This window comes from Xenopus laevis, chromosome 5S (assembly GCF_017654675.1).
Source record: "Xenopus laevis strain J_2021 chromosome 5S, Xenopus_laevis_v10.1, whole genome shotgun sequence".
Classification (NCBI taxonomy): domain Eukaryota; kingdom Metazoa; phylum Chordata; class Amphibia; order Anura; family Pipidae; genus Xenopus; species Xenopus laevis.
In genome coordinates, this window is record NC_054380.1 from 27804144 (window position 1) to 27948322 (window position 144179).

The window sequence follows — 144179 nt, forward strand, 5'->3', positions numbered from 1 at the left end:
TCACACCAAGCTAATCCTACAGCTGCTATCCTAAACAAACAGAGAGCTTCAAGAGCTTTTTACTCAGGTATGTTAAAAATGATACAGAATAAATATAGCATTCTAGCTTGCACTATTGTGGTTAATCTATTGGCAATAAAATGCCTCCGTAGCTTTCCTTCTCCTTTAATTTAATTGTGAACACCCCCTTTATCGCCTATGAATTACACAGAAGAGCTCTGTTGTTTAACTGGGTACAACAGGCACAGTACAGATTCATTCACATCAGTGCTGCCTTGCAAGATGCATTTTGTCTCCCAGTTTAAAAGGCTGATCTTAGACAATGTTCTATAAAGTATCTCGGGCTGAAGTGCAAATCCGTGACACAAGCTGTATAGAGTTTATTGACTTCTGTGCAACAACTGCTGTGCAGAGTAATTACCGACCAGGCGTTCAACACAAGTAGATGCCGCATTTTGCAGTCAGTGGTTAAGTATCCTGGATCAAACGCTGAGCCTATTCCTATGTGAATTAATAGATACACTTGACAACACTTTCTACTTAGTAAAATGTGAATTGTTTCCTAAGCTCAGGTGAGCGACAGCATCCAGATCAGAGAGAGAATGGTACAGGCCTCCACAGGAAAGAAAGATGGAGAGCTACATGGGAATATGTATCTTCGCCAATGTAAATCAGTGGTCCTGTTGGACTGGTACATAAGGTACAGCATGAATAGTCCAGTTGTGCTTCTCTCTTGACATAAAGGAAAAGAAAGACCAGTTTCTAGATGTCTAACAGATTAGAAGTTAAAAGGGTGGTTAACTTTTTATGTTATTGAATATCTTATTCTAAGCAACATTTCACTGGCCTTCGTTTTATCTTTTTATTTGTTTTTGAATTATTTGCATTTTTCTTTTCAGCTTTCAAAAGGAGGTCACTGACCCCCATTTAAAAAACAAATGCTCTGTAAGTAGTGATGTGCGGGCCGGCCCAATATCAGCGGGTTTACCCATGAGTCGGGCGGATTTGGGCCGATCTCGCACCCCCCTTTCCGGGTCGGGTGCGGGTTGAGCTCTTCTGACTGCTCTCCGGTCCACGTCCTTATAAATGGCTTCTGACTTCCAGGTTGAACTTTTATAGACGCGCGCCTGAGCATGTGCCCCTTTTGTGATGTCATTGGCGGGTCTATAGAAGGAACCCGGAAGTCGGCTGGACGTAGGTGGTGGGAGGGTAGGTGGCAGGTCGCGACCCGCACCTCACTATCTGTAAAGCTTCAGATTAAATGCTATTGCTACTTTTGATTACTCGTCTTTCTATTCAGGCCTCTCCTATTCATATTCCAGTCTCTTATTCAAATTAGTGCAGGGTTGCTAGGGGAATTCAGACCCTAGCAAACAGATTACTGAAATTGCAAAGTGGAGAGCTGCTGAACAAAAAGCTAACAAATAATAAAAAATTAAAATCAATTGTGAATTGTATCAAAATATCACTTACTACATCATACTAAAACGTAATTTAAAGGTGAACAACCCTTTTAAGTTAAAGGTTAAGTTAAGTTATCATGTTATCATGTCTAAAGGAGAAGGAAAGTGCAGATCACTGAGGGTTGGTTTGGTACCCCCAGAGGAATTTGATAAATTCAGAAATCAGTTACCCTGGACTGATGCTACTCTTTGCTGAATAATTCATTGCCTTGGGGTATATTCCTAGAGGTACATACCAGACCCCTGCCTCTTCTCACTATCCCTAGTTCCGGCCCTGAGATTGATGATTGAATTCAATGGGGGTACCTTAGCAAAAAAAAAAAGCACTTTTGCTATTATATTTTTTATTTTAACCATTTCATAGATATTTGTAGCTTTCAGCTTAAAGTGGACCTGTCTCCTACACATAAAAAACTGCATAATGAAAGTCCTTTCCAAATTAAATATGGAACCCCAAAAATTGTTTTCATTAAAACATCCATACCTGTTATAAAGGTGTTTAAAAACCTAAACTGTCAATCAAATATTACCTGCTCCGCCTCTATGCCCGTGGCATAGAGGAGGGGCAGTCAGTTACTTTCACTTTCCATTCAGCACTTCCTAGATGTCACTGCTCTCCTCACATTCCCCCTTCCCTCCTTAGGCTCTATAATTGTGTACGGCACTGCACATGGACATCAGGTCCCTCATTCTGGTTCATACACAAGATTTTGGGGTGACACACAATTTCCCTTAATAACCGTGTCCACAAAATGGCAGCTGCCTGCTTGCTGTGATTGTATAATTCCAAACAGAAGGAAACAAAATTTAAATAACAAATACAGTGTAAGTAAAGTTTATTTTGCTCAACTAACATGATAGAAAAGAATTTGAAATTATTTCTTAGGGTGACAGGTCCCCTTTAATAGCTGCGGGGTATGTGGAGTTAGAGCACCACATCCAGTTCAGATCACTGAAAAAGTAGGAGAAAGCTGTCCTTTACTGGATGGAAGCCTCCTGCATATTCATGTATCAATCTTTGGTCCACTAGAACAGCAGCTCCTAGGAACAACTCATGATTGAAAAGTCCCATTAAGCATGAAACTGCTATTTTTATTAAACTCAAGTCATTACTTGTGCTCATTTTTTAATAGCAGGGATTGACATAAAAAGGGAAAAGCTGCATTGTGAGTCTGCGAGACACCTCTGCTAATGCCACACGTAGCAGAGATATACCTGTGAATACAGGCACATGCTGCTACTGGTTTTTAAAGGGGAAGTATCGCAAAATGAAAATTTAATATAAGCTTCCTCATATTGTTTACGTTTTTACTCACTATCCCTCTCTCAGTATCTGTTTCTCCTCCTTCTGTCTTAATTCAGGATTTGGGTGTCCGATAATTGATCCTATATATCTTATGGGGGTGGTGGCTCCCTTTCCTAGCAGATGTATTAGAGCTCACTCAAATAACTGATTCCAGTACAAACAAAATCTAATAAAATAACTGCCTTTTGCATAAACTCTGCATGTAGAGAGACATGATGTCTGGTTATTTTAATAGAGTGAGCTCTAATATACCTTCTAGGCAAAAGGATAAGATATATTGGATCATTCATCTGAAACCCAACTCCTGAATGAAGACAGAATGAGGAGAAACAGATCCTGAGAGAGGAATAGTGAATATAAACTTGATCATTTCAGAAACTGTATAAATTGTTTAATTAAATGTATTTAGAAAGTTTCTTATTTCAGTATGCTGAAGCTTATATTACATTTTCAATTTCACGATAGTTAATCCGAAGGGAAGACAATGGAATCACGTTTTATGGTAACATTAGCAGAGATTTAATGAGTCATTAATGACCCATTATCTTTTGCCCCACTATAAACCAAACAGTAAATGAACTACGTTGTCTTCCCAATACTGTGATCCTCGTTGGCCTTCCCCGCTCATTGACTATCACATTGGTCGGTGGATGAGCATGACTTGACCATGACTCGAAGAGCACATGAATGTTTTGTACATGGAGCAAGAGTTTGCCCTCAAGTGACCAAAGTTCCTTCAGCCTGTTTTCATTTACCAAGTCAATTTAATGTGAAAAACCTCAGTAGCCCTGAGGCCAAGGAGGATTGCTCTGTCCCTAGGGCAGTCGTTTACTTAGAGCAGTGATCCCCAACCAGTGGCTCGTGAGCAGCATATTGCTCTCAAAACCCCTTGGATGTTGCTCCCAGTGGCCTCCAAGCAGGTGCTTATTTTTGAATTCTTGCCTTAAAAACCATGTCTACTGCCAAACAGAGCCCACTGTTGGCTGCAAGTCCACATAGGAGCTGCCAATACCCAAACACAGCCTTTGTTTGGCAGCCCAGGGACTTTTTGCATGTTTATGTTGCTCTCCAACATTATTTTACACTTGAATGTGGCTCACGGGTAACAAAGGTTGGGGACCTTTGACTTAGAGCATCATATCCTATTTGATATATATTGGTTAGGTAATACGTCACCTTACTTGCAAGTTGTACACAGAAGGATTTAGCTATGTGTATTCTGTGCAGCAGATACTAGTTCTTTCCACAGGACTGACTGCATTTATTATTCCTGTGTTCAGCGTTCCTCTCTATTCCCTTGGGTACAGAGCCAAATTGCTGCATGGGCTGAAGTACTCCATAACATGCAGAACACATGCAATGCACCAACTAGGTGTTACTGGGTCCTACAACAAATTAATATTCAAACTTGTTTACATTTCAACGATAAATATTGCATTAATTAGTAAATAAACCCAATAGGCTGGTTTTGCTTCCAGTAAGGATTAATTATATCTTAGTTTGGATCAGGTACAAGCTGCTGTTTTATTATTACAGAGAAAAAGGGAATTCATTTTTTAAAATGTGGATTATTTGGATACAATGGAGTGGGAGACGGCCTTTCCCCAATTCTTCACTTTCTGGATAATGAGTTTCTGGATAACGGATCCAATACCTGTACTATGCCAGACCCACAACCATTGGAAGTTTTCCGTTATTTCCGTCATTCGAGTGGTATAAATCTGCCGGCCATGACTTAAGGTGGCCATAAAATTTGCTCGTTTGGCAAGGTTGCCAAACAAGCGGATCTTAACCCGATATGCCCACTAACGGCTGGGCGATATCGGGTGAATCCAACTTTCGGCCCTGGGTGCCGACAGGTTGATCTATCAAGTGACACTTTTAAATTTACTCTTTCTGTGAGAGACAAATGATTCTGTGTTGAAAGTGATAGTGTCAATATGTGACGTCATTGGTGGTCGGAAGTGATGTCACTCCGGAGGTGGATCAACCAGGTCGTGGGTAATAGTTACATTTAACTGCAGGACTCTAACAGGAGGTGGGGGAAATGCCCAGAAGTACCCAGGCAGGCTACCAGTGGACAGCCCGAATTGTCAGGGGACAGTGGTCTTTCCACCGAAAACCCGACAACCTTGCGGGTATTCCGAGGGTACCCGACCCAATGCAGGACCCTACCACATATTTCGAGTCTTGCAAGGACTCTTTCTCCAGTGTATGGGTGAATTGCCATTCCCACACCCTTTTAAACCCTCCCACCTTCAGGAGTGTGATGACAAACACTGGTCCATATAGATTTTTGGGTACACTAAAGAAGGGGACTTTCCTGTGTTTGACTTGTATTTGTTGTTCATCCATTATCAAAGGGGAAAACACAGATCATCCTATACAAGGTATTCCTATAAAACGTAAGGATATTTCTAATTGTGACACTAAGGGGCAGGTTTATTAAGGTTTGAATGGTAAATTCGAATTCAATTTTTTTCGGCGATCAAAACTCACAAATCTGAATTTAAAAGCACCAATTCTAATTTGAATTAGAATGTGAGATGTATTACACCTCGACCCTGGAAACAGTACTAATTTGAATATTCGCCAACTAAAACCTGACAAGTTCATGTAGAAATCAATGGCAGAGATCCCTTGAACTATTTGAAGATGTTAATAGTAGTGATGAGACAAATTTCTTGGCAAGTTTCACTCCGAAAATGACGCCCCATAGACTCCAATGGGAGAAAAAAATACTTGTGCGTCAAAAACATTTGACACAAAAAAGTCTAGTTTTTTTTTCAGAGGAAAACTGGATTTGAATTCAATCTGAATTTTCAGGTCATTCCTATTCCATAGATTTTAGACGTTTGAGTTTTTTCATAAATAACCTCCCTTAGTAAATTCGAATTTGTTAAGAGTTAACTTCGGAATTCGACCTTTGATAAATCTGCCCCTTAGGGTCTGCATAGGTGCCCATGCGGGAATGCTTATGTATGATAGACAGTCACAAATTCTTGTTTTTACATTTTGAGCTGTTTGACGTATAACCGGACCCAGTGACGACTCAATGCGTCTGGTCCAAATGGTATAGGGTTGGATGTAGGTCAACTTTTTTTTCAACATGCACATCATTGTGATCCATTTTTTTTATCAGTCAAAATAATGTACCAGTTAGACAACATCCCTGATTGCATTAAAGTCAAGTGCAGTCGTCCGATGTCTGGGACTGGCTTCACGCAATAAGTGGTTAGGAACTTGAAAGCCCACACGAGTGAGAATTCTCATTGGATTTCTGTGGACTAGCCATGATAGATACAATTCTTCCTCCCAAAACTACCCCAATCACATAAAGTCTGATACTGTTATTGCAGTTGATGAATGAGGAATATAATATTTTTTTTCTGTAATTAATTAATTTATTGGTTTTATTCTTTATTTTTTGCAGATGAATACCCAATTTTCAACTATTTAATCAGGGATAGCTAACACACGCTTTTACTGTCCTCATGTAGGGTAAGATATATTATTTACTTTTTGAATTTTTGATCTAGTGTATGTTATAAATCTTGTAATATTTTTCTCGGTATTCTTACATTTTTTACTGTTAAGGACACTTTTTGTAATTTTTTACCAATTTATTACTGCCTTTTTACCACTTTTTTGACTTTACTCGCATATTATCCTGGTCACATTTTACGTGATGGCAGGAATCCGGATGGAGGATTGGACAATTCTTACACTGATAGTTTTTTTTATTGTTTTTTAAGGTGACCAAGCGCTTAATTGAGGGTGTCTCCTTTGTGAACTTTGCACTTCACCAGTTGGTGGATGACCTGTGTGATATGTTTAATTAGACTATTGCTTGTCTATTTATATGCACCACTTGTATGTTCCATATGCTTGACAAAGTGGTCCGTTACAAAACATTGCACTGCACATAATAAACAATTAAAGTGTTTCATTAGACCTGTGTGCCATTGGAATTTTTTGCTTGAATTACAGTTGATGAAACAGACTTTAGATGAACCAGATCTGGAATCCAGCTGAATTCTTCTCAAGAGCAGGATTGCCTGAACATAGTTGAAACACTTTGGACCAGATTCAGTCCAGTGAGAAATAGTTATCTCATGGTTTATCCCATGAAAACTCATGGACGAGATTCAATTTGAGGAGAAAAAAAACTTTTCTCCAAATTTAGTTCCAATTTTCACTGTGGGGTTCATTTATTAACACTGGGCAAATTTGCCCATGGGCAGCTACCCATAGCAAACAACCATAGACTGGCAGCTGAAGGTAGAAGAATGAATGCAACAATTTTATTGGTTGCCATAGGTTACTGCCCATGGGCAAGTTTGCCCAGTGTAGATGTAGGAACCCCACTAAATTTTTCTGAATTAAATTGAATCTCGTCCTTGAGTTTTCACGTGACTAAACCTTTTTTCACTGAACTGAATCTGGCCCTCTATTTTTTACTTATGTGAACTGGACCACAAACCAGGTCGGACTGTGCAGGCCCAGACCTGCTCCTCCAGAAAAGAAAGTTAACGCTGCGGGCGACACGTCTTCTGCGCACGAGCATTCGTGGAGACGGGCAGGAGTTCTGGAGGGGGCCCATGGGGACTGCCTGGAGGGGTCAGCAGCACTGGTGGGCCCCCCAGTCCAACCCTGACCACAAAAGAGACAACTCACGCTGTGTCCCCCACATACATCTGCAGGTACATTCAGGCCCGGACTGGCAATATGTGGGTTCTGGCAAATGCCAGAGGGGCTGCTATAAGTTGCCATAGAAAGTCAGTATTTAGTGGGCTGGTGGGGGTAGGGTTGCCACCTGGCCGGTATTTTACCGGCCTGCTGGTAAAAATGGTGGTTGATCCAAATGTTGTTAATAGGAAAAACAGATAAATATATAGGAAGGCCGGTATTTTTTTCCAGAAAAGGTGGCAACCCTAGGTGGGGGCTGCTTGGGCCTCTGTGTGGGCTGATTGGGCCTATGTGTAACTAAAATGCCAGGGCCTATTTTAATTCGTCCGGACCTGGGTACATTTCAGGCTCCCCTTTCCCCCCAAAAAAGAATGGGAATATTTTATTTCTCCCAAAACGCAGTCATGTCACACACACCAACCCAGTGTCAGACTGGCCCACAGGGATGCCAGGAAAACACCCGATGGGCTCAGGTGTCAGTGGGCCTTTTGCTTCTCACAATTAAGCCTATTTCATGGTCATTGGCTATTTCTTTATGGGAATAAAGAGGCTTAATAATAGAACACAGTATAGTATGTAGAGAAAAGATGAAGAATAAAGAGGTTGAGTGAAGAGAGGAGGAATAATAGTTTGGAAAGTGGGCCCTCAGCCTAAGGTTTTCTGGGGGGCCCCTGGCATCCTAGTCCGACACTGCACTGACCCCTCACAATAAGTGCAAGGATTTCAATGGCCTCACATGCATTTTTGTATTTATTTTGCTAAACATGGATGTTATACTGTATAATTTTTTATTTTTGTTTCTTTTATTAGATTCTGATTTTGTAGAGCTGTGAAGCGTATGTAAACACATGACACAAACTGATAAAATAAAGTCTGTGAATAAGTGTCTATGTGCAGGTTCTGTCTCACACACACACTGCATGACATCACAGTGATGTCGGTTGCTTGTGGTATTCCACACACTTTCAGCATAGTCGCCCCGCCCACCCCAGGCATCAGCCGGCAATTAAGCCCCCGCCCACCTCAGGCATCAGCCGGCAACTCTACATCCTCCCACCTCCCCATTCACTGTCGTCTCCCGGCATGCACTGCTTTGCGTACTTTGCTATTAGCTTTAGTGGTACGAGCGCGCCTCCGTAGCCCCTGGGAAGCCGTGTCGTCCAACCCGTTTCGCTTATAGTTGGAGGAAGAGAAAGGAGAAAATCGGGTTACAAGATGGCGGGCGTGTGATTTACCGACGGAGCGGGAGAGGAGGCGCGGAGAACGAGTGGGGAAAGCGGCGAAGAGAACCAGACCCCACAGCAGGCTTTTCATTTGTGACGTTCTCCTTCCTGCCTCTTTGCGTCCCTCAGAGGATGCTTTGCGGCGGGAGCTCCCCGTTGTAGTGTCCGGTGACAGGACGGCGAAAAGGAGCGCACCGGTGTGTTTGAGGGAAGGATAAGCGAAGCCCCGTAGGGGCGGAAACGGCGACATTATGTCGGACACCAGACGCCGCGTGAAGGTCTACACTCTGAACGAAGACCGCCAGTGGGACGACAGGGGCACCGGGCACGTCTCTTCCACTTACGTAGACCGACTGAAGGGAATGTCTCTGCTGGTTCGGGCAGAGTCCGACGGTGAGGGTTTCGGGGGTTACAGGGGAAGGAGCATAGAATGAAGTCCTATTATTGATCCTCCGCTTACAGTTTAGCTACAACTCTCCTCGTTCTCTGGGGGTTCTGTTGCTGATTCACCACAGCTGATGGGTTCTCTGTATTGTTTTAATGGCCCACTACATGGAAAGCCATGGCCAGGTTACGTCTCTCTCACACAGAGATCATGAGAAGTCCAGTTGTTTACCTTTACAACTATGGGAGGGTTTTGTGCAACTACTAAATCGCGCCTCCCTACAGTAGAGTATGCGAGATCGCGTGTGAGCCTTCTATGCGACATGCAACTCTGATGCACTTACTGTGTGGCCTCTCCTTGTACAGCTACGGGCCCAGTAAGGATATCCATGTAACATCATGTTCCTGTAGCACTGAGATGCCCATACACCTTAGCTAACATCCCTACCGGCCATAGGCTACTTTCACATTGTATTTCATAACTTCCCTACAGCCATGGATGCTAAAACATGGAGTTCTATACCAGCACATGGACAGTTTGTTGGGAAATCCTTAAACAACATGGTTTATTTCTGCTCCTAAATAACCACACCTACTAACTAGCGTGCATCTCTGCTTCTAACAGGGATTAGTTTTCTTAGGGTAAAGGTGGCCATACACGGGCCGATAAAAGCTGCAGACAGACCGAGTCGGCAGCTTATTGGCCCGTGTATGGGGCCCCCCGACGGCTTCCCTGATCGAGATCTGGTCGGCCAGATGTCGATCGGATGGGACTAAAAATCCTGTCGGATTGCGGCCGCATCTGTTCGTTGATGCGGTCCCGCATTCCAGCTGCCCATAAAGCCACGGTTAGGATCCGATCGTTGGGCCCTAGGTTTGATATCGCCAAACAAGCGGATCTCTCCGTGTATGGCCACCTTAAGTACACATAGGGTGTTTTGGGGAGAATCTCCCGAAAACGAGTGTGATTAGCACCAGCGTTTTTTTTTTTTTTTTTTCATTTTAGCTGGCGCATTGTCAGGGAAGGCGTTTGGTCACCGCAAAAACGAGGCGATTAGTCACCAGGCGACCAAATCTCCCCAAACCGCCCTGTGTGGGCTGACCCTTAAGGGGATACTATCATGGGAAAACATGTTTTTTCAGTTAATAGTGCTACTCCAGCAGAATTCTGCACTGAAATCCATTTCTCAAAAGAGCAAACAGTTTTTTTTTGTTATATTCAATTTTGAAATCTGACATGGGGCTAGACATATTGTCAGTTTCCCAGCTGCCCCAGTCATGTGACTTGTGCCCGCACTTTAGGATGGAATTACTTTCTGGCAGGCTGTTATTTCTCCTATATAATTTAACTGAATCAGTCTCAGTGGGACTTGGCTTTTACTATTGAGTGTTGTTCTTAAGCTGGTCATAGATGCAAAGATCCGATCGTTGGAATTCATCTCCCAACCTGCCACTAACCATTCAGATCAAATAAAGTAGTAAAAGAACAGATCAGCCGATGTTCTGCCCCTGACAGCAATCGTACGAAAGTTATGTCCGACAAAACCAGTGACCGTCTCCCACTGAAAATCGTATGATGGGCAATACATGCAGAGAAATTACAGGCAGCTGACAGAAGTCTTTTAACCTGTCCGATCAACCAAACGACCGATCTCCGCCAGATGAAAAATGCCGGGACTCTCCACATACGGTCCGAAAATCGTACGAATCCTCGATTTGTACGATCGGATCTTTGCGTCTATGGCCAGCTTTAAATCTACCAGGCAGCTGTTATCTTGTGTTAGGGAGCTGCTATCTTGTTACCTTCCCATTGTTCTGTTGTTAGGCTGCTGGGGGGGGTGATATCACTCCAACTTGCAGTAAAGAGTGACTGAAGTGTATCAGAGCACAAGTCACATGACTGGGACAGTTGGTAAATTGACAATATGTATAGCCCCATGTCAGATTTCAAAATTTGAATATAACAAAATCTGTTTGCTCTTTTGAGAAACAAATTTCAGTGCAGAATTCTGCTGGAGCAGCACTATTAACCGATGTGTTTTGGGAAAAAACATGTTTTCCCATGACTATATCCCTTTAAGAAAACTAATTCCTGTTAGCTGCAGAGATGCAAGCTACTTAGTATGTGTGGTTATGTATGAGCAGAAATAAACCATGTTGTTGAGGGATTTCCCAACATACTGTCCATGTGCTGGTATAGAACTCCATGTTTTAGCAGCGCCTTAAGGGTGATTAATGTGGAGTTGTTCAGCAACAAAAAAAAAGGGGGGTGGGGGAATGGTGCGGCCAACTAGTATAAGTACTACTGAAATAGGTGCACTATCAAACATCAAGTATGTGGTAGGAGGACCTACTCACAGCTCACCCCAGTCCAAGGGCGCATATTCACAGCAGCAAACCAAAGAATGTGAGTTCCTCCAACAATTAGTGAAGCAGCAAGTACAAAAATACAAAAAGTTTATTAGGACATTGCCTAAAGGTGGCCATACACGGGCAGATAAAGCTGCTGATATCAGTCGTTTGGACCAATTTGACAGCTTATCTGCCTGTGTATGGGGATTCCGACAGGTCTTCCTGATCGATATCTGGCCACGATATCGATCGGGAAGGTTGGATTTTTACCCGACCGACCCGTCGGAGCCCCTTGGCGCATCGTAATTCGATCGTTCGGCCATACGGCCGAACGTTCGAATGACCCCCGATATAACCATGCAGTTAGTGGCATATCGGGGAAAGATCTGCTCATTTGGCGATGTCGCCAAACGAGCGGATCTTTGAGTCTATGGCCAGCTTAATGCGTTTTGTGCCTGTTGGGGCACTTACTCATAGGCTTAATGGCACACCCCTGTACAATGTTTATATAGGGGTTGTGACCAATCAAAAAACACCACATATATCAACCAATCACAATCGGTAAAGACAAATTGCCTATTAGAAGGCTAATTTACCTATAAGCTTCAACTGATGGGTTGCAGTATATTCACACACAAATCACAAGACAATCAAAAAAATAAAATACACCTAAACCAAAATTAATAACCAATTATATAAAAGATAAAACCAGAAAAAATTATGATAAAGTGATATTTGTATAATGCAAAAAGAAAAAAGTAAGACGGTAGTATTAGAAAGTTCCTTCAATTTCTTACTTAAAGGGGTGGTTCTTTTAGCATGTTATAGATTGTCAATTTCTACACAACTTTTGAATCAGTCTTTATTATTTATTTTATATAGTTTTTGAATTTGCAGTTTTCTTCTGACTCTATGCTTTCAAAATGGGGGTCACTGACCCCATCTAAAATTAAATGATCTGTAAGGCTACAACTTTGTTGTTGCTACTTTTTATTACTCCTTTCTATTCAGGCCCTCTCCTATTCATATTTCAGTCTCTTATCCAAATCAATGCATGGTTGCTAGGGTAATTTGGACCCTGGCAACCAGATTGGCAAAATTGCACTTGCTGAAAAAAAAATCGAAATAACTCAAACCATAAGTAATAAAAAAAAAAAAATGAAAACCAATTGAAAATTATATCAAAATATCATTCTCTACATCATACTAAAAGTTAATTTAAAGGTTAACAACCCCTTTAATAGAAGTACTCAGGGGACATATGTCTTTTAAATTAGTAAGCGCAAAAAAAATGTAGAGTTACATGTAATATTAAGTGTCTATAATTTGTAACAATACTACATGTAGCATGTAATAATACTACTGCATCATGTCTAGTTTCTTTCCCACCTTTGCTGATCTTTTCTCCCTCTACCTGGTTGATCCACCTCCTGAGTGATGTCACACCCATGCAACCGTGACATCACTTCCATCTTATGCCACCCCCTCAGGTCTGGTGGTGAGTAAATCCTTGCGGGTGTGGGTAGAGTAGGGGATAACAAGACCCAACCAGACCCATGCAGGACTCTTAACTTGAAAGCAATTTTCTGGCTACAATTTCATCAGTGCGGTAACTCAAAAAAGCCAAATTGAAGTGTAAGCTCATTATTCTGTCTGTTGAAGCCTCTGGGGCTTATATATTGTTACGATTTGAGTCCTAATATTCTTTTTTCTTTTTTTTTTTCCAAGTTTTATTTAACAGAAGTCAACCCACTTGTTAAAAATGATTGATTGCTTGGCTTGTGAAATTATTGATAACTATTAAAGGAGAAGTTTTTATGGATTCCGGTGAAGCGGGTTTTCAGATCAACTAGGAATCTAAATATGGATATATTATGATACGCTATATATACATTTAACCTTAATTACACATGGGGCTACGTGGACACTTTAATGGCATATTGTTAATTTTATGGATATATTATGATACGCTATATATACATTTAACCTTAATTACACATGGGGCTACGTGGACACTTTAATGGCATATTGTTAATTTTAAGGTTTACTATCTGTTTAAATTGCTTGACATAGCCCTATGTGCCATTATAATATCTAACTAAACTTATCTTTTAATATCTGTAATGGATATTTTGAGGTGTTTTGGTAAGATAAGTACTTAAACATTACAAAATTGTGTCCATGACATCCCCAGAAACCAGTGTACTGGGTGGGTGTTAAATACTCGTCTACTAAGTGGTACAGACAATTAGCTGGATATATGGTTATGTTTAAATAGCTCCTAAGGCTGCAAAGCAGCAGCTAGAAGGCCATCACGACCAAATAATTCTAAGTTAAAATGACATACTAAGAGCATTTACACACAGGTTTTAAATGATTATCTTTTGAATGTTTTTTATTTTTTATGCAAGTAAGTGCATTTTTGTGAGTTCAACATACATTTCTCTCATGTATTTTAAGTGAGAATCAGATGCATAAGTGTGGAAGCTGTTGCATTTGAAGAAATGCAGTGGAAAGGCAATTGTACTAAAATGCAAGATTTGAAACTTCTAAAATAAAACAGGATCAAATAAATTGTGTGTTAAGCTGCACTTAAACGTGTGTCACAGATCTGAATTATGACACACATCTGCATGTTTATTTCTGTGTTCTCTGTGCACTGCCAGGAACAGCATTGCCCTGTCAGTGCGTACACAGAGCAAATTTTGGCAGAAAATTGCAGACTTTCGTGTTTCTATGATTTACTTCACGTGTGCCACTGGCCTAAACTGTTTAAACAGTTAATAAAGCAAGTGCTGTGTTTGCTTTTGCAGCATCACTAAACATACATAATTTAAAACTCAGCTGCAACATATAGTACACTCTCTTGTTTTGCTCCCCGGGCTCTTTTTGTTTATAAACTTTTGCAGCTACTCCCAGAATGTATAGCTACATGTATGGGATCTGTTATCCCGAAACCCCATAAATTCTGTTTTAATTAAATAATACAGATCATTAACAATGATTTCCATTTTTTCTGTAATAATAATAAAAACACAGCTATAATTTAATTCTTATTGGATGCACAACAATCCTATTGGGATTGTTTAAATGATTTTTAGCAGCATTAACATCCATTTTTATTTTAAATTTTTTTTAGTATAGAACGAAAAAAAAAACACAGACGTATTAAACTTTTAAATCTCGAAGTCTTTATTAAGAAATTAGTTGCCGAAACTCCGCTTGCGCTCCTCTTCAGAAATAGCAACACGGCGACGATCCATCATGCGATGCTCGATTTCTCCTCCCTGCTTTCCTTATAGGAGATAGCCAGGGAGGAGAAATCGAGCGCCGCATGATGGATCGTCGCCTTTTCTGAAGAGGAGATCAAGCGGCGTGATTTAAAAGTTTTATGTCTTTGTGTTTTTTTTTTTCTATACTAACAATTTTTTTTAAATTGATGTTACTGATCCTTTAAGCTAATGGTTACGGAAAGATCCCTTATCTGAAAAACCCAAGGTCCTGAGCATTCTGGATAACGGGTCCCATATCTCTACTATATTAGTAAATATATATGAGGCCAAGCTTTTATAAAACTTTTTTTTTTTTCATTAGAGTAATACTTTCAAAATCAAAATGTTCTTGTTTACTTGAACAGGCCCCTTTCACCCATATTCCTGAAAAGAGGCCACTGTACCTGTACTCTTAGTAGCCGTCATCACTGACCAGTAGCATGCAGACACAGCTAGACCAGGGACAAGGGCCCTCTGTTTTGGGTCTATTGTTGATGCAGTTGGGGAGGGGGCATTTGGTAACTGCCCTTTTATAAAAAAAAAAATGTTTTGATTTTTATTTAAGGGCTTCCACTCTAGTTAGTGCTATAAACAAGTGTCATTGTTTCTGGAAATGCTGCATGATTGTGGCACACTGGGCATTTAAACAAGGGCATGTACACCTTTTAAATTACACAAAAGGGTTGTACACCTTTTAAATTAACTTGTCGTATGATGTTGCAATGTCGATATTCAGTGAGAATTTGCAATTGGTTTTTATTTGTGGTTTTTGTTATTTAGCATTTTATTCAGCAGTTCTTCAGCAATCTGGTTGCTAGGATCCAAATCACCCTAGCAACCATGCACTTATTTGAATAAGAGACTGCAATATGAATAGGAGAGGCCTGAATAGAAAGACGAGTAGTAAAAAGTAGCGATAAATACATTTGTAACCTTACAGATCACTCGTTTTTTAGATGGGGTCAGTGACCCCCAATTGAAATCTTGAAAGAATCCGGAGAAGGCAAATAATTCAAAAACTATAAAACAGAAAAAGTTAAAGGCCAATTAAAAAGTTGCTTAGAATTAGCCATTCTATAATATACCAAAAGTTAATTTAAGGTGAACCATCTCTTTAATACCAATGTACAGAACGATGTGATCACAGTATGCATTGGTACTCACTCTAGTGGATGTGCCACAAGTATAACATTTATTTCGTCAGGCAAATTATAATTATGTATTAACACTCCTGTACCAAAGCTGTAGAGCCAAAGTCTAAAGTGAAAGTGTGTATGTAAAGTATACTTTTATAATTTTTCTGTGTTGCTTATCTTGCAGTAAAAGTGCTACACGCTTTCCAAGTAACTTTATGCTTTTGCCTTTCTTCGCTTCTGCTTTGTTAAATAAATTATCATTATTTTTGTCACTTCAGGTTCGTTGCTTTTAGAATCCAAGATTAATCCAAATACTGCATATCAGAAGCAGCAGGTATGTACTGAAATCATAGCGATGTTTTTTGACAGTAACATGCTTTAAACATTTGACTGATTTGAAGCAACTGCATATTCTCAGGGTAAAAAGGTTTCACAAGTATAATAGACTGTACTTTTTATATTCTTGTGTCAGATGTGACTTTTTAATTTCACGCTTATGTATTTTCGAGCAATTATTTTTATGACCCAGTGTTTTTTTATTTTTCTTTATTGCAAATTGTTGTCCTGGTAAACTAGCTCTCAAAATGTTTTCTTTCTATTTCCTTAAAGGATCAGTAACATCAAAAAATGAAAGATTTTTTAGGGCAGAGAGACACCTGCTTCTATTTCGGGAGGTTAGTCACCCAGCGACAAGTTGCTTCTTCGGGTGACTAATCACCCCAAACTGCCTTTCCGCCATCTAGAATGTAGATCGCCAGCAGGAAGGGGTGGTACCCTTAATATATGAGGGGGGTCAGCTGGTTGATGAGAACAAAAAAAAAAAAGTTGATTCCGAACTCATAGTTTTCATCTGTCTACACAAATGAGGAACCAGTTAATGAAGTTTTCCTTAATAGTCCCAATTCTAGTAATACAACTAATGACTCATGGTTCACACATGAAGAAATTTAAAAGAGACTATAACATGTTAAGATAAACAAAGGCCTGGGGCCAGATGGTATTCATCCCAGGGTACTTAGCGAGCTTAGCTCTGTGATTGTCAAACCTCTTTACTTAGTTTTTCAGGATTCATTGAGGTCTGACATAGTGCCGAGAGACTGGCGAATTGCATGTGGTGCCGCTATTCAAAAAGGGATCCCGCCTCAAAACTATAGGCCAGTTAGTCTGACCTCAGTGGTAGGAAAGCTTTTCTAAGGTATAATAAAGGATAAGATATTGGACTTCATAGCAAATCGTAATACTTTCGTAATACTTTGTCTGTGCCAGCATAGTTTTATGCATAATAGATCTTGCCAAACTTAATTTCTTTTTATGAGAAGTTGAGCAGGGACCTCGATTCTGGGTTGGCAGTGATTTACTTTAGACTTTGCTAAAGCATTCGATACAGTGCCAGAAGGTTACTGGTTAAATTAAAGGAGAAGGAAAGTAAATACATTCACTTGGGGGTGCCTAACATTTGGCACCCCCAAGTGGTAAACAACTTTCCTTCTCCTTTAAGTAATGTTGGTCTGGAACATAGTATTTGTACCTGGTTAGAGATAAAAAAGATAAAAGATAGATTACAAAGAGTAGTGGTAAATGGAACATTTTCTAATTGGACCAGTGTTGTTTATTAATGACCTGGAGGTGAAAGTACTGTTTCTATTTTTGCAGATGATACTAAATTGTGCAGAACTATAGGTTCCATGCAGGATGCTGCCACTTTGCAGAGTGATTTGTCTGAGTTGGGAAACTGGGCAGCAAACTGGAAAATAAGGTTCAGTGTTGATAAATGCAGGTTATGTACTTTGCCATTAAGTGTATAACTTACATTTATATTATTTTTGCCAAAGTATGTATTGGGAGTTTCCTTAAATGAGAAGGATCCTGAACTTCTATAAAGTAATCGGGCAAATCCTGAACCCTAGTTTTCACATGTAAATAGGAAGAAGGTACAACAAGCTCCGTTATCGTGTGGCTTAGTTGCGTGATTTAAAATATTCATATTCGGTTAGGCCACATCTGGGTGCATTCCTACTTTTTGAGATATATATATGTATACAGTATGTGTCATTTTTTTTCATTATTGAATTTATTTGATATTTATATATTTGTGTTATTGTAAAACATTCAGAATACTAAAGCACAATTGATAGTGAAGATCTACATGCCACAATGTAAACTTTCACAACAGAGAAGTGTAGTGCCTATGTCTCTGTAATGCTTCTTCCTTTACTTTACTGCCCTAGCATGCTGGTGGGAAAGTTGCCAAGGACAGCAGTAAAGTGTAAACTGACATAATAAAATGGATTGCATTTAAAGGATAAGTTAAACTAAACAAGTAGCTAGACATGTTGTACATTGTTTTGTGCTTCTGTACCAGCCGAAGGCAACCATAGCCCTTTAGCAGTAAAGATCTGTGTCTCCAAAGATGCCCCAGTAGCTCCCCGTCTTCTTTTCTGCTGATTCACTGCACATGCTCTGTGCTGCTGTCAATTACTGAGCTTATTTAGCCACTCACAATATACAGTACACATAGAATATAAATGTCACAATATAAGGCTGATTAATAATTAATATAGATAATTACTACTTTGCAGTACAGAAACCAGTGCAACTAGCATCATTCCTCATCATTCCTGTAGCATCAGCTTATATTAGACCAACCTCATTTTCTGCTGGATAATTTGTGACGACCCCTTAGTTTAGCTGCTCAGAGCCCACTGAGCATGAGTGTCACAGACACTTTCCAAGATAGTTACCCCCTGTGACAACTTTGAAGTCCTGGATCATTGCTGCTATTGAGAAGCTGAAACTTTAGGCTGGTGCAATAAGTTCAGTATATAAAATTTGACATTTTTAGGTCTATTCATTTTTAGGGTTTTGTTCTCCTTCAAATGTAATGCATCCCTGCCTGTGAGATGTTCATCATTTCATCTAGTCTTTTGTAAGAGGACGTAAAGGAATTCCCTTTACATTGTTTGCTCATCCTTATCTAGAGTAACTTCCTGTTTTCTTGGTGCTATGCTGTCATGAATGAAGTGTATATAACCACAGCTTTTGTTTTAGTAACCACATACATTTTTCTTCTGCACTTTTTGTTTCAATGGGTTTGTATGATTTAGACAGACTTACTAGTCTCTGGTTTTATTAAATACATGAAATAAATTTGATGAGCAAGCAGAACTTGTGTTTTTGTGATTTTATTGGGTAAAGTTGTGTAGAACAATCTGCCAAGCTTGGTCCTCTGGCAGGATTTTACACAATGTAAAATACAAATTTAAGATTTGGGAAACAATTGTTTGTTGATACTTTATTTTCGATCTGATTTTTTTTTTCCCATCCAGGATACTCTGATAGTTTGGTCTGAAGCAGAAAACTATGACTTGGCTCTCAGTTTTCAAGAAAAGGCTGGCTGTGATGAAATCTGGGAAAAGATATGCCAGGTAATATTTGATATTTTTAGCCTGTCCCATTCAGTCTTTTCTTCTTTAGTCTTCAGTGTAAAAACAAAAACTGGGTAAATAGACTGTGCAAAATAAAACATGTTGTAATTAGGGTTGCCACCTTTTCCTAAATGTATTACCGGCTGGTGTGTGTGGGGGGAACAAAAAGGGGTGGGGCGTGATGTCAAAAGAGGCGGAGCTATGACACAAAAGGGGACGGGACTGCGACGCAGGGATTTCAGGACGGATTTCAGTTAAGTTTTTTTTTACAGGGGATTGGGGCAGGCCGAGGGGTCGTTTTTGAAGGGTATTACAAATTTACCGGCAGCTACATTGCCGGTAAACTTGTAATACTGGCCTTGACAGGTATTTTACCGGCTAGGCCGGTAAAATACCGCCGGGTGGCAACCCTATTTGTAATGTGGCCATTTCCCATGTGGCCCCCCTTAAAGTAGAGTCCTGCATTGGATCGGCGGTACCCTGCAGGTTGCGGGTAGAAGTTCCGTATGCGGTATAGACGCGGTTTTGCGGATCGGGCCGTGGGGTCTTCTCAATAGCTATATTTTCTCTCACCTATATTGGGGGACACAGGCACCATGAGGATGAAGATCCTGCAGCTTGGTGAGCGGACACTAACATGTTAAATTTGACTCCTGCTGTGGGCTTCACCCCCTGCCTCCTCCTCCAATATTCAGTTTCTTTTAGTGTCCTCAGAAGGAGACCCGACATGATGGTGGCTGGAGCAAATTATCTATTACTTTGGTTAAGGTCATGCCACACTGGGGACAGAGGGCTCTAGGACCCCAGGGCCCCACAGCCAGTTAAGTATTGCACCTAAAATCTACCTGCCCATCTGCCTTAACGCTCTACGGAGGACTGCAGGCTCGCTCCACTCTTCCCACGGCTTTTAAGTTCCTGTCTATGGAGGTCTGCACCAGCCTCAGCCTACAGGGAAGTTCTCTACCCAGGTCACAAACACACTGGCTGAGCAGGTAGGTCACCACGAGAGAATCATTTTATTACTGGTGCCTGTCAGTTCCCTGTAGGGGATTCTCCAATATCGCACTCTGGCTTCCTCCCCTGACAGAACCGGCGGGCAGGAAGTAGCAGTGAGGCACTTCTGCGGGCCCTTCCTGCTGCCTCTGCACTCATTCTCCCTCCTCCCGAGTAGCGTTCATGCGGACTTCCTACCGGTTCTCTGTTGCCCCTCCCTAGGGGATTTTTCAGTATCGGTGCACGCTGGCTTCCTCCCCTGACAGACCCGGCAGGCAGGAAGCGGCAGTGAGAGCTTTGTGCTCTCTTCTCCACGCGGTTAGCCACGCCCACCACCGCCATTTTAGGGCATTGACGCCTCTCACGTGCTATTCTGCTTCCAGCGGGGTTGTGGCTTGCGGTCTCTCGCTCTCCTAGCTGCAGGATCCTTGACTGTTATAGACAGCTCTACGGATCCGGCAAGTGCTTTTCTTTTAAGGGTGACACAGTACAGCCTTGGCATTACTACCCCCTTCTCAGGGATAACGTGCCACCTCTCCCTGTCTTTCAGGCACTGACAGCGCAAGGCACAGTTCACCTTCATATCCCCTGCCTCTACCCCCATACAGGGAGCTGTAGAAGGGATAGGCAACATGACTGACCGATCAGAGGAAGCAGTCCTAGCCAAAAAGTCAGCAGCTGCAAGGCCCACACCTAAGCTGTCTTTCCTTGCTTGTACTAGCTGCAAGGCCAAGTTTCTCGCAGCCTCTGTTGATCCAGTGTGCACAGCATGTAGACCTCCTACCCCCACTAGTGCACACTCACACTCTGCCGAGCATACCACGGCCTCTACTTCTCTAGCTGGCTCTGACTCAGAATTAGTGCGTGCTCTCTCCCTCTCACTGGCTGGCCTTCAAAAATTTAGCCCGCATACATATGTGATACACCCCTAAATGCCGCAAAGCTGGTGGCCAAAGCATCAGCACATTCCATAGTGGCTCGCCATTTTCTCTGGCTAAAGACCTGGATGGCTGACCTGACATCGAAGAGGTCCCTGTCAGCCTTCTCTTCCAGGGAAAACAACTATTCGGGGCAGAGCTGGATAAAATAATCTCACAGACTACAGGAGGCAAGAGCACCTTACTTCCCCAGAATAAGCCCAAGAGACCTCCTTTTAAGCGACGACCCTTTTTTCGTCCCTTTCGGCAAGGCCAGAGGACCATGTCACATACAGAAAAGACCACCACTGGTTCCCGTCCGAGATACCATAACAGACAGGGATCCACCTGGAACTCCTCCAAGGTACTTAAGTCCTCCCAAGACAAACCCACCTCCTCCTGAAGGTGTGCCAACCCCCTGGGCGGGTTCCCTTAGGCGGCCGCCTAAGAGCCTTTCAGGAGGTGTGGCAGAGTCATGTAACAGACCAGTGGGTTCTCCAAATAGTTTCCCATGGATATTTGATAGACTTGTCACAACTCCCACCTTGCAGATTTTTCATTTCCCATCTACCCAAAGGGGAAAACAAAAGACTGGCATTCCTAAGGATTGTTCAGGACCTGGCAGAGTCCGGAGTCATACAACCAGTTCCACAAACGGGACGGGGTTTCTACTCAAACCTCTTAATTGTCCCCAAAAAAGATGGTTCTTACAGACCCGTACTTGATCTAAATGCTCTCAATCTTACCGTAAGAACTGGCTATTTCAAAATGGAGTCCATACTAATGTCCATGGAGAGTCGAGAGTTTATGACGGTGATTGACATAAAGGACGCCTATCTTCACATCCCCATTCACAGAAATCATCACAGATTCCTGAGATTTTATGCAGCGGGAGAGCACTGGCAATTTGTAGCTCTTCCCTTCTGCCTGTCATCAGCTCCCCGCGTATTCACAAAGGTCATGGCGGCAGCAGCACTAGCGGGGCTCAGACTCAGGGGTATAACTGTCGTACCCTATTTGGACGATCTGTTAGTAAAGGCTCCTTCTCGAGACCTGGCAAGCAGTCACACCTCTCAGGTCATCCATTCCCTGACCCAGTTGGGCTGGATTATCAATTACAACAAATCCAATTTGATCCCTGCTCAGAACATAGAATATCTGGGAATGAAACTCGATTTCAGGAAGGGAAGAGCCTTCCTACCACAGAACAAAATCAAGACTCTGCATAGCAGAGTCAGAATACTCAAGAGGCCCGACGGCCCCCCTCCGGACAGCCATTAGGGCCCTCGGGACAATGGTGGCATCATTTCCCACAATGCCTTATGCACAGCTCCACACGAGACCCCTGCAACAACTGATACTGCGATATCAGTGGATCGTGTGAACCTGGACAGACAGGTACCGATCTCGATGGAGGTCAAACTCTCCCTCGACTGGTGGCTCCATCCTCAACAGATGACGTCAGGAAAGCTGTTCCCCAATCACACTTGGACAGTGATAACAGACGCAAGTCTAAAGGGTTGGGGCGGAGTGCTGGACCAGCAGACGGTCCAGGGCATTTGGAACCAGACGTAGCAGCGCCGCCCGATATAAATCCTCAAACTTCGAGCAATCCTATACTCCATAGAACACTGGACAACGCTTCTACAGGGTAGCCCAGTGAGAGTACAGTCAGACAACATGACAGCGGTGGTCTACATAAACCAACAAGGAGGCACCAGAAGTTGGGCCGCCCTGGCAGAGGCACAAAGGATATTATCGTGGGCAGAACTCCACATTCCAGAAATATCAGCCGTATATCTACCAGGAGTAGACAACTGGGTGGCAGACTACCTAAGCAGGGAGATGATAGATCAGGGCGAGTGGAGCCTTCACCCCAAAGTTTTTCAGCTAATCGTTAACAAATGGGGCAACCCGGAAGTGGAATTGATGGCCTCCAGATACAACCACAAGGTCCCAAGGTTCATAGCAAGAAGCGTCGATCCACAAGCATGGGCAGCGGATGCCCTAGTAATCCACTGGAATTGCTCCCTAGCCTACGTCTGCCCTTCTACCAAGAGTCATAAAGAAGATAAGAAGGGACAATACTCAGACCATCCTAGTGACCCCCTATTGGCCCCGAAGAGCATGGTCCGCAGATCTCATAGTTATGGCTGCAGACAAACCTTTTCACCTCCCTCTAAGAGAAGACTTACTCACACAGGGACTGATTGTCCACCCGACTTTAAACATGTGGGATTTAACGGCGTGGCTCTTGAGGCCCTAGTTCTGAAGGCATCTGGAGCCCCTTCGGATGCAATTCCCACCATGCTACTGGCTCGCAAGCCAGTGTCTGCAAGGATATACCACAGTGTGGAAGACCTTTATCGGATAGTGCGAATCTAGGAACATGGTCCCCAGAGGGGTCCGGGAGAAAGAGATACTATACTATCCTTCCTACAAGAAGGCCTATCTAAGGGTCTAGCATTAAGTTCTCTGAAGGTACAGGTATCGGCACTCTCCATTCTCTTCCAGACCAAGTTAGCACTGAACAGCAATGTAAAGACTTTTCTACAAAGGGCGATCCGAATAGTTCCACCATATAAGGACCCAGTGGGACCTTAACCTTATGTTGTCCGTACTTCAGGATGATCGCTACGAACCTTTGGAGTCAATTCCTTTAGCCACAATAACAGAGAAAGTTGTGTTTTTGTTGGCGATCACATCTGCACGCAGAGTATCCAAATTAGCGGCCTTATCGTTCCATTCACCATCATACATCAAGATAAGTTGGTACTAAGACCAACACCAGAATTCCTTCCAAAGGTGGTATATGATATCCATTTAAATCAGGATTTGGTGGTCCCTATCTCTATGTCCAGAACCAAAAAAAACTCTCTAGAAAGGAGACTCAACAGTTGTTCGAGCCCTGACAACCTACTTGACAGTAACAGAGAAGATCAGGAAGACTAAGTCACTGTTTATTCTCACAGACGGCCCCAAGAGAGGTAGGAAGGCCACCAAGACAACCATTGCTCAGTGAATTCGGTCCACTATCATCAGAGCCTACGCAGTCAAGGGCAAAGCTCCTCCCTTCAAGGTTCACGCTCATTCTACACGTGCCATCAGTACTTCATGGGCTGTTCGACATCAGGCATCAGCTGAGCAGGTGTGTCCAGCCGCCACTTGGTCCTCCCTACATACCTTCACGCGCTTCACAAGTTGCACACACTGGCGTCAGCAGAAGCTAATTTTGGGAGGAAGGTGTTACAAACAGTTATCCATTGAACACCTATCAAGGGGTTAGTTCCTGCCTTCAGGGGTTGCTTTAGGACATCCCCATGGTGCCTGTGTCCCCCAATATAGGTGAGAGGATTTTTGTACTTACCGTTAAATCCTTTTCGCTCATCCTACATTGTGGGACACAGGCCTTCCCTCCCTGTGTTTTTTTTATACCAAGAGTTTAGCCTCAAGGGCCTACATGTATATGGTTGAAATCTGTTAAGAATCTAGTTTCAATGTTATAATGTGGGGAGACTCCTTCTCTGTTGGGTAATCTGGGTTATTTACTCCTTCTTCGGTGAGAAACTAAATATTGGAGGAGGAGGCAGTGGATGAAGCCCACAGCAGGAGGAGGAGTCAAGTTTAACATGTTAGTGTCCGCTCTCCAAGCTGCAGGATCTTCATCCCCCATGGTGCCTTTGTCCCCCAATGTAGGATAAGAGAAAAGGATTTAACGGTAAGTACAAAAATCTTCCTTTTTTTACTTATATTGGGGGACACAGGCACCATTTTTCTGATCAAGCCTAATTCCAATGATGTCACTTTTACAATGACAGCACTTCCTGATTCTTGATGGTCAACGGGTCCGGGTTGCAGATAAGGTACTTGCGGGTCGGGTAGTGGGTCCAAATGAGTCAGAATATTGGTTGCGGGTATGGGGCGGGTACGGGTTCCAAAAAATGGACCCGCGCTGGACCTTAAAGTCTCTTTTCTATTTAACAATACCATGTTATTATTCTTCTTCAATAGGTTCAAGGTAAGGACCCATCTGTAGACGTCACACAGGATCCTATTGATGAGTCTGAAGAAGAACGTTTTGAGGAGATGCCTGAAACCAGTAACTTAATCGATCTTCCTACATGTGAACTCGGTAAACTTGAAGAGATTGCTGACCTAGTTACCTCCGTACTCTCCTCGCCCATTCGTAGAGAAAAGCTAGCACTAGTCTTGGAAAATGAGGGCTACATCAAAAAACTGTTGCAACTCTTCCAAACCTGTGAAAACTTGGATAATACGGAAGGCTTGCACCATTTATATGAAATAATAAGAGGAATTCTATTTCTCAATAAAGCCGCGTTATTTGAGGTGATGTTTTCGGACGAGTGCATTATGGATGTTGTAGGCTGCCTAGAGTATGACCCAGCTTTGGCTCAGCCAAAGAGACATCGGGAATTCTTGACCAAAACTGCAAAGTTTAAGGAGGTTATACCCATTACAGACTCTGAACTTAGGCAAAAGATCCACCAAACCTACAGGGTACAGTACATTCAGGATGTTATCTTACCTACCCCATCTGTCTTCGAGGAAAATTTTCTTTCTACGCTCACTTCTTTTATTTTCTTCAACAAAGTAGAAATTGTCAGCATGTTACAGGTAAGCAGTAGTTTTTTTCAACTGTTTGCTTCAAATGGAATTACTTGTCATGTTTATAGATATAATGTCACATATGATGCCCTGTAGGGTTAATGCCAGGCAAGGAGTTTGTTGCTGCCAGAAACACAAATCAGAATGCTGGAAGAGTGCCTCAGAGAACTAAAGATTGAACCAAATTTGTTTGTTGCCAATGAGAAGCAATTTCCTTGTGTGTAATTATGCAAAATTTTGACTTGTAAGCTGTAAATGAGGATAATTGGCTTACCTTTTTAAATGTTAGCCACATAAGGATATTGTCTGTGTTTTCAAAATTCGGACTCTTCATCCTCTAAGTAATACATTTAGTAAGGTAATTCCTTGTGTTTACAGAACAACATAAAATACTTAAAGATAAAGTAGCATGACCCTGAATGAAATACTGTAATTTGGCGGGGCTTGTGACCTCTACACAATAAAAGTTGTGTACATTTAGATAAAGCATATTATAAGCATATAACATTATTTCTTTCTATCTTGGTTTTTAGAAAAAAGTGAAATCATTAATGTATCCATTTTTTTTCATTTTTTTGTGGTTAGCTTTCTATAGAAAGCATTACTAGCAATTTCCCTAAATAGAATCAAATGGGAAATGTGCCTGATGGTACTCATCTGCAAGACCTATCTGATCATGAAGCAAATACATTTTAACACTGCTTTATATTTAAATGTTGTAACACTGTGCATGCAATCCATGTTTTAATGCTACTAGCTAATTTGTTTTTGCTGCATTTCTTAATGTAGATAAAATTATCACTGGGAAACTGCTGACCATAAAAATTGTGGTGCTTTTCTCATCACTTTTAAAAGACATGATGTCAACAGAGCAGAAGCCAAGGCCTTAAAGAAATACTAATGCCAGAAATGAGACCTTTTTGTATTATAGCGTTGTCTTTGCATAAGCTTTTATAGCGTTGCTGCGAAAATCTGATCCTCATGGTCATCTATGGCAGGGCTGCCATAGTTAGTTGGTGTTCGAATTTCTGACAAGTGATGAGTTGGGAAAATAATTGCAACTTCAAGTAGCGAAAAATGAACATAACATACTTTAAAGAACAAAAAAAGCTAAAACATAAGTAAAGCTCTCTGGCAGACTAATCCATACATTGCGCAGTAAATCCTGTGTCCCGGTGTGCAGCGAATGCACAAATATTGTTTCTTAATCAATCTACGGTGAGGCACTAAACAACTTTATTTATTTACTCGAGACGATCTCCTGGGGTCAGGGGGAGGGATTTTTGCACATGCGCAGTATTTGATACTGGCTGAAGGCGGAAAGTAAGACTTTAGTAAGATGGCGGCCGTTACCGTCGGCAGCCTGAATCTTCGGTGCTTAGTTTTACTGCAAAAAGAAGCTGGTTTCAAAAACTAAACATAGCGATTTTGTAGGTGTATACAAGGACTACAAAATGAGAAACGAAGTAGGTTTTGCCTTTCGTTCTCCTTTAAAGTACATAGAAAGGCTAATACACTGGGGTGCCAGTTTCTTAGGACCCCTGTAGCCATCCATACTCAACAGGAGCATTGGCTCTGGAAAAAGTTTGGCAATTTAATTTTGCCTGTTTGTCTATTACAAACAGAACTGTTAAGAACAAGAAAGTATCTAAAAGACCAATGTAAAAGTCAGCACATACTAACTTCATTACTGCTCTGTGCCCCCTGAAGCTGTGTGTTGGTACCCTTGATTCTTTACACTTGGGTTTAGTCACAGAACTTTTTGCAGTCCAATCCCCCTGCCCCCGATGCATCTGTGCAAAGGAAGTCCAAATAGAAGAGGGGGATGGTGGTTAGCACAGTTTTTCCAAATGGTATGCGTCCAATTCCTTAATAGTTGCTCTGTGCTGCAAATGATCCAAGTATAGGAGAAGGAAGAGGAACTCCAGCAGTATTACTGCAAACAACTTTTTATTCCAGGCAGTGGTAACACAACATGTTTCGGGTTCAATACCCTTTATCAAGTGATACCTACTAAAGCAGCTCTGGGAGGGGGGGTCGTTCTAAAGTGATATTTCGTTGAAACATTTTTTATTTTTGTCCCTGTTGTGCTTCATGAAAGTTAGTTAGATTTGATACAAAGATACTGCTAATAAATGTATCCACTAAAGTAGCAACATAACGTGTCAAATTGTAACAAACAGTTTCAGCGCATGAATTACTGAGCTGCTAGTCTGATACTCTACAGCAGGACTGTCCAACTGGCGGGCCGACCCCCCCCCCCATGTGGCCCTCCACATCGAAGTCTGCCTGCTGTGTCTGTTTACCATTTGTAAATTTTAAAAGGTATCACTACAGAGATTAACTGGCCCCTGCATAGTTTAAACCTCAAATTCAGACTGTAATCCCCTGTATTGTTCACACCTGTGACACCTCTATTGTTCACTCCCCTAAAGGCCTGTACTGTTCACACCTAAAACCCAGACTGAAACTGGCCACATTGTTTACCTGTTCACACCTTATACAGACTGCTAATGGGGCACCAGCACTGTGTCACTGTATGTAGTACATCAGGTCCTGATTCCTGTCTCCAGCTCAGTTTTCCCTCCCTGTGTGTGTCATACTTAGCCTGCTCTTTGCACCCTGTGTTTGCCATACTCTGCCTGACCTACAATCAGGCCAGTTATTCTCTGTAGTGATCCCTATGGAACATAAGCCTTGTATTTGTTCGGGGGGTTTGTTAGCATTTGGAAATTGTTGTTAGGGGCCCGCCTAAGGTGTTTACTCATATGCTGGGGTACTGTATTATGCACAGGGGAGGAGGAGGCATATGGATTTAAGGGTCTTAATATGACTTAATTTTTTTCACATAGGGAAATCCCTGCCTGTGCCGGGCCAAGGTATTTTGGCACCCTAGGCAAGAGCTTCAATCAGCGCCCCCTGTACTGTATTACCATTTACCCCCTTACCATAATGGTTTTTAAATAAAGACAGCAAGAAATTGTACAACACTTTTTCATTTATATTACTGCACCTGTACCAGCAAGCCCAGCAGCCATCCATAATACAGCCCCCCTGTACCTGTGCCAGCAGCCATCCATCATACTGCTCCTCCATACCTGCACCAGCAAGCCCAGTAGCCATCCATTATACTGCCTCTCCGTACCTGTACCAGCAAGCTCAGCAGCCATCCATCATACAGCCCTCCAGCAGCCATCATATTGCAACCAATCTTTACCTGTGCCAGCAGCAGCCAAAAATAAGTCTGATCACATCATATTGCCCCCAAGTATTTATGTACCTGTGCCAGCGCCCAGCAGCAACAGCAAACATATGGGCCCCAAATCTGTACCTGGCTGTGCCAGCAGGAAGCTTCACACTTTACAGTAATATAAAGAATGTCTTCAGTTCAGTGCAACTGTGCAGGGCTGAGAGCAGCGAGAGCCACACCAAGCAGCCCCCCAGCTCTCTGCCTCTCTGTCACCCAACCGCCCAATCAGTGACGTCATTGACGCGTATACGCACGTCTCGCTGCACTGCCACACTTCACAGAAGGAGCTATTACTTGCTGGCAAGAGGGTGAAGGTTAGGTAAGGGATTCCATCCGACTGAGAGAGTATGATTACTGAAACAAATTATTAATTAAACGCTTGGAAAAAATGAAAAAAAAACCCCCATTAAAAGTGTGCCCCTCAATGATGACGTTCTAGACCGCTGCCTACTCTGACTGCCCCTAGTTCTGGCCCTGATCCCTGCAGTGAGCACCAACCATCTGGTTTTTTGGTGTGCTATTAATATGGACATGGTCTTGCAGTAACATGGGTGTGGTCTAAAACAGGGAGTGGCTAACACTGGCTTCCGTTATCGGCCCTCCACCATGTAGATTAGAAAAATTCCTGCCCTCTGTACCATATAAGTTGGACAGCACTGCTCTAGAGACAGGAACCTTCAACTTTAAACTTCAATTTCGAAAAACGATAAAAGATGGAAAGCAACTGGAAAAAAGTCTTTATTTCTAGTGAACAATCTTTAAACAATTCAACTGAAAAAAGTGATTGGAAAGTGAATAACCCCTTTTAACATAAATCCAGTAGGTTCTTTTTGCCTTCATTATGGATTACATGTATAGTTGAGATCAAATACAATATAGCATTTATAAAAAAAAAAAAAAAATCTTTTTAAAATTTAAAACGGCCTCTGTAGGGGATGACCTTCCTGTAATGCGGAGCTTTCTGGATAATGGGTTTCTGGATAGCATACCAGTATATCGAAACACTGTGTGCAATCAGTACACGTTATAGGCTACACAGCACCTCCATAGAGGTGCGATAATTGCCTTAAAAATAAACAGAATTTTTAATTAAATATTTGGAACTTCTTTGTTGAAAAATAGATTTGAAATTACTTTGAGGTAACCAAAATGCCTTACCACAAATAGGTAGGAATGTGGAAATCGATCCTCTGCCAGGAAGCGTGAATGCCCTTTGTTTTCTGGTGAGAATAGATAAATAGCAGGTGTGCTTTGCAAACTGTAATAAAAAATGTCTGTACCCTGTGTCTAACCATGTTTACTAGCTGTGTGGCTGTCACTATAAAATAACCATTTATTCATTATACAAGCCAGTTTTTACAGGAGTATTGAAAAGGCGCAGCACAGGTAATTTGTGAAAGCCTCATGTTAAGGGCATAGGGCAAGGGAATGATCTATAGCTTAGTTCAGATGAGAGAGAAACATCAACAGTTACTGGAATTTTCCATAGTACTGGGTTCATGGCAGCAGGCCCAGGTGCCCATGGCTAAATAAGGTTTCTTGGCAACCAAAAGAGGTCCCTAAGGCACAGACAGCAGAGTTAACTACAGTTGACTCGCTCATTCAAATCAAAAGAATAAGTACATTACAATTAAGCATGTTCTGTGGTAAACCAATATTTAACTTCTCCTTCCTGCAAACACTATGCTTTTGGTTTCTTGTGTTAGAATAAATACATGCCACAAATCTGTAAGAGATTTATTTTATTCATACTTAAGCAGGATGATCTTGGCTAGAGAGTGGCCAAGTTAGCAGCTCATTGGTCCAAATTGAAAGCTGGGTGGGAGTGGCCGTAGATCTGCTCATTGTTCAGGGTGCCGGTAGTTGCAACCCAGTTTGGCCCACCACTGAGGTAACCCAATGTGGGGGCTTGTTGGAGATGTATGGCCAGCTTTACAGTTCTGAGCAGAAAATATTAAAGCTTGATCATATGTTTTATTTCCTGACCCACCTCCCATGTCTTGCTCTTAGTGGTCAAAAAGCCTGTCTGCTTAAATCCAGACGCATATACCGAAAACTGGGTACTTCTGTAGAAGCACTGCATTAATATTTACATGTTTTTTAGAGTGCCAACATATTTCACAGCGCTCACGTTGTGATCTTTTTTCTTGGATCTTCAATAAGAACTTATTCTCTGGGCCAGTGCGCATGTGCAGTAAAGTTGAAAGGACTGCTGTATTTTCATCTAAGGTTTTCACTCTACAGTGCATGCGCTCCTGGACAGGAACAGTAGAAGATCCTGAAAAACAAGATGGCAGCAGGGAGCTCCTGTAGCAGTGCCATGGGCCGTTGCACTTCTCAGAGAACAGTAGCAAAAGCCCTGGGTATCTTGGGGGGTGGAGGGCAACTGGTAAGAGGCAATTTCTTCTAACACTTATAGATGAGTTACTTCTACTAGTAGCTGGCTGCAAGTAGGTTTGACTTTCCTGTTGTTCATGTGTTTGTGCATTTATGCTCCTTGGGCTGTAGTAGCTACACCCCCCCCTCCCCAACAGCTACACCAATGTTTTTTTTTCCCCAGTCCAAATCCATGTGAAGGTCCAACCTTAAGCCAGGGACCCCTTTGGTGGTTTAACATTTTTAGGATATTCTAGAAGAGTAAATCGACCCTAACCGGCCTTAATGCTACTCGTGCCACTCATCCCCCTGCCATTGCCCAAGTTTCCCCTAGGGGAGCCAGCTTAGGAACTCGTGGCCTAATTTATTCATGCCTTAGGTCAAGTTGTTGAACCATGTTAGCCTTTTAAAATGTTACAGGCAACCCTTTTCTAAATGCTGTGATTCTCTTGCTTTTTATTTCCCATTCTGTGACTCTTAAGGGTAAGGACACACGGGCAGATTCGGGGAAATTAGTCGCCCCAGAAACAAATCGCCTCTTCTTCTGGGCGACAATCTCCGCAAACTGCCTTCCCACCGGCTATAATGAAAAATTGCCAGCGGGATGTCACTCACAGCACTTCGTTTTTAGTTGCCTCACGAGGAAAACTTGGGCGACTTCGGAAAGAGAAGCACCGCAAGTGCTATCCTGCTGACAATTTTTCCTTCTAGCCAGCGGGAAGGTAGGGGAAGACGGTTCGGGGGGGATTGTCGCCCTTAACAAGGAGATTTGTCACCCGGGCGACTAATCTCCCCAAATCTGCCCTTGTGCCCTTATCCTCAAGGGCAGAGACAGACAAGAAGATTTGAGAAGATTTAGTCGCCCAGCGACAAATCACCTCTTATTCGAGCGACTAATATCCCTGAACTGCTTTCCCACTGGCTAGAATGTAATTCGCTGGCGGGATGGCGCTCAGTCTTTCATTTTCCAAAGTTGCCTCATGAATAAGATTAGTTGCCCGAAGACGAGGCATTGTTGCCGGGCAACTAATATCCCTGAATCTTCTCATCTGTCTCTGCCCTTAGTCTTAAGAGATTCTGTCATTGCTCTCTATAGCATTTGCACTGCTGCAAGTGACTTCAACCCATCCTTTTAGCTAGTAGTTTCACAAAGCTGTACCTTTTCTAATGATCATTTGTGGTGTTCAGTTTATCTGCATTTTATTAGCAAATTGGGCATCCAGAGTAGCATGGCAGGTTTGTTTGCATGCATGCTTGAAGAAGAGCATATTTAGCATTTATATTATGTAGTAGATTACACCATACTATCACGATATCTGTTATTACCTCCATTGCTAACCCTTTGTCAACATAACCTGCAAAGTGGGTTGAAACCGACCAGTTTAAAAGACATCATCTTATCACTTGATCAGAATTTTGTGATTGCCCCAGATTGCATTTGTGTCTTTAAATTTCCTTTGTTCATCTCTGTGCAGGTATTTCATACATAACAGAAAAATAAATGGCAGCAGCCTCTAGCTAATGAGAATTAGGACACTTTCTTTAAGCAAGACCTGTCTCAAACATGTTTGTTTTTTGTAGCAGGGATTCCTTTGTCACTGTTTTTCCGAGTATGAAAATGTAATTTTTGTTCTCTGGAACTATAAGAAACTCACCTGATTAGGATCTGGCATAAGCAAAATTTTGAGAGGGGAAAAATAAAAGCAGAACCTTGTTTCTTTAGAAATGTTCAATTGTGAATTAAATTTGTGTACTACAGGAAGATGAAAAATTCCTCTCTGAAGTGTTTGCACAGTTAACCGATGAAGCTACAGATGATGATAAAAGACGTGAACTGGTAAGAGGCATTTTCTTCCTTTACTGCTTCTGAAGAGGTTTTCAGCATATGTTTCATTTCATAGCTGCTTACGGTATTAAAGTAAACTATTCCAAAGCATGCTGCCGTCGGTCTCTGAAATGCACACAATATGTTAATTCCCTTTATTATATAATTAGTTATCAGACTTTGTTCGGCTTGATTTGCCTGCAGCGCTAAATAGTTTCTTTGTAATAATAATTCTTCTATTATTCAGGTGAATTTTTTTAAGGAGTTTTGTGCATTTTCCCAGACGTTACAACCTCAGAATAGAGATGCATTTTTCAAAACCTTAGCAAATTTAGGAATTCTTCCTGCCCTGGAAATAGTCATGGTGAGTATTCCTTCTTATTACATAATAACACTGTGGCACATAATACATTGCTATTTAGAGACAATGTATTTTCCACTTCTGTTTTGTAAAAATAGCTGCTTTTTTTTGTAGACTATTCCTTTGTGCCCAGACAAGCCTTGATTTTATACATCTACCATCCAAGTACTACTTAAAGGAACAGTAGCACCAAAAATCTGTGTTTTAAAGAAATGACAATATAATGTACTGTTGCCATGCACTGGTAAAACTGGTCTGTTTGCTTCAGAAACTCTAAGATAGTTTATATAAACAAGCTGCTGTCTAGTCATTGGGGCAGCCATTCAAGCACAGGATACACAGTAGATAACAGATAAGTACTGACGAATCTCATTGTATACTACAGAGCTTATTTGTTATCTGCTGTGTATCCTGTGCCTTTCTCCTTTTTTTCAGCTTTAAATGGCTGCCCCCATGGCTACATATCAGCTTGCTTATACTGTATAAACTTTATTAGAGTTTCTGAAGCAAACACACCAGTTGTACTAGTGTAAGGCAGCAGTAGATTATATTGTTAGTACTTTAATACACTTTTATTTTTTTGGTGTACCTTTAACATATGCTAGCTGTGTACCTGTGTAATTTTTTTTATCTATTTGCAGAAGGAAAAGTATTGTTGTTGCCAATTCAGTAGGCTACTGTAAACAATGCTAGTAATCTGTTTGATCGTGCTTGTTACAGGTTAAATTCCAGGCTCATAACTCCAGTAATAAATAACAAACGATTTGCAGTAGGCTGTGTTCTGTTGTCTCATGTGAGGGTTGTATTTACATGGTTACATAGTTAATTTGAGTTGAAAATGTCTATAAATGTCTATAAAGCCCTCTAATTTACTTTTACTTGTAATATTTACATGTTATGACCTCTTCCTTATAGGGCATGGACGATTTGCAAGTAAGAGCAGCTGCAACGGATATATTTTCTTATCTAGTAGAGTTTAGTCCATCTATGGTCCGAGAATTTGTCATGCAAGAAGCCCAACAGAGCGACGATGTAAGAACTGACATGTTTTTGTTAAATTTGCTTATAGGAATCACATTTTCTAAATTAAGACAAAGCATTGTACAAGTCATATCCTTGTGGAAACCAAGAGAGCTGCAAAGCAGGCAGTAGAGTTCTGGCTATTAGTGATGTGCAGGCCGGCCCGACACCCGTGGGTCGGTCGGGTTTGGGCTGACCTCGCACCCCCATTTGCAGGTGGAGGGCGGGTCCGTGTTGAGCTCTTCTTTCTGTTCTCCCCGCCCGCCACCTTACACTGCCGGCTTCGGGTTCCAGTTTTATAGTTGCGCGCCTACTTGCCCCACCCCTTTTGTGACATCATTGGTGGGGTGGGTTGGCGCGGTCTATAAAAGACCCACTTTGTGGGTGGTGGAAGAGCGGACATCGGGAAGGTGCTGTTCAAGAAAAACCCAACCCGCACATTACTACTGGCTATTATGTTAGACATCCAGTCACTCCAGCCTTTATAAATTTTATGTATGACTAACTGTATTAGAAACCTTTTTTATTTTGTACAACCTATCTATTTACCCAGTTTTTATTTTTTTACTGAACTGTTGATTTAAGCTGGCAAACGTGCATTCCAGCTAGCTGAAAATATATTGATATATTGCTTCTACCTCCTCCAACTTGAATAAGATGTGTGGCTGTGTCTGAAAGTGCAAGTTAGAGAAAAGGGCCACTGCAGGTGCTGTAGGTATGTGACCTGAGGAGCTTTTCCGTTGAAAACATGGTGGGGTGTTGGAGCATAGTTTTTAGGATGTGTATTCATGCCCCCTTTTCTGTACAGTGATTAAGGCTTCTTGTAGCAGTTATCCAACCCCAATCTAATCCTGTTTTCTGTCAAGAGTGGACCCTTTAGGAGGTAAATACTTGACAATCTTTTGACAAAGTATTCTCACAGAATCATTTTATCAATGCTTAAAGATGAGTCCTTTAACAGGTAGATAAACCTTTAGTAAACAACTGCACCTATACCAATTACTTTATAACGTTGACTGTATATTTCTTACATTATGCTGAATGAATAATATGAACACGGTTACAGAAAAACGTGCATTATTTGTCTTTGAGCTAGGTTGGGGGAAAAATGCTTTTTTTTCCCCCTTTTTCATGGGTGAATTGTTTTTCTCAAACAAAGTTAGTTCTGCACTTTTTAATGGGTTATTTTAAAATTTTGTACATGCATATTCACTTTTCTTTTCTTCACAGGACATTCTTCTCATTAACGTTGTCATCGAGCAGATGATTTGTGACAGTGACCCAGAGCTTGGAGGGGCTGTTCAGCTAATGGGACTCCTTCGGACTCTGATAGACCCCGAGAACATGTTGGCAACAGCTAATGTAAGAATATATAAATTCATTTTAGTTTTGAAGTGCTGAACAACTTTCCAGTTCCTCTTTAACCAATTAACCTCTTTAAAAAAATAAAATATTGCCAATTATCTATTTATACATTTCCCCTCTTTTGGAGCATTACATAGCCATGTTTGGTATATGCTAATGGCTGAATAATGATGTAGGCTGGTTGGTTCGCAGAACAGCATGACAAAGCTTCTAGGCATTTATGGCCCCCTAATAATAGGAGACATTGCTATTTGACTATTTTTTTAAAGGGATTGTTCACCGTCTAAACACTTTTTTTTTTTTTTTTCCAGTTTAGCTACTTTCAGATTATTGCCAGATATATTTATATACACTTTTAAATATCTTTACATTTTTTACTGCTTTTCCAAAACTGAAGTTCACAGGTCACCTTTTGCTCTCATTTTTTTTTTCTACTACCAAAGGTGCAGGTTAATAGAAGCCACACTCTGTATGGGGGTAACGGTAGTTTAAGGGTAAGTCAACACAGGGCGTTTTGGGGAGATTTGGTCGCCTGGCGACTAATTGCCTTGTTTTTGCGGCGACCAATCACACGCAGCGGTTCGTTTTCCGAAGTTGCCTCACAAGTAAACTTCGGTCGACTTCAGAAAACGAATTGCTGCGTGTGATTAATGTGATTAGCGCGTTTTTTTTTTTTTTTTCACACCTATAATCTCCCCTAGTATTGTTCGTCTATAATCTCCCCTAGTATTGTTCATGTCTATAATCTCCCCTAGTATTGTTGGTTGCACAAAAACCAGGTGCCCTACAAAACAGAAGCTCCTGTAGGTTGCCAGTCCACAATCACAACTAATTGGTACTAACCAGGAACATTTTTCAAGCTTGTGTTGCTCCCCATCTCTTTTTACATCTGAATGTTGCTCACGGGTGGAAAAAGGTTGGGGACCCCTGATTGTGGAGGGGGAGGGTTAAACATACTAATGGAATGAATGTCACATTTAAACTACAATCCCCATAATTCATTGCAAATGTCAGGCTTTATGACATCAGCTTTGGTGGGGAGGGGGATCAGCATGATTGGATCCTCCAGGTGGAGGCAGATCTGAAGTCATGTCGGGGGGCTGACTTTGTCAGGAAGGAGGAACATACTGGGAGCTGATTATGATGACACCTTGTCACAGACTGTGCTGCTTTTGTGTTTGGCTGCATGGGATTAGCAAAAGATAGGTTGAGGATGCAGAGGTGAGATAAGGCTATTTAACTCTAAAAAAACACTATTCGTTTTTATTAACTTTACTATGCAATACTTTAAAGATAGAGAACACTATATCTCACGACAGTTCTCCTTTAACTACTGTATCATTTATAAGAACTATGAAACTCAGCAGGGACACAGATAAGAAATGTATCCACTCGACGACGCCCCTGCCTTTTTAGAAAAGACGTAAAAGGGTGAAAAAATTAAACATTACGCTTCAGCATTAGAAAAATGGTTACGAATGGAAAGTGATTGAAAAAAGTGTTTTCTGGTGAACTATTTGAAAACACTGAACTGAAGTGTTGGAAGGCGAGCAGCCCCTTTATAGCATAAATGTCTTTTTTTTTTTTTTTTCTAAACGCTGCTTAACATAACATTGGTATCTTTGTTCGTTAGAAATACAAACTTTCTTTTTCGATGATTGTAATGAAGGGGATTCAGACAGCCACAACTTATTTTATTTTCATAAAAGTATCATTGGGTCTCAAAGTTCTGCTGTTTCATTCCATAGTTAACTCCAGTGCACCTGAGGTTCATAATGGTGGTTCACCAAGGAGGAGACAATTGGTGTAAGCAGAGTTAATTTTACTTCTGCGCAAACAACTGTTTGGCTAACTATTATATCTGGCCATGTTTGCATTTTTTTTCTTTTGAATGGATAGACACTAGATAAGTACAACTCTGCTGGAAATTTTACTGGCTAAATTGGTTCTCATTTTGATCTGGTAAGCAGAATTGCCATAGTATTTAGATATTTAAACCAAATAGCTATTACTCATGCCTTGTGAATTACTCATTAGATGATGCTTCATGATAACCGTAGCGTTTCTTGTATTATTTTACATTTACTCTGCCTGCTAAAGTGATGCCAGGTGATGAGAATTGTTTCCTCACTTCAGTCTTCCTCAGTTTTTAGATTACATTTACTATATGTAAACTTATTCCTTTCATATTTGCTGATGACTTTGTTAATCTGCTTTTTCTTTACAGAAAACGGAGAAAAGTGAATTTTTGAACTTCTTTTATAACCATTGTATGCACGTGCTTACTGCTCCTCTCCTGGCCAACACAGCTGAAGATAAGCTGGAGAAAGGTATAACCACAACGTCTTGTGTCCCTATGGCAAAATAGTTTTTCTCATGTCAATGCGACTAATACATTGTGTATTTTGCATTTGAACTGTGCATTGTGTAAGTAATGTTGGGTAAGAAGTTGGCTGCACCTTTCTGCCATCATATCCAACACAGGTATAGGTTCTGTTATCCAGAATGCTCGGGACCTGAGTTTTTCTTGATAACGGTTCTTTCCGTAATTTGGATCTTCATACCTTAAAGGGGAACGCCACACAAACGTAACTTAAGCTTTTCCTAAAGTAAATATAATTTCAAGCAATTTTGCAATATACATCAATTAAAAAATATGCAGACTTTTCATGATTTTTAATGGTTTGGAGTGCTCGCCGATTTTTGTTCAATTGGAACAGTTCCCTAAGCCTAGCCCCCTGCTCTCCTGCTGATCTGTCGGGCTACTTTGTTGAGCTGGCTGATTACTGTTACTTTGTATGAACAGCCATCTGCCCTAGGGTCTGCATCCTCCAAACCCCACAATTCCCTGCACATGTGATTTCAATAAGAAATGGAACATCACAGTAAATGCATTGTGGGTTATGTAGTTCCTGCATGTTGTCTGTAAGCTGTGGAGAAGTTGTTACAATTTGTAACATCGTGTTTAGTCCCTCCTTCCCTGCCAGGATTTCAAATGATGCAGAAAGAGAAGAACTGTAAAATAGCTGGATTTCAGCATAGAAAATGCAATTTTTTTTATACTTTTTGAAGAAACCGGTAACTGTGATGGGTATGTTAGGGGTTTCTGTGTTATGTGAGCCTTTTTATCAAATTTTGCTTTGGAAACTGGAGTTCCCCTTTAAGTCTACAATAAAAACATGTAAATATTTAAAAATTTGGATTATATGGATAAAATGGAGACTATGGGCGACAGCCTTTCCGTAATTCAGAGCTTTCTGGATAACAGATTTTCAGATAACGGACCTGTACTGTTATTTAAAGCATTATGGACACCACAGGGCCAGCTCTCTAATGCAGCAGTGGGTTGCTCCCACAGCGAATTCACAGCAACCCAAATTCAACCCACCGTTCTCTCTGAAGCAAAACCGAGTGCTTTTCTATGGATGTTGGATCCGCAGGGTTAGCACTTATTTTTAACAATTTATTCCAAATGTAGATTAAAATTAGCATGAATAAGAAATTATTCTTTAATAAGAATGAGATGAAAAAATAGGATAGGGATATAGAGTTAGTAGTATTAACAATACTCTGCGAATTGTCCCCAATATAGAAGAGACCTAACTTATATCCTTTATCCCTATTTTGTTGTATCGCCTCCTTAATAGGGAATAATTTCTTATTCACACTAATTATACTTGGGGAGTAGCCTGCCTAATTTTAGGTAGTGGTGACTTTGTTTGAGTCTTTTTTTTGGAACCATACGTCATGTGGTTTGATTGATTTTGTTAGGTTTATTTTGTTCAGTTGCAAAATCCTATTACCATTTTTTCTTATGATGCTAATGTACACTTTCCACTGGTGTTCATTTATTTATTGTCCTTCATCAGGTTCACACTTACTCCTTAGCATTGTAAAGTTATACATTTTTGCCAGGGTACCTCATATAAGCCAATACCTAAGGACGTCTCTCAGATGTAAAAAACATCTTTATTTTTTAGATGCAGTTCTTGGCTCTATCAAGACTAGCACAGTTTGTCCGGGTAAGTTATTTATTTATTTATATGGTTTTATTCAACTGTAAGGCTGAAACAGTTTCCTAGACGTAAAATCTATAGAAAACCATTATAACCCTGTCATTGTATGTTTAAGCTGGTGTACTATAGTAATTTAATCGATTTTTTTCTATTTGCAGCCATTATATTTCACTTGGCTAGATAACAGTTGGGCATAGCCTATTGTTTTATATATTTTTCTGGAAATTACCTGTAATATCCTATTTAGTCTTATAAATGTTTAGATAGTTTGAATGATGTATGGCCAAGGCTATTCTAGCAGCCAATGCAGACTAACAAAATGGTTGGATCAGTGGATCACCAGTGAGTAACCTCAACCTCACTCCTAGCAGCACTCCGATACTAAAACAGGAGTTGCTCTGTTAGTATAGAACTTGCATAGCCTTGTTCCCTCTATGGTTTGGTTTCAGTGATAATTAGGGATGCACCGAATCCACTATTTTGAGTTCAGTCGAACCCCTGAATCCTTTGCGAAAGATTTGGCCAAATATGCAAATTAGGGGTAGAAAGGAACTTTTTTTACTTGTTTTGTGACAAAAAGTCACGCTATTTCACTCCCTGCCCCTAATTTGTATATGCAAATTAGGATTCGGTTCTCCCGAGCAGAAGGATTCGTCCGAATTCTGCTGAAAAAGGTTAATCCTGGCCGAATCCTGGATTCGGTGCATCCATAATTATAACATAACTTTGCAATTGCCCAATTGTATGGCATGTTAAATATGGGTGTATATTTTCCCATTAATAGTTGATTTCCTTGAAGTATTGCTCTGGAAACACAAATACATGTAGCAGTACATTTGGGATGGAAGCTGTATCTTTACTGAATAGTTCTTCTTCTCTTTCCTTTAGATAATTTCCAGACTGCCCAGCTGCTTGCCTTAATTTTAGAATTACTTACATTTTGTGTGGAGCATCACACCTATCACATCAAAAACTACATTATGAACAAGGATTTGCTGCGGAGGGTGTTAATTCTAATGAACTCGAAGCATACCTTTCTAGCTCTTTGTAAGTATTTTTCATCTTTCATTTTAATTTAATAAGCCAATTTTATCTGCAATTAATATTAGTGTGCTTAGTGTCTCATGCAGTTATATTACTGTATTGACCCTCATCAGTTCTAAATAAATAAAAAATATACATACATACAAGTAAATGAATGCAAACCATGCTGCTTCCACCCACTCCTTTCATTCTTCAAGATGTTTGTTTGTGCTTGCAGTGACTAGTTCACTTATGAACTTGTTAGGTCATCACTGCTACTGTCCCCAAAAAATTGTGTGCAGCGTTCCTACTTTTTTTTTATTTATTTTTTTTCCATTCTTCTTCTAGGTGCTTTACGTTTTATGAGAAGGATAATTGGCTTGAAGGATGAGTTTTACAACCGGTATATCATAAAGGGGAACCTCTTTGAGCCAGTTATTCATGCACTTCTGGATAATGGAACAAGATACAATCTCCTAAATTCTGCCATAATTGAACTGTTTGAATTTATACGAGTGGTAAGTAAATCACAGAATTCTATATTAAGCTTCCCTGTAAAAGAAAACCTTAAAACCAAACGTTTAAGCCTTATCTCATTTAAATTAGAACTTTTCTCAATATAATCCATTAAGAAATCTGTATTGTTTCTTAAAGGAACAATTAAGTGTAAACATAAAAACTTGATAAATAGGCTGTGCAAAATAAAAAATGTTTCTAATATAGTTAGTCAGCCAAAAATGTAACGTATAAAGGCTGGAGTGACTGGATGTCTAACATAATAGCCAGAACACTACTTCCTGCTTTTCAGCTCTCTAACTCTTGAGTTAGTCAGTGACTTTAAAGGGGGGCACATGGGACATAACTGTTCAGTAAGTTGCAATTGATCCTTAGCACTGATTGGTTACTGCCTGTTTACCAATCAGTGGAAACCGAGCGCTGAAAAGCAGGAAGTAGTATTCTGTTATGTTAGACATCCAGTCACTCCAGCCTTTATACATTACATTTTTGGCTAACTAACTATATTAGAAACATTTATTTTGCTTAGTCTATCTGTTTACCCAGTTTTTATGTTTACACTTAATTCCTTTAAATCAGTTTACTCTTCCTTTTCCCCTTACTCTTCCCTTTCCCCCTACTCTTCCCTTTCCCCTTACTCTTCCTTTTCCCCATACTCTTCCCTTTCCCCTTCTTAGCAATATGTCTATAAATGTAGTCTTTGAGTTGGAGTCAGATTCTAATATATCTAGGCATAGGGAGCACAAACCAATGGTATATTGTAGCTAACTATCAAACAAGGGCTCTCAGACTAGTTGTAACAGCTAATGGCTACCAGAAGAGGTTAGTGAGGAGTAGAGAAATTCCTGGTACTAGTCATAGACAGGCGTGGTGCTGGCAAGGCAAAGCTTGGTATTCTGTTAAAGACAAGGAAGTTAATATTGGCAGGATAGGACGGTGGTGGACACTGCTGGATTTTCTAATCAGGACAAACCATGGTTTATCAGAGTCCAGGCATGAGTGAGGCAAGCACATTTCTGCATAACATTCAAGCTATGAAGAACCGACAGTCGGGCAAGTGCAGAAAAGGTTTCACCATAGTCACCCCTCCAATAAATGCAGTGTATCTTTGAATGCAGTATTTTATCTGTTTCATGCTGCAGAATATTTAAATTGAGTGAACAGCAAGAACAGCTGCATTTCTTTTTCTCTTGGCACTGTTAACTTATCCAATAATCGTTTTGTTTCTACAGGAAGATATCAAGTCTTTAACATCACACATAGTAGAAAATTTTTATAAAGCACTTGAATCCATTGAATATGTTCAAACATTTAAAGGACTGAAAACTAGATATGAACAAGAAAAGGATCGTCAAAGTCAAAAGTTAAGCAGGTAATGAAAAATAATTGACATTGTCCTTTCTATGGGTCTGTGTGTATGTAGGCTAAAAGAGGGCTTTAATATGGCACGCGAGTAGCCTGGACTTGGCAAAGAACACACCTTTGTTAGATATCACACATGCCACTGATTCAGTGTAATTGAATCATTAATTGAGGCGTGTTCCAAATAGCAGTGTGGATTTCAATTAGCTAGGTCATTCATTCTGTGAACAAACCGGTGTTAATTACGGCCCTTATTTAATGAAGGAAGGAGCAAATGTTGTGCATGCTGGTTATAGTGTGTTTCTCACTGAAAATCTGAGTAGAATGGGTTGTTCCAGACATCAGAACAGCATACTTTGATTAAAAAGTTGACTGGAGAGGGGAAAATGAGAGGTTGCTCAGCTAAAAGTATCTCAAATGCTTTAAAATGGCACCAAAGCCTTTAAGATGTGGAAGAAAATGGAAAACTACCATTTGAATGGATAGAAGAATGGTCAAATGGCAAAGACTCGGCCAATGATCATCACCAGGATGGTCTGTAGAAGCCAAGCTATCAGCAAGAAGCCCCTGCAAATTCCCATTGTTGAAAAAAGCCATGTGCTGAAGAGCTTACAATTTGCCAAAGAACACATTGACTGGCCTAAAGAGAAATGGCACAACATTTTATGGACTGATGAAAGCAAGATTGTTCTTTTTGGGTCTAGGGGCCACAGACAGTTTGGCAGACGACCCCCAAACACTAAATGCAAGCCACAGTACCCTGTGAAGACAGTGAAACATGGTGGCACAAGCATCATGATATGGTAATGTTTCTTATACTATGGTGTGGGACCTATTTATCACATACAATTAGGCCCATAAATCTTTAGACAGAGACAACTTTTTTTCTAATTCTGGTTCTGTACATTACCACAATGAATTTTATACAACTCAGATGCAGTTGAACTGCAGACTTTCAGCTTTTATTCAGTGGGTTGAACAAATAGATTGCATAAAAATGTTTTTTTTAACACAAACACTTAATTTCATAAAAGTAATTAGACAAATTAAAAAACTGAAAATTAAATGTTAATTTCTAATACTTGGTTGAAAACCCTTTGCTGGCAATGACAGCCTGAAGTCTTGAACTAATGGACCTCACCAGATTCTGGGTTTCCTCCTTTTTACTGCTCTGCCAGGCCTTTACTGCAGCGGCTTTCAGTTGCTGTTTGTTTGTGGGCCTTTCTGTCCGAAGTTTAGTTTTCAACAAGTGAAATGCAGCTCAATTGAGTTCAGATCAGGTGACTGACTTGGCCATTCAAGAATATTCCACTTCTTTGCTTTATTAAACTCCTGGGTTGCTTTGGCCATATGTTTTGAGTCATTATGAAACTCCTCCCAATCAGTTTGACTGCATTTAGCTGGATTTGAGCAGACAGTGTCTCTCAACACATCAGAATTCATTCGGCTGCTTCTGTCCTGTGTCACATCATGGATAAACACTAGTGTCCCAGTGCCACTGACAGCCATGCACGCCCAAGCCATCACACTGCCTCCATCATGTTTTATAGAGATGTGGTATGCTTTGGATCATGAGCTGTTCCACGCCTTCTCCATACTTTTTTCTTGCCATCATTCATCATTTCCCGCAAAGTCCAATTCTATTCTTGATGCACCTTGCAGTGCACCCTCTGCATTTACTTTCATGCAGTCTTCTCTTTATGGTAGACTTGGATATCGATACGCCTACCTCCTGGAGAGTGTTGTTCACTTGTTTGGCTGATGTGAAGGGGTTTCTCTTCACCATGAAAATGATCCTGCGATCATCCACCACTGTTGTCTTCCGTGGATGTCCAGGTCTTTTTGCGTTGCTGAGTTCACCAGTGCTTTCTTTCTTTCTCCAGATGAACCAAACTGTAGATTTTGCCACGCCTAATATTGGAGCAATTTCTCGGATGGGTTTTTTCTGTTTTTGCAGCTTAAGGATGGCTTGTTTCACCTGCATGGAGAGCTCCTTTGACCACATGTTGTCTGTTCACAGCAAAATCTTCCACATACAAGCACCCCCCCTCAAATCAACTCCTGGGCTTGTATCTGCTTCATTTATAATGATATAACGAAGGAATTGCCCACACCTGCCTGTGAAATAGCCTTTGAGTCAATGTTCCAATTACTTTTGAGCCCCGGAAATGAAGTGATTGTGTTAAAAAAGGCTTTAGGTCAGGGGTGTCCAACCTTTTGGCTTCCCTAGGCCACATTTGAAGAAGAAAAATTTTCTGGGGCTGCACATGAAATACACAACACTTTTGATTTATAAAAATAAAGGAAATACACAGAAATTAACTACAATACCAGCTAGATAACCAGATTGAGCTATACACTGGAATATGGGACAAATATAGAGCAACCTTCTCAGGGTTGCCAGGTCTAATTTTCAAAATCGGCCCAAAACTAGCCAAGTGGCACTTCAAAGGTAGCCCAAAAATAGTTCAATATTTGCAGTAAAAAAAAAGTCTTAAAAATAAATGAATGTATGTGAAAATATGCCTTTTTAAAATTTTCACTGTTTTGCTAATTTTACAACAAAGCAAAATGGTAGGTACAGACTTGACCATCACCAGGGGCGTAACTAAGAGGCCCAATTTGTAACTGGCGTATTTTCATAAAATTTTTTTTATTTCACTGCACATATTGTGCTATGTTTGGGCTACTTTTGAAGTTGAATAAACAATTTATTTATAATTCATTTTTCAGTTACAAAATTTATTCTCTATTTTTGATACTATGAACTGTGAATTTAATTAAGAAGTGATTATTCATTGCAATGCACTTATAAGCTATTAAGTACATTTACCTCATAATTAATTATCTTAAAAAACAAATCAATTGATTATTGGGAATCACAGGGGGCTTGGGAATTCATTTCTTTTTAATTCATTTTTGTATTAATTCAAATTTATTGCACTGCTCTTTAATTAACATGATTGAATAAATAAGTTGAGTGAACAAATTGGTTGTCAAATAGATTTAATAGTGAATTAATACCTTATCCTACAGACCTACACACAGTGAATTTAGTAAAAATAATAATTCCAGAAAATTATGGAATAGGTATATGGCCCAGGGGTGTTATTACACAAATCCCTACTTCCAAATTTATCATATCAAATGCAAAGCACTAAGACAGACTAAAAGAGTAAAAAATTCTGTACCTGTAAAAATACTGTGCGGGTGTATTGTGCTGAACCAGGGGGAGCTGAGGTAATCATAATTGGTTGCTGTGGAGTGCAAGAGTGCCAGACTTGCCAGTAAGCTGCAGGCTGAAGCTAGCCTTTCATTAGGCAGGAGATGAGCCACATAGTTTTGGGAGTTGCTCTCTCTCTTGTGTGCCTTTATCACGCTGCCAGACAAGAGGGGGCAGGGCCCAGCAAAGCCAGGAAATTGGCGCCAAACAGTAGCTGCTAGCTAGCAGCAGCTAGCAGCCGTTGGGGAGACTGGTGCGGAGATCATACGCAGAGCGCCGGCGCTGACATCACACGCAGAGCGCCGGCGGTGATGTCACACGCACCGTGCGCACAGTAGAGAGGCTGCAGCCAGTCCAGCAAAGCTGTGGGGAGAGGAGGCGTGCCTTTGCTCTGACGCGCAACATGGCAAACAGATTGCTTCCTGCTGGGCCGCACGGATCTCCATTCCGGGCCGCATGCGGGCCGCGGGTTGGACACCCCTGCTTTAGGTCCTCACATTTTTATGAAATCTTTTTGTTCAAATCATTGGATTAAAGATGAAAGTCTGCAGTTCAACTGCATCTGGGTTTTCATTTAAATTTCTTGTGGTAATGTACAGAACCAAAATTAGAAAAAAAGTTGTCTCTGTCCAAAGATTTATAGACCTAACTGTACCAGGGATCATGGATGAGCTTCAATACAGCAGACAACAACCTCAAACACACCAGTAAATGAGCAACATTTTGCTAACATGCCTACAAGATTGATGTTATGGAGTGACCAGCCCAATCTCCGGACTTTAATCCAATAGAAAACTTGTGGGGTGACAAAAAATGCTGTTTCTGAGGCAAAAGCAAGAAATGCAGAAGAATTGTGGAATGTAAGAGGTGCCAGAAGTTGGTGGACTCCATACAACACAGATGTGCAGCAGTTCTCAGAAACACAGTTTAGATAACTAAATATTAGTTCAGCGATTCAAAGGAAAGCAAAATCATGAAACATTTTTCAGTTTATACAGTGAATGTTTTAGTTTGTAAAAAAGAATGCAGACACTGCTATTTATTTGGAACAGCCTAATATTCCCTTTTCTTCACTTTCTGTAAAGGAATAACACAAATTTGATTCATTTTTCCATGTTTTGATTTGGAATAGAATGTGCAGTTTTGTGGATGGGAAAAAACCTATTATAAGGATTTTGAGCTTTATTTACTTTTTTTTTTTTTTTTTTTTAAAGACCCTGCTATATTCTGAACGCAACTGTAGATGTTAATGGGGGTTACAAAGGAACAGAATGTAAATGTCTGTACATGATATTGGTATTGGAAAAGAGGCAAGTGATCTCTTTACCTTGTGGGTTTTTTTCCCTCTTAGTGTACCATCTATATTGCGCAGTAACCGATTTCGAAGAGATGCAAGAGCACTGGAGGATGACGAGGAATTGTGGTTTAATGAAGACGATGAAGAGGAAGGGGAAGCGGTTGTACCCCCTGTGGAAAAAACGAAACCAGAGGATGACTTTCCTGAAGGTTATGAAAAATTTCTGGAAACTAAAAAAGGTATTGGATTTGCCATTTAGCAAGGAATCCCTGTGCTTTGGCCAGCAAATCAGTACTGTCTATAGCTATGAATTCTGGAATGTTTGCGCACCACTGATACATTAACACTATCATAATTATAAAAAAAACTGCACTTTAGATCTTAAATCTGTTGCAATCTCTCTCTCTCTCTCTCTCTCTCTCTCTCTCTCTCTCTCTCTCTCTCTCTCTCTCTCTCTCTCTCTCTCTCTCTCTCTCTCTCTCTCTCTCTCTATATCTATATCTATATATATATATTCTATCTCGGTTTCTCTCTTTCTGTCTACCTATCTCTAGGTCTCTAGCTCTATCTATATATCTTTCTCTTGTTTTTGTAAGGTCAAAGCAAAGTTTGCTCCATCTGTACGTAAGTTGTAATTTCACCAAGCTTTTCAACTTTCAAAAATCAGATGAGAGCAGCTTGATGAGTCTTTAGATTTTATGTAGTGACAGTTTTGGTTTGTTTAACAATTTCAATTTTAAACCATTTGAAAGGTTTGATATTGAAACTTCTGGTTTTACTAACATGGTGCTAAATTGCACCATTTCAGATGCCGAGATCAGCAGTTCATTTGATTTGTCTACTGCAACTTTGAGTTGAAAGCACAGTTCTGATAGTTCACTGTAGTAATGAGGTTTGGCACCCCTCTTATATACAGGGCTCCAACAATTCTTTTATAGTTTTGCTGTAGTAATGCCTACATCCTTGTACAGACTGATTACCTTTGTTGTTTCAAATACTGATTATTTTAACACTGGCAACATCTTTTTTTTAAAAAAGCTAAAGAGCTTGAAGATAAAGAAAATCTTCCAAAGAGGACATCCGTCGGAGGGTTTAAATTCACCTTCTCTCACTCAGTTAGTGCAGCTAATGGGGCAAATAGTACAAACAGCAAGTCTGTGGCAGCTCACACACCACCAGCAACTTCTAATGGATCTTCCTCCAAAAATACAAGCTTGACTACCACAGTGGCATCTACTAAGGTGAGTCCATCTTTGTATTTGGCAACAGCCAAGAGAATCTGACTCTTTAACTTGACGATTATGGAACGAAGAAGGAACGGGATGCGCAAGTCTCTTTTAAGCCAGAGGACTGTTAGGCATTTTTCTATCTATGGCATCTTTTATTCCTATACCTAATTATACAGGGCTCTTTGGAAAATACAATTTCTTTAGATTGGAGCTTTCTGGATAAACAATCCTTCCCTTTTTCTCTTTAATAGACCATAAGACAAAGCCCCTTGTACACAATGTTAATTATGCTAGCAGGTCAGGGGTAGATCAGCTTTGTTAGTTTTTTCTATGTTACTATGTTTCTCTATTTCTTAGCACCTTTTCAGTTAGTCTTCAATTTTTTTTTTTTTTTTGCTATAATTTAATCATTTGCTTTTCTCCCCTGCGTCACTGATCTCTGCTACAATTTTATTGTTTTTTTGTTTTTTTATCATCTTTCTATTCTTTAAATCTCTTATTCAACTGCTGCCTGGTTGTCGGGGCAAACTGGACCCTAGCAACTAGCTAGCTGCTGAAATGTAAAACTGTAGAGCTACTGTACAAAAAATCTTTATACATCAAAATCCAGAAAAAGTAAGAGCAATGGCAAATTTTCTCTGCAAGACTGTCTACATCATAATTCATGTTCATTTAGAGGGGGAACTACTCTAAAGCCTTTAAATGCTAATTGGAAAATTTGCATTTTGTGCTTCTCTCTGGCACTGCAACTTATGTCAATTAACAGTTCCATAATTATGATCCTGATTCTACATGTCATTTCTTACCTGTATATAATAATAAAAAATAATATCCCACATCTCCTACCTGCAACTGTAGTATTACCCCGCAACGTGACAGAAACCATATGACAGATAAAATAAGTACATGTATGGGATCCGTTATCCAAAAACCCATTATTTAGAATGCTTAGAATTATGGAAAGGCCCTCTCCTACAGACTCCATTTGATCCAAATTTTTTAAAAATGATTGCCCCTTTCTCTGTAATAATAAAACATTAGCTTGTTCTTCATCCCAACTAAGATAAAATGAATCCTTATTGGAAGTAAAAAAAACAACCTGTTTGGGTTTAATAGAAGATCCAAATTACAGAAAAATCCATTATCCGGTCCTGAGCATTCTGGATAACGAGTCCCATGCCTGTATTGGTGGATTCCTATGGGTCATTAGCTTCCAAGGCACCAATTATAATCCATTGCTTGAGCCAGGGCACATAATGTTAGATCATACCCGCAGGTAAAGATCAAACGAGCAGATATTTTTGTCTTGCCAATCTTGGCTTATTAGAAGGTAGGAAAATCTTGGCAGAATAACAATTATAAGTGTTTTTAATATTTACATTCAACAATGCTGAGAATAAATTGCCCTTTTAGTGATATCACCCCTCCCCCCCAGCAGTCTTAACAACAGAACAATATGGGAAGGTAACCAGAAAGCAGCTCCGTAACCCAAGATAACAGCTGCCTGGTTGATATAAGAACAGCACTTAATAGTAAAATCCAGGTCCCACTGTGGCACATTCAGTTACATTGAGTAGGAGAAACAACAGCCTGCCAGAAAGCAGTTCCATCCTAAAGTGCTGGCTCTTTCTGAAAGCACATGACCAGGCAAAATGACCTGAGATGGCGCCTACACACCAATATTACAACTAAAAGAAAACACTTGCTGGTTCAGAAATGAAATTTTATAATGTAGAGTGAATTATTTGCAGTGTAATTTAGAAATAAAAACTATACGATAAAAATCAAGACAGAATCCCTTTAAGGTTCAAATTTTCACTTTTCAATGCCTTCCTGACATTCAAATCTTTTTTCGGAGGAAAACTTAATTCAAATTTGGTTTGAATTTTCGGGTCAGGACTATTCAATCGAATATTAGACATCCGAGTTTTTCAATAAATAACCTCCCATTTGAGTTGTGAGTACATTCGAATTTATTAGAGTAAAAATAAAAAATCACATAAATTTGACCTTTAATAAATAACCCCCTTAAAGAGATACTGACACCAGAAATTAAACTGTTTTACATCTATCATAATTTTGCCTTTGAAAGCTACTTATAACTTTGCCATAAAGTATTTGCACAATGCTTTTAAGTTACCTGTCTGATGCCCCATGTTCCTGCATGAGGAGGCTGCCATATTTGTGCAGCAGGAGTCTGTTAACATTAGAAACTTTAACTGACAGGCTAAGATGGGACAGTCAGGTTGGCAAAACAGTCGGGTTTAGAAACTTCAACTAACAATAACTTACAAAAACAAACCTCTCTGCAAAAAACGATCAACATGACCTATAGGTAACTTTTAATGTACATTTATATTTTAAAAAGTAGTTTTTTAGTGTCGGTATCGCTTTAATGTGCACTTTTTTTTAAAACTTTTTGTTGTACATTATCATTACCAGGGGAGTCTCATCGGCCTAGTGGATTATCCAGATGATGAAGACGAAGAAGAGGAGGAAGACACATCCCCTAGAAAAAGACCTCGTCTTGGTTCATAAAACGAAGCTGACAGATATTGTGTGGGGATTCTTCAATGACGCAACTGATGTTCATAAGCTTAGTGAATCAGCTCCCCCTCTTGAAACCGTGTGGACATAGCCAAACAGCTGTGGCAGAGCGATAGCGCCAAGCTTCCATGGAACCTTTCTAGTATTTCAGGGTGGGTTAGCTACGACTACAACCTACAACAGCTTGAATGCAACACGCATCTTGTGTTTGAGAAGGGGGCAAAGTGGAACATTTATACTAAAATGCAATGTTGCAGGTTTGCCCAAAGATGTAAGTCCTCTCCCGAAATAAAAGCAAGACGCTTTCAGTTGCACACCCAGTAATCTTTCATTTTTTTTTTTTTTTTTTTTTAAATGGTGCTGGCCATAGTCTTTTATCAATTGCCTATTTTTAATGTCCGTTGAAGGGAAACAAAATCCGTTATTAAAGAAATGAAACCTTTAGGATACAGCCTCGGGACCATTCTTTGTAAATGTAACACCAAGTCTCCCATAGTTTGGGTGGGAAGGTAGCCAAAGCAGCATTGTAGTGCATGTTCAATTTTAAAATCTAAAAAAGAAAAAAAACGAAAAAAAAAAAACCTTTTCAGTGTGTATTTTACTAAAAAAACAACAAAAGCTGAAGTCAAAATGGACAGTTTTGTTCCAAGCAGCCCGTCCTGTGTCCGGCACTTCCAGAAATAACTGCCGCCAAGGATCAGTAGCTTCCAAAACCCGCGTCTGGAATCCCTCCGGCGACCTCTAAACCAGTGCCTCGATCTCTCGCAGTGTTAGACCCAAACCCATTTGTTTGTCATTGCACTCGGCTTCCTTGGTGTGACCCACATACTCGACGGAGAACTATATATACCAAAGGGTTAACGTCAGGAAAATACAAGTTTTGCAATATGATTCAAAATTTTTCTGGCTTAAAAGTCCATGAATTTGAGACAGTCCGTATATGCAGCTCCATAAATCTGTGCAATCGGAACGCTAATTTTTCTGAAACGCTTTTTCTAGATCCTGATTGACTGCACATTCCATGGATGTAAATGCATTGCGCAACAAACACACACATCAGTGGAGCCAGATGCTCATTTTTGAAAAGCAAAAACAAACCGCGTTTCACCAACTGTAAATATTTTAATATTCACCCATATATGATCTGCGATCATCCTCAATAAGAACCCCCCTTCCCCGAGCCATTCTCCCCCTTATCCTGATTTCCTGTTTTAAGAGATCTTATACCAGCTGCAATCTTCCACATCAGTTACCCCTTTTCCCTATGTTCTGGGTTTATTGCTCCTGGAAATAGTTTTCATTAATTTTTCCCAGTTTTTGGAGATTTTTTTTTTTTTTTTGTAGTTTCAATTTGATTTTAGCGATTTGGAAAGATGGGCTGTCTGTGTAGATATGAAGTATAGGTTTTTTTTCCATAAAACAGAAATTTATTTTGTATGAAATACCACTGTACTTGTTTTCCACCATTTGTATACATGTGGTGATATTATTGAACTGTACAAATTCAGGAATTAAAATGTGACCCTGTAATTCCAAAAAGTTTTTGGTTTGATTTTGTTGAAATGGGCCGGGGGGGGGCTGCCGGGCTGCCTTAGGGTTTCTGTCACTTTCATTCAAGCTTGGATGTCAAATTGAGGAGGGGGGATGGTAGAGTCCTGCAGCCGGTCAGGCACCCAGGGTTTTCAGGTGCGGGTCTCATCCAAATTTCTTATGTAATATTGTCTATATTTTACTCCATTTAAAGTTTTACAAAACTTGTTTCTGCTCCACCCACTTTTGATGATGACACTTCTGGTATAGTGATTATATAGTCAAAGATGGCTGAAAAGTATCACAGTCCTGGGCCAGTGCTCCTGGTTAGTGAATCAATTCACTGTGAAGGGGATAAAAAAAAAACTGGCACCCCGAGTGGATCTGCTTTTCCTCACTGTAAACATGAACTATTGTGTGAACTGTAGGTCCCTCCTACACACTAGGGAGGCAACAAATTCTTCTTTCTGTGACTTTGTCGAATTCTGAACCTTTCTCATTGTAGTTTGTAGTGTCTGGATTTGGCAGAATCCTGAATTTGGTGCATCTCTAGAGATGTAGTTGGAGGCAATTTTAAGTGCACCTGAGGCACATGAGCCAATTTGTTCCTTTTTATTGGGCATTTTGATGCATGCAGCATTTCTTTCATTAGACACTAGTGATGCACAGGCTGGTCCAAAACCTGGCGGTTGGGCCGGTTAGGGGAGAGCTCTTCTTCTGCTCTCCCCTCCCGATTCTTCTTCCAGTGGTCTTTGATTATAGACTCGCACTTGCCCTGCCCCCTCTCATGACATCAGAGAATTGGAGTGGGCGAGTTAAGTGTGGGTCCCTGCACATCACTATTAAACAATGGAAAATGACAGTTGAACTAAAAGTACTAATGCTGTTCAGTATCTAAATATTACGGATGCACCGAATCCACTATTTTGGATTCGGCCGAATCCTTTGCGAAAGATTCGGTCAAATACCGAAACCAAATCCTCATTTGCATATGCAAATGAGGATTTGGATTAGATTCGCCCAAATCCGAATCCTGCTGATAAAGGCGGAATCCTGGATTTGGTGCATCCCTACTAAATATGGAGATTTATTATTCATGAACAGTGTGTCAGGACATAAATCACTTGAATATCTTAGTTTGTACTTTAAACTACCGTCTCTGAGCTAATTGTATAGGGGAACGGAGATTCCCTAATTGCTCCATCAGCTACAGCACATTAGACTGGTTTATCCATATTATCTGGATGGCAATTAGCACTATAATTGGATCACATAATTACCTCTACAGCATCATAAAGATGGCAAGATTTAAATAATGTTGCATTAAAATCCTTGCTGTGTATACATATTTACTTCTTGCCTTTTAGGATCAACCAATGGACAAAATGTATCTGCAGAATTACACCTATACATCCAATATCCCCTGGTATGGACGTTGGGAACGTTTAATTTATATATGATTGGGATTATATATACAAGGGGCCCATTAATGTAATCTGCATTGTCTTTTATTTTTATGGGTTAATCCAAGCATCTGGTGGTTTAAGTCCTTAAAGGCCATGTAAAGGCTAAAAAAAACCTAATCACATTTTTACTTTCTTTAATGAAAATAAAAATCTCCAGTATACTTTAAAAAATGTCTACCGTTTTTATAAAAAACCTGACTGTATGCATTGAAATCCCCCCTTCATTTACTGCTGTGAATAGGGATTGTTAGACGGTCCCTAACTGCTCTGCGGGGAAACAATTATACTTATGAACAGCAGGGGGAGCCCTTGCCTTACTTCCCAGCCATGCAAAACTCAAGCCGCTTTGTTTCCCTGTAGAGCAGTCAGCGATTGTGTAGAGATTTGTATTGGATTTTATTTTTATCTTTACATTCTCTGCAATGTTTCCAAGTCCAGCTGCAGGGACAAAGATTATGGAGCCACATTAAAACAGATAAATTGGGATTCTATTTGGGGGATTATTTTGCTGCAGCCACTGGTTCTGCAGAGTTGGAGAAAGTTTGTATAAGGCACCCCCCCCCCCCACACACACACACACACACCATATCTTGGTGGAAGGGATTGGTGGTATTTTACCTAAAGGGGGAAACCCATGGATTACGTTTTCCATCTGTCGGTGCTTGATCTGCACTTGATGTCCCATTTCTTTGTCAGCAGGCTGACCATCTAAAGTGATGGCAAAATGAAGGACAATGTAGTTGTCACACAGTACCTACTGAGGGTGCCCCTCCTTTGCTCCACTCACTCCTGCCCACATAGTAAAGCAGTCTTATTTCATTTTAGAGAATTTTGTGTTCAAAGGGGTGTTTATAATAAATATCTAGACACGGACCCGGCCTCCCAACACCCGTGCCCACCAGACTTCCCGGTTCCTTCTATAAACCCACGCTGACCTGCCCTGCCTATGATGTCACAAAAGGGGCGGGGTGAGCAGGCGTGCGTCTATAAAACTGGAAGTAAGAAGCTGGCAGTGTTGTGCGGAATTGGGGTGCAAGGTCGGCCCGGACCCGCAGGTATCGGGCCAGCCGCATATGACTTATACAGGGCAGATTCTTCCACCACTACCTTCCATAAAAAAACGGAGTAGACACAAGCCCATCTCCACCTGCCCCAGCTCCAAAAAAAACTATTAATGGAAAGCTCCATGTCAGCCATTCACTTGGAGCTGTGACAGACAGATGCCTTTGTACAGGTAGGTCCAACATTTCGCTGTTCTGTGACAATACAATAGGACAACTGTCATTTATTAGCCACTCTGTTCTAGGCTGGAGGACTACTGTACATCAGATCCTGTGTGCCACAATTTTGTCTTTTCACCCCTTAATAAACTAACCTATTTTTTTTTTTTTACATGATTAAAATGAAGAGTTTGGATCTAATGTAAACAGAAATTGTAAGATATATAATATCACCTATGTAACGTTCCAGCAGTACTAGAGTACATGTACCAATAAGCTTCTTTTCCTTCTGTCTCTACACTATGTAGGTGATGTTTACCTCTTCCAACCCGTGATTCTAAATATTTATTTAAGGCATACAAAAATATATGAATGTAATATACATACATATAATAGAAGAGTAGCTTTGGCAATCCACCATAACCCTAAGGGCCAGGATACAGTTAACCACAGCAACCAGGCAGTGGCTTGAATGAGAGACAGAAATATGAATTGGAGAGGGCCTGCATAGAAAGAAGAAAAAATACAAACAACCATGAAATTGTACCCTCATAAGTCTTTTTTTTTTCTCTTCCTGGGTCAGTGACCTCAGCTGAAAGTGGGAAGAAGGTAGAACCATAATCCGAAAAACACTAACACCAGTTGAAAAGTTTTTACCATTGAACATTCTACGACATACTAAAAGTTAAAATCCCTTTTTAAGCAATGGCTAGAGGGGTACAGACTGCACCATTGCAATTTACTCACAGGGCCTAGAATAAATAAGAAACTTTATAGGTGCTATGAAATGAAAAATTATATTAGCTTTTGGGCACGGCCCTCTTTACCTCTTGTATAAGTTATTGGGTTTTTGTATGTGAATCTGTATGCACATATTTATTGTACAGTGCTGTCGAATATGTTGGCACTTTCTATATATGTGTATTAATAATATAATTGCAAACCATACTGATGTCACAGGTAACCATAAATAGTATTAAAGGGATTCTGTTGTGTTTTTTATGGTGTATTCTTATTTCTAAATTACACTGTTTACATTGCAAATGATTCATTCTTCTATGTCAAATTTAATTCCTAACCCAACAAGTGTATTTTTTTTAGTTGCAATATTGGTGTGTAGGTGCATCTTGCCTGCTCATGTGCTTTCAGAAAGAGCCAGCACTTTAGGATGGAACTGCTTTCTGGCAGGCTGATGTTTCTCCTACTGAATGTAACTGAAGGAGTCACAGTGGGACACGAGTGTTGTTCTTAGATCTACCAGGCAGATGTTATCTGGTTACCTTCCCTTTTCTCTGTTGTTAGGCTGCTGGGGGGGAAAGGGAGGGGCTGATATCACTCCAACTTGCAGTACAGCAGTAAAGAGTGACTGAAGTTTATCAGAGCACAAGTCAAATGACTGGGGGCAGCTGAGAAACTAACAATATTTCAGATTTAAAAATTAAATATAAAAAAATCTGGTTACTCTTTTGATAAATGGATTTCAGTGCAGAAGTCTGCTATAGCAGCACTATTAACTGAGGCATTTTGAAAAAAAACATGTTTTCCCATGACAGTATCCCTTTAAGCTATAATCTGTAGTTCTCTTAGGCAGCCACAAGATGGCTTGCAGGTTCTAGCAACGCAGTTCTTGTAAATCCACAAAGCTATTCTGCTTTACTAGGGTAGATTTCTCAAAAAGTGAATAACTTTCAATGATTGTTAACAACGTTGAATATTTCTGAAACCATAATACGAAATTCAAATTGCATGCAAGGAGAATCATACAATTTACGCAATTATTTTCTGAGCTGGAGCCATTTATTCCATGGCAGAGAAAATGTAATTAAAGTGTGATGCCATTGCTTATGGTAAACACAGAGAATGTCTTCATTTTATTTTTGACCATTAAGCTGCCATGTTGCCTTCTGCAGAGACAATTTACTCGGGCCCCAAATATAATGGCATGATCTGTTCCTGACTATCACTCATAGAGATGCCTTCGGGTGCAAATAGAGGTGACTGCCCTCCTTTAGTAACACTAAAGGGATCATTTATGAGTGCTAGCTCAGTTACAGGCTTACAGCCATGCAAATTTCCTCACAGTCATTGCACTAAAAATAATATGTATAAAATAGGTGCTCCTTGCATTTCCATATAAACATGCGTGAGGCCTCTCAGTTTATCCTGCCTCCTGTTTCGAATCAAGAGCAGTTATGCTTTTTGGCGCAGGGGAACTCTGGAGCTACTGCCATGTATGGAGGTGGAGGTGCGGAGCCAAACTAATAGGTCACTCTCAATGTCAAATTCCAGAATTGTCACCAACTGGACGCCGATCATTTTCAGCACAGTTGATTCTGATTCGTGCAATTTTAACCAATCGACTGCAATCGCATTAGGCACATCTCTTGCTGGTGACTACAATCACCCTGAAATTCTGTAAAGTAAAGCTGCATTGTGAAGAAAAATACACGGCTATTGTGCCCGAAATTGCACTTTGTTCACTGAACTTGCAAATTACACGTTTTATATCTTTGTTGCGGAACCACCAAGCCTTGACTCAAATTCACCATTATAACAACAGCTAAAGGGCAAAAGATTTTAAATCAGGAGCACTCCTCCAACTTCTCTCCACGCGGTGTTAAAACATACCAAACAGCCCCTGGAAAGCCTCATTAAATGGTAGAAGCAAGGAAGATACGGATCACCAGCAGGATCTATTCCAATAAAACCAGTCTTTTATTCATATTATATTCATACTTATATTGTTAAGATACAGGAGCTTAAATTATCCTCCCCTTACACCACGTGCTTGACACGTTTCGTGGCTACCAGACACTTTCTCAAAAGCCACATGTCATATAAAAACACCTAATTTTTATTATAATGTGACCAATTTGTCCTTTCCAACAACTATAGATGTCCCTGATCCAAGATACTGCATTCTGGCAAGGGCCAAAATCAGCTTGCTGACATTGGGGCTTCCATGCTCTGTGTGTCTTCTCCTCAATATACCTGTACTTTCCTACACCTTTAGGCTAGGGCCACACAGGACCCTTCCTCTCCTGTTTGCTTCCGGGGACCATTGTGTTGGCCCCAACATAAACACACCCTGTGGATTTTGGCAAAGAAATGACAGACTTTGCATTTTGTGCAGAAATTTTGTGCCTGAGCCTTCTCAATGGACATGAATCAAGAGGGAGGCTGCTGCCATGTGTTGGGGCTCATATCAGCTTGCGGATTTCAGCAGGCTGATTTTGGCCCTGTGTGAAGGAAGGAAAGCATAACCGTATGTCAGGTGAAGCTGTTGTGCCTTTATGGCTTTTGTTTACACAGTAGTGTTATCTTACTGTTTTGAGACTTTCTTTAGTATGGACTGCAACCTCCCCTTCAGGTGAAAACATGGTCTGATGGTCCCCAAAGTTATATAACTCGAATACTATTGCCACTCAGCTTTACTATGCCTTAGGATATATATGGTAGAAAACTGTGATATTCCAACAGCTGATACAAATGGATTGGGTGTGCAGGGAATTTTTTTCAGGGAATTTTGCATGCAATTCTCTTCGCCCTATTATAATTACAAGTGCATCTGGGATTTTACAGAATCTACTTGGCCACACATGCAGTATCTGGATGCTGGACTAGAAGAAAAAAAAGCCTTTATTTTTTTTTCCAAAATATAAAGGGCCAGTAAGGTCAGGAAACGAATATTCCCCATAAAACATATATTTGTATGGGTTCATTTTCAATTAGCATGCAATAAACTACTAATAATCTGAACTTGTCCCCTGACCAGTTGCATAGATTCTGGAGTAATTTCACAGTTATGGCTTTCACAGTGTGATAGGTGCAAAGGCTGATTCTAGGTCTGTTGGCACAGTCAAAGCAGGGTTAGTGTGGTCCTCACTTAGTGTCGGTAGGGCAGCCATCAGGGGAGGACAGGGGGGAGAGTTGTAGGGGCCCCGAGGGTAAGGGGGGCCCCGGCTACGCCACACTTACTTGATTAGCCGGGCCCCCCATCTTTCTTAGAGCTGCTGACTTTGAGAAGGCATGGACGTTCAAGGGGCCCTGGCCACCAATTTTCTTATAATGTGTGGGGGGGGGGGCCTGGCCACCAATTTTGGCCACCAATTTTTTTTTCTCATGTGGGGTCCTAGCCACCAATATTTTTTAAGGTGGGGCTTTTTTGTAGGTGGGGCTTGCGGTGGGCGCAGCCCAGGGGGCCTAGGAAATTTTGTCATACGGGGCCCTGCAATTTCTGATGGCGGTCCTGAGTGTCGGAATGGCCCATCGGGATACCAGGAAAACTCCCGGTGGGCCCAGGTGTCAGTGGGCCCTCATGCTGCTAAACATTCTATTCTAACTATTCTATGAGAAAAAGAGGCTAAATGGATGGAATAATAGATTATAGTATGTAAAGAAAACAAACTAGGAGAATAGAGGTTGATTTAGGAGATAAAGAATATTAGTACTGAGAGTGGGCCCCTGGTCTAAGTTTTTATGGTGGGCCGACACTGTCCTCACTGTAAGTTCAAAAAAATCATCTTTGTTCTTGAAGTTAGCAGTAGCAACTATATGCTGCTTGGAGCGAGGTTTTCACCTTGCCTGAAGGCTAAAATTTCCCTGCAAGGCATTACAGACATTATATAGAATGGTGTCTAGATGTGCCTTGTAAATGACAAACAGGTCACAGGCATTCAAGGGGATGGCTATGTCCTAGACGCATTCTGCCCCTTGCAGTGGGACACTTGATGCAGCAGCTGACCCTGCAGCGCTCTATTAAAGGATGAGTTGAACATAAGTCCACCCCAGACAACACAGACTACATTTTCAAGGTATCCATCCTTGCAGCTTCACCATGTGCAGAGTCTCTGGTGGTTGGGGATTTCTATTAATGTTATATATTTGAAGAGATGTACATTTGACCTAGAATCTTCTTGGTTATGGCGGTTTCCCTTTACCCAGTTGTGACTTAAGAGTTTGAACTAAAATGTGAATGAGCATGTGTTTGTCCATTCCTCCATGTATGCAATAAAGAGGAACAACAAATCAGCATACGACTTAGACATGCTCAACTTTAAATACACAACTTTTTAAGCTGCCACCCATCAAAAGCTGACTGTATTCACTGCCCAATCCAGCAGTCTGTTTGTGCACCTGAAATACAGCACACAATCACCATCAGTGCTATGTGTTTGGGAACAGAGGAACAATCGGCAGCTGGATCTGCAATAGGCCAGGAAGTGTTTTTGGTTCTCCTTGGGAAGTATCTGCATAACAAGGAGAACGTTATTTCCTACGCAAGGTAGTCTGTGTTTGTTTTTAACCCCAGGGAGCTGATGAGTTGGGAATGTGAAGATTGTCAGTGCCATTCTTTTTCAGCTATAAAGTACTCAACATTCTTTGGACAAAATTACTGTGGGTGATCCAAGGCTACGTAAACACAGATTGGCCCTTTCCAATATCACAATGGAGATACATTCTGACAGAACGTTCTAGGAGACATTTAAACATTGATGGACACAGGGTATTGTCTGAGTGCTCAGCTCGACTCAATCACACATTAACGAGGCTGTACAAAAATTCCATGACTTGCTTTTGTTTGGAAGAGAAGGATCTGTAATTGAAGGCATTTTTGACATTTCCCTCTTGATTTTAACTGACGTCGGCTCCCCTCTCAGCGAACCTTAACAAGAGGGGCAATGCTGCCAATCATAAAATAAGTTACAAAAACATTGGTGCCAGGACCCCCCTTACAAGTTAAAAAAAATTGGGGCCCTGTAAAATATTTTTTTAAAAAAATTGGTGGTAGGGGCCTATAAAGTATTAAAATAAGACATTGGTGGCAGGGGATTAAAACTTTGGATGGGGCGGCACCGCTTCAGAGCTGTCAAGGTCCAGGCCCAGACCCGGGACACTTGTCCCCCATGTCCCCGGCTGATGGCGGCCCTGGGGTTCAGACTTGATTACTTTAAACTCAGCCAGCCAGTATATTACATACTTGGAAACATAATCATGCAATGGTTATGTCAAATGTGGTGCCTGCAGCTACAGTGGATATTGTTATTGACTACATTTAATGATGCCTAAGCTTGATTTTTCAACAACACACTGAGCATGGGTAGTGCCATTGGCATTCAAAAGATGGTCTGAACCTCTGGACTGATACAGTCCAGAAGTTGCATTCCGGGTGAATCCCTGAATTCTTCGTGAATGATTTTGTGATGAAAATTCACGTCGAATCGAAATCCTGCTGAAAACGGCTGAATCCCGAACCAAATCCTGGATTCGGTACATCCCTAGTTTTTTCAAACTAGATTTTTAATCTGAATGTACTCAAAACTCGAATGGGAGGTTATTTATGAAAAAACTCAAATGTCTAACATTCAAACAAATGAATGACCTGAAAATTCAAATCGAGTTTTCCTCCAAAAAAAACCCCTTGAATGTCAGGAAGGCAATTAACATCTTCAAATGTTTCAACGCCCTCTGCCATTGACTTCTACATGAACTCGTTTATTGAATTGGAACTGTTTCCATGGTTGAGATGTGATAAATCTCACTTTCTAATTCAAATTTCTGTTGGTGGTTTTAAATGATTGGATTTGAATGTGGGTATCCAAAAAGTGAAGAAGTTACCACATTTAGGAAGTGGTCCAGGGGCACCACCCTGAGCCCTCAACACGGGAAGCGGATGAACCGAAAAGTAATATGGAGCAGGCATTGAAATGAAGGCAATCTTCCAGCAAGTTGTAGAAGCAAAGTTGAAAAATGTATTGTGCCTTATGCTTTTTGTGTTACAAACACTTACTAAGGGGCGTATTTATCAAGGGTCGAAAAGACCAACCAAAATTAAGTCAAAGGTTTTTTTAGATCGAATAGGTCCGTATTCGGGCCAAATTTGAATCGGACAAATCGAAGGAATAGCGTATTCGATTCGAAGTTTTTCCCAAAAAAACTCCAAAGGCTAGGAGGTCCCCCATAGGCTAAAACAGCAATTCGGCAGGTTTTAGATGGCGAATGGTCGAAGTCGAATTTTTAATACAGTACATGATTAATTTCCATATTCGAATTTTTGCATTTTTTTCAAATTTAAATCAAATTTGGACTATTCCCTAGTGAGGTACACAAAAAATAGCTCGAAATTCAAATTTTTTTCATTCGAAAATTCACCTCGGCCTTTGATAAATCGGCCCCCAAGTGTTTGTAACACAAAACGCAAAAGGCTGTGGACACAATAAACTTTTCAACTTTGCTTCTACAACTTGCTGGAAGATTGAGTGCCTGCTCCAAATTACGTTTTGGTGGTTTTAAATTGAAAATTGTTTGTTTTGACGAAAAAAATTATTTGAAAATTTGAATTTACCATTCAAACCTTAGAAAATCTGCCCCTAAGTGTAAAATACAGCTATGGAAGTTGTATGTGTCAATTGATTCAAAGCAGTTGGTCAGCCCTGAAATCCAAGATGTCAACTTACAGGGACATGTAACCAAATGTCATAATATCACATTACCTAGAAATGCATAATATGGAAATGTGCTTTAGGAGGGGGAGGGAGCGTTTGTATATTTGTGTAATACACAGAGCGCACAAAAACACCTGCCACTGTGCACTTTTTGTAGCTAGTGAACAGATTTATTCATCTACTGTCACAATGATTTGGCCCCTTGAGCCATTTGCCAAGTTCGAGCTACAAAGGATTTGAGAAGCTAAAACATTTGGGCAATGGCTCAATATATCTTAATAAATCTCTTCCCTCACAGAAAGAATCTTAAGAAGCAGGTATTGTTGGTGGGTATTCTCAGCTACGCAGTGTGGGCAGCATTGTTTTATTGTAAAATGTGGAAACAAAAGGCCTTGTTTTCCACAATCCTGCAACATGCCCCTAAATCAACTGACAGAGCAGCAGAATGATGTGGGTTCCGTTGTGTGGATATAGGAAATAAAACTTGCCTGGAACAGAACCCCTCAGCTAGGCTTAGCAGTAATCTCTGCTGTTTGGTTTATACAATAGAACTTTTGACATAATATAATAAATACACAGAAAACTGTGTTGGATAACATACTGATTTAGGTAGGGGCAGGCCCGGACTGGCAATCTGTGGGTTCTGGCAAATGCCAGAGGGGCTGCTGTTAGATGCCATAGTCATTCACTGTTTTTTGGGCTGGTAGGGGGACTCTGTGTGGGATGTTTGGGCCTTTGTGTGACGGAAATGCCAGGGCCTATTTTGATTCTCAGTCCAGACCTGGGTAGGACTTTATGCCTTCTTAACACTCAGTGTCAGACTGGGACACCAATGCCCATCCAAAAACGTTTGACCAGGGGCCCACCAATTAATCTTAGACCAGGGGCCCACTCTTATTACTATTATTCTTCCTCTCCTCACTCAGCCTTTATTCTCCTAGTCTCTTTTCTTTACATACTATAATCTATTTTTCCAACCAGGCCCGGACTGGCAATCTGTGGGTTCTGGCAAATGCCAGAGTGGCTGCTATAAGGTCAGTATTTAGTGGGCTGGTAGGGGCTGTTTGGGCCTCTGTTTGGGCTGATTGGGCCTTTGTGTACCTGAAATGCCAGGGCCTATTTTAATTCTCATAAAAATAGGGAATTGCCATGAAATAGGCCAAATGTTTAGCAGCATGAGGGCCCACTGACACCTGGGCCCACCGGGACTTTTTCTGGTGTCCCGGTGGGCCAGTCCGACACTGTTAACACTGGGTGGCTATAATCCAGTAGTAAATGGGCAATTACGCGTAGCTTTCCCCACTGGTGACATATTAGCTCAGGTTCATGGGGTTCATGATCTAATGGGTATGAAAAATCAGAATGGAAAGGTTTGAACAGTGGTACCTGATGGTGTGAGGTCTGTTCTCTGACTTGGGGGTACTTGTCCTCAGTTCATATTATAGAAATGGCATTGTTTACATTACAATAAGTAGGCTCAGATTTGTGTGAAGACCAGGCCTAGGGTTGTTCTTTCTGACATCGTGAGTATGTGGGACTGGGAGCATGGGGGATTTTGACAGTAGTTGAATCTCTCAATCCCCAGAGTTCTCTGTGTCACTGGGAACAAAGGAACGAGCAAACTCATGGAGGGGTGTAGAGGCGGTTTTAACTTCCTTTATTGGGTGGAGTTTAAATATCTTAGGGTCTGCAAAAGAATTAAACTGTTGTTCAACTCAATTAACTTTCATTTTTTATTTAGATCCGATTAACCTTCAATTTTTTATTTAGACATTGATGCTCTGAGACACTTTGCAGTTGGTCACAAATATGTAAACACCTTCTAATTACTGGAATTGGCTCTTTAAGCCACACTCCCTCATGCCAACATACTAGGTGCCTCAATTCTTGACAATTCTGCCCTTCCTACTTTGAAGCAACAGTTTGGGGAAAAGCATTTCCTGTTTGAGCAAGATAATAACCCTGTGAGATGAGGTAGGGTCCATACAGAACACATTTGCTGAGATGGATGTGGAGACATACATAGAGCCCTGATCTCAACACAACTGGACACACTGGAATTGGTCCGAAAATATATAATATATAAGTAGAGGGGTGTTCATGCTTCATAGTTATACCCTTAGTTTTTGAGATGTTTGAACAGGCAGGTGTCCAAATACTTCTCAAAAACGAGATGCAAATTCGCCCATCACTAGCCATATTAGGATGATCCAATGGTTTGGTGACCTTGTATCAGGCCAGTTACACAATCACCTGTTGGTATTCAGACTTGATGGAATGGATTTGATTAAACCTCATCCTGTGCCCATATTTGGCAAAGATCTTTTTCTAAAAACTGGAATTGGGGAACTGTTTCCCTGCCATTTCATTGCCTTAATATTTTATAACCATAGCCAAATAAATGGCAGTTATCAGGGATAGTGTATAAAATATACAAGCATGGCTTTCTGTTTAGCATTGCCTGTTCCCATTCATGAAAAACATGTAGAAATAGAGGTGATTCATTAGACTACATACCTGGCATAAGGTTTGTATTTAGAGGCATATTTATATTCTTAATAAGAGAGAATAATCAAAATCTTTGCTCTGGACATGCCCATGATGGAATAATATCTTCTTATTAACCTTCATAGACATATTCAATTATTTACATCATTTAAGTCTTTGGTTCCATTTGCTGATTTGCCATTTTTTAATCTTTTAATTCCAGGATATTATGCTTCACTTATGTAAAGGCATCTGCCTGCCATGTTTTTGTGTTCAGGGGTATTAGCTTTATAGGTTTGACCTTTAATCACCAGTGCAAAGCTTTGATAATAAAAAGACCTGGGAAACTCATTACATGGCTCATGCATGCAAATTTGTTTTTGTCCTTTATTTCTGTAGGTCAGCCATACAAGAATGAGAACTGCACAAATCCCATACATACAGGCAATACATCTGCTGCATAAATAATTCCATATAATAAATAATATATCAACCTGCACAGTTCCTATCACCCAAGCGCCTTGTAGAATATCAAGTAGATTTAATTTTGCATTTTGAAAACTGCTGCTTGCAAAACTATTGAAATCCAAGTCCAGAATTTGTGTTACAGAAAGTACAAAATAGCTCGATTACAGGCTTAATGATTTGGTGGTCCTTGATTTTTATTTCTAATTATTTTTCTACTCCTCTTCTATTGCCATTTCTGATTAATTGCCATTATTTGATTTGATTTTCAGTTATTGACAGAGATAGAGATAGATAGATAGATAGATAGATAGATAGATAGATAGATAGATAGATAATAGATAGATAGATGATAGATAGATGATAGATAGATGATAGATAGATAGATAGATAATAGATAGATAGATAATAGATAGATAGATAGATAGATAGATAGATGATAGATAATAGATAGATAGATAGATAGATAGATGATAGATAGATAGATAGATAGATAGATAGATAGATGATAGAGAGAGAGAGAGAGAGAGAGAGAGAGAGAGAGAGAGAGAGAGAGAGAGAGAGAGAGAGAGAGAGAGAGTGAGAGATAGATAGATAGATCTGGCACATTATACTCAGTAAGAGACAGTGGGTACTGGCACATTATATACAATGGGAGACAGTGGGCAAGAAAGAAAATGAGAGGCATAACTACAGAGGAAGCAGACCCTGGGCCTGAGTGTAGGGCCCCAGTGAGACCCTAATTAATGAGCAATTTTAATATTTGGTAGACTAGTCCAACTTATCAATATTTTGGGGCCCTACATTGAATTTGCTGTGGGGCTCTATAGCATCTAGTTATAACATTGAAGGAAATAGTGAGTAACGGCTGAATTTATAAGATACAGGTATCCATGGTTCCATGTCGTTAGGTACAGGTATGAGACCTGTTAGCCATCATGCTTGTGCCCATGGGTTTTTCAGATAATGGATCTTTCTGTAATTTGGATCCCCATATATTTAGGGGGTTATTTATCAAAGTCCGAATTTATCTGAATATTTTTTGCTACAAACACCGATCAAATCCGCTTGGGCTTTTTACGCTCATTTATTATTACATTTTCCTGAAAATTTGCTTTGCCGGGAAAAAAAAATCAGATTTTCATAATTTTTTCGGATTTTTTTTATACGATTTTCACGATTTTTTCAGAATTTTCACCCGAAAATTTCGGGGTATTGCATGAAACCCAGCGCACATCAAAAAAGCATTGGGACTTCTCCCATTAATTTATATGCAACCTCGACAGGTCTGAGATGCTGGATTTTCAGATTCAAACTTTTCCATCTTCAGGGTTTAATAAATTCCGAAAAATTTGTGATATTTTTGATTTTATGAAAAAAAAATCACAAATTTTTCGTGATTTTTGCATTCGAAGTTTAGTAAATAAACCCCTAAATAATGATCAATTCTATCTTAGTTTGGATCAAGCACAAGGTACTGTTTTAATATTATAGAGAAAAAGGAAATCATTTTTCAAAATTTGGATTATTTGATTAATATAACGGAGTCTATGGGAGAAGGCCTTTCCATAATTAGAAGCTTTCTGGATAACAGGTTTCTGGATAACCAATACCATACCTGTATATCAGAACTGAGAATCCCAACCAACTATGGCTTAATGTACTGAAGTTATCTAATACAGAGGTGCTACCTGAGTGGGACCTTTCACTCGCATCACTGGCCACCTCACCACACCCGTGACCTTTACTTTTTAGGACAAGTAGGCACCCACACAATGAAAGTTACTAGACCCCACTGCAAAATCATTTTAGGGATCACCAAAGCTTTAGGAGAAAGATCTGTCAGACAAATATATATATATTTAACAGTATGACAGTCAGGGCCCCATCAGCATACTTCCCAACTAGTGATGTTCAGGCCAGCCCAAAACCCGCGGAACCCACGGGTTTACCAGTGGGTCAGTCAGTTTCGGCCTGACCTCGCATCCCCCATTTCCAGGTGGCGGCCAGTTCCGGGTCCAGCTCTTCCCTGCTCTCCCCGCCACCTTGCAGTGCCAGCTTCCGACTTCCGGTTTTATAGCCACGCGCCTGGTTGCCCCGCCCCTTTTGTGACATCATCGGCGGAGCAGGTCTATAAAAGGAACCTTGGAAGTTGGGTGCGGGCGGACGCGGGTGGTGGGAGGGGGGTTTGGTTCGGAAGACTACAACTGAAAAATGGAAAAAGGGACTAAAAGATGTGCAGATGTAACATTGAGAATTTTTGACCACGCCCATTTTATGGCTACAGCCCCTAATTACCGTGTCCATTTTACAAAATTTGGCAGGTTATGAAAGTTTGAGCATATTACTGGTCGTTCTAGGGCCATGTTTTATTTGTTCTAACAGTTTTGCTAATGAAGGTGAATTGCTAGTCTCTGGACTGTTGGGAGGTTTGCCCATTATGCTCCTGGAACCCCAACAGTTTCAGGGCCTGTTTCCTCAATTGCTCCTGGATACATGTCTAGAAAGTCTACCCTAGTGTTGGCCAGACTTTATAGAAGCATTAGAATCATTTAAGTTCATATTATATGAATATTAGTATTATTTTAAAATATATAGATTTATTCTAAAATGTACCTAATAATTGCACAAGCTATATAAAAGCTTTAGAAGAAAGATCTTTTTTACAAATATATATTTCAACAGCATGTCAGTTAGGGCTCCACTAGGCCTTCTACACTCTTGGGACCCCAGAAATTTCAGGCTGCTCCCTCATTGCTCCTGGATACATGACTAGAAAGTCTACTCTGGTGTTGGCCAGACTTTATAGAAGCATTAGAATCATTCAAGTTCATTTTATATGATTGTTAGTATGTATTATAGCAAAATATTTATATTCTAATGTTTGTGATTATAAAAATGCAGCTAATAATTGCAAGTGTACTAACCTATTTTATATGAAATATTTGGCTTTGAGGACAACACATTGGGATCTTTTTCTGTGTTTTCATTTTAACACATCTCCTAACACAGCAAAACCTACTATGGTGAACTACCACGTAATTATACTAAATACAACACATGGAAGATTGTAAAACCATTAGCAACTTTATTTGGCACAAGGCAAAATGTTTTTGAACCTCTAAATATGATATATACATATATATATATATATATATATCTATATATATCTATACACTGTAATTTTGTATGTATCAATTATCTTCAGACCAGCACTCCCTTTTAAAAACTTGGTAATTTTATTGTTGCATAGTAACAATAAAACATAACAACATAGGGTATTTGATACTATGCAACAATAAAATTACCAAGTTTTTAAAAGGAGTGCTGGTCTGAAGATAATTGATACATACAAAATTACCGTGCACCCCGCCATTAACAGCAGCTTTGGAGTGCGGATACTCATTGGAAAGTATATATATATATATATATATATATATATATATATATATATATATAGATATAGATATAGATATATTTATATATATATATATATATATATATACAGTATATATATATATATATATATATATATATATATATATATATACCGTTTACTTCGGTACATACCTGGGTGCCTGCCAAGTTAGGTAGGTATATATATGCAGAAAGGCGGCACTCACAGGGTTTTTTGATCAAAGGTAAAGAATCTTTATTAATCTCAACGTTTCGATCCCCCACAGGGATCTTCGTCAGGAGTTTTATATAAAAAACCCTGTGAGTGCCGCCTTTCTGCATATATATATATATATATATATATATATATATATATATATATATATATATATATATATATATATATATATGCCTAAGGCTTTTTTCCTAGACATCTATACATTTGCTTGAATGACCTAATGGGTACACAAGACAGACCGTTTGCATAAGAAAATCCAAGACCTGGAACCTACAGACTCCCAAACAGAACAATGCAAATGAATTGACAAACCATCAGGAGTGTTTGCTGTGTTTAATGTAGGTGCCCGTCTGCTGTATTATTCATGAAATCTAAAGCTTGGGACATTTTTTGTCCATGGTGACTGTTACTGCAAATGTATATAAACATTTTGTTCCCATGAGATCCAGCATACAGCTCCTTTTCTTTAAATAAGCTACAATTTAATTTATTCAACCTTCTTGTACACAGTCTGGCCTTTCAGATTCATTGCAGGTAAACATACTGTGACAGGCCCCAACCCCATAACCAACTAGCGTTGTCACAGCTGTGCTACATATTATGGCATCCCAACGCCTATGCTGCTTGGGAATGTTTGCTGTCACCACATGCTATGGAAGCAAATATTTTCCGTGCCGTTCCCAGTAAAAATGCCTTTGCGTATTTCACCTAGATCGATTGCAGCCGCACAATGTAGCAAGCTGCTATAAAGCCTAACATGCATGTTCTATTGAAGAGTGGGAATGAAAGGATGGATGTGTAATCCATTTAGAAAGCTGCTTCATGTCAACGCGGATACTTTAAAGCATAAAAAATGATGTACTTTAGCTTCTCAAGCAGGGCGTAAACATCTTCAGCTGTAAGGAATTGACCTTCTCTAAAAACAAGGGGATTTTTTATCTGTAGGACTGTCTGACTCATTGTGGGGCCCATTTACTTAGCTCGAGTGAAGGAATAGAATAAAAAAAACTTAGAATTTCGAATGATTTTTTTGGCTACTTCGACCATCGAATTGGCTACTTCGACCTTTAACTACGACTTTGACTCCGAATCGAACGTTCCGAACTAAAAATCATTTGACTATTCGACCATTAGATAATCGAAGTACTGTCTCTTTAAGAAATACTTCGACCCCCTAGTTCCCCACCTACAACCTACCGAAGTGCAATGTTAGCCTATGGGTAAGGTCCCCATAGGCTTTCTAATGTTTTTTAGGTCGAAGAAAAATCGTTCGATCGATCGTTCGAACTATTTGCGGTAAATCCTTCGACTTCGATCTTCGAAGTCGAAGGATTTACATTCGGCAGTCGCATATCGAGGGTTAATTAACCCTCGATATTCGACCCTATGTAAATCTGCCCCTATGTGTTGACTCAACAACATTTTGTGCAACATTAATGCAAGAGTAAATGTATTGTAGGAAACTCAAATAAATAGATAACAACAAGAATATATAACATTTAGGCTATTTGTTTGGAGAAAATATCATTTGTCTGCTCCTTGGGTATGTTGCTGATAAAGGGGATGCACATTGTATGGTGATACACACTCATTTAGACCGATTCACTAACTAGGGGCCGATTCACTAACTTTGAGTGAAGGATTCGAAGTAAAAAAACTTCGAATTTTGAAGTGTTTTTTGGGCCACTTCGACCATCGAATGGGCTACTTCGACCTTCGATTTCAAATCGAAGGATTCGAACTAAAAATCGTTCGACTATTAGACTATTCGATAGTTGAAGTACTGTCTCTTTAAGAAAAAACTTCGACCCCCTTGTTCGCCATCTAAAAGCTACCGAAGTCAATGTTAGCCTATGGGGAAGGTCCCCATAGGCTTTCCTAAATTTTTTTGGTCGTAGGATAAGCCTTCGATCGTTGGATTAAAATCCTTCGAATCGTCCGATTCGAAGGATTTAATCGTTCGAACGATGGATTATTCCTTTGATCGTTCGATCTAACTATTTGCGCTAAAATCCTTCGACTTCGATATTCGAAGTCAAAGGATTTTAATTCCCAGTCGAATATCGAGGGTTAATTAACCCTCGATGTTCCACCCTTGGTGAATCGGCCCCACAGATTGTTAGAGATGGTTCTGTCATGATGAATACATTTCCTTTGGGAATTAGGGAGCAACCCATTGCTTTGATAATAGATTGGTGCAGGGAAGAAATGTTACTATCTCCAGTGGAGAGTGCAGGTGTAATCCAAGCAAGTATGACTAAGGAAAGTATTTTTGTGTAAGGGGGGCTTGGCTAGGGTAATAGTTACCAGGGGGTTACTGGAAATGATGCTGCAATTGCAAAAAAATTTATTTTATTACTATAGAAAGCTGGAACTAGAGCTCTAAAATTGTGAGATTTATTAAGTGTAACATCCATGAAAAACTCTAATACAAAACTACTCCAAGTTGAGGTTCTATAGAAGTCAATGGGAGCTGCACTGATCCTATTGGACTTATTTGTTTAGCATTCAGAATTTTATAGGTTTTTGGATTTTGTTTGCTAGTAATTGTCCAATCCAATCCAATTTTTAGATGTTTCATAGACATCTGTATTTTTTAGCTCATTGTTCGGTGGTTTTTTTCAGTTCATAGGTTTTATAATGGGATATTTTAATAACTTTCATGACATTTAGGATTTAATAAAAATAGAATTTAATCATTGTTTCAAAAAGCTTTAATACTACTAAAATTCAACCTTTAATAAATGGGCATCTCCATGTCAGTTTGTTAAAACACAAGAAAAACCATTTTAAATGTCATATTCACTATTTAAAAACATATTTTAAAAGCAGGCATCTTATGCAGTTTTTAGTAGCCTAAAGTGAACATAGTTGCTGAGTAATCTTGAAAGAAATTCAAGAAGAAGAGGAGATTTGTCGCCGGGCAACTAATCTCCCTGAATCTGCCTGTGTGCCCTGACCCTAAAGCTGGCCATAGATGCAAAGATCCGATCGTACGAATCAACGTACGATCGGACTTTCCCATCTCCCGACCCTCCACTAACCATTCAGATCAAAGTCTTTACCATTCCGATCAAATAAGAACAGATCAGCCAATGTTCTGCCCCTGACAGAATCGTACGATACTTATGTCTGACAACACTAGTGACAGTCTCCCACTGAAAATCGTATGATCGGCAATACACGCAGAGATATTATCGGCAGGCGACAGAAATTTTCTAACCTGTCCGATCGACCAAACGACCGATCTCCGACGGACGAAAAATGTCGGGACTCTCCACACATGGTCCGAAAATCGGATCTTTGCGTCTATGGCCAGCTTAAAGAGTAGGTTAGAAGATGGGTGTAGCAAGTGATATGGTGAATACCTGGAGATAAGTTTAGTCATTTAGGGTAGAGCAGAGTTGTAAATTGCTTTGAGGATAATTCATTTTATCCTGAAAGGTAGTGAAAGCCAGTGCCGAGCAGAGTCACATGGCAGAGGAGGAGCGGTTGCTTAGGTGTATGTGTCTGGCAGCAGCATTTATTATGGCCTTGGGCAGTGTCGCTGGAGGAGACTCTGGAGGACAACTGAATTTACAGTGGTCAATATGTGATATCAAAAGGGAATCAAAATTCTGATGGCATCTTAGATTATAAATTCTCATATTTTATAAATATTCCTTCGGTAGAAGGGACATGATTTAGTTATTAATTGGATATTATGATTGAAGGACGGGGCAGAATCAAGGATATCTTAAAGGGAATAGGTTGGAGGGAGATGGGGACATTAATGACATTAAAGGATACTTCTAGTATGTTATGGGTATTGGGTGGAGGAAAGAGAACCATTTCTGTCTTGGATAGGTTTATTTAAGATAGCATTGGGAGATCCAGGTAGATATTGCTTACAATCAAGAAGAGGTCTGGGTTGAGATCAGGAGAGGGGAGATACAGCCTATGATTAAGTATCCTGTTGAAACTCGTTAGGCTGTGTCCTAGTGCTCCTCAGTAAATAAATACTCTTTTTAATTGAAAAGTCTGTTTGGAAGATTGGTTCCTAGAAGTGCCTGCTCAATTTCAACATACGGTTATTTAAGATAGCATTGGAAGATCCAGGAAGATATTGCTTACAATCAAGAAGATGTGAGATTTAAGAGGTCTGGGTTGAGCTCAGGAGAGGGGAGATACATTTGGGAGCCTTATGAATTGATTAGTTCGAAAGGGGTGAACACCAAAAATAATAGAACAGAGCCTTGCTGAATCCCAACAGAGAGATTATTCTCCATTGTAGCAAACTAAGGAAAGTTGTGCTCACCACTAATTTTTAAAACCATTAGGCGGGGGTGCAATGAGGCTGTGACCACAAAATACATATAGACAAATACACAAGGTCCTCTGCACTCAACCCATTAACAATATATTAAGGACATTGAGACATTTTGTGCCTTGAGCTACTAAAAAATGTCTTATCCTTTAAACAAAACAGGGATTGTTTGTCCATATATTGCAATATATTTAAGCTGGCCAACTACGTCAAAGTCATCCCATATCTGGCCAGTCCTATGCTTAATTTTCATCCGATTCATTAAGAATTCTATTGCTTCATTATACATTTTACACAGGGACTAAGAGCGCAGAGGACTCTTGTATTTGTCTATATGTATTTTGTGGTCACAGCCTCATTGTTCCCCCACCTAATGGTTTTAAAAAATTGTAGCAGACACTAAAGGAGATGTGTGAGGTCAGAACTAATATATTTCCTAGAGCCGGACCGTCATATTCATTATATCAGACCCGATGGTCACATTCGGGGTAAACCCCAAAATAGCTATGTCATTTATATGGGATTCTTGAATATGCTGTATTTATAATGATATTTTCTATATAAAAAGACTACTAAAATCATTATTCACTGAAAGGTTTGTGCTAGTTATTGATTTATAAGCACATATCCATAGTTTTACTTTATGTGCCCCATAGGGAGAGTTAATATTCTCTACAATGTGCCAAAAACATGAACGTGCCATATGGAATAAGGGAAAGAAGGGGCCATTGAACAGATGACAATGTGTAACAAGAACAGAATGATGTGATTGCCTGATGTTTACCTATTCCATCTGCCTGGGCTGTTCTGGTCACTGATGGAATCATAACTGTCATACACAGGCATTGCCAAAGGACCTTATGAACAGTGAGACAGGTTGGTTTGTGCCTTTTCTATTATGAGTGTTTCCAAACTTTAAGGATTGTACTTTCTAATTAATACAGAACCAGAAACTGAAAAGAGAAACCGGTTTTACCTTCCTGGGTTTTACAGGTGGTATAATACTAAACATACAACAGTTTGCAAACACACAGAAAAGATTCTCCTTGCTTCCTTGTGTTCTTTTCTTACTGTCACTTTTGCTTCACAGTCAGTACAATGCAACACATCTGAAAGAATACTAAAGCCTACAACCTTTTAAATGGTTTTCTATGTGTATATATTTAGTAAAGTTGCTGTTAAAGTCTACTCTGCTTGTAGTCTTTTGGTCTAGGTTTCGGAGTTGCTTCTTAAGCTGGCTATAGACAAATATACTGTATAATGTATACTGTATAATATCTTTAGATATTGATTGTAGAATTCTCTAGAAATGTCCATGTATTTGACTCAAACAAAAATATCTGTGTATAGTGAGTTTGACATTAACAACTGAACCATAGTGGCAATGGATGATGCATACCCCGGATACTAGGTATGTGGGGTCTGACATACTTAGGGGCATAGCAAGAACCAATGGAACTTGTAATAGAAGTGATTGCACGTTGGCAATCACCCCCCCCCCCAAAAAAAACAAAACATAAACGCTTACAAAATAAGTTTAACAGAACTTTTGGAGAACTACTACCTCCATATAGCCTGCCAGGAAGACTGTAGGGGTACAAGAGCATGGAAACAAAAGATTTTTATGTCATTCGGTTCTTTTTTAGATTTTAACTAAAACTGTGAAAAATTAGTTACTTATACATGTGATGTTTATACATATGTATAAGGAATCTCATATACATCCATCAATCATTCTGATTAAATACTATTAATAACCAACACAGGAGATAAAGCACTTAAAAAGTAAACTTGCCCAATATTACACTGGAAAGGTTGATAGGCTCATAAGGCTCAAAAAGCTTTAAATCAAAACCATTGAACTGAGGATACAGTATTAAAATCCCCATGTGTGAGTTATACAATATGGACACAAGTTTTTCATGGTGGTTCAGGAGTTGGCAAAATGAGTTCTAGGGGGAAATGGTGGCTTAAAGTCAAAGGAAAAGCAGACAGGGACACATCTGAGGAGGGTTGATTTACATAAATCCGGGATGTCCAATCTGTGATCCACCGAGTATTGGTAAAGGAACAATAACATAAAAAAGGATATTTAAAAGTAATGACAATATAATGTGCTTTTGTGCTGCACTGTTAAAGTAACGTGTTTGCTTTAGTAAATAGTTTATATAAACAAGCTGCTGTGTAGCCATGGGGGCAGCCATTCAACGCTGAAAAAAGAGAAAAGGCAAAGGATACACAGCAGATAACAGATAAGCTCTGTAGCATACAATTATTCTTCACCACTTATTTGTTATCTGTTATGTACCAGTATCCTGTGCTTGAATGGCTCCCCTATAGTTTATATAAACTATAGTAGTACTTATCTGTTATCTACTGTGTATCCTGTGCTTGAATGGCTGCCCCCATGACTACACAGCAGCTTGTTTATATAAACTATAGTAGTACTTATCTGTTATCTACTGTGTATCCTGTGCTTGAATGGCTGCCCCCGTGGCTACACAGCAGCTTGTTTATATAAACTATAGTTATACTTATCTGTTATCTACTGTGTATCCTGTGCTTGAATGGCTGCCCCCATGACTACACAGCAGCTTGTTTATATAAACTATAGTAGTACTTATCTGTTATCTACTGTGTATCCTGTGCTTGAATGGCTGCCCCCGTGGCTACACAGCAGCTTGTTTATATAAACTATAGTAGTACTTATCTGTTATCTACTGTGTATCCTGTGCTTGAATGGCTGCCCCCGTGGCTACACAGCAGATTGTTTATATAAACTATAGTAGTGTTTCTGAAGCAAACACACCAATTTCACCAGTGCAGGGCAACAGCACATTATATTGTCATTCCTTTAAGACACTTTCAGTTTTTGGTGTTGCTGTTCCTTTAATGTGAAATGTATAACAAATGGCTTTTGCCTGTTAGAGGGATACATATCTGTAAATATATAAATAATTTATTTTAGAAAAAATAGTATACCCTTTGTACATTAATGTTAAATGCTTTTCTACCCTACTGTAAAACTCTTTAGCCTTCCCTAAGTCCTAGGACACATGCAGCATTTTGATTTCTGCTGCTTGTGTTCAATCCCTTTGTGCATCATTGTCCCATCATTAAAGAGAAAGTTCACTTGGCCTCTCTGATTGGCAAAATTGCGTTGTGTTTTTGAGTAGTAAGGGCCGATGTGGGGTGACTCATCTCCCATGTAAGAGACCTGCAGGGTTTTGATCAGCTCCACAAGTAGAGTCTTAAACCCTGATGGGAGGTATATAAAACCGTTGAATTATTAATAAAAACAAATTCTGCCAAACATGCAGCATCTACCAGTTCTCCTGTGTTGCCATTGCTATTAAGCACTGCTCATACAGTACATCATATTTATGGCTTTGGTGTTGTTTCTTGCACTTTTCCATCCCTATTAATGCAGTCGGTGTATTGTGAAAGTCAGCTGGCCAGCTAGAACATAGAAGTTAATTATCCCCAAGGCTTTATACCACCATTTTTAATGCTCCATAATAACTATTTATGACACGGAAGTCTGTGTACACTTTGTGCTTAACAGTAACACGCCTGCTAAAATGAAAAACTGTAATGTTTTATTAGTTAAAGCCAATTTAATAAAAGGAACAGATTGGCAATAGGAAAGCCATATCAATTTTTTAAATGAGGCCGACAAAACTAACATCAGGGCAATCTGCATGTTTCCTCAGTGGCAAATTCCTGGATCCGGGATGGCACTAGACCTCATGTTCCTTGTGTTTGTTTAGCTAAATATGCTCACTGATGAGACCAGACAGGAGGAGGTCACGTGAGCCACAGCAAACAACTAACAGATGCATTATATTTATTCTGTTTTACTGCCTTTTCATAACTTTTCATAAACCACAACACTCATTTAACTCCTGTGCCTGTCTGATTTAATTACTGTGCTTCTTCTATACTTATTATTCCTGCATTGGTCAATGCATCTACTCTATTTATCTGTACATTTTTAATGCAGCTTTTATAGAAAATATATGAAATTCAGAATTTTGTTTTTAGGGGTTCAGATGGTGATAAAGACATAAGAGTAAATTGTTTAGAAGCAGTAGAATCTCACCCGTATATGCATTGGGTTTAGGTGCCAAGTCCCAAACTATGAGCTGGAGATGCAGAATATTGTAGTACCAGTATGGGATCCATTATCTGTAAACCATTTATCCTGAAGGCTCTGAATTACGGGAAGGCCATCTCCCATAGAATTACGGGAAGGCCATCTCCCATAGACTCCATTTTTACTAAAATAATTCAGATTTTTAAAAAGATCTTTCCTTTTTCTCTGTAATAGGGGGATATCTACCTTGTTCTGCACATCAGGGGCCCCGATTAACAGCAACTGCAGGTAGAATGAAGTGTGGAAAGCAGATATAGTAAAACAAGATGGCAGTAGAGAAAGAAAGCAGCAGTAATGCAAGATGGGAACAGCGGGGCAAGTGAACATGATGAAAGCTGATGAACAAGAGGGCCAGATGGGGCCCTAACCTTTTTTTACCCGTGAGCAACATTCAATTGTAAAAAGAGTTGGGGAGCGACACAAACATGAAAAAGTTCCTGGGGTGCCAAATAAGGGCTATAATTGGATATGTAGTATCCCCTATGTGGACAGACCAGTACAGCTGGTTTTTACACAACCAAAAATTGCTTCCAAGCCAGGAATATAAAAATAAACGCCTGCTTTGAGGCCACTGGGAGCAATGCGAAGTTCCGTCCTGGCTGACAGATGGTGGTGAATTTTTGCTAGCGTTACTTCAGCAATGCAAGCAAATCAGGTTTGGGCCAGACCGGCCGGGTGCCCCAGGTAACTGGCCAACTGCTTTGCCCCCTTCACTGGTCATGCGCATACATGAGCGATCGTATACGTGAGCAATCTCACAGTGCACACCACCCTGCTGTCAGATAGGCACATGTGCACATGGAACAGAACGCCAGACTGGACAGGGGTAGGCAGCATTAAAGGTACCTGCTGGGCGCCCCCCAAGCTTTGTGCCCTAGACACGTGCCTACTCTGCCTACCCCTAGTTCTGGCCCTGGAGCAAATCAAAGTGAAGAACCTTAATAAAGTCAATAGAGTTGTTTTAATGCCCTTCACATGAGCCCACTGTAAAATAATGTCCCATATGTTAGAAAATGTATGGGGGAAACCGGTTACACCAAAAAATTTTTAGCACTTTTGCAGCCTATCACCCTGAAAAAAGGAAAAGACGCCAGTGTTTTTGGAAGTTTTTCCACTCACAAAATATGATATAAATAACTGAAGATGAGGAAGTTCTATGCACTCCACTGCACTTTGCTTGGTCTGAGCTGGCGAAACAGGTAACGTTCAGTAAAATCCGCATTTTAGTTAATTTGAGGAGCAAAGTCCATTCGCCAGAGCGAAAAAGTCGCCTGGTGATAGATTGCGAATCACCGCTAGCGTCTATCTCCTTCGCTAGCGAAGTGACGCCTGCGCCCATTAGTAAATTGGTGAAGTCCCTGCAGGCGGTAACACTGGCAAATTGTCGCCAGCGTTTGCCACTTCGCCCTTTAGTAAATCTGCCCCTATATCATTGTTGACCAACCTGCAGCGCTTCATCTGTTGTTGTCAAGACCAGCTGAAGAGCCATGTACTGGAAGTCCTACTTTATATAGATACAGATATGGGACGGTTGCAAAGTGTATAGTCAGCTTAAGAGTCTATCGTGGGAAGGTAATAAAAGTCGGTAACGGAACAAGTACTCGCAATGCGAAAAGTTATGCCTTTGCGCAAACAAATTTTAATTTGCGCAAATTAAAAATAGCTTTTGTGAAACTGTTTAGCGACCACTTCCGACAGGGGTAGAAGGTTTGCGAATTTTATAGTTTGCGCTAATGCGCAGTAGATGCAATAAAACTTCTTACTGAAAAAGTCGTTCTGTTTGCTCCAAAAGATTATGACACCTTCAAGCTCTTCTTAAAATTCGCAATGCAATAACAGTTTATGGAACAATATTACAGATCGAGATTTTTATTCTTATTGGTGCGAATTGTTTTGCTCTTTGCGACTTTTTGAGCCTCTATATTGACAGGGTAAAGGGGGTACCACAGTCTGGAGGCAGAGGGGTCCACCATTATAAAATGTCATGTGTTTTCCCCTTTTCCTCCCTGTCCTGCATTTTGTACAATAGCAACAAGTCTTTGCAGTCCAAAATGCAACACAGAATCCTGCGCCTGTCCCATTAATATAACAGTATCTAACTGTTCCATGGAAACGTGTTTAGCTCGACTCTTCTGAGAAAAGGATTGGGGCAGTAATATCATTTCATAGGCGCACAATACCATAGGTAAATTGAAGGTTAACCCAACATTCCAAGAAATCAGAGAATGACACAAAGAGGGTTCTGCTATAGATCAGGATGTGTTTGATGCATAAAATACAATATAAAATCTGTCCGAGCATGCAGATGGCAGCTAAATTGCTCATTCCCCTCACAAGTTCCTTCTTTAACTTTGCTGGGCTCAGCAACGTCTCTTTCTAACACACAAAGAGGTCTGACAGATCTAAATAGAAGAAACTAGCGCTTTGCTGAAATATTCTTTTGTAGTTAATATTTCTCTTGTTCCAATTTTAAAAGCTGTTAAGGAAATTGTACAACTCAAATATTTACACGCTAAGCAAGATATTTATATGGAAGGGCTTCCATTTTATTACAGCTCAAACACTGGTTAGCTCGGTACAGGAACATTAACCTCTTGAGGGCTGAGAAAAATCTCATTTGTATGATCCTTATAATAAGCAAATAATGAGTGTGTTTGGACTGCTCATTGAATGTAATTGGATTTAGAAAAAGTCAGTATATTTGTACTTTTCCAAAATGATTTATTGTTGAATTATCTCCTTAGAAATATTAGTATATTGGTATGGAAAAGTTAAGCCAAACCAAGAATAGCTGAAATATTTGGGTTCTTAGGGCTGAATCCCATCAATGACTCTGTTCACCTACTGGTATTGGTATATGGCAGCACATGTGCAGATTCACCCATGAAACTCCCAACCTGATGTCCATAGTGGCTAATCAAAAATTCTGGAACAGTTTCTTAGGGTTTGTATCATATATTGTCTGCTAAACAAACATTTAAACAACAATTAAGCACAATAGCATTGTTTTGCCCCCATTTACTATTAATATATCTTACTCTAGATCAAATACAAGGTACTGTGTTATTGTTACAGAGAAAAAGGAAATCATTTTTAAAAAATCTTAATTATTTGATTAAAATGGACTTCTCGTAATACCAAACTTTCCCGGATCTGCAATATCAATTATGTCTACAGACTGCAATGTAATGTCTGTATGTGTACAGTCTGCATAAATAACATATTTTTTCTATGCCTCTTATTATAACTTTATTGCCTACAGAATGGATAAAGGGAAGATGTTTTCAGATGTTTTGTTTTCAGGCTTCCATTTGCAGTGCGACCCTGGGCCCGAAACCCTTAACATCATAACAAGTTTATAGCAAAAATATAAAATTATTCAGGATGGAAAGTGCAGCAAATCAGAAATCATATGAAGTTTCTCCCCAGCTGGCCTTCAGCCTGACCCATCTACTACTACTTTGGGCCTCATTAAAGGTTCCAGCCCCTGGTTTGGCAATGTATGAACTAGGCTCAAGGATGAGAATACAAACAATAGAACTCGAGTTGACCTGGTTGATATTCCTGTAACTCATGTTAAACTTGGGTAAGTCATGTACTCACTTTGTGTCTCCGCATACTTATAGCACTAGAGGTATTGCTGCCCCATTGCTATGTAAATGGAACTTTGCATTTATTTGTCTCATGCTTTTCATCCATTAAGGTTTTAGGAAGGCATCATGGGCTTTCCTGTTTAACAGGGACGTAACAAGAGGGTGCTGGGCCCCCCAACCAGAACGTTTTTCAGAGGGCCCAGCGTGCATAGACACTGCTGCAAGATCCTGTCTGCTTGCAACTCCCTACAGAGGAAGCAGACCCCCTTTTCCCCAGGCCCCCATGCGACTGTGGTGTCTGCTTCTTCTATAATAATGCCACTGCTGTTTATATAGGAAGGGGCCTTCATCAAGTAGAACTTTGTATTTGCAAAGCTGACTCTATGAGGTGTCACACTGTACAGTATGTCTCAATATCATAATTTTTTATATAGCTCCAGCAAGTTACCCAGCACTTTACATTTATTCATTTATAAGGGACAGGGGTCTTACAATAGTATAACCATACCTCCCATCTGTCCCGTTTTGAGCGGGACAGTCCCGCTTTTGACAGCTCAACCCACAGTCCCAGATTTGTACTGATAAGTTCAGAGTTTCTCTTTTTGATCTGCTGCACTGAACAGCCAGAAAAAGATAAAAAGTTTCTAACTTAATTGGCTCCTGGCAGAGAGCACAGAATACATACTTAATATACTTTTGTAACCGTTTTAGGTAAGATAAGAAGTTAGGCTCTCGAATAACAGATCCTATACCTGTACCTATTGCAGACCATATGTGCAGAGTATTCTACTTGATTAGAATGTGTCACTCAGGGAAATACACCTGAAGTGCTCCCCAAAATTCAGCTGACTCTTACCCATCTGGGTCGAGCCAGACTGCAGCCATTGGAACACATCAGGTAATGCCTAAAGACTAGCTCACTGCACGTCAGAATTGGTACAAAATGATGTGTTTTCACACAGAATTCTTTGTGTGCACCTCAATTTATTGTGTTCTCTGGCCTCAAAATCTGCGTGGGAAAAGTCTGAGCTTTGTTACAGAATTTTTCACTTTGCACCTTAACCCCTCTTTGTGAATCATCTGATCCTGTCTCATTTGAGCCGTCAGACTGTATTTCTAGTGTGCACTGAAACCAGCAGTTTAAACTACCACTACCATTCAGCAAAGGTCCCTCCATACCTTTCAAGACAGCGACTTGGCTCCTCATATAATAACAAAGTTATTCTTAATGGGACAGATAAGAGGACTTAGACCTTTGTCTCCAGAAGACAAACAGCTTTGCAACGTACTGAGACAGGAAAAACAAGAGATAACAATCACAAGGGTCGGTATCGAAACAGAGTCAGGCCTACTTTACCTACAACAATTCTAATGAGAAAATTCCTTGATTAGAGGGGCAATGAGAGGGGGGCACCGTAAATAAGAATATATACTGTATATATTCTACACTTATTGCTGAAAATTGTGGTTGGTGACTTTTCCAGATTATATAGATAAATATGGGATGATTTACTTATGGAAAAAGCAGTGCACAAAGTGCATAAAACATCTGCTATTTTAATGCACTAAGGCACAAGGCATTAAAGTGTTTTTATGCATTACCTGTATGTCTGGCCATTTTCACGCACTAGGCCTACTGTTACCTCTCTCCCAAAATGGCATGCATGCAAATGCTACTGTAATTATTTTACAAATAAGAAATGCACTCTGGAGTCTAAAGTTGGCTATACACCTGAGGATCTGCTTGTTTGACTAGGCTGCCTAATGAGCGGATATTTGTCAAATATGGCCACCCTAATATTGGGCTAAATTAGGTTGATCTGGTGGTTTTAGTCATGGAGCAACAATCAGATTCAATTGGAGGGCTGGTGTAGACCTGCACATGTGGTGGGATTTTCCCTTCTTCTCTACATCTGAACTCCACTGGAGATTTTGTTGAATGGGGTTGGATTGACAAAAGACATTTTGTATGCAATTGCATGGGACTGATACAAAATCTGATGTGTAAACTAAATGGAAATTTTTCCATCTGACGAGACCCGACTGTCCGATTAAAACGCAGCATGCTGCATCTTCATCCAACGAGATAAAATCTGATGCTGTCTGACCAATTTTTTTTTCCATTAAAATACATTGAATGTCGGATGTAGATGCATGAAAAAAACACACCATCCAAATAATGCCCAGGATATAACTGAACGTAGAACCCAGTACTGCAATGTTTATTGCCACCATGATAGTCAAGTTTAGAGAGCTCGTTTATTTCCACAAGTGCATAAAGTACAATTTCAAGTGTTTTTTTCCCTGCAATACAGAATTCCTGGTATCGGTGGAAATGCAAGGGGGCAATGTGCTTAGCAGAATTGCTGTGCACTTACAACAACTGCTCTGTACATCAAATAAAGATAAAGAAGAATAATTCGTTTTCTGGACTGTGAAGTAATGAAACCCACAAGGCTGTTATTCTTTTAATCATAATGTAAAATAAAAATCGACTCTTAACGAAGTCGATAAACCTTGGCTCCTGGATTCTACATTTGGTTTAGATTGGTGCCTGCCTGATACTACATTACCAGCAACTGCTCTGTGCTTAACGCAATTGCTCTTTGCTTCCCACAGCTCTGGGACACCCAGAAACCTGCAGGGCTTAAGGGTTTACAACATGTTGGCCAGGCAGGTCTGTGCTGGGCAAAGCACTGTAGCAGGTCGGTATTCTGCCCCAACCCAACATCTGTGCCCCATAGATTCGGCAGTCCCCTGCCCTTGGTTTATTTATATAATTGTGCAGGGTTGGACTGGGCAGGCAGTACACTGGGAAAAAACCTGGTGGGCACCAGCCCTTGTGAGCCCTGCTGACTCAGACCACTCCCTGCTGGAAACACTGGCCACTCCTCCTGAAATCCCTGAGCATGGCCGCAAAAGAAAGAAGTTCTTTTGGTGACATCAGAGATAGGTTGGTTGGGCACAGTTATATAAATAATGATTACACTCAACGTGGGATTAAGTGCATATTGGGAGAGGACGGATCTGGGTTGGGTATGAATCTGCATTTTGCTGACCCACACATCACTACTAAGAATGACTAAAATAATAATTATCACAAGTGAATGTCAAAAGTACTCAAGATCTCTTTTCTACACTTTGTTATTTGAGGGGTGTTAAGCCCCAAATCATTGTAATATATAATTGTTTTACAGTGTACAAATGCAACATCTTTAAAGGGATCCTGTCATCGGAAAACATGTTTTTTTCAACATGAATCAGTTAATAGTGCTACTCCAGCAGACTTCTGCACTGAAATCCATTTCTAAAAAGAGCAAACAGATTTTTTTATATTCAATTTTGAAATCTGACATGGGGCTAGACATTTTGTCAATTTCACAGCTGCCTCTGGTCATGTGACATGGGTTTTTACTATTGAGTGTTGTTCTTAGATCTACCAGGGAGCTGTTATCTTGTGTTAGGGAGCTGTTATCTGGTTACCTTCCCGTTGTTCTTTTGTTTGGCTGCTGGGGGGGGGGGAAAGGGAGGGGGGTGATATCACTCTAACTTGCAGTACAGCAGTAAAGAGTGATTGAAGTTTATCAGAGCACAAGTCACATGACTGGGGGCAGCTGGGAAATTGACAATATGTCTAGCCCCATGTCAGATTTCAAAATTGAATATAAAAAAATCTGTTTGCTCTTTTGAGAAATGAATTTCAGTGCAGAATTCTGCTGGAGTAGCACTATTAACTGATTCATTTTGAAAAAATGTTTTTTCCCATGACAGTATCCCTTTAAGGCGTGCTTTTATTCTACTCTGCAATTCAATTCCCAGCTGAAAAAAAAGGAATTCAAAACTCCTCTATTATTAGCACCTATGTGCCGGTCACTGGTTTAATCCAGAAGGAGGAGCCGTCAGACACCTGGCAAGCCACATAAGATCTTACTGGCACAGATGTGGAAAGAGGCAGTGGTTTATGGCACATTAAGTCACAAAGACTCCCAAATCTTATATGATTTCAAGGTGCACACATTGTCTTCCTCAAAAGGATCAGACTGCAAATGGGCCATAACTTACAGCACATCTGTTTCCTGTGACTCTGTTTGTTTTGTGACATGCTTCTTAAAGTCATTGCAAGAATAACAGGGGATTACAAGATCATTGCTTTTTTTTGGGGGTTTGTATTCTAAAAATAACAGTGTAGGTGTCAGAATTAGCACCTATAAGAACGTATGTAAATATATAAAAATTTACCTCTCACCTTGTCTTTGTGCGCATTTACTAACTCAATGAATATTATCTTAGATAGCCATTGTGTCTGGTTATAGTTATTCATTTCTGCTTGATAGTATAAGGCTATGGCACACAATGCATTTTACTTACTCAGTACCATATTAATTGTATAAAACAGGACAGTCCACACCCTACTTTAGGGCAATGGCATTTGGGTGGTTTTTATTGCTGTCATAGATACAACAGACATTCTGATGCCTTTTTCTTCCTGAACTCTGTGCACTGATGTAATTCAGGTAGGATTCTCATTGGAGGATTATTTTGCATTTTAATACAGCCATGGGCCCTGGAGAACTGGGTTGAACTGGGAAAATGCAGGTGTATTCTTTATAGCATATAGCATACATTGCAATTTACAGAGATTATGGGGGAAAAACATTACATTTTTTCATAGAAAAAAATAAAATAATTTATTTATTTTACCCGGATGGTCTCCAACTCAGACCTGCCGAGTTCATGTAGAAATCAATGGCAGATGTTCGTTGATATCCTGATTGGGCTCAGTTTCGTTCAATAATCCGAAGATTTTGCTGTTTTCGGCCACCAAATCCGAAAAAGTCTGGATTTCGGGTGTCAAATGCGTAAAAATTGCAGTTTTTGGTAACAAATTGTTTTTTATTTTCACGATTTTATTGAATTATCGGGTAAATGTATTAATAAAAGTCAGTGCAGATTTGATTGGAGTCGTTTTCAGAAAATTGAACTTTTGATAAATAACCCCCTATATATCATTCATTGCTCTTCCTGCCCCACTGGAGCCAATTATCATGCATGTATGTTTTGTTTGAGTGTGGGTAGAAACAAGAGTACCCGGAGGGATGGCCATATAAATTCCTTGCAGAAAGTGTCCTGGCTGGGATGCAGGTCCAGACTGAGAATTAATATAGGCCCTGGCATTTCAGGTACACAGAGGACCAATCAGCCCACATAGAGGCCCAAACAGCCCCCACCAGCCCACTAAATACTGACTTTCAATGGGACCTTATAGCAGCCCCTCTGGCATTTGCCAGAACCCACAGATTGTTAGTCTGGGCCTGCTGGGATGGGATCTAATACCCCAGCACCTATCCTCTCTAAATGTACTGCTTCAACTGTCATTTTGTATTGATATAGGCATGAATAGTAAGGTAACCACAACAGAACAGATTGAACAGTGTTGGTACAGAAAGTAAATTGCCATTGTTTAAAGGGCAAGTCAACCCCAATATAAAAATGTGCCTAATAAAACATAATTCTAAGCAACTTTCCAAAATACATTTATCAGTTAATTGTCGGTCATTGTAAATTATTTGTAAAAACAGCTGCTATTGAACGCTGCATTTGCTTAACTTCTGGTTGTTACTTTTTAAACAAAGACGCAAAGATTGAATCATACGAATCTCCGTTTCATACGATTTTCGGCCCGTGTGGAGTGTCCCGACATTTTTTGTCTGATGGCGATCAGTCGTTCAGTCGATCAGGCAGGTTATAAAATTTCTGCCGGCTGCCGATAATATCTCTGCGTGTATTGCCGATCTGACGATATCAGTGGGAGACTGTCACCAGCTTTTGTCGGACATAACTTTGCTGTCAGAAGCAGAACATCGTATAATCTGTTCTTTTACTACTTTATTTGATCTGAATAGTTAGTGGTGGATCAGGAGGTCTATGGTCATATTTATATCAGCTGCCTTGTCTTACAATGTATCAACAGTCTGAGTCATCAGGACAGAGAATAGAAAGGGACAGACACTGCTTTCACTAGCAATACTTATACAGATATTGTAATGAATGCACTGCATATTCCAAATTTGCTTAGAATTATCTTTTCTTTCATTAGGCAAAAAAATATGGTTTTGGGATAAATTTCCCTTTAAATGCGTACACAATATATGAATGTATATGTAAGTAACGTGGAAAAGGAGTTAATTTAAAAATGAATAACAATTACATGAAAGTGATATAAATCCAGCAGTGGAGCTACAGTAAACGTGTATTGTTTCATCTTTTAGTTTTTACGGTTTTTCCAAAATTGAAGTTTAAAGTTTAATGTCCCTGTCTCTGGTGTTTCAGTCTGGCCGTTCAATGATCCAGCAGCATACTGAACTGTTATAATTTGCTACATTTAGCATCTGTGGTATATTGTATCAATTCTAACAGCTTCCTTTAATAAAACTCAAGGATTCTCCTCTGCAGGTTCAAAAATAAGAAATGTATCAATTAAATGTATCAATTTAGTCGGCGACCCCTTCCCTGAGCTGCTTTAGAAGGTTAAATATGAAACGTTGCACTTCAATATTAGAAAAATGGTCACAAATAGAACATGGAAAGTAATTGGAAAAAGTCTTTATTTCTGGTGAAAAATCTGAAACCAACTGAACTGAAAAAGGTGAACAACCCCTTTAAATGCACAAATATCTAATAAATTTCCATTATCCATCGGTTTTAGTTGTTTTATTGATTCAGATTGTTTATACCTAGTTGCTGCCTTTTGACTATTAGAAAGGTTTTTACTAAAATATTTAATAACTTCATCTCGGGTAAGTGCAGGATGTAATGCATATCTGAAAGTTGTCATCTCCAGCATCAGAGTATCAATGAGAAACTTCCCTGTACATTTTGTCGGTGAAGCCTTTTGTTTGATGAGAGCTTACAGAGGTCTGCAGTCCTTAGTGCGTCATTGTTAGAGTTAAACAAAGATGAGGATCTGTAGTGGTCTGAGCAGCAATATGTCTCCCTTAGGTCCCTTTATCACCCTATTGAGTATAATAAAACCAATGACTATGTTCACATTCAGGGGCCACACCAATCCAGCAACTCATTGTTCCCAGCAAGCGGTGAAATATTTAAGGATAATAATGTCCCAGGTGTGCTCGGTACTTGCCTAAGAAACATGAAGAGGAACTTCAGTATCTCATGCGGCTAGCACAATCACCAGATCTCAATATAATCAGCTCAGCTTTTGTTTCGAGAACCACGAAGAGGTAGTTTAACATCTCCGGTGGCCAGCCCAATTGCCACATTTCAATAGAATCAAGTTTCTGTGGTCAGAAAGAATAGAGAGAATTCCCACCTCCATCATCACTCCACGAGACTGTTCCATGTATAACACAGGCCGCTACATTTTCCATGAAGTATGAATCTGAACCAGAGTGATGCAGAAGATCTATGTAACGCCAGAAAAGGTTCCACAGAATATTGATCAAAGAGTTCTTGTGAATGGAATATTTTTACTCCGTTTCTTTCAGACTGAACTAATGTACCATAAGACAAGGATTAGAGAGTCAATTTTGCCACCCAACAACACATGTAGCATTTAGGCTTGCCATGTGGTACCAATGGGGCACTCAAGCCACTGATGAGTTCAGGGCAAATATCACATATGACCAATAATGCAATAGAAAATGGAATTCTTATTAGTGAATTCCATACATTGTTTAGCTGGACAGTGTTGCAGCATACTGGTTACAGTCCTTGGGCTTCACTTTGTCTCACTGGTTTTAAACTGACAGCTAGTGATGGGCGAATAAATTTGCCAGGTGCGAATTCAGGGCGAATTTAAGCATTTCGACACAGGCAAATAAATTCGCGAAACTACAGCAAAAATTTTGGACCGCATTGGAAAAATTGTTTGCGTTAAAACCATCACGCGTCAACATTATCTGGACTTGACTTTAACGCTGGTATCAAAATTGACACGGTCGCCAAAATTTGCGAATTTTTCTGCGAAACGGGACAAATTTGCCAATCACTACTGACAGCATTATTTCATTGCTCTTCTCACTACAAATCCATTCCATTCTCATAGTCTGTAATGAACCCAGATATCTGGGCTATAACTATATGGACTGTAGGGAGCGTGCCACACACAAAATCTTATGGGGCAATATTGACACAAAGAATGAGATAATACAATTAAATAATATGGAATCTACTTTCATATCCTGACCACAATGTTGCTGGAACCATATGCATCATATAGAGCTAATCCAGCTCACTGTAATGAGGGTCCTGCCATGCTGAGACATGTTTTATGCAAATGTCACTGCAAGAATTGAAACCAAAACTGCTGAGAAATTGCATTTACTAAAGCTGCCCCTACTTCCCACTTCTCAATATAAGTATCTGGCATAGGCAAATCATTTCAAATCATTTTTAAAGGGAAACAGTGACAGCACAATGGCAGATCCAATTACAGTGGTCGGCAATACGGCCATGCAAGTTTTGCACATGGGTACCACCTAAGGGAGAACCACTGAGATTTCTGTAGAGGAATTAATGGAAAGCAGGGGGGACAGTGCAGGGGGAAAGAAGTTGAAGGACAAGAGAGTAAGTTTATTTCCCCTTTAATATTCACATTTACAGTTCCGGTAAATTGAGGGTAGAGGAAGGACTGCCTCACTTTTAGGTTGAGTTAGAGGATTACTTTTTATTTATTTGTTTTCTAACAGTTTCCAAGACCACTTTTTGTCAACAAACAGCAGACATTTGCAAACAATAGTAAGTAAGAACACTTTTCAACCAAGAACAGATTTATCACTCACAAAATCATTCTTAGGGTCATTTTTATCAGTAGTTTAAAAAAAAAAAAAAAATTAAAGCCATTAGAAAAAAAAAGCAACATTTTTAATGGGAAAAATAATTCACCCAGTGACGATTAGTCACAGCAAAGATTTGTTTTCAATACAGACATTTAGAATTGAATTGTTGGATATACAGGTAGAAACAATAGAATTCTACCTCTATCTGATGATTCAGCCTTAAACACTGGCCAACGTTTGGGCATCTTCAGAGGTGTCTGAATCAAATTTTCCAACCAATATCCAAGTCTTTTGCTGATATTGGCATTTAAAAAAAAAATAGTTACACCCAACTGGAGTGCAGGCTCTATTAGCCCACATTTCTGGTTGGGGATAACATATTTTGACAACAGGTGCCCTTTAAGCAAGATCCTTATGGAAGTGGTCTGTTATACTGGAGCAGATTCACTAAGCAGTGCTAAGTCACAAATTAATGTTATCTCTGGGTTAATAACTGACAAAAAACTTGACTTTTTAGTGGAGAAAATTATCTCTATAGATATTATATATCTACTTGCTAAGTTTGCTATTCAGTTGATATTAGCACTAAAGCAATACTTGGTCTTCAGGCCCACACTGGCAGTCAGTGGATTCTGCTGCTCGGCAGTCACTAATTTCACTATTTTATTGGCGGTGGAGGAGCCTGTTTGGGCCTCTGTGTACTTAAAGGAACACTGGTAAGGAAAGAAAGGCAATGGCACACTGGGCACGATCAAGCAGGGAAAACCCTTGCGAAGATTTATTTGCACACGATGCGAGGTGACTCTTCTTTTCCGGATTACTTAAAGGAACACACCAGTTGTACCAGTGCATGCTAACATTACATTATATTTTTATTACTTTTAATAATTGTTTGGTGTTACTGTTACAGTGAATATATAAATAATAATAGAAATATTATTATAAATAATATAAATAATAATAGGTTTGTTATCATTTCACACTCTTGGAAAAATACATGTAACTGTGCCTCCCTGCAATGAAGGGCTGCTTTAAATAGTTCTTTTTTATATATATATATATATATATGTGTATCACTGAACCCTATTTACTTACGTACTTTTTTTTTTTTTTTACTTCTGTTCCCCCATTTTTAAATTCCAGCGCTATCAATGCTTATAATAGGCAAAATAACATTGTAAATGAGGAGTTGATTATTTGTTTATTTGTAAATAGGTCCATGTTATTGCATTTTTAATTCAAAGTTACATTTCATACTTAGGAGCCAAAGAAACTGCACATTCTGTTGCTAGGGGCCTCGCTGAATGCAATTACGGTGATTAAACATAAGGGGGCGCTGTCTTACTACTTTGCAGAGATAAAACCTATATCCTATTGAGCTTCTGCATTTCTCCCTTCTGTAATCCCCCTCTCTTTACTACCATTACAATATATATATATATATATTTTATATCTTTTTATTTAGGAGTTTTAAAATTTTTCAAGAAGGAACAAAAGAATAAAACATTAAAGGAAAAGGAGAGAAAAAGGTATAGGAAATAAAAAGATGAGTTACCTAATGAAAAAATTGTACTTTTAATATGATTATATTTTAACTCAGTTCATAAATCAGTTCCACTCATTAATAAAGAAGGTTACCGTTTGCAACATAATCATTCTAAAAAGAAATCATAGAAACGTCATAAAAGGGCATCCCTAAAGTTGCAACTTTTTCTATAAACCTAAGGCTCTAATAAAAGGCAGCCCCCCATATTGGTTTGTATTATTGCTGGAGGGTTTGTGTCTGGGTCCTTGTTTATTAGATTACATTTGGTCGTCTAGAGCGTTTTGCGGCATTTTTTTTTAATAATTAAAATATTCAAGCCTGTGGGTGTGTTTGTGTATGAGTAATATATATATATATATATATATATATATATATATATATATATATATATATATATATATATATATATATACAAAAGCTATGAATTTCTTGTAAATTATATCCTTATAAACGTTGAGTTCTGATGTCATCAGTTATAAACGGTGAGTTCTGTCACATGACTCACTGAAATTTGTGTATTATAATAAATAAAGTACCCCCAGTTTTAAAATATGAGGATATTAGAAGTTACTTCGGAGTTCCATGACCTGTATATGGTCATGAAACTCCTCGGTAAACTATAATATCCTTATATTTTACAAGAGGGGGTACTTTATTCACTATATAATAGCTACAGGCCAGTATGTGCTAGGCTGAGTGTTTATAGACCCCCACCTCCCTACTGTATACAACGCTGTTTTCTTTTATTATTAGTAATTTCCCCTCCTTGTACAAGATTAGCTCGCTGCACATTGTAGTTGGCTGTTCAAACGAAAGGCAAATGCTTTTATTCCTCTTCAGAATTTCCTTGTTTTCCTAAGGCCCAATTTTATTGACCATCCCTGAGACGATCGGCTAAATCTGCGATGATCAAACACGTTAAATAAACTTTACTTTGTTTAATATCTCAAACAGCAAACGTGCCCTCCAGAATAAATATATGTTGCTGCTCTGCTGCTGGTGCACGCAGTTCAGTCGGAACAGGCGGCAAATGACAGATAGCAGTAGCAGGCAGATGGAGCCGGCACTTTACAAAATACAGAACATTTCCTATTTTTATTATATTTGGTGCAAGTGGATTTATCGTCAGTTCTGGGGCAGAATCAGAAGGATTTCAACTAGATCATAAAATATTTCGTTGATGTTGTCGGTCGATGGATAGCTTTCCAGGTTAAAATATATTCATTTAATTGTGTTCTAATATTGGCCTTTCACTGTGACTTTCTGTAAGGAATTCTCAGGAATTTGGAGCGGCATTTTCGTGATTGTGGTGAGAATAGAAATGTAACTTTATTCTAATTCCCATTATTGATCACTAAATCTAGAATGATTTGAGCTTTCGTTGGTTTAGAAATAAATCGCAGCTATTTTTTATGGGGGGGGGGGTTAATTCATAATTCTGTGATCTGTGTATTTGTTCTACTTTATTATTTTTATGGTGAACACATGCAATGAAATAAAATGGTGTACAAACTAATATGCGTGTTTATTTATTTGTGTTGGAAATTTGGAATCTGCCAATTGAGTGCAAATGCAGCCCATATCCGTGTAGAAGAACAACATGAATAAAAAAAAAAACTCGGCAATAAAGTGAGTTTGTGTCCTTCTCTCCTCCCCTAGGGAACTGCACAATCAGATTAAATCTTAATGAATCTATTCAAATGGGTTTAAGGCAGGTGTACAATAGAAGAAGGGCCAAGGAACAGTGTGTCATTTAGGTGTGAGCTGATTATTCAAATGGGCAGGCGAAGACCTGGGGATTGGAGGTTTGCCTGGAGCTGGATGCTATATCACCCTGCAGGAACGTCACTGCAAGACTTGTAATCATCATCATCACCATCCTCCTCCTCAGCAGCAGCACCCTGAGGTCTTTTTCAGCCCCTGCAGCACCTCTTCATACTTCAGTTTCCCTGAAACCCCAGCCCACTCCCTGAGCAGCCCCTTTGGCTGTTCATTAGTGTCCAACACCAGCAGCAGCAGCCACCTCCAGCCTTCCCCCTCCTAGTGATCAGAGAGGAAGAGGGAGGGTTCCTGGCTCCCTCTCTCTCTCTCTCTTTTTGTTGCTATCACTGTCGTAGTTGTTGTGGCAGTTAAACTTTAAACTGCCAGGCAGTCAGCTTCCAGTATGCTCGGGGCTGTGAAAATGGAAGGACACGAAGCAACGGACTGGAGCAGCTACTACGGGGAACCCGAGGTAAAGAGACGCTCTTCGCTAATGGCACAGTCCTTGCCTCATTCTGCCTCTTTATAGCGCACTGTTAGCCCTGGGATAATATTAACTTGGTCATCAAATATTGACTTGTGGCGCCTCCAAATCCTCCTCGATGACTGAGCCACACACTGTCCCAACAAAGTTCTGTTTGGCATGGGCAGGGGGGGGCAAGGCTATGGGCACAGGCAAGGGGAATTATATGGAAAAAAACACAGTTTATTACAGTGACTTTAACTTTTAGGGAGATCACTTTGTACTAAATATAGGCATTTTCCCCTGTTTTCACCAGGAATTATATTCTCCTGCCCAGTATGGACCCTCATACCCATTTGGTTAGGGAGAAAAAGGCTGCTTTATTCCTTAAATCCCAAATATTTTGTTTTCATTTTAAGAATTTCTAGGGAGCAGAATTTTTGACATTTTTTTTTTTTCTTTCTTTTATTGTTGAATCAACAGATTAGTGGGCAATACATATATATATATTTATATATTGAGATCAATTTATAGAGGGATTATTAAATACATATTTACATTGTATTGACAGTGATTTTACATTTTCTATATGTTCTGTACAACCTGTGACTTCCCAGCTCTTGCTGAATCTCACCAATCCCCCCATGGATAGTGTGGTACAAGCTGGACGGGCGCAGGTTGTTGCTAATTTTTGGCACATTTCGATTGTGACCCTCTCTTGTCTCTTCCCCAGGCTTACTCGTCGGTGGGCAATATGAACGCGGGGCTGAGCATGAACCCCATGAACACTTACATGAGCATGTCTGCTATGAGCACCTCGGCTAACATGACTGCCAGCTCCATGAACATGTCCTATGTGAACACAGGAATGAGTCCGTCGATCACTGGCATGTCTCCTGGCACGGGGGCAATGCCTGGCATGGGCAACGGGGTCGCCAGCATGGCAAGTCACCTGAGCCCCAGTATGAGCCCGATGAGTGCCCAGGCTACTTCAATGAATGCCCTGGCTCCCTACACCAACATCAACTCCATGAGCCCAATCTATGGACAGTCCAACATCAACAGATCCAGGGACCCCAAAACCTACAGGCGAAGTTATACGCACGCAAAGCCCCCCTACTCGTACATCTCTCTAATCACCATGGCCATCCAGCAGTCCCCCAGCAAGATGTTGACGCTGAGCGAGGTCTATCAGTGGATCATGGACTTGTTCCCTTTTTACAGGCAGAATCAGCAGCGCTGGCAGAACTCTATTCGTCATTCCCTATCCTTTAATGACTGTTTTCTCAAGGTGCCCAGGTCCCCCGACAAACCTGGCAAGGGCTCCTTCTGGACCCTACACCCGGATTCGGGCAACATGTTTGAGAATGGCTGTTACCTGCGGCGACAGAAACGATTCAAGTGCGATAAAAAGCCCAGCCTGAGGGAAGGGGGAGGCAAGAAACTTTCAGAAGGGGCATCAAGTGTGGGCTCTGTGGGCAACAGCAGCTCTGAGCGTTCAGTGGGCAATGAGTCTCCACACTCCAGCTCGTCTCCCTGCCAGGAGCAGAAAAGGTCACTTGTAGATATGAAGTCCAGCCACGGCTTGAGCCCAGAGCATGCCACCTCCCCAGCCTCCCAAGCCCAGCACTTGCTTTCCCAGCACCACTCTGTCCTGTCCCATGAAGCCCAGTCCCACCTCAAACCAGAACACCATTATTCTTTCAACCACCCCTTCTCCATCAACAACCTCATGTCCTCGGAGCAACAGCACCACCACCACCACCATCACCACAACCACCAGCACCACCATAAAATGGACTTGAAAGCCTACGAACAGGTGATGCACTACTCTGGCTACGGGTCCCCCATGGCTGGCAGCCTGGCAATGAGCACAGTAACAAACAAAAGTGGCTTAGAACCTTCACCCATTTCCAGTGACACCTCATACTATCAAGGTGTGTATTCTAGACCTATCATGAACTCCTCATAGACTTTCCTGGGCCATGGACTTCTCCTGGGCTCAGTTGTATATAATATTCATAAGAAGAAGAATAAAAAATAGTATGTGTCTAAATTCTTATTGAATTGTACAGTCCCCGACTTTGTTTCTGTATAGGAGCTTAGCTTGTTAAACCATGTTTGTTTTGGGTGCGTTTTCTTTGCCACGGAGTATATTTTTGTGAAAGTGATGGTTCCTAATTTTTCTGTGTGAAATCTGTTTATTTTTCCTCCCAAGGACCAAAAACTGAGTGATATTGATAATGTTAAAAAAACAGAAACAGAATATATTGATGTAATTGAAAAAAATATGTTTTTAGCTTTTTTTTTTTAAATTTTTTATTTGTTTGGGGGAGATGCTTGAAACTGGTTAATTTATGGTTTCTGTATGTTTTATTTATGACTGCTGTATGTATTCTGGCCAGAACCGTCTGGGTTTAACAATCTCTATTAAAAAAAATGAATTGATATTTCTGTTGGGATTTTTTCATTCCACCTCTATACACATATTTTTTTGTGGCTGAAGGTGAATCAGATAAGTGAGTCCAAGGCAAGGTCTGGGCTGCAGCACCAAAGGGGTGGAGGGATACAGGGAGGCTAAAGGGTTATGCTCTGTTGCTGACACTTGCCCTTAATTTCTAACAAGTCCCTGAAAGTTCTGGGATCAGATAAGGGACCCATAGTATTGGAGAGCTTGGTTGACAGTATATAATGAAGTGGCACTGCTACAGTGCAGTTTATCAATAAAAACAAAAACCAATAATAATAATAATAAATTATTACTATACATTTTCACATCTTTGACTTTTAACATTCCTTTGTATATTCTTATTCAGTAGTAATAATAATAATAATAATAATAATAATAATAATAATAAATTATCACTATACAGGCAGCATTTTGACAACTTTGACCATTAACATATTCGTTTGTATATTCCTATTCGATAGTAATGTAATAATAATAATAAAATAATAAATTAATACTATACAGGCAGCATTTTGACATCTTTAACTATTTACATATTCCTTTGTAGTATCCTATTCAATAGTAATGTAATAATAATAATAATAAATTAATACTATACAGGCAGCATTTTGACATCTTTGACTTTTAACATATTCCTTTGTACTATCCCATTCAATAGTACTGTCATAATAATAAAAATACATTATTACTGTACAGGCAGCATTTTTAAAAAAAAAAAAAAAATATTTCCTTGTACTATCCTATTCTGCCAATATCCTTTCTTTTTCTTTAAAATTGCAAATATAATTTCCATAAACTTGGAGGATGCCTGCCAGTGAATTGTATACTGCACTCCTGATAACCCAAATTCTTATTATTATATATATATAATAAACAAAAGTCTGTTCCTAATCAAATTAAAACACAACAAACAATACATAAAAAATAGGTGCTTACAGTATGTGTAAGGGCAGGACTGGCATCGATCGCTAGAATTTATTAAGTGGGAACGGCCAATGATAAAGGAGACAGGTGTGTAGCAGACCAATATATTTGTAGGTGGTGGGCATTTATTTTATATGACATATACTGTAACTAGACCATTTACAGATTAATAATATGTGCAACGCTATAGTTTCTGATATTCTAAATCTATTTAATATTGTAGGTCACACTTTTCTGGTTTTATTTCCAACTGTGCGTGTATATATTTATATTTATATTTACTGCAGGTCTTCATTTTCTGGTTTTATGCATCCATGGTGGTTAAAAACAAATATACATATATAAACTAGCACTCTCATATATATATATATATATATATATATAATCTATAATGCAGAGAGGGGATGCTAGGAAACTGCCACTTGCCCAGAGATCTCTGTCCCTAAGAATGGTATGGAAAAAACACGGTATTTCCAGCCTGTGCAAGTGCTGCCCCTGCCCCTGGGAAAGCCAATTGAGAATCATAAGGAAAGTCAGTGAGAAATCAAAGTCCACGGGCAAGAAAACTCTATATAGTAACTTTTCCCACGCGACCAGAGACTGCTAGATAGTGGTAGGGTAAATAACATTCAAATCCTTCATAATATCCACATTGTCAGAGGTTAAACAACTCAGATCCAGCCAGAAGACTCTTGCAGTCCCCACACTGGCAGGACACACACGTTGAGAAGGGAGCAGAAATGTATTTCATTAGCACATAAAAGCTTCCCGTGGAGAAGAAGAATGGGAGCAAAGAATAGGGCTGATTTGGGAACAATTGCCCTTTCAGTGTGATGCTCTAACCTGTTATGTTCCCTATCACTTCCCCATTGTCCCACGCTCATTTTAAACTACTTAGCGTGTCCTGCCCGACTGATCCTTTGCAGATAACACACAGTTCTGCCCCGAGACACGAAAACCATGTCATTGCCGCCATTGTATCTGTCAGCCCTTCTCTCCCTGTCTTTTTTTTTATTTTTCATTTGTCAAAAACATATTTATATGACTCTATTCACAGCACAATTATGGTGGCCCCTCTCACGATTAGAAATAAGCATTTTTCTTCTTCTTCTTCTTCTTCTTTTATCCAACTTTTATTTGAGATTCTTACAGAATATTAAATACAGTGTAGGGCATGATACTCACTCCTAGTTCAGTTATTCTGTCTGTAATGAATAAACTTGGAGGCAGCCAATGCAAATCAATCAGTACAGTAAATTGCAAACTTTCTGACTGATCCTGATGACACTATTAAATGTAGATGTATGTAACTGTACATACTGTAATTGTTCAACTAGCAAGTCCCACCTCTTCCAGTTCTTCTCATTACTTTTAATAAAACATATTAAGTCATTTGTGCCAGGGGTGTTATACTATGTTAACCCACATTTTCATAAAATTAGTTCTGTTATATCAAACTGAATGATTTCCCTCACTGGCCATAGAAAGACCTTTGTAAACTGTGCCAAATACAGCAAAAATTATATTTAAGAATCAAGAAATACAATAGAGGCAACGGCCTTTAGTAAATGGGAATATATTTTTGTATCAGCAGTTAAATGAAAATAAATTTCCCCTGCTATATTTAACATATCTATATCTTCTGTATATACATATTCCTGTTTAGTTGTATTATTTCTAATTAACTGTTACATATAATATATAGTTACTACTTAATTGTAAATATGAATATAATTCTATATATATATATATATATATATACAGTAGAACCCCCATTTTACGTTTTTCAGGGGAGTAGAAAAAAGAGGTGTAAAATCCAGGAAAATTTAAAATCAGGGAAATGTATTATGCATAATTTATAGGTGGGACCACAAAACAACAATGTAAAATGAGGGAAAACTTAAAATCAGGGGATGTAAAATGGGGGTTCTACTGTATATATATATATATATATATATATATATATATATATATATATATATATATATATATATATATATATATATATATATAAAATGATATTCATATTTTCAATTAAGTATATATTATATGTAACAGTTAATTAGAAACAATACAACTAAACATATATATACAGGTATGGGATCTGAATGCTCGGGACCTGGGGTTTTCCGGATAATGGATCTTTCCGTAATTTGGGTCTTCATGCCTTAAGTCTACTAGAAATTCTTTTAAACATTAAATAAACCCAATAGGCTGGTTTTGCTTCCAATAAGGATTAATTATATCTTAGTTGGGATCAAGTACAAGCTACTGTTTTATTATTACAGAGAAAAAGGAAATTATTTTTAAACATTTTGATTATTTGGATAAAATGGAGTCTATGGGAGACAGCCATTCCGTAATTCGGAGCTTTCTGGATATCAGGTTTCCGGATAAGGGATATATATATATATTTTTTTCTTCTTCTTTTTTTGCACATATTAAGTGGATCATGTTACTTCTTTTAGTATAATATGAAGATATACTCATATTAAATAATATACTAGGATCCAGCCAGAAGACTCTTGCAGTCCCCACACTGGCAGGACACACACGTTGAGAAGGGAGCAGAAATGTATTTCATTAGCACATAAAAGCTTCCCGTGGAGAAGAAGAATGGGAGCAAAGAATAGGGCTGATTTGGGAACAATTGCCCTTTCAGTGTGATGCTCTGACCTGTTATGTTCCCTATCACTTCCCCATTGTCCCACGCTCATTTTAAACTACTTAGCGTGTCCTGCCCCACTGATCCCTTGCAGATAACACACAGTTCTGCCCTGAGACACGAAAACCCTGTAATTTGCCGCCGCTGTGTCAGTCAGCCCTGCGTTCCGCTCTCCCTGGTTCCGCGCTCTGCCATCCAGGCTCCGCAGGCTGCGCTTTTTGTACAACAAAAAAAAAAGGTGGGGGGTTTGGGCAACTAGTACATTTATTTTCCAAGCGCTTTGCTGGTTTAAGCGAGCGTGAGCTGTGAATAAACAAAGTCAGTAAACAAGAAAAAAAAAACCCAAGCAGATTCCAGGAGGGTAAACTTCCAACAGCAGCAGCAGCACATCACTCTCTTTAGCAAATGCACTCACTTATTCTATTCACTTCCCCGCACTCCGCACTCATTCTGCCACCCACAATTTTATACAGATCATCAATATCTTCCTGCTGAAATATCAAATACAATGTTATACAGATGATCAATATCTTCAGGGCTGAAATAGCAAATTTCGTAATAGAGAAATCTTTGCTTTTTGTGTGAGAGTCAACAGTGACTTCAATAAATCCGGTGATTCAGCAGCTGGGAAAGCCGGGAGCCACGGAATCAGCAGCAGCAGGTAGGGAGAACTGCTATGTCTCTGTAGGGGCAACTCCGCAATAGGAACTTTATCTAACCGGGCTCGGGCACTTTCATCCAGGGCTTCACAGTCTTCTTTCACTTTTATTAAATAGTCAGATGGAAACCAGAGAACAACAGAAACTTAAATAGTGCAAATGCAATTATAACAATTAAATTCACTGAATGATTTTGTACTCTTTTTTTTTTTATTTTGCATTTGTCAAATTTATATTTATATGACTCTATTCCCAGCACACTCCAAAATATATTCCAGCAGCACTCCGGTTCAGTGAAAAAATAATTTATTTGTGCGACAAGTGAAGCTATTCTATTCCCAGCACAATTATGGTGGCCCATCTCACGATTTGGAATAAGCGTTTTTCTTCTTTTTTTTTTTTATCCAAATTTTATTTGAGATTCTTACAGAATATTATATACAGTGTAGGGCATGATACTCACTCCTAGTTCAGTTATTCTGTCTGTAATGAATAAACTTGGAGGCAGCCAATGCAAATCAATCAGTACAGTAAATTGCAAACTTTCTGACTGATCCTGATGACACTATTAAATGTAGATGTATGTAACTGTACATACTGTAATTGTTCAACTAGCAAGTCCCACCTCTTCCAGTTCTTCTCTTATTACTTCTAATAAAAAATTATTAAGTCATTTGTGCCAGGGGTGTTTATACTATGTTAACGCACAATTTCATAAAATTAGTTCTGTTATATAAAACTGAATGATTTCCCTCACTGGCCATACAGAGACCTTTGTAAACTGTGCCAAATATAGAAAACATTTTATTTAAGAATTAAGAAATATAATACAGGCAACGGCCTTTGTTAACTGTCAATATATTTTTGTATCAGCAGATAAATGAAAATAAATCTCCCCTGCTATATTTAACATAATATATAATATATCTACTGTAATCTAGACAAAGGCTCTAGACAGTAGCCGAAACGTTGATTATTTTTAAGCATGAAATAAAATTGAACTTTTTAAGAAATCCCAGGAGTGCTATATCCAATTCCACGTTCTAATATATCTACTGTATATACATTTTCAAGTATAGTTGTATTGTTTCTAATTAACTGTTACATATAATATATAGTTATATAGTTGTAGTATTGTTATTACTTAATTATAAATACAGTATGAATATGATTTTATATATATATATATATATATATATATATATATATATATATATACATATATTTATATATATATATAAAGATCAATGAAGAAGGAGCACACCAGGGTTTTCAAAAAAGTTAAAATTCCATTTTTATTGGTTTACATTAAAAAGAACCAGCCAACGTTTCGATGTCTTGATAAAGGTCTTAGAGTCAGACTGAAACGTTGGCCGGTTCTTTTGAATGTAAACCAGTAAAAATGACATTTTAACTTTTTTCAAAACCTTGGTGTGCACCTTCTTCATTGATCTTTGGATAATACGGCGTTGGGATTTCGGACTGTATATATATATATATATATATATATATATATATATATATATATTTACAGTTTCAGGGGACCAGAAAAAAATGATGTAAAATCCAGGAAAATGTAAAATCAGGGAAATGTATTATGCATAATATATAGGTGGGACCACAAAACAAAAATTTAAAACGAGGGAAAACTTAAAATTAAGGGATGCAAAATGGGGGTTCTACTGTATGTATATATAGTATATGTATATCCATATTTATGTATATATGTATATATGTATATATATATATATATATATATATATATATATATATATATATATACACACACACACACACACATATATATAATTATACAGAGAGAGAGATACTATATTTTGCACATATTAAGTGGATCTTGTTAATTCTCTTAGTATAATATGAAAATATACTCATATTATACAATATATTCTGATCCAGAAGACCATTGCAGTCCCCACACTTGCAGGACACACACGTTGAGAAGGGAGCAGAAATGTGTTGAATGAAAACGAATTTCCCCTGCTATATTTAACATATCTATATCTATTGTATATACATATTCATGTATAGTTGTATTGTTTCTAATTAACTGTTACATATAATATATAGTTATATAGTTGTAGTATTGTTACTACTTCATTATAAATATGAATATGATTTTATATATATATATATATATATATATATATATATATATATATATATATAATTATAGAGAGAGAGAGAGAGAGAGAGAGAGAGAGAGAGATATTATATTTTGCATATATTAAGTGGATCGTGTTAATTCTTTTAGTAGAATATGAAAATAGAATACATATGTTATATCATTATTTTTATATTTTCCACTTCCCTCTAAATAAAATGTCAGAATTGATTCTCCCCCCCCCCCCCACACACACACACAGAGTTATATTTCCAGTACAAGATGGAATTTCGAGCAGGACACACAGAAAGGCTAATCATTTATAAATAATTAATTTCTTCCCATTTCTCTAGTAATGCAGGTCTTTGAATCTGTCAATTACTTGTGCCTAAATGAGTGTATACCCACGTACTTCATTTCGGATTTGATGGGGGGAGAGAGAAGAGAGTCAAGGCCACTCCAGGCTGCATGAAATAGGAATGGCCTTTTGATACAGGGGGGTTCAGAGTAACCGCTTCCTTTAATGCAATGGCACTTTTGAAAGAAAGCCTGGCCTGTTGGAGATGTAATCTGTAAAATGACCAATTTAAAAGGACTGATCTTTATCATGTGAGCCTCTTCCTGCAGCTTCAGCTCTTCTAGTCTTGTCATTGGCCAAGTCAGCTCAGAAGTATTTTGTAATTAGGTGGGATTGATATCTAGTCCCCCCTTACAATGGCACTTGTAATAAAGCATTTGTGAAGACCCCAGCAGCCAGCGCTTTCATACAGTATTGGCAATGTGTAATCCCCCCTGATCATTTTCAAAGGCAGCCTTTTATGTCTTTATATGGACTTTAATTGATTATGCTAAAAATCTGAATTGTGCTTTTATTCCCCCCGCAAACCCAAGTAATACCTTCAAACGCAGAATTCATTTGGAATTCATCTGATTCACAAAGGATTTGTGCATACGGATACACGGCTGCCCCTTTCACCTCTGGGAAAAAGAGAAAAAAAGAGGGGTCTTTTTAGAAAAAACGTTGGACGGCAATGGGCAAGGTTACTCTTATCAATCAAAGGGGAGAAGGCACTTCTTATCCCCCCCCCCCAAAAAAAAGAATCAGAAAGATCAATCACAATGTCAGAAGAGGCAGAAATGCCTTTGGTTGGGGTTCAACTACATCACAGACTCCAGGCATTCTGTTGCCCTGGTAATGAGCTAGGCATCATCTGCATTGCTGCTTCTTCATCCTACTTACTTTATAACTTGCTTTAATGGCATATCTTTCCAGCCGCTAGTTTTGCATATATCAACCATCCAGATTCAGGGCACTTTGTCGGGCCTCTCTGTTGGGTGTTGGTGAAACAAAGTCAGTACTGTTCCGCTGAGGGTCAAATAGCTCAGGCCTAGTGCTAATTAACCAATTCATATGAAATAATTCAAAATAATAATTAAAACAAAAATTAAAAAAGAAAAGAAAAAAAGAAAATATATATATATACAGTTTGTATGTGTGTGTGTGTGTATGACTGTGGCCCTCCAGCTGTTTTCAGGACTCCAGCAGAGATAGGAATCAGAAGTGGAGGAGAGGAAGACAAATAAACCTTCTAACACTGCTGTTAAAGGGGTTGTTCACCTTCTAACACTGTTTTTATAGTAGAGTTGGTTTCAGATATTTGACCAGAAATTGCTTCCTATTTTCTATGTGTCACCGTTTTTCTAATATTGAAGTGTAAAGTGTAATTTTTCACCTTCTAAAGCATCTCTGGAAGGGGGGGTCGCCGACCCTGTAAACTGTTCTAAATTGACACATTTAGTTGATACATTTCTTATCTTTTGTCCCGGTTGAGCAGAATCCCAGAGTGTCATTAAAAGCAGCTGTTGGAATTGATACAAGAGTTGCTAATATTCCACAGATGCTGCTGAGAAAAGTATGAAACGCCAGAGACACACGAACATTAAACCTTAAATTTCAGTTTTGGAAAAATGGTAAACAAAAAAAAAAGTAAAGCAACTGAAAAACTCTTTATTTCTGGTGGAAAATCTTAAAACAACTGAACTGAAAAAAGTGTAAATAAAAGGAGCATACCATTATGGGGAGCAATAAAAAAAAAATTATAATAATATTGATGCTTTAAAGCCAATGTTTAGTATTTCATATCTAAGAAGGCTTTATACACTTGGGAAGCTAGTACATATATATATATATATATATATATATATAATACACAAAAGCCATGAATATCCTGTAAATTATATCCTTATAAATGGTGAGTTCTGATGTCATTTCTGTCACATGACTCATTGAAATTTGTGTATTATAATTAATAAAGTACCCCCAGTTGCAAAATATGAGGATATTATAAGTTACCTCGGAGTTCCATGACCTGTATATGAAACTCCTCGGTAACTTATAATATCCTTATATTTTACAAGAGGGGTTACTTTATTCACTATATAATAGCTGTTATTCATCAAACATGTAACTATAAAACACACACAAAGGATGCTGGGAATTGTGGTTCTGTATCAGCAGGGACACCACAGGCTGCCTATGATTGACCCATTGGAACAACATTTGTGCTTTGGTAACGGTGTATTGGGGAAAATAACTTCCCACAGGCCCCATTCTGGGAATTAGGCAAGGAAAGTGCAGGAGTTCCCTGCTGTGCCAAGTTGTCTGGCTAAATACTTACAAGGGTCGGGTAATGGATCTGGAGTCAGACACTGATCCACACCTGTGGATTTAGCTGAGCACAGAGGATGCATGGGGGAGATTCCCCTGCTGAAATATAGGATTAGGAATATTCCCAAAGAATAGGAGCTAAACCAGGCTAGTGTGAACTGTCTTTCCAAGCAATAGGCTAAAGCAGTATTACAGCTTGTAAAATAGGTCTCCATCAGTATCCCAGGAGACACATCTACTTGGGTGTTCCAGCCTCCTAGCGCAAGCTGTAATTAGTCTTCCTACCAACTCTTAAAGAGCCAACCACACGTGCAGCTTTGCATTTAACCCCTTCCCTGCCAAGGGCTTTGACAGCCCACTCTGCCCACCAAAGTGTTGCATTTGTTACCATTTATTAAATTAAATTAAAAGCCATCCAATAAATAGTATAGGGCATATTTAGCAAAGGGAGACCAATGCAGTTTGCATCTATTTGCAGACACATGTTTCATTCATATTATATGGGAAAAAAAAATAACTGCACAGAACTAGAAGCTTCGCTGCAGGTGCTAATGCACAGAATGCAAACTATTATACATTTAGAAAAATAATGGCACAATTCAGTAAGCATAGTGGGGTTAAAAAATATGATCACTTGGGGGTTATTAATCAAAATCTGAATTTATCTCCTTATTTTCTGAAATATACTCCGACCAAATCTGCACGGGTTATTTCCCCTTCTTTATCAATACATTTACAGGAAAAAAGTCGAAAAAACATGAAAATCGCAGAAATTACAACGTTTTTTTCGGATTTTCAGCCCAAAAACTACTCTGACCAAATATGTTTTTTTCCCCAAAAAGTTCCTGTGCAGGAAATAACTCCATGAACAAAAACCATGAAATCTTTGGATTATTGCACAAAACCCAGCACAGATCAGGATATCTTTGGGACTTCTCCAATTGACTTATATACAACCTCGGCAGGTCTGAGATGCCGGATTTTTGAAATCGGACATTTTCCATACTAATAAATCTGAAAAATGCAAGTTTTTTTTCACAAAAAAAATTGAATTTTATTGTCAAAAAACCCCGAATTTTTCGAGTTTTTGCCATTCTGACAATAATAAGTCTGATTTTATCTCAACATTTTCTGCTACAAACTCCAATCAAATCCGCTTGGATTTTTTAAGCTTAGTTATTATTACATTTTCTAGAAAATTTGCTTTGCGGGGAAAAAAATCAGGTTTTCACAATTTTTTCTGATTTTTCAACCGAAAACTCAGATTTCTTTGCCAGAAAACTCTGAAAACTTTGGGCTATTGCACGAAACCCAGCGCACATCAAAAAAATCATTGGGACTTCTTTCATTGATTTATATGCAATATCGACAGGTCTGGGATTTTCTAATCGTACTTTTCCATCCTCGGGGGTTTAATAAATTCAGAACACATTTTTCAGGATTTTTGCGTTCGGGTTTAGTAAATAACCCCTCAAGTGTGGTATGTGCAAATTAGTTATTTCCACCAAACGCACTAGTTATAACTAGATAAAACATTACAGAAATGCAAGATAAAACCCTTACTAAAAGTACCGCAATCCATAATCATCATCAAAACCATTTATATATAGCGCCAGCAAGATACATTAATTTATAACTAATTGTGGTCCTACAATTATTTACCAAACAAGTATTACAGAATACAAATTGCATCAGAGGGGCCTGGTCACAAGAGCTTACAATCTGGTGCTAGTTATTCCATTAATACGCCACAATATGCCACAATAAATTGGTCCAAATAAAAGTGTATTTGTTTGCAATTTAAGAAATAGTTTCCTATTTTTAATGCCTGCAAAAATCACAACTTTGGAAAAAAAATTCAAAAATGAATCCGTGATGTTGAACAAATATGAATTTGGTCACTGGGTGGATTTCTTTAAAGTACATTTTCTTGCACTTACGATTTGCACAAATTGTTACATTTCATGAAGCCACTTGGAGTTGGATGGGTTGCCATTAGTGTTACTGGCTGCCCATCTGAACCTTGATCCATCTGAACTAATATGAGAATTCATTAGAAATCAGTGGATTCTTAGGGAGCAGTCCAATCAGTATCATTAAAAGCTAATACTGGTTCAACTGACTAAAATATTGACTTTAAAAAACTTAGCTGGGTAAACTATACATCATTCAGTATATTATAGTAAAGATAAAAGATGCCAGGCAAAGCGAGAAATCTTGGCTTCATGCGGATTATTATGATTCATCCTTTGTAGTAACTGGTCCAACTGTTCCTTTGCTCTGTACCCATTAGGGAGAAATAATAAGTTACTGAAATATTTTTCTGCATTTGGAGTTGGTGCCTATCACTCAGACTTCCTGATCTTCTCTATTTGAGATTAGTGTACCATTTCGTCTTGCCGATACTGCAGTATTGAGAGGGAAAGTTTGCTGGTAGGGGGGAAAGGGAGAGAACCCCACGCAGAGCAGGCAGGATTCTCATTGAAGGCGCCTCTTTTATTAAAGGGTAACTAAAAAAAATCTAAAATTGTCTAGTGTACTCTCTCTTTTTTTTCTGTTGTTTTCATCATATTATGTAGTTTTATACAGCTATATTTCCATGTTTTCCCCAGCAGCACCAAGATGCAATGCTGTTGCCAGAGCGTTACATCATTGATGTAGATCATTCACTTTCTACTCTGCATTGTTTTATCCTCTCTCATTTGGGGAACTCACACACCCATAATCATTCATACCTTTCTTTCAGCGCAGTTATGGGATTATTGCTGCATTTTTATGCACATTCAGAATATATTAAAAGAGAGGATGCATGCTGAACTCATATGTTTCCATTTGTTCAACCTGATTTTCTATACAGATGTACAGTGAAATATCTATGTGTAAAGGACCTTAAACTATAAAACTAGATGAGAGAAGGACAGAATTGTGGTGTCTAGAGATAAGTCAGTAGCTGATCCAGCTGCTAATTGAATGAAAATGCTACAGAATCTATGGAAGAATGGTAACAGGCTAATTGACATAATTAGGATATCGTAGGTAGATTTTTCTGCTCCAGACTGACTGATGTATAGCTGATGATGGAATGCTGAGTTCAGAAGGTGTTTAATACAGGGACAAAATGCTAATACAGTTTCATTTTAAACAAATGAAAGTACAATTTTTCCCACTTTTTTGGGAAAAAAATCATTTTTAAGAATGATTGTGAATATCTTTTATGTTCCATAGAGCATGTGTTTATAACTCTTGTGGTCACTGCCATATTTTATAACTGGGCATGGACTTTTCCATAAACCTCAGAAGATTCTCCAATATGAATAACCACCACGAGTGCTGCGGTGCTCATCTTCTACCATAGTGAGATTGCCATACAGGTTTTATAACTGTCCATCAGAAGGGCAGATCTGCTCCAGACAAGCTCTAGTAAAAATTGCAGAATGGACAGTAAACTAAAGGGTTGTGGAGGGTGGGTTTCTAGGCAGCAGTAGGTCAATTAAAGAATGAAATCTCCGAGCAGGAATGTTACTGTGAAGTATCATCTACTTGAAATTCCCTAGATGCTCAGCATAACAATTTCTTGATGGTGGTGAGAGGCTGCAACTCACCACTTAGGAATGCTCGCAAGGCTGATGTACAAACTGCACAGTGAAGCAGCCACTGACTAAAGCCCCACTCTGAGAGATCCTTTATTATATACTCATTATATACTCATATAAATTAAATTAGGGGATACAGAGCATTGTTGTTGGGCTCCATGAATGGGAAGCTACATAGGGTACATGTTTACATTTGTACATGTGAGTAACCAAAGAAATACATTTTTGTGGATTAAACCGATAATATTTCAATGCATTAATATAAGCATTTTTATTTTGGATATTTACACCTCCATTTTTTTTCTCGGGTCTTCAACTGAGTATTTGTTCATGGGGTATTAGGTGACTTCTTCTAGGGCCAAATTCCTGGAGGATATATGCCAAATATGCCTCATTAAGATTTAGTAAGGAGCTTTTTTGGCCACATATATGGATGGCACTGAGACAGCAGATTGACCACGGAGTGATTGGTTGGATCCCTGGGCAGAAGATTGGTGAGAACAATTATGGACCCCAAACGTGATAAGAGAAGACTTTCGTTTTTCTGGCTTTCTGTGCCAATAGGTCACACTAGAGGTGGCCAAATACAGGCCAATCTGTATAGGACCCGATCATCCCAAGGGCCAAATGGATGGATATCATGTATATGGTCACTTCTGCATTCTTTTTTTATGTAGGCTGACCACCAGAACGATTGAGCAAGTAAAAAAATGAGTGTTGGATTGACAGAGTTTTTCCTTTATGGCAGATAATCCTCGATTAGCCATGGTTGTATGATTATCTGTCTAAATGGCTCCTCAACATATAGGGGCACATTTATCTAGGGTCAAATATCGAGGGTTAATGAACCCTCGATATTGGACTGTCAAAGTTAAATCCTTCGACTTCGAATATCGAAGTCGAATGATTTACCGCAATTCGAACGATCGTAGGAAAAATCGAACGATTCAAAGGATTTTAATCCATCGATCGAACGAATGTTCTACGATCAAAAAATTGTTAGAAAGCCTATGGGGACCTATGGGGGCTAACATTGCACCTCGGTAGGTTTTACTTGCCGAAGTAGGGGGTCGAAGCTTTTTTTAAAGAGACAGTACTTTGACTATCGAAGTCGTAGTCGAAGGTCGAAGTAGCCAATTCGATGGTCGAAGTAGCCAAAAAAAACATTAGAAATTCAAAGTTTTTTTTTATTCTATTCCATCACTCAAACTAAGTAAATGTGCCCCATAATGTAAGATATGTCCAGATGGTTAGGCAGCATGGACGAAATAGGTTAAACTGTTAAATAAGAAAGTATTATTTGCCACATTCATTCTTCAGAGGAGAAGAATTATCCATGCCCAATATTCTCCTGCCGTGGCAATCTATGGGTTCTGGCATATGCTATTGGGCCTGTGGTTAGTTTAGACAGTCACTATTTATTCGGCTTGTGGGGGCTGTTCGGGCCTCTGTGTAATCGGTGCCGGATTTCTTGCCACGGTGCTCAGAGGCCGACATCATCTATCATGCCGCTACCTTAATTTGCCTAGAATGTGTGTAATTAAAATGTCAGGGCCTATTTTAAATCCTAGTACAGGCCTGTGTCTCTGTATAGTTTCTTACATCCTATGCAATTCTATTGTGAATTCCCAGAAAAACTCAATTTGTATATATGTTAACGAAAAGCTCCCTTCGTTAAGTGCTGAAAAATAGAAGGCACGCTGCAAAGACTTCATTCTCTAGTTTACTTAGAAAGTGGCATGGAAAGGAGCCGGCCAGAACTCTGACTGACCTTACCTGAAGGACTCGACAAACAAAAAATAGTCCATTACTCTCAGGGCTTACTATGCCCCTGAATGCAGGGTGCTGTGACATTGCAGCCACTCCCTAGCACTTAACAGGAGGATTTAGCTTTTTACTCCAGCTTTGCTCTAATGCAAACACTGCTCCTGTTACGTTTCTTCTGTAATTTTCAGCTCGCCGAGTGATTGCTGCAGCAATTAATACTTTTGCATAAACATCATGCAGCACCCAACAATAGAGGGTTTAGGGAGCTATTTTAAAAGACAATGATCATATATATGTGCAAAGTGCACTTAACTAGAATGAGTTCAGCTCTTTATAAACATTAATTAACTGTTCTACTATGGGGCCGAGCACTTGTATGTTTATTTCATTACCCTATAAACTTCTCAGAAACCACTATAAATACTCAAACATTGTTTTAAAAACACACAAAAGGAAAGTTTATATGCATTTTGGAAATTATACATAACATAAATAGAAGGGAACTGGCTGGATTTCAAATAATAATAAAATTGCTTTATGTTTTGGCCACAGGGGGCAGTGTTTTGTTAAAGGAAAACTATACCCCCAAAATGAACACTTAAGCAACAGATAGTTCATATCATATTAAGTGGCATATTAAAGAATCTTACCAAACTGGTCTATATATTTAAGTAAATATTGCCCTTTTACATCTCTTGCCTTGAACCACCATTTCGTGACTCTATCTGTGCTGCCTCAGAGATCACCTGACCAGAAATACTACAACACTAACTGTAACAGGAAGAAGTGTTGAAGCAAAAGACGGAACTCTGTCTGTTTTTTGGCTCATGTGACCTAACATGTATGGTTTGTTGGTATGTTAGTGAGTACAGTGAATCCTAAGATCCCAGGGGGCGGCCCTTATTTTTTAAAATGGCAATTTTCTATTTATGATTAGCCAATGGCACATACTACTAGAAAAGTATATTATTATGAAAATGTTTTATTTACATGAAGCAGGATTTTACATATGAGCTGTTTTATGCAATATCTTTTTATAGAGACCTACATTGTTTGGGGGGTATAGTTTTCCTTTAAGCTGCCTGTATAGTGAGAGGAAAGCAGGGGTAAATGCAGTTTGTGTAAGTTAAATAAGAGTAAAAGACAAGAATGGTGAGCTAAGTAGATAAGGGAAATTTAGGGAATAATATACCTCTATTATAAAATATAAGAAAAACATAAGCCAACAAGGAATTCCATGACTTTATAAAGACACAGGACAGCAGACCAAGTGCTTTTATATAGGTCATGGAAAGCCTTATATTCTCATACTTTAGGTAGTGAGTAAATGACTTATTATAAACACATTTAAGTGAATGACTAATACAAGTGACTCAATAAACCTGATTATAACTGAGAACTAACTTATACATTATTCACTACATATTAGAGGATATTTCTCTTACTCGATTTGGTCTTTAAGCTAGCTTTCCAAGAGTATCTAAAGTTGGCCATACACGGAGAGATCCGCTTGTCTGTCGATGTCGCCAAACGAGCGGATCTCTCCCCTATATGCCCACCTTGAGGTGGGCAATATCGGGCTGATCCGATCGTGGGCCCTAGGGCCCAACGATCGGATCCTAACGAAAATTAACGGGCGGTCAGATCGTGTGATCGCATCAACAAACAGATGCGGCCGCGATCCGACGGGATTTTTAGTCCCAATCGATCGAGATCTGGCCATCTCGATCGAGGAAGCCCGTCGGGGGACTCGGTCTGTCGGCAGCGTTTTTCGGCCAGTGTATGGCCACCTTAAGGGAGATTTTTAAGTAGCACAGAAATGCAGAAATTGACGACCATAGTTCCCTCTGAGAAGATTATGGTGATCACAAATGTCTATGTTCTGTTGCACTAAAGCAGCTCATTATTTTTGTCTTGGATTTAGGCTGTACTTATATAATTAAGATTGTAAGCTTATTTAGCTATTTTAAGTGAATCTGCATGTTTAATGTATATGCACCAGTGTATTGTACAGAGGTGCTGAATATTTTGGCACTTTATAAATACATGTTCATAGTAATAATAATAATAATTATGATAACACTTTGACATTAGTCACATCTGAGTGACAACTATTAACATTCTGGGTCCGAATACCCGAAATCCGAAAAATTCAGGATTTTTCGGACCTTAAAAAAACAGAATTTTTCTGGATTTATTTAAGTCCGATGGTATGAAAACTCAGAATCTGAAAACCCAGCATCTCAAAGCTCTCTGGGTCGTGTATTAGTCAATGTTGAAGGTCCTAGTGTTTGCGCTGCTGTCAGTACCGATATCCAATGATTTCGGGGATTTTGGGCCAAAAAGTCAGAAAAGTCATAAAAATTCATGGTTTTTGCGGAAAAGTTCCAAAAAAAGGTTCAAAGTTTGCCCGAACCTGCTTTTTTGAATGATAAATGAGGTCCATTCGGGAATTCGTAGTTGCTCGGATTTTTATCTTGGAAATACTGAGATAAATTCGGAGCTTCCTAAATAACCCTTTTCAAACAATATTTCACTATACATCAATTATGAGGAGTTATAAATTTCAGCCGTATCAAATCAAAAAATATGGGAGCGCACTTCCAGGGCCACAAATCGGTTGCATTCGTTTTTCAATAAAATCACTTTTATTTATACATCGTTAAAAAACTTCTTTTTAACGATGTATAAATAAAAGTGATTTTATTGAAAAACAAATGCGACTGATTCGTGGCCCTGGAAGTGTGCTCCCATACTTTTGGATTTGATTCATAAATAACCCCCTTGTTGTCTAGAGGGTCCAAGATAATGGAGTGAGGCCACCCAAAAAATGTTTTTTTTTTTTTTTTAATAAAGCACCCCCGGTACCCATTTTCTCTAAAAAATCCACCTGGCATGGTAGCCTGTAATATGTTCTCTGGGGGAGTTTTCTTAGTCTCATCTCTGGTTTATACAGGTTTATACATTTTTACTTGAAAATGAAGGTAATAATAAGGAGAAAAACTTTATTAAGCCCCGTTGTCACAACTGAAGGTGGCCATACACGGGCGTATAAAAGCTGCCGACAGACCGTGTCGGCAGCTTATTGGCCCGTGTATGGGGGCCCCCGACGGGCTTCCCCGATCGAGATCTGGCCGAAAATCGGCCAGATCTCGATCGGATGGGATTAAAAATCCCGTCGGATCGCGGCCGCATCTGTTAGTTGATGCGGTCCCGCGATCCGACCGCCCGTTTGGCGAACGCTAGGATCCGATCGTTGGGCCCTAGGGCCCACGATCGGATCAGCCCGATATTGCCCACCTCAAGGTGGGCATATCGGAGGGAGATCCGCTCGTTTGGCGACATCGCCAAACGAGCGGATCTATCCGTGTATGGCCACCTTGATGCGCCAGGTTTGCAGGTCTGGTAATGTCCTGGGTGGATGTGTGAACTTTTCTGAATCTCATGGGGGCTTTCATACAGGCTGGCACAGCCAAAAATATCTGAGTTTCCTGGAAAAGGGGGTCTCATTATTTGTGTGTGCTGTATATTGTGCCTCAGTCCCTAAGCTCAGGCAGTTGACAGCAGCCCACAGCATGTGCTGGAGATGGGGATCTACAGGGGCAGCTGCTCTTTAACAATTTAGATTTGATAAGTAGCTCTTCTATAAAGTAGCAAATTATCAAATTGTGACAAAGTGGCTTCCCCCTGAGTGATGTGTTTCGATTACAAGAGACAATTGAGGCTTTCTGTGATTTCCTTCCTTTTATTGAGCAAGGCAGCAAGCAATTAGATGGGCCAGCAGATAAGCCAGGAGATGCCCCATATCACAGCTGAGATCAGAGCAGTGGGAAAGGGTTTATCTCAGGTGTCTAACCTCCACTTATCTGCTGTCCGGCCTCATTTAGGGAGCTCAGCCTTGTAACTGGACACTCCATTCCTTCATTGATTGCTTGAAAGCAGTGTAGATGCTTCCCTTTCTCTGTAAACAGCTAAAGAAGCAGTCTTGTCTCTTTCCACACCAGTGAATTTCCCCTGCTCTTGTCTCACTTTCAGTACATTCTGAATGGAGCCTAAAGAATGTGACAAAACACTCTCGGGGACATGGGCTGCAACACAAACCCCTATGTACTGTATGGGGAGGCAACATGAATTCTATGGACTCTGCAATAAAACTGTATCCACCAATCAGTGACATGCACAGGTCTTGCACACAGGTGCTACATTCTACTCTTTGGCTCTTTCCCATAGTGAAATTTCCTTGACAGGCAGCATTAGCAATAACATGGCCAAACACTCATTTGGAGAGAGGCCCAGAGACTTCCTAATAAAGAATGGCTGACCTTCTTACCTTTAATACCACAACTTTGATTGCAGGAGGTAAAACAAAAAAATCACTTGAAATGCGACAGGTGCTTCACTGTTATTCACCCCAACACTGATTTCATTTCATGGAATGTATAAAAGTAGCTTAAATACCCCAAATATCCTAATGTATAGAAAGAATGTGCCTGCTTGATCATATATAAAACAAATACTTTATCTAATACATATACTATGGGGCAAATTTACTTATGGTTGAATATCGTTAATTAACCCTCGATATTCGACTGCCGAATGTAAATCCTTCGACTTCGAAGTCGAAGGATTTACGCAATTAGTTAGATCGAATGAAAAATCGTTCGATCGATGGATTTAAATCCTTAGAATCGTTCGATTTGAAGGATTTAATCGTTCGATCAAACGATTTTTCGTCGATCGTTCGATTGAATTAATTGCGGTAAATCCTTCGACTTCGATATTCGATTTTTCTACGATCAGAAAATTGCTAGGAAGCCTATGGGGACCTTCCCCATAGGCTAACATTGCACCTCGGTAGGTTTTAGGTGGCGAAGTAGGGGGTTGAAGTTTTTTTAAAGAGACAGTACTTCGATTATCAAATGATCGAATAGTCGAACGATTTTTAGTTTGAATCGTTTGATTCGAAGTCGAAGTCATAGTCGAAGTAGCCAATTCGATGGTCGAAGTAGCCAAAAAAATCATTCGAAATTCGAAGTTGTTTTTTTTCTATTCCTTCACGAGTAAATGGGCCTCTTAGTCTGTACTCTATGTCATTAGAGAGTGAGTATATGTGTAACTACATTTCTGTAGTACTGGTATGGGTCCTGTTATCCAGAATGCTCGGGACCTGTGGTTTTCCAGATAATGGATCTTTCTGTAATTTGGATCTTTGTACCTTAAGTCTTCTACAAAATCATGTAACCATCAAATAAATCCAATAGGCTGGTTCTGCTTCCAATAATGATTATTATATTTTATTTGGGATCAAGTACAAGGTACTAATTTATTTTTATAGAAAAAAAGAAAATCATTTTGAAAAACGTGGATTATTTGATTATAATGGAGTCTATTGGAGATGGCCTTTCCGTGATTCTGAGCTTTTTGGATAATGGGTTTTCCGGCTAACGGATCCCATACCTGTATATGTATATTACACAAACAGATACCTACATAAAAGGGTTCAGTGGAGCTTTTTGGAATAGTTATAATATCCATTTTTATATATGAGGCAAACACACACACATACACACACATCTCACTGTCTCTCTCGCACGGACAGGTAGACACATATACACAATCTCATATATGCATAAATCTGGATTTCCTACATACACACTCATACTTATATAGTTACACATTAAAGTACCAAAATGATAAATACCAACATCCATCAAGCACAGCCCCTCCACATGAACCCCAGCACACACTCTCTCACTGACACACAATACACTCACAGTGTATAATATGTGATGTGTGTATGTATATTTCTATATATGCTTGCATACATTCATGGAGCAGAATTATTTGCCTGTTTGCTATGTTCCCAGTATATTACTGCAATAAGCAAACACTATAACATTGGCAGTGTCAGTTTATACACACACACACATATTCTTATATATACTAAATACATAAGCATACGAAAATAACTTATTTATATTCTTTATATTTTAGTGCGTTGCATCAAGATTGTCTGTTTGCTTTAAATGAGAGTGATGTCCTGTTGCACAATGTCTGTACAATCTGTGTACAATCGGCTAAATCAAACATTCTTTCTCCAAAACAATCTGCTCAGCCAAACACAAACCTAGAGGGGGCATTTTCTCCACATTTATTGCAAGATCGTTACATATTTGGGTGAGATGAAAAAAATGATTTCATTTTGGCATTATACACGTGCCAACCTGCTCTATAGCTTTAGAAAGATATACCAATATAAAATGGTGTGTGTGGAGGCAAATATATATCTTCATTATATGTACATATATATATATATATATATATATATATATATATATATATATATATATATATATATATATATATATATCTTTTTGTAAGTCCTTTTCACAACAAAATCAATTTTGTTTGTCTTAGTGGAGCAGCTTTGTCTCTTGCATTTGTCGTCAGCAATTTCAGGTAAATATTTCTGGGGGAGTTCTGGGACTTGTAGGGGCACATTTACTTAGGGTCGAATATCGAGGTTTAATTAACCCTCGATATTCGACCGGCGAAGATAAATCCTTCGACTTCAAATATCGAAGGATTTTCGAATTCGAAGGATTTTAATCCATTGATCGAACGGTTTTCCTTCGATCAGAAATTGCCTAGAAAGCCTATGGGGACCTTCCCCATGGGCTAACATTGATGCTCAGTAGCCTTTAGGTGGTGAAGTAGGGGGTCGAAGTTTTTTTTAAAGAGACAATACTTCGACTATAGAATGGTCGAATAGTCTAACGGTTTTTAGTTCAAATCGATTCGAAGACGTAGTTGAAGGTCGAAGTAGCCAATTCGATGGTTGAAGTAGCCAAAAAAATACTTTGAAATTAGAAGTATTTTTTATTCTATTCCTTCACTCGAGCTAAGTAAATGTGCCCTGTAGTGTTAATAGTAGTCTTTCTTTTTCTTTCTTTCTTTTTTATAAAATCGGACTATTAAAAAAATCATTAAACCCCGAGGGCTAAAAAGTCATAATATAAAAACACGGCATTTCAAACCTGTCGAGGTTGCATAAAAGTCAATGGGAACAGTCCCATTGATTTTTGGTTGTGTCGGGGGTTTCGGGCAATTTCACAATGTTTTCAGAGCTTTTGGGTGAAAACTCTGAAAAATTCGGAGATTTCGGGAAAATTCACGAAAAAAATCGTGAAAATCTGAGCTTTTCCTGCAAAGCATATTTTCGGGAAAATAAGCTTTAAAAAACCCAAGCGGGTTAGATCGGCGTTTGTAGCAGCCAATACTGAGATAAATTAGGACCTTGATAAATAACCCCCATACAGTATGATGTATATATAGATCAGATATTTGCAGCCTGGGCTCCTGGGGCACCTATGGAAGTGGCAGCACCCAGACCTGGCACAGAAAGACAGACAGAGAATGAATGGCTGCTCTCCATTGTACCTGAGATGCTGTTTCCTTTCTCATTGGTGGCTAAAGCCATTTATTTGAGCATATCAAGTGCTTTATACAGGACTGTTTGCTTTTATTGAGCAAGGGATTTAATCAGCCAGTGGAGCTACATTATTTACAAATCCCTTTTCTACAAAGGGAAGGAGTGAAGAATAACTTCAAATACTCAGGTAAAGACCAACAAGAATACAAGCATGCACACAAATACTAACAATAATCCTGCTCATGTTTTATTTTATAGGCAATTGTTATAGGTAATTCATATTTATTGGTCAGTGAAAGTAACCTGATATGCCTGAACACAATTTTGCTTTGTTTTCTTTTTTTTTTTAATTTCATCTTTTGAATTGTGAAATCAAATACATGTGGATTTACAGTTTTTATTTTTATTTTTTAAATCAAACACTCCAGATTGAACTACAAACCTGTACATTCTAATACAAAGTACCTGAATTATAGGCGAATGGATGATTGTTTATACTTAGATCAGAGTACCTGGATTATAGATGAATGAAATTATATAATTAATACTGTATTTTAAGATGGAAGTTAATAAATTGTTGCGTAAACTGAACAGGGAGTGCCTAGATTATATGTGATTCAATTGCTGCGCATGGTGAGAGTGCTTATATTATAAGTGAATCTATGGATAGCTATTAGCTACACTAAATACAAATAAATGGATGACTTTATAAACAAAATACAGATTGCTGTAGTATAAGTGAATAAATAGTATATATAATATATAATATATATAATAGAACCCCTATTTTACGTTTTTCAGGGGACCAGAAATAAATGGTGTAAAATCCAGGAAAAGGTCAAATCAGGGAAATGTATTATGCATAATATATAGGTGGGACCACAAAACAACAATGTAAAATGAGGGAAACTTACAATCCGGGGATGTATAATGGGGGTTCTACTGTACATATATATATATATATATATATATATATATATATATATATATATATATATATATATATATATATATATAAATAAACCAAACTACAAAAAAAACGCACTCACAGGGCTTGTTAGGTGCAAAACAAAAAAATAATTTATTTCTACGTTTCGGCTCCTATAATTGAGCCTTCTTCAGGAAGTATATATATAAATGTATATATATTAAATACTGTACAGAAGGTTTTGATTATAAACTGCTGTATATACTTAAACACAGAGTGCCTGCATTATAGGTGAATGAATAGCTGTACAACTAGATGCAAAATGTTTAAATTATAGGTATATGAATTAGTGTATGTGATGTATACATAGTATATGGATTATAGGCTGACGAATGGCTATATATACGGTATATACTATATACAGAGGACATGGATTATAGATGACCGAATTATTTAATACATTGTGAGGGTCTGGGTTGTAAGTGAAAAAGAATTATTATTGAAACAAAATAGAATAGGGTTATATGTGAATGAATGGCTACAAAATCTACATACAGATTCCAGGGTGACCAGGTTAGAGCTGGGTAAATACATTTATTTACATACATAGGTAAAAGAATGAAGGGTTGTATCTTGTATGTAAAATGTATAAAGTGAATGAATGTCTTGTGGCTGTATGTACTATACACGCATATACTAAATAGCCTTATAAGAGAGGGAGTTGCTATAAGGTGCAGTAAAGCACTGGTGCTCTATCTGTCTTTCTTTCTCTGCTCCCCGGGGGGCCACTATTTTCCCAAGCCTGTTAGCTGATGGCAGGGAGTAAAGTGTCTTGTTTAATTTAATTTTCTTGCCGCACTGCATAAAGCTGTGCTGTAAAACATGTATTAGGGCAGCCGACTGCATCTCCTATTAGGACTTAAACGGCCATAAAACACTAATTGCAACTGAGAAAAAATATAACAGTTGTTTTAGATGCTTGGAAACAGGGGGTTTGTTAGTCAGTCTCAATTATTATTACATTTCTTGCATGGATATCTGTCTGTCCGTGGGTCTGTCTATGTATCTATCTTACTGCTTTGTATGCTGTATATTAAAAAAAAAAAAAAAAAAAAAAAAAATATATATATATATATATATATATATATACATACAGTATATATATATATATATATATATATATATATATATATATATATATATATATATATATATATATACATATATATATATATACAGGTATAGGAACTGTTATCCAGAATGCTCAGGACCTGGGGTTTTCCGGATAATGGATCTTTCCGTAATTTAATCTTTATACCTTAAGTCTACTTAGAAATCATGCAAACATTAAATAAACCCAATAGGCTGGTTTTGCTTCCAATAAGAATTAATTATATCTTAGTTTGGATCAAGTACAAGCTACTGTTTTATTATTACAGAGAAAAAGGAAAACATTTTGAAAAATTCTAATTATTTGGATATAATGGAGTCTATAGGAGATGGCCTTTCCATAATTCAAAGATTTATCTATCTATCTATCATCTATCTCTCTCTCTCTCTCTCTCTCTCTCTCTCTCTCTCTCTCTCTCTCTCTCTCTCTCTCTCTCTATCTCTCTCTCTCTCTCTCTCTCTCTCTCTCTCTCTCTCTCTCTCTCTCTATCTATCTATCTATCTATCTATCTATGGAAACCCAGTAGTGCTCCTTAAATTACAATTTACATGGGTATATATTTATATATACTTACTGCTTAGTGAAACGCATTAAAGTCAATGGGCGGGAAATTTTTTTTACACGCGACAATTTTTCTCACTCCAAATGCATTAAAGTCTATGGGTGTTTTTTTTATGGCAACTTTTTTGTCCTAATGCATTAAAGTCAATGGCCTTTTTTTCTCATGGTGACTTTTTTGTCCAAATGGAAAATTTTTTGCAGCAAATTTTTGCTGCAGTTTCGCGAAAACAATTCCCACATGGCAAAATGCAGAATTTCACCATGAATCCACGGCTACCTAGCGGAAAAATGAAATCATCACAAATATATATAATACAGCTTGGGTATGTATTTATACATTTGTATATATACCTGATATATATATATATATATATATATATATATATATATATATATATATATATATATATATATATATATATATATATATCTATATATATATTTGTTTGCTTTTTAATTGTCACAGTAAATTGGGATGTATAAACAAATTTTCAGCTCCAGTGAGAAGAGAGTTTATGGTTTAATGGGCTTTATTACTGTTTGTACTGCTGTGGGGAAAATATGGCAATTTATTCAACTGTCCCGTGTTTTGTTTGCTGTATAAATCAAGTTTAGTGCCTGATATTTTCTCTATTGACATTGCTTTTGCAGTAGATGGGGAAGGACACAGAAGAAGCAGCGGCAAATGGACGCAAGAAGGTTTCTTTCTACTGCGGCTGCGGCTGCTGTTGCTGCGACTGAGCGATCCAGTGGATTTGCATCTGGGAAATTGATACTCGATCTGATCGCTGTTTAGTAACAATCCTATAAAAAGAAGAGAGAATTATTAGCAAATACGAGCACTTTATAAGGAATCCAAATCAATTTACAATTTAGACCAACCTTTTTTTTTGTTTTCAGGTCAGATTTTATTTAAATTGTATTTCAACAACCAAATAATAATAATAACTTGCTAATTGTCGACTTCTCGATCGAAAACGCCGAATTCGTTTAGAAGCGATCGCTCTCCTACAAAACGCAACGCTTCCTGCTCAGTATCTTATAAACACGCTCTACATTGATTTTTTTTGCTTACATCCCCTGAAATGAATGCGGCCTGATTTTAACTATCGAAAACGAACAATTCTGTTTTCCTCATTGCCTCGCGCTTGCGACGGGATCGCTACAAGTCGGAGGAGAGTTTCTGTGAATCAGCGCAGGGAAGAGCGGGCTGGACTATTTCTTGGAGAGAGGGGAGCGCCAGGCTGGGGTTAATCCGCACATATAAAATCATTTTCCAGCGGACACATTATAGCGCTTTTTTTTTGTACATGAAAATGAACAGCGAGAGGTTTTGCTCTTATCTTTTAATTGAAAGGTCTCAGGAGAGCCATTGGGATAAGGAGCCCGGTGCACTTAACCTTTCTCAAGGATGGACGGAAAACCTTTTCATCTAAGTTCTGCACAGTCCAATGCAACACACTCACACACACACACTCACACACACACACACACACTCACTCACTCACACTCACACACTCACACACACACACACTCACCCACTCACACACACACACACACACTCACACACACACTCACACACAGCTAGACACACACTTACTCTCTTTAGCACAAACACATGTACACTATTATTCTAACACACACATAATCACACAACTCTCCCACACACCCACACTTTATAAGATACTCTTTATCTTTATTTGTTTCTGCTGCCCACACAGTCACAGAGTTTCTCTCACACACTCCCATATATTTACTCACTCTCTCATTCCCTTAATCACTGATTCATTCCCTCACTCATTCACTCACTCAATCACTCATTACCTCACTCACTCACTGACTCACTCATTCTCATTCACTGACTCATTCATTCTCATTCACTTGCTCAATCACTCATTAACTTGCTCAATCACGCATTAACTTGCTCAATCACTCATTAACTTGCTCACTCACTCATTAACTTGCTCACTCACTCATTCGATCACTCACTGACTCATTCCCTCACTCATCCACTCACTCAATCACTTTAATCACTTACTCATTCCCTCACTGACTCACTCACCCTCTCACTCACTGGCTCATTCATTCTCAGTACCTCATTCACTGACTCATTCATTCACCCACTGACTCATTCACTCTCTTTCTCATTCACTCATTCCCTGAGTCACTCACTCTGCTTTCTCACTCACTCAATCCTTCATTCACTGACTCATTCACTCGTTCCCTCAATCACTCACTTATTCCCTCATTCACTGACTCATTCACCCACTGACTCATTCACTCTCTTTCTTGTTCATTTACTCATTCCCTCATTCCCTCACTTATTACCTCATTCACTGACTCATTCTCTCTCATTCTCATTCACTCATTCCTTGAGTCAATCATTAATTCCCTCATTCCCTCATTCACTCGCTCACTCACTCATTCCTTCATTCACTGACTCATTCACTCTCTTTCTCTTTCACTCATTCCCTAAGTCACTCACTCATTCCCTCACTCACTCACTCACTCACTCATTCCCTCATTCACTCACTCACTCACTCACTCACTCTGCTTTCTCAATGACTCCCTGAAATACACACATCAGATACGTTTATTATTTTCTTTTCTCTCAACCCCCCCCCACACATTAACACATTCAGCCTCTCTCACACTCACACAGATACAAACATACAGACAAAGTTCAAATACACACACATACATATTAAGATCCTACTGACAAATTTTCAATATTCACATAAAGACACTTATGTAGTTGTGTGTTTTCTGAGCACAGTATGTGCCCTCTATTGTATAATACCAGGACAGGTCATGGAACTCTTAGGTACTTTCCGCTATCCTTATATACATTTGACACCATAATTTATAACACAGGTTTGAGTGAGGCACTTGATGTTGCTAGGCACCAGTATGGGAATGTATTTCAAAACATGCTTTGTATAAAGTGACGTATAAAAGTAAAGTGTGTGTGAGTTCTGCATATACCAAGTTTCTATAGAATGTAATAATAAGTAATGCCACCCTGCCTATAGAGTGAATTTATCTATGAGGAGCTAATGCTGATTTTTTTACTGGTTTCCTCCCAGCCCTATGTGTCCCCTGACCCCTGGGACAATGCCCCTGCTGTCAGCTCTTGTCACCAAACTTGTCTCCACTGCAAGATAAAGTCACCGCCTGCACCTGCCGGTGTCCCATTCATCAGCATATTGTCCCCGAATGTCCCTGTGAATGGGCCGCAGCCAGCACATGAGTTATGAAGAAGCCGCTCTTTCAGGTTGCACCATTGTCCCCGGCGCTTCTGCCGTTGCCCCTGGTAACAGTCCCAGCAGTTGCATGTGTCTGACCCATAATATCACAGGCAGACCCTGTGTCACATGAGCTATCCATATGCTGCCATTCAGCAAGAATTGTAGGTCATCTGTACTTGTATCAACAATCGGATCCAACAGGTCTGGACTGGGAGTCAAAATAGGCCCTGGCATTTCAATTACATAGAGGCCTAAACAGAGCAACAAACAGTGATTCTGTGTCCTATTCGTTCTGATCTTATGAACTCAAATTCAGGTGTAAAAATACTTTGATAAATAGTGTTCTTATGGAAAACATGTCATCACTGTCCAATATCAGACTCGAGTAGGATGGGGGAAATCATTTCCCTTTGCACCGCTGAGTTCCTGTCACTATGTTTATATGCTTTTGGTACACATTTAGTTGCAAACGATGCTTCTCCATGTTGTGCAAGTGATAGAGATACACAGGGCTGCCATTAGAAATCATGGGGCTCGTACAACAACATTTTTGGAGTCCCCTGGGCCCACCCCAGCCCCCAAGCCCCACCCCAGCCCCCAAGCCCCACCCCAGCCCCCAAGCCCCGCCCAGATCCCGCCCACGCCACACCACAGTTAAAAGACCACACAGACATCAGCGCTAAAAACGATAAACCCCCCCAACACACAAGTTATAAAAAGCCATTGATGGTCAGGGCCCCCTTATAAGTTAAAAAAACTGTGGCACCAGGACCCCCCATAAAAGTTTTATTTTTAAAAAAATTGATGGTGACCAGGGCCCCCCTACAAGTTTAAAAAAATAGTGCGACAGGGCCTCCCATAAAAGTTTTTTAAAAATCATTGGCTCCAGGGCCCCACCTTTTTTATAAGTTAAAAAGAAACATTCGGGCCCCAGAGAATATTTTTTTAAAAAACATAGGTGGCAGGGCCTATAGAGTATTAAAATAATACATTGGTGGCCAGGGGTTTAATAAAATTAAAAAACTATAGAACTGAACTCGTGGCTTCAGGACTTCAATTTCGTCTCCTTTCGTTACTTCGGGTCTTTTCACGGCTTGGGGACTTTAACTTCGGCTCCTTCGTGATTTCAAGTTCGGCTCCTTTCGGCTCCTTTCTTGACTTTGGGTCTTTTCACAGATTCGGGATTTCAATTTCGGCTCCTTTCGTGGCTTCGGGTCTTTTCACGGCTTCGGGACTTCAACTTCAGCTGGTCGGGACTTTAGCACTTCAGCTCTTCAAGACTTTGGCGGTTCAGAACTACATAAGATGCGGCAAGCTTTGGCGCTGTCAAGGGGGGCCCTGGCTATTTTTTAAAGTGCAGCACAGCCGGGTCCCCCTTTAGGCCCAGGCCCGGTATAGTAGTGCCCACTGTGTCCCCCAGATGGTGGTCCTGGAGATACAGTCCTCAGCATAAATATGATTGATTTTAGAACGGGAGCGACAAGTTCCATAAACTTTTGGCCAAACATAAGTAGACAAATACAGCAGACCTGCCTTGCTTTTTGGCAGGGATGATAGTTGAAAGCTGGGCATGTGCACAAAGGACCAAGTTAGTCTCATCCAGTTATTTGACATTAATGCTAATGATCAGTTCATATCAGGTTTGGATTGGGAATCAAAATAGGCCCTGGTACACAGAGGCCCAAACAGCCCCCCACCAGCCCATTAAATAGTGAATATTTATGGCATCTTACAGCAGCCTGTTTGGCATTTGCCAGAACCCACAGATTGACAGTCTGGGCCTTGATCGTATGAAGGTTGGCTGGAGATACTGTACATACCGTAAGAGGGCAACATTCACTGTTCAGTAAAGCTCTTGCCTCATGGGTTTTTCAGCCTTCCCGACTGATGTCCTGATGATATAATATATTAGAAAGGCCATTGCTTTGGTCCTGTACACAGGCCAATACGCTGAGCTGCTCCATAAGGAAAGACAGAGTTATCACCAATAACCTGTTAAAGGCCTGCTTTACATACAGGCTGATGTAACACACGGGGTGTTTTTTTTTTTGACTTGCCAGAGCGTTGTCATATAAGGAAACATTGTCCTGCTGGCCCTTTATATTATTAATGGACACAACTAGGGCAGTGCTGTGTAATGGGAGGCCCATGGGACAGATACATCCGACCCAAGCATTGCTATAGCTCCCAGACTACCCATGGGCTCCACAGACTTCACTGTTATATTACTATTAACTGTATCTTCTATCAGAGATTAGGCACCACATTGTCAAGTTGGAAGCACCAAACTAGGTGATCACTGCTCCCTTCTCTTAAACTCAAGGCTGTAATGAGACATTTGTCTCATTCTATCTACTCTGGCCCTATCTGTCAAGGCCTGGCTCTCTGAGGAACGAGCTTCATGCACGAGTGAGCAGAAACAAGCACACAGTAGATAAGATGGCAGATATGCAGCTAAATTGCTGCTGCTGCTGAGACTCAAAGCGATGGCTGGCATGCAGTCTAAAGCTGGCCACAGACGCAAAAATCAGATCGTATGAATCAATGTACGATTGGACTTTCCCATCTCCCGACCTGCCACTAACCATTCAGATCAAAGTCTTACCATTCCGATCAAATAAAGTAGTTAAAGAACAGATCCGCCGATGTTCTGCCCCTGACAGCAATCGTATGATAGACAAAGCTAGTGACAGTCTCCCACTGAAAATGGTACGATCGGCAATACACGCAGATATATTACCCGCAGCCGACATACATTTTTTAACCTGTCCGATCGTCCAAACGGTCGATCTCCGCCGGAGGAAAAATGTCGGGACTCTCCACACACTTTCCGAAAAACGTACGAATCCTCGATTCGTACGATGAGATCTTTGCGTCTATGGCCAGCTTAACTCAGCCATGGAAACTGGACAACAATGCAATGGATGCTGGTCTGAAAAAAGCTTTCAAAAGTCGTCCATCTTGTGCTGCGGTGGAAAAATCTTATAATAATTGGAGGGTATTTACAACAACACATTCCCAATTAATTGCACTGCTCTTCAACTTTGTAAGGACTACAGCTTGTGGGATCTTAAAGGAGAAGGAAAGCTCTATTTACTTGGGGGTGCCAAGAGTTAGGCACCCCAAGTGATTGTATATGCCTACCTCACACCCCGGGCCGGTGCCCCCATTAGGGGGTGTCTAACTTTTGGCACCCCCAAGTAAATAGAGCTTTCCCTCTCCTATAAAGGGAGAATGTAATATGTGTCGTTAGTGCAAAAAACATTCGCATAGGCGCCTACAAACATTAGCAACCATGTTTGCTCAAATTTTGACTGCTTAAAAACCCGAACGACTTCCTTGCAAAGTTTGCGACCAAATTGCTTTTGTGAACATTCGCAGTGTGTGTAATAAAATTTCCGCAAACCACTTTTTTAACGAAACTGCAGATCAGGTGTTGAAGGTTCGCAACGTGCAATTAAGATTTGCAGTGCAATAAAAGCCTAATGAAGAATGTTACATTGCGACAGATTAATTTTTATTCCCAAAGTTTTGTTTTTTGCAAATGTTCCCCCTCAGTCTTTAATTGCCCGGTCGGGTGTCACATCCATGCTGAAAGGAAAGATATGAATATTGTGTGAATTTCAAAGGTCAAAAGACATAGACAGATCCGTGCTATGACATCATGGTAAATGTCAATGTCAATATTATGACATAAAAGGTATGCCTGCACCCATATTGTGACAGCATGGGCAGAACTACTATTTTGTTATGAGTGTAAACAGATATGCTGCTCACACTGATATGAAGCAGAAGTGATTCTGGTCAGTATCATCTGTCCTGCCATTGCTGCTTTAGGGGGTATCTATGTTTAGCAGTGACCTATGTACAGGCCTGGACTGGGAGTCAAAATAGGCCCTGCTATTCCAAGTACACAGAGGCTGTTTGGGCCTCTGTGTACTTGGAATAGCAGGGCCTATTTTGACTCCCAGTAGAGACTGGCCCACTATATTGTAAATTTCTATGGAACAATACAGCAGCCCCTCTGGCATTTGCCAGAACCCATAGATTGCCAGTCCAGGCCTGCCTATTAATTTTTGGCCATTGCTACTTCTGGGCAAAGTGCATAGTGCAAAACAAAAGTGCAACCTGTCATTATTTTTGCACTATGCTTGTGGATGCACAGTTTGGGACAAATATCTTTGTCCTCCAGAAAGAACCTCCTAAAAGTTTTTAGGCAGATTTCCTTTTTAATGTGAGACAGTTATTAAAGGAGCTGCTCACCTTTAAATTAACTTGTAGTTTGATGTAAAGTGTGATATTCTGACCCAATTTGTAATCGGTCTTCGATTTTTTTTTATTATATGTGGTTTTTGAATATTTTAACTTTTTATTCAGCAGCTCTCCAATCTGGAATTTCAACAGCTATCTGGTTTGTAGGGGCCAAATTCCCCTAGCAACCAAGTGGTGGTGTGAAGGAGACACTGGAATATGAATAGGAGAGGGCCTTAACAGAAAAATCTGTAAAAAAATGTAACATAACAATAAAAACGTAGACTCGCTGAAGCAATTGTTTTTTTTTATTCCCATTTGAAAGCTGGAAAGAGTTAATTATTCAGAAACTCCCCAGAATTAAAAAAAATGAAGACCTAGACCTAATTGCTTGTTCCATTACATGCTAAAAGTTAAATTAAAGATGAACAACCCTTTTAAGTATTTTCCCTTTTTATAATACAGGTATGGAATCTGTATTCCTGAAACCCGTTATCCAGCATGCTCCGAATTACGGAAAAGGCTGTCTCCATTTTATCCAAATAATCCAAATAAATAAAATGATTTCCTTTTTCTCTGTAATAATATCCAAACTTAGATATCATGAATCCTTATTGGAAGCAAACCCAGCCTATTGAGTTTATTTAATGTTTACATGATTTTCTAGTAGACTAATGGTATGGAGATCCAAATTATGGAAAGATCCATTATCCGGAAAGCCCCAGGCCCCCGAGAATTCTGTATAGCAGGTCAGATACCTGTACATTTCATCTACAGAGGTGAAACAGTGCCATGCAATTTATAAATTCTGAGACTTTGATATAGAGGGCATAGCATCCTACCTGTTGATTGGTTAATGCTATGGGTTACTAGATCTGCAAATGTGCCAACTTTTGTTACACCGCTTACTGTTTAAAAAAAAATAGAATGTAACAGGATCCAAACTTTTGGCCACAGAGGAAATTGACGTTGTCACATGACCAACATGCTAACAAAATCTTACTGTCCTTTTTCTGATTGAAAATGAACCATTTTTTTATCAAATTCTGGTCCGTGATCTAAATTACAAAGCTTGTTTTTTTTAAAGGCCAAATTAAAATCTTTCTTTGACAGAGACCCTTTAAGCCAAACATTTCTCTTGCTTATACTTTCCCTTTAAAGTGTTATATGGAGCAAGAAATTGGTTTGTATCATTTTTTGCGAGTCACATCTGAAGTCAGTGATTGCTGTGTACCTGTAATTATTTCTGTATACACTGCAGAAGTGCTGTATTATGTTTTTAAGGGCTAACTGTAATACGGCTTTGTACTTTGTTCTGATCTGTAGCAAAGCAGCGGGTTGATCCGGTTTCACCTCATTCACAGTACATTGCACACATACAATCATTTGACTGCCAGCTGTATAGCTGAGCATCTTTTTATGACTACAGCACACACATTAGGTGCATCCCCTTACAAAACTGACATTATATTTCAAAAGTGCTTCCAAGCCCTGGGCTAAAATTCAACATAAACTAAACAATCACACAAACCATTAATCCCAATGTGACACGTGCTAAAACCAGCACTATTGAATAATTATCATTCAATATGGTGCCCACTGCAATCTGATCTATTCTTTACTGTTATGGCGATATTCTGAGTCAAAAATGAGAAAAGTAGGTGGATATTTTTAACACAGGAACAATAAAGCCCTGGAGCGACAGAAGTGGTATCTGCCTTCAGTTACTTATTAACCAGCACCGTTTTACCCAATCAATATTTCCAGCAAATAACACAAAACACACAAACTGCTGCCCTTTGTTTTTTGCTTTGCAAAATTATTGGCACAGGAGAAAAAAAATCAAAATCGAAGTATAGAATGAAACACTGAGACATTTAGCTTTGGGGATATGCAAAGCGCATTTGTTTTAGCTTTTATCTCCTGAATTCCAAGATGATCCCATACATATAGATTGTTTTTCTTCAGGCAGATAATGAAAAGTCAAGTGAAAAATTTACACAAAGCCACTCGTGATGTCGGCCTTCCACCGGTATATAAATTGGTTTATTATTTCTGCAAGTGCCGAAGCTTTGGAAATGTTATTGAAAAAAAAAAACACGGAAAAAAAATCTCTTCTGTGCGACCGAATGGCTAATTGTTTGTGATTTACCATTTCAGGGCAGTTTACTGCATGACTCAGTCATGGAAATACTCAGCAGTTAAACTTTAACTTTGGAATAACAAAGGTGTGCGTCTGTATCATACTACATATAACATTCAGTAGCCATGTGTAATCTGCAAGAGGTGTCCTGATGAATTGTGCTTTGCATGATAATCACGTCTACAAGATCAAAAGTCATCTTGGAAATGATAATAATGGGGTCTTGTGTCTTGATAGAGGCATAGTAGATAGATGTCTAATCTAATGATCTAATCGAATATCTATAGCTATCTAAATCTATAATTTAATACCCTAATCTTGTAAGTAAGAACAGGGCTATATATTACTATATAAGCACCAAAGGCACATGTCTAGGATGGCAGTTTCAGCGTGCTGGCCCTTGGGTGCCTATATATTATAAAAAAATGATCTGCCCTTTTTGAACTTACTTTAACCTGCTGCAAAACATATGTAGCTAAATGCAATGCCAATAAGGTTGGAGATGTAACATGCCTACGGCAGCACTTGGTAGTAATTCCCCACTCCGTATGAAATTCATTTATTGCATTAATAGAAACTCCATCAATGTTTTGGCTCCTCTTTGGAAACTTTTTCAAGGTCTTTGAAGGTCTTCTATCTGCCATCCTCCCTCAGAGTCTCTTCTGGTCCTAGGGTCTGAAGGCAAATGTCACCACTAGCCTACCCTAAAAATAACCTTCCGTTCATCCATAACCAATAATCAAGTCAGGGCTGACACCCCCAATAACATGGGGTATTCCATGGCAGAGGGACAAGTAGAAGGAACAATTCACAGGTAACAAAGGGGGGCTTGTTTTGGAGTGGGTGGAATTTGGGTGGATCATGGAAAGGGTTTCGGGTTAATGGGTCATGTTTGGGGTTTAGGGTCATGGTTGGGTCAAATAAGGGGTGTGACCATGCACAAGCAGGGGTATTCCTTATTCACTGGCACGTCAGGCTACTTGTTGGCAGGGCTCATTGCCAAGGGGTTCCGGGTAATCTGAAGCTGGCTATCTATAACTTTCTCTGTGCTTTTCTGCCTTAGAGATTATAGAGCAGGAGGATGTTTAAACTTGTAGTAAAATTCCCATGTCATATAGCACACAAGTGGAAACGTTCACGCATATCCCTTAAAGTATGAGATCACTGGGTGCTATATCAAAGCCAGTCGTGTTTTAGCTGCTGTATCCTTTGAGTTACAGAGCTAAATAAATCAGTGTCGCTGATGATATCCCCCCCTTCCTTGTTAAATTTACATTCATTCAAGTCCAGACCAGTATTTTATTCATTGGAAGGGAAACGCTTAGGGCTAGACTGGCTTGGTAACAATTGAAAGCAAGTATTTCCATGTATTTTCTTGGATAACTAGCCAGCCAGTGAGTCAGTTGGTTAGTTATCTTGAGGATTGGCCATTTTACATTCAGCTTCAGAAACTTCAAAAAGCTTCCTGGTCAGTAATCAGTTTAGATACAATTCAGTTTATTTAAACAGAACAACCAATGGTGACACGTGCTACTGGAAATCCATAAATCTATAACATCTTTAGTACAATAAAGAGACAAAAATGTTGGCACTAATTCATCTTTGTAATAAAAATGTGTAGAAACATAACGGCTTGTTGTTTGTTTTGTCTGCTGATCGACAGGTAACACTGTAACAAATTCATTCAAGCCTGTGTTAACTCTTATTTCATGGATAATATTTATTTAAATGTCATTTTGTCAAAATAATCAACAAAAAAGCTTGACTTATTATTTGCTTCTAAGAAAAAAAACCAACAAATACAACAAGTTCCCTTCTCTTAAATGTAAATGTCATTGCTAATATATATTTAATGCTCATATAAATATATTTACATACTTTAAGTTTATTTACACACAGTAAGTGAGAAAGAGAACAATGCCAGCCATGTAACCATAACACACCAAACAATGTGGACGTTCCACATCAGTTTGGGAAATAGGTAATATTGTACATATTTGAATTCTCAACTTTATATTTACAAATGTGAATGCCATACAATAGTCTAAGCTAAGGGTGCATTGAGGGACGCGGGCCCATACTGGCAATATGGACATGCAGATTACTGCCAGAGGCCAGGGACAGTTTTGAATCATAAAGGGAGGTTAAAGCCAGGGAAGAACAGGTGACCACAGTTGACCATGCACAAGTAGATATTGACAGTGTCAGACTGGGCCTTCTAGGACCCACCAGAAAATATGACATTCAGGGCCCACACTGGCAAATGTTATAAAAGTTAAATAGATTCATGGTAGGAATAAGAAAGGTTCGGGGGGGATTGTCTTAGAATGAGGCATGCTAGGACTTGGGCCCACTGGGAGATTCTCTGATACTCTTGCAGGCCAGTCTAACCCCTGATACTGACTGTCAATATGGTTACTCCTGAGTGATGGACACCTTGATCATAACTCAATGAGGGTTTTTATTGGAAAGTCTGAGAATTACTGTAGGGGAAAATTTGCATCGGGCCATAATTCCATTACATCCAATTGTTGGCCCTGGAGCTAAACTATGATTTGGCAGTGCCAGAACTAGGGGTAGGCACATGCCTAAGGAGCAACGGTGGGGGCACTTGGCATGTAACTCTTCTGTCTGCCTATTCCTAGTTTAGAACCTTTGCAACGTTGATGCCTGGGGCATCATCACATACTTCATCAAGTGCACATGGCAAAGGTCAGGATTCAGGTGGCCATTCCAGCTTGGCCTGGCACTGTGATTTGGCACACCATTGGGTGGCAAATAAGTAAATTATTGTCTTGTTTAGTAGTCTTACCCAATGAATGGATCTGCCAGTGTATGGCCAGCTTAAGTGACCAAGAAGCAATCTTAATGAGCAACTATAGAACTATTTTTGGGAGTTAAGCTGGGAGACTGGGCTAGCTGAGAAGATGGTACGGTAATGCAGCATGCTGTCTAGAGCTTCTAATGGAGTTTGGTGTTTCCTCAATGACTGATGAAAGGGTTCGAGCTGCCAATGGGGTCAACCGACAATAGACTATATGGGCCAATAATTGCCTGGTCAAAATGATAAAACAATTATTTAATGGTTCTGACCAATCACTTTGGACTCCATATGCAAACTGATGTGTAATCAGCTTAGTAGAAAATGGCTAAATCTTCCTCAGATGGCATAGTTTAGTTCGAAGCAATCAGAATCCTGGAACTTTTGCCTGGGTCATAAGGGACCCTAGTTTTCAAGCATGAACCTTTCCAAAATTGCTCAGTGTACTATTTTTAGCACTATTTGCCTGGGCCTGCAATTCAGGGAACTCTAAAGTACTTATACACATCCAGTCTTTAGTGTATGCCAGTGTGTTTCAGATATTGTGCCGGGGATGAACTGATGAGCTAGTTTTCCATCCCTAAGCCCACATTTCAATTGAATGGAACAAACAAACAGAACAGATCACAGTTGCAGGAACTGCCCCCTACCATTTCCATTATAATTATATTGGACTTATGGCACATGGGTGAAAAGACTAAAGATAGACAATGTTCTCTCCAATGCACCATGGGAATTCCAATAGGAAGTGGCTTTCAGCGGCTTCATGGTGCTTTTAGTACAGCAGGTTTCATAGAGAAGATTATGTTGTTTACAGTTATAAACAAATTAGGTGGTTTCGCAGGAACAATGATATCGAATATTTTTTCAGTCCCAATTCAAGACAAAACTTATGATTAAATATTTACCTATGCTGTCGACAAAATAATATGTTCCTGCTTCACTTAAATATATACAGTATGTCACATTCATGGGCCATGGCTTGTTCTGAAGTTGCTACTGTTGTAACATAACACAACAAAAATTTGCTGCAAAAAATTCACAGAGAAAACACTCATAAGAAAAAACGCCCATTAACTTTTCATTTGGACCAAAAAGTCGCCATAAGAAAAAAAGCCAATTGACTTAAATGCATTAGGACAAAAAAGTTGGCAAACACAAATACCCATTGACTTTAATGTATTTAGATATTTAGAGAGAGAAAAATTGTCGCGAACGTAAATATATATATATATAAATACACACAAAGCAGTAAGTATGTAAGTATATACTGTATATATATATTGTAATTTTAGGAGCAATACTGGGTTTCCTTTTTAGCATTCTAATATATAAATATATATATATATATATATATATATATATATATATATATATATATATATATATATATATATATATATATATAAATTTATTTAGATAATTAAAAAACAGGCCGACGTTTCGGTCCACCTCTAGGACCTTTATCAAGATGGGTGTTGATAAAGGTCCTAGAGGTGGACCGAAACGTTGGCCTGTTTTTTAATTATCTAAATAAAATTATGATTTTAAAGTTAACCTGTGGATAGGTTCCCAGTGTGCACTCATTTACCTTGGACTTATATTGAATATGCACTTACTGAGTAGCACCTGGGTATCTCGCTGAATACAGTGGAGTGTGGATAACCAAATATATATATATATATATATATATATATATATATATATATATATATATAAATATATATATATATATATATATAGTATGTGACATTCTGTTTTTTTCTGAAGTTGCTACTGTTGAAACATCTCTCTGATAGATATGTCACTGATAGTATTTGTTTCCCCCATAACCTGCGTCACTGGCAGTGATTTGCACTGCAGATAAAACCTCACACTGACATTTGAGAAAGATTTTTTTTTCAGAAAAAAATGCAAGAAAACCAAAAACACAATGGACCCACCCCCAAATTATCAAAACAATCACCCTCTTCCAAAATGAAAATGCATTTTCAAAAACTGTCAAGATCATTAAAATTCCATTTGTGAGTGTCTGTTGTGCTGCATGGAAGGGGAAAGGCACAGGCAAGATGATTTACAGGCAAGACGATTACCTACTGACAACTCTCTGTCACCTCTTCTGTCATTGTCCCTATTAAAATCACTTTTAAAAATAATTCTTGTAACTCCAGTCCTCAAGAAACACTTGTCTGACCCCACATGCCTCTCCAATTATCTTCCAGTTACAGTTGTCACTGGCTTCTACATCTCCTGAAAGAATTGTTTACGTTTGTTTGATTTACTTTGTCTGTTAACTCTCTTGTCTCTGGAAAGTCTGGCTTCCACCCACAACATTCTATTGATCATAGATTTACAAAAGTATCCGGTGACTAGATCCAAGATAAGTCTAAGGGTCACAGCGTTCTTTTGATTTTTTTTTTGCTGCCTTTGGTACTGACGTATACTTCTTCTTTTCTGGACCCTTGGCTCAGTAAACTCTTTTGGAGATGAACCGGAGGGTCAGATGATGGCACGTGGGGACATCATGATTGCAGTCTGTCAAAGCTTCCTAAAGTGTGCAATAAACATCTAGTTTCTTGCTTCTTTTTACAGCTTTGCTTTGCCATTTAGCTGGCTATATAAGTGAAAGCATCACTTAAAAGCTGGAGCAATCAGAACTTTCCAATGTATTTCCAGTCTTGAGTTGAGGATGATGGGGACCACTATAATCAAGCCTGTATCATGTGTATATATATATATATATATATATATATATATATATATATATATATATATATCTAAAGCACCAATAACTGCATTTATAACAATCAATTCATCACCCAGTCATTGTCCCTTTTATTTGACTGTCCTCCAGTTCCTCTGGTTTAGTGAATGAAAATCTCATCAGTACATGGTTCTGCAAAATACCGGTAAGCAATAATTTATTGCATCTGTCATGGTTTGGTTGACCAAGATCCTTACTAATTTCATGGCACAATACCCACATTCTGAGTAGCTGTTGCTAGATATAATCCCGGTGCCCTTTTCTTTTGCTCTGCGTGAAAAGGATGGGTACCTAACTAGGGCCCATATGCTGGGAGAAACTGGTTAAAACCAATAGCTGGTAAGTCTGTGATACTTCTGGGCAGTAACAGGGGCAGAATGGGAACAAGAAGTAATCTTGACTCTCTTCCACAACCCTTGGAATGAGGCAGTAAGAACATATCATGCACAACAGCAGTGATTCCCAACCAGTGGCTCATGAGCAACATGTTGCTCACCAAACCCTTGGATGTTGCTCAAAACAGGTGCTTATTTTTTAATTCCTGGCTTGGAGGCAAGTTTTGGTTGCATAAAAAACAGGGTACTGCCAAACAGAAGCTCCAGTAGGCTGCAAATACACATAGGGGCCACCAATAGTCAATCACATGCCATAATTGCTCTACAACTTTTTTTTACATTTGAATGTGGTTCACAGGTAAAAAAAAGTTGGGTATCCCAGATGTACAGCAAATTCCTCCTCCCCCCCCAAAAAAAAACACAGGAGAAAGAAGTAGGAATATAGCCAGGGTCCAGTAGGTGAAGGTAAGCTCAAAGAAAATCATAGATTCAAGGCAGGAACAAGGATGGGGGACACAAGAATCCAGTAACAAGGATGCTGCCGGATCATATGCAATAAATGTAACAAATCAGCATAGAATACAGAAAGAGGTAGTCTAATGCAGACTCTTGACATGGATTTTACCTGCTGCCCGACTTAAGTTGGTTTGGATACCTGTAAAGGCTGTGAAGTTGTTCTTGCAGTGTCTCTCTTGGCTTTGCCTATACAGGTATTATGGTGCACAATACCACTTTTGCAAACCAACCTGATGTCCAAAGTACTGTATATCCTTAGGGAAGCAAAGCCAGTTTTTAAGACTTTTTATTTTTAAACTTCCCTATGTATACGTTTTACTAACAATGGAGATCTTGCCACATTGTGAGATGACAGTACACAGACTTACTGAAAAGAGAGTGCTGTGAGGCCTTGTTGAAAGGTAGGACTATTGGACCTCCTCTTGTGCAGCCAGAAGTGTTTAGGCATTCTCTTGGTGAGAGGAGACCTAAAAGACAGAGTTCATGGCTGCATTTGGTTATCTTCTACTGCAGTATTGACAGCAATATTGCTTAGATGTGGTGCAGTTCTAAGCTGTAACCCATTTGTTCATGGAGCCTGTATTTCATGGCAATTTTCACGGAGCCCTGTATTTCATAAAAACTTTTGGCTGCACAGCTGACATTAACTGCACCAGAAAAACACAAAAAATATGAAATATTCACAGCTCCTGCTATAATAAAAAAACATTGTTTGTGGAAACCTAATAAAGTTGTGATATTGTGATGTTGTTTCACACATATAACACTCCAAATTGAAAATGTATTTGATATACTGCAAACTATATAATAGCACAATCTTTGGCAGATGGGGCTACAAATACATACAGGGGTCTGTTAAAGATAAATACACACAATTGTTGTCATTTTTATACTGTTGCAACTTTTAACACATTTATAACATTTTCAGTAAATGAGTGTGTGGGGGGGAGTGTCCTGGCCAGCTGTTTCTATCTACTTATCAATGGTGCCCCAAGCCACAAAGCCATGTAGCTAATACAGGCATGGGATATTTTATCTGGGATCCAGTTATCCAGAAATTTCCAAATTATGGGATTTTCATCTCCTATAGACTGAATTTTATCCGATAATCCAAATTTGTAAAAATAAGTTCCATTTGTATTTGATCCAAACAAAGATATAATTAAAAAAAATTGTGTTTTTTCCCAATACAAATTTTTAGACTTTTTTATTGCTAAAATTTAGAAGATCAGAAAAATTTGGATTTTGATAAATAACCCCCGTAATGAATGAAAGATTCAGATTATCTGGAAAACCCCAGGTCCCAGGTATCATGGATTACAGGTCCCACCTATAGTTGCAAATGCTTTAGAATAAACTTGCTATGTTTCTAAGCACCATTCTATCTCATGCTTTACACCAAATCCAACTGCCATCTAGCAAGGTGCTCAGTAGGTGGCCTGACTGTCTGGCAAAGGTACTTATTATGACATTTATCTTCAATAACACTTTCCTTATAAAAGCAACCTAATATTTCCCTGTTATAAAAATGCCTTTCTTACCTAGATGTTGGGGCAGATGTATCAAGGGTCAAATTTCGAGGGGTTAAATCCCTCGAAATTCGACTGGGGAATAGAATAGAATAGGGAATTCGGGCGAATTTATGCGCTGGCGAATAGTCGAATGGGCGAATATTCGCCGGGGGAATAGTCGCACGATCGAATATTCGATCAAAGGATTTTCATTCGATCGAATGCCTTTTTATTTGATCAAAAACTTAGAAAACAAGCCTACAGGACTTTCCTATAGTCTTTTAAAGCAATTTGGTAGGTTTAATCTGGCGAAGTAGGCAGTCGAATGATTTTTAAAAGAGACAGTACTTCGACTATCGAATGGGCGTTTATTTCACTCGATCTATTCGAATCATTCTACTCAGGCGAATTTACGCCAATTCGATAGTCGAGGAGCACAAAAAACTACTCGAAATTCAAGTTTTTTTCCCTCTATTCATTCACCCGAGCTTGGTGAATGTGCCCTGTTGTGTACAAAAAAACATACTCAACTTCATTAGTGCAATATCGTAAATAAATAAGAGATTTTATTCTGCTTTTATTCTGCTTCCCTTTGTGCCACCAAAAGACTGTGGCTCATTGCTGCTACATTGGGTTATCCCTTTGTTAGGCTATTGTTGTCTGGCTCACTCATTCAGTCTTACTGTAAGTCTGTCATGGAAACAACACATCGGAGCAGGTTTCTTTTTTCATCTATTACTTGTAAATTTGTGACTGAATGGGCTTCTGAAAAGAAAAAATACAAAGCATGGTCTCCAACGTTTTGCCATTATTTTACTATTATGAATTTTTATTCCCTATCATTATTAAAAAATAGAAAAAGTATATGAATGGAGCCATGATAAGTGGCATCAGTATAGTAACTGATGTGGAAAAGGTTAAATAAATTGTAATTATAGCAGCTGGAATATAATTAATTCATAATGATAATTAATATTATTCTAAGTATAAAAATCTAGCAAAAAAAAGGTTTTAAATAGAGATATAGGACCTGTTATCCAGAATGATCATGACCTTGGGTTTTTCTGACAAGGGGTCTATCCATAATTTGGATCTACTATAAAATGATTTAAATATTAATTAAAACAAATAAGATTGCTTTGCCTCCAATAAATAATCTTAATACAAGGATCAAGTACAAGGTATTGCTTTATTATCACAGAGAAACAGGAAATCATATTTAAAAGCATGGATTTTAAAAATTGAGTCTACAGTGGATGGCCTTCCCATAATTCTGAGCTTTCTGCATAACAGGTTTCAGTCTGGACAACAGATCCCATTCCTACAAAAATAAAATATCTGGGTTCTCTGTAAATCTAAAGTCTTGCATATATCTGCACTATAATACACAAAAGCCATGAATATCTTGTAAATTATATCCTTATAAATGGTGACTAGTGATGTAATTTTTGTCACATGACTCACTAAAACGTGTTTATTATAATTAATAAAGTACCCCTTGTTGGAAAATATGAGGATATTAGAAGTCACCTTTTATATGGTCATGGAATTCCTCGGTGACTTATAATATCCTTATATTTTACAATAGGGGGTACTTTATTCACTATATATCCTAAACAATAACAGGCACGTTTCATTGTAAGGAAGTCATCTTTATTATGTATCGGGAACAATGAGTGAATAATGTGAATATTCTGTAACACACAGTTTATATTCTTATTTAGTAGTAATCCTATTAGTCCAGCTAATGGATCCCTTATATACTGAATCCCTTATATAGATTGAAAAACTCTTTTCGGTTAAATGGTGTCGTTTGTTGCCAGCCCTACCACGCGTTTATTTACCATAACATTAATTGTAGAAAATATTATTTTTATACCTCCTGATGTGCAGCACTTTATTTGGCTCCTTTTAGTTGATGTATAATTTGCCAACGTAATAATGGTTATTTTTCCTCCCCCTATAAATTATAATACGAATTGGCAGGGCTTAGCACATCTCTGCGTCATTAAAGCGATACACTTTGTGCAGGAACAGCTTGGGACTTGGTACCGGAGGAAATATTATTGACAATAATTTTGTGGACATTTGGTGATACATACAGCATGCCCCAGCTTAGAGCAATTAATTCAGGATACTGACATAAACTCTCCAGTCCTTTGACAGCTTGGAGCTGAAATAAAAATGCTAGTTCTCCAGGGGAAAGAAGGGGATAGCTGGCTCTTTTTCTAGACTGTTTGCTTATAAGTCCAGGGAGCAATCTTCCTTGCAGAATGAAATGCAAGGACACAAACAATGTACCGGGGAGAGAATGGGAGATGGGAATGAACAGTTTGAACTATTTGCTTAGTAGAAGGGCAGCCACAATGGTCACCCAATGGCTTTCCCATGCATCAGCTTGGGCTTCTAAGGCTCTTTTGTTGTTTGTGTCTTTCCTCCGTCCAGAAAAGAGCACAGCTGCAGCTCTATCCTTAAGCAAGGAGTTAAACCTATTCTTTAGAAGCTCTTTGCACATGTATAGTATATTTAGAATGCTCCATACTTCCTTCTTGTCTACACAAAATTTAAATGAATTGTATGTTTTGACGAATATATATATATATATATATATATATATATATATATATATATATATATATATATATATATTCTTTCAAGGATCCTTTGATAATCACCATTTAAAAGGGACACATCAAAGCTGAGTTTTAGTACAACATATCTATGGGATAAATATTTTTTGAAAAACAACCAGAATGGGCACATGTGTACTATTTTTAAATACAGTATGTTTACTGTAAACAAAAAAGATAATGTTGAACCTTATTTTGCAATGTTAAATGCAGTTTAAAAGGAATTGGTTAGAGAAACAAACAAGCAGTACAAAAAGACAAAATGCCTTGATATATATTCATACCCCTTATGCAGTGTTGGTTTTGGGCAAGAGGAACCACTTGCAAATTCCTTCGTTGAAAGGACGAGTTCGACCGAATTGCTTTACGAGGTGGTAAGTCATTCCACTTTAACAGCACAGCAAACGAATAGCTTACCAAGCCCACATTTAACATTTGCAGTCAAGGAGCACACCTGCAGTAAAGACAAAGTTTAAACATTGCGCTTTGCTTGTTAGGAATCCCCCCCTTTGCACCTCCTCAAAAATAAAATCCCTCAGTATATTCTTCCCACTGGGTGGCCAAAGGGAAAGTATGAAAAGCAAAGTGACTCCTATTGTTTAATGGCTTTCCTAAAAGCTGACCTCACGTGTCTGGAGAGAAGAATAGCACCTGTTAGTCAGTGACTAGCTACTGAATCTCTGTACATGAATCTGTGGACATGAATGTGTCCCACTGGGTGGCTCGTCCTTGTCCTTTTATCATTAAAGCTCCGCAGTAACTTACACTTGTAACCCGCACTAAGCCATAAAACAAAAGCAGATAAACATTGCAAGGGACTGTTGTGTACGATGCTGGTGATTTTTAACAATGATTTTTCTTATTTTCTGTAATAATAAAACAGTACCATGTACTTGACAGTAAGCTGTTGGCAAAACAATCATAGTGAGTTTTTTAATGTTTAGATAAAATCCCAGGTTCCAATGATTCTGATTAATAGATTATATACCTGTAAATTATCCAAATTGATGTGTACAAATAGAGCTGTCCAGAGTTAACTGGTTGCCAAAGCCTTTGCTGAAGCCCATCATCAGTAAAATAAACAAAGACAACATTATGTAAAGAATACAATTTATTTCAGCGCATGCTCACTAAGCAATATTTCAATCATTGTCAATCATAACATGATCTCAAATGTGCTCTAGTCCGACATTTTTAACATGACTATTCACCTTGAGTTGGCCTGGATACTGTTTCAAAAAGAGAGGGGATAATCAGTTATGAGTATTAAACAAAACCAGAAGGGAATGAGATACAAGGAGCTGCTAAGTTTGCCGTTTTGCCATTAGCCATATGAGACTGTACTCAAAGCTGGAGAGTTTGTAACTTGTTTGCTTAATGTAATTATTTGCATAAGATCACTGTTTTCTCAAAATTATAGATTTCGTACAATTACTGATCTTGTTGTCTGTGTCTTGGAAAATAAAACAAAGATTCAGGGGGATTGGTATCCTTAAATATTATTTTTCAGCCAAATTCTTATATGCACTTCCCCCACAGCCACATAGTAACAGCCAGGTAGGGTATTACAAAAATAAGGCCATGAAGCAGGATTAACTGCTCAAAATTCTTTATTTTCCATGACATTCTGCCACCGTACACAGGGCAGCTCCTGCCATGGGGCAAAGTGAGAACCTTGCCTCAGGCATCATGGAGCAGCCAGTTACCAGGGGCGGCGATAACTGCCCTTGGTAACTTTAAGAGATGAATTTCCATTTTTTAACACGGAAATTCGGCTCTGCTAGGGCAGCGAGCGAATATTGCTTACTGCACTAGCGATGCAGCCCCCACTGGATCCGCTCCATCGATAAGAGTTGAAAGAGCAGAGCTGGAGGGGGGGCTGCATTTGGGCTACTGCCTCAGGCGGTGGCAGCCTCTGAAACTCTTTACAGAGTGCTGGTAAGGCCCCATTTAGAATATGCCGTACAGTTTTGGTCTCCAGTGCTCAAATGGGACATTATTGAATTAGAGAGAGTCAAGAGAAGAGCAGAGAAGTTGGTAAAAGGTATGGAAAATCTTAGGTATGAGGAAAGACTGGCCAAGTTGGGGTTGCTCACTCTGGAGAAGAGGGTGAATTGATAACTATGTATAAATATATAAAGGGATCATATAATAATCTCTCTAATGCTTTATTTACCAGTAGGTCTTTCCAACTGACACAAGGTCACCCATTCCGATTAGAAGAAAGGAGGTTCCACCTAAATATTCAGAGTGAGAACTGTGAAGAAGTGGAACTCTTTCCCTGAATCAGTGGTACAGGCTGATACATTAGATAGCTTTAAGAAGGGGTTGGATGGTGTTGAGCAAGTGAGGGAATACAGGGTTATGGAAGATAGCTCATAGTACAAGTTGATCCAGAGACTGGTCCCATTGCATCTTGGAGTTCGGAAGGAATTTCCCCCTCTGAGGCAAATTGGAGAGGCTTCAAATGGGGTTTTTGCCTTCCTCTGGATCAACTAGCAGTAAGGCAGGTTATATATAGATTTGAAAGGTTGAACTTGAGGGACATGTGTCTTTTTTCAACCTAACTTACTATGTTACTATGTATGACATGTTTCGAGCCTATATGGCTCTTTATTGAGGCTGTGCCTTATGTAATATATATTTACTGCAGTCTTGCTACTTTAGGGTCATGGTACATGGGGTGTTTTAACACCTGTGATAAATCTGAACTACAACAATAATGTAAATCAATAATGTAAATCACCAGTGGGGAAACACACAAGATGCTTTGGCTTTTTAAAATAGACTGAAGTTACCTCTCGAGGAAAATTCATGCCTACTTGGGAAACTGGAAGCAACGTGGATGTTGCATTTTTAGTGTCGATTTACCACTAGCAACTAATCTCCATGTACCATCAATATAGGAGTTCAGATACCAGGACTTTCATTGTA

The 144179-nt window shown here is 39.2% G+C and overlaps 2 protein-coding genes and 1 long non-coding RNA gene across 4 annotated transcripts in view; all 3 read left to right on the forward strand.

Moving 5' to 3' along the window:
* The first annotated feature begins 8484 nt into the window (after positions 1-8484).
* Positions 8485-52735, forward strand: ppp4r3b.S (protein phosphatase 4 regulatory subunit 3B S homeolog). Of its 2 annotated transcripts, XM_041563895.1 has the most exons (17): positions 8485-9074; positions 16104-16159; positions 19152-19250; positions 25172-25795; positions 33172-33249; positions 33485-33601; positions 34514-34630; positions 35849-35980; positions 36427-36477; positions 38211-38313; positions 39964-40005; positions 40888-41046; positions 41371-41540; positions 42771-42910; positions 47475-47659; positions 48459-48661; positions 51092-52735. In XM_041563895.1, exons 1-17 carry the CDS (start codon positions 8933-8935, stop codon positions 51185-51187), a joined length of 2514 nt encoding a protein of 837 aa, XP_041419829.1. In that variant the 5' UTR covers positions 8485-8932; the 3' UTR covers positions 51188-52735.
* Positions 52736-93648: 40913 nt separating this feature from the next.
* On the forward strand, positions 93649-96376 carry LOC108717763 (forkhead box protein A2-B). The gene is made up of 2 exons (XM_018265095.2): positions 93649-94075; positions 94800-96376. Exons 1-2 carry the CDS (start codon positions 94007-94009, stop codon positions 96036-96038), a joined length of 1308 nt encoding a protein of 435 aa, XP_018120584.1. The 5' UTR covers positions 93649-94006; the 3' UTR covers positions 96039-96376.
* A 3923-nt stretch (positions 96377-100299) lies between these two features.
* The window catches only part of LOC121394169, a 47608-nt gene continuing 3728 nt past the window's right edge, over positions 100300-144179 (forward strand). Inside the window, exon 1 of the long non-coding RNA XR_005961528.1 lies at positions 100300-100786. This is a non-coding gene — a long non-coding RNA (uncharacterized LOC121394169). The remainder of the gene's footprint in view (positions 100787-144179) is intronic.

What these genes read in the sequence shown, in the direction of transcription:
- ppp4r3b.S (XM_041563895.1), top strand. Translation starts at nt 8,933, where the DNA reads ATGTCGGACACCAGACGCCGCGTGAAGGTCTACACTCTGAACGAAGAC. An exon ending in TCTGGGAAAAGATATGCCAG is followed by an intron (nt 19,251 to 25,171) that starts GTAATATTTGAT and finishes CTTCTTCAATAG; the next exon opens with GTTCAAGGTAAGGACCCATC. An exon ending in GCATACCTTTCTAGCTCTTT is followed by an intron (nt 41,047 to 41,370) that starts GTAAGTATTTTT and finishes TTCTTCTTCTAG; the next exon opens with GTGCTTTACGTTTTATGAGA.
- LOC108717763 (XM_018265095.2), top strand. Translation starts at nt 94,007, where the DNA reads ATGCTCGGGGCTGTGAAAATGGAAGGACACGAAGCAACGGACTGGAGC. An exon ending in GCTACTACGGGGAACCCGAG is followed by an intron (nt 94,076 to 94,799) that starts GTAAAGAGACGC and finishes TCTCTTCCCCAG; the next exon opens with GCTTACTCGTCGGTGGGCAA.